This window comes from Eubalaena glacialis, chromosome 7, assembly GCF_028564815.1.
Source record: "Eubalaena glacialis isolate mEubGla1 chromosome 7, mEubGla1.1.hap2.+ XY, whole genome shotgun sequence".
Classification (NCBI taxonomy): domain Eukaryota; kingdom Metazoa; phylum Chordata; class Mammalia; order Artiodactyla; family Balaenidae; genus Eubalaena; species Eubalaena glacialis.
In genome coordinates this window covers 5,767,273-5,911,451 of record NC_083722.1, presented here as the reverse complement: position 1 = coordinate 5,911,451, position 144,179 = coordinate 5,767,273, and the positions used below count along the sequence as shown (strand labels likewise).

Genomic DNA, 144,179 nt, shown 5'->3' with positions numbered 1-144,179 from the left:
CTAGTAGTTTTCTGAGTCATTTTCATTCGCACAGACCTACCCACCAGATATGGATTCTCTGCTTTGGGGATTTTCACATTTGCTTTAAGGCAGAAGGCTACCACATCCTCGCAGTGTGCATGTTGGTCGCGGTGACCCATTGACCAGCATCATGTTCATTTTCTCATTCAACCAATGAAGTGGTCGAGGGCCCACTCTGTTCGGTCCCTCGTGCCAAGTGCTGATGACTCAGTAATAAACAGGACGCCGTCCACATCCTCAGCAAGCTTGCAGTGGGCACAGAGGGACAGGAAGGCAGTTTCTATACAGTGGAGCACTTCTCGTGCGGGGAGCACTCCCAAGGCTGCTGGGAGAGCTCAGGCTCAGCCCCAAGAGAGGACCTGGCGGGGGCGGGTCTGGGGAAGGAGCATAAGAGATAATATAGTGAGTTCAGTGCAGACACGTTGAGTCTGAGGCACCTCAGAGACTTTGGAGTAAAGACTTTTTTTTTCTTTTTTTAAAGGACATTTTCCTCTGGCTCCTTTTTTTTTTTTTAATTATTTAATTATTTATTTATTTATTTATCTTTGGCTGTGTTGGGTCTTCGTTTCCGTGCGAGGGCTTTCTCCAGTTGCGGCGAGCGGGGGCCACTCTTCATCGCGGTGCGCGGGCCTCTCACTATCGCGGCCTCTCTTGTTGCGGAGCACAGGCTCCAGACGCGCAGGCTCAGTAGTTGTGGCTCACGGGCCCGGTTGCTCCGCGGCATGTGGGATCTTCCCAGACCAGGGCTCGAACCCGTGTCCCCTGCATTGGCAGGCGGATTCTCAACCACTGCGCCACCAGGGAAGCCAAGACTTTTTTTTAAAGTGAAGTATAGTTGATTTACAATGTTGTGTTAGTTTCTGGTGTAGAGCAAAGTGATTCAGTTATACATATATATACATTCTTTTTCATATTATTTTCCATTATAGCTTATTATAAGATTATTTAATATAGTTCCCTGTGCTGTACAGTAGGGCCTTGTTGTTTATCTATTTTATGTGTAGTAGTGTGTATCTGTTAAGCCCAAACTCCTAATTTATCCCTCTCCCTGCCCTATCCCCTTTGGTAACCATAAGTTTGTTTTCTATGTCTGTGAGTCTATTGCTGTTTTGTAAATAAGTTCATTTGTATCATTTTTTTAGATTCCACATATAAGTGATATCATATGATATTTGTCTTTCTCTGTCCAACTTACTTCACTTAATATGACAATCTTTTTTTTTTTTTTTGGCCATTCCAGGAGGCTTAGTTCCCCAGCCAGGGATTGAAACTGGGCCCTGGCAGTGGAAACGCTGAGTCCTAACCACTGGACTGCCAGGGAATTCCCCTAGTAGGATAATCTTGAGGTCCATCCTTGTTGCTGCAAATGGCATTACTTAACTCTTTTTTATGGCTGAGTAATATTCCACTGTATATATGTACCACATCTTCTTTACCCATTCCTCTGTCTATGGACATTTAAGTTGCTCCCATGTCCTGGCTATTGTAAATAGTGCTGCTATAAACATTGGGGTGAATGTAACTTTTCAAAGTAGACTTTTCTCTGGATATATGCCCAGGAGTGGAATTGCTGGATCATATGGCAACTCTATTTTTAGATTTTTAAGGAACCTCCATACTCTTCTCCATGGTGGCTGCACCAATTTACATTCCCACCAGCAGTGTAGGAGGGTTCCCTTGGAGCAAAGACTTCTTAAGGCAGCTGACAAGACTCCTTCTGGGCTTCCCTGGTGGCGCAGTGGTGAAGAATCCGCCTGCCAATGCAGGGGACACGGGTTCGAGCCCTGGTCCGGGAAGATCCCACATGCCGTGGAGCAACTAAGCCTGTGCGTCACAACTACTGAGCCCGTGCTCTAGAGCCCGGGAGCCACAACTACTGAGCCCATGTGCCACAACTACGGAAGCCGGCGCACCTAGAGCCCATGCTCCACAACAAAAGAAGCCACCACAATGAGAAGTTTGCACACCGCAACTAGAGAAAGCCCTCGCGAAGCAACGAAGAGCCAACGCAGTCAAAAATAAAAATAAATTAATTAAAAAAAAAAAAAAAAAAAAAGACTCCTGTTGATCCAGCACCTACTTGCTTGCCCAGCTTCCCTCTCCCCTACTGACCTGGGACAGTTCCTGCAAGAATTGCGTTCTCCTCAATTTACAGCCTCTGTATGTGCAATCCCCACCCCACCCCCACCCCCAGAACTCTCCACTTCCATTCCATCTCACCCCTCACCTGAAAAACACCTTTTCCTCTCTCTGGTCTCAGCTCAGACACCTTGACCCCCAGGGAACCTTCCCTGACCTTCCCCAGTTCTCTGTGTGTTCCTGCCCTTCTCTCTACTTCCTGCTCTTGGCCTCTCACACGATTCTAATGGTCTGTTTTCAAGCTTCCTCCCTCCAGACACCCTACACCTGAGGGATTGTTCGTCCATGTGACCCCAGCGCTTAATTCAGTGCCTGGTGCATAGTAATGACTTAAAGAACCCTTGGGATAAATGCAAGACAGACGTAGATATGAGAGGTACCTGCAACAAAGAAATCAAAGCACGCATTGCACGTGTATCGCCTTATTTAGCACACAGTTGATGGCAATGAAACCTGGGTTTAAAATCCCAACATCTTCTGAAATAAAGTTCCCCTAGAACTGAGCATTTTCAGATAGGCGCTGCTGAGAGCAATCTGATACAGTCACGGTTTCTGGCATATGCGGCTCATTTTAACAGATGCCGATATGACATACAGAAAGCTGTCAGGCCTGCTCCAGAAAAGAAAATCAGCTGGTTTGCGTTCCACTTGACAAATTAATTTCCTTTGACATTTAATTTGTATCCCCAGGTACTGTGGATTTAAAACTTGACTAGGACAACAGCAGATTAGAGAAGTGTTCCATTTGACAAAATCAAATCATCAAGTTATTTTTATTACGAGCAAGGCGGTCTTCGCACGGATATTTCCAAGGCAAATATGCAGATCATCTAAAAATACACATATTGACTATTGTAAGTAAAATACAACCTTTCTCCTCATTCTTATGCCTAATGTTGAGTGAAGGAAATACAGCATGTGTCAGCTCACCATAAAAACAGAGAAAGGAGACAATAGCAAGTTAGAACTGTGTGGGCTTCAGAACCCCAAAGTTGACTCGAAATTCCAGATCCTCTGTCTATTTTTTTTTTTTTTTTTTTTTTTTTACTTTTGGCTGTGTTGGGTCTTCGTTGCTGCTTGCCGGCTTTCTCTAGTTGCGGCGAGCAGGGGCTACTCTTTCATTGGGGTGTGCAGGCTTCTCACTGCGGTGGCTTCTCTTGTTGCAGAGCACAGGCTCTAGGCACACGGGCTTCAGTAGTTGTGGCATGTGGGCTCAGTAGTTGTGGCGCATGGGCTTAGTTGCTCCGCGGCATGTGGGATCTTCCAGACCAGGGCTCGAATCCATGTCCCCTGCACTAACAGGGGGATTCTTAACCACTGCGCCACCAGGGAAGCCCCAGATCCTCCATCTGTTAAAGGGGGTCTCAACCCTGGCTGCACGTTAAAAACACCAGGGAATTTTTTTCTTTGTTTTAATTGAAGTATAGTGGATTTACAATGTTGTGTTAGTTTCAAGTGCATAGAAAAGTGATGCAGATATACATATATATATATATATATATATATATTTTTTTTTTTTTTTTTTTTTTTTTTTTTTGCCACGCTGTGCAGGATGTGGGATCTTAGCTCCCTGACCAGGGATCAAACCTGCATCCCCTGCACTGGAAGTGTGAAGTCTTAATCACTGGACCGCCAGGGAAGTCCCCATATATATATATTCTTTTTCAGATTCTTTTCTCTTATAGATTGTTACAAGACATTGAGTACTGTTCCCACTACTTGTACTATACAGTAGGTCCTTGTTGTTTATCTATTTTATATAAAGTAGTGTGTATCTGTTAATCCCAACCTCCTAATTCATCCCTCCCCCACCTTTCCCCTTTGATAACCATAAGTTTGTTTTCTAAGTCTGAGTCTATTGCTGTTTTGTAAATTAGTTCATTTGTATCATTTTTTTAGATTCCACATATAAGCGATATCATATGATATTTGTCTCTCTGTCTGATTTACTTCACTTAGTATAATACTCTCTAGGTCCATTCATGTTGCTGCAAATGGCGTTATTGCATTCGTTGTTATGGCTGAGTAATATTCCATTGTATATATATACCACATCTTCTTTATCCATTCATCTGTCAATGGACACTTAGGTTGCTTCCATGTCTTGTGTATTGTAAATAGTGCTGCAATGAACATTGGGGTGCATGTATCTTTTCAATATCTTTAAAATGACCAGGGGGCATTTTTTTAGTACCAATGCCTGTTCCCACCCCAGACAAAATAAATCAGGATCTCCAAGGAGTATGGCATGAGTTCTGCATTTTTTAAAACTTCCAGGTGATTCATGCACAGATCTATTAGCTATGTAGATTTGGGCAAGTTAACTTAATATCCCTGGCATATAAAATGGAGTGTTGTAGACATTTCTCACTGTCATGACTGACCATCAACATTTTTCTTATTTAACAGTTTTTGTTGTTATTGTTGTTGTTGTTAGAATTAGGCTTGAAAAAAAAAGATTCATACATTGTAATTGATTGGTATGTCATTATAACTCTTAACATTCATCAGTTCCACCTCCCCTCTGTCTTTTCTTTTTTCTTTGCAAGTTATTTATTGAAGTGATCAGATCATTTGTGCTATAGAGTTTTCTGTGGTCTAGAATTTGCTGATTGCATCTCCATGGTGTCACTTAACATGTCCCTCTTTTCTGCTATTATTTCCTCTGAAGTGGTTGTTAGATCAAAAGGCTTAATCAGATTCAGACTCAATTGGCAAGACTACCTCCCAGGTGATGATTATACCTCTCTCAGAAGCTCACTCTGTCTCTTTGCCTCTATTTGTGTGATGTGAAGTTATTGATAATCATTGCCTGGATCCATTATTTCACTGGGGGATGCAAAACAATGATATGCTATTGTTTCATCTTCATTTATTAGCTGGAACACTTCTATAAAGAGAAACTTTCCCCTCCTCACTATCTGGTTTCCCTGAGATAGAGTATCTATAGGATAATCAGAAAAAAATGTAACTTTGTTTCCTTTATTTAACACTTTTCAAAATAATGAATTGGTAATGACCAATGACCAATGAAAGTTGTTTTGATTTTGTTCTTGTTTTTGTTTTTTAGTGTCATTATGACCTCATAGATTTAAACACATTTAAAGTGTTTCAATTCATTGCAATTATTCTTATTGATGCTCAAATGGCCCTATCCTGTCCTTTGGTATTACTCTTTGATAACTCCTTTGCTTTTTGCTATGACAAGATGATCTAGATTCATCTTCTACATGTCCTGCCCCAGATCTGGAATCAGCCAATACTCCAAAGAACGCTCATTCATTTTCGTGGGGAATAGTATGTGAAACAAGAATCTGGTTACTAGAGGTGCTCAGTGTTATGGACCATCCTTGTTTCTAAGCCTTTTAAGTGAACAGAGCCAGATAGGAAATAGTCTGACAATGGCCCCCAAATATTCCAGGTCTTAATCCCTAGAACCTGGAGATATTACTTTACAAGGAGAAAGCATCTTTGAAGATATGATTAAATTAAAGATTTGTACCTGGGGAGATTATTCTGAAATATCCAATTGGGCTTTCATGCAATCACAAGTGTCTATAAGAGAGGTAGAGGGAGATTTGATATACACAGAGGAGAAGGCTATGCAAAGATAAAACAGAAAGAGATTTGAACATGCTGGCCTTGGAGACTGGACTGACGCAGCCCTGCTGACACCTTGATTTTGTGCCAATCAAACTGATTTTGGACTTCTAGCCTCCAGAATGTGAGAGAATAAATTTCTGTTGTTTAAGCCACCCAAATTGTGGGAATTTGTCCCAACAAACACAGGAAACTGATACAGAAGGTGTTTTCTCCATTTATCAGGTTTCAGAGATTTGTATATATGTACATGTTCTACACTCTTGATTGTCTTATCTAGAGTTTCTATATTCTTCTAGATTTTTTTTCTCTACTTGCTCTGTCTCAGATTGAGAGAGATATATTAAGGATTCCTACTATTACTGGGTTTCTATGTCTCCTAGCATCTCCTGTTGTATCCGCTTTAGTGAAAATTTTGTCAAGTTAGTGAGTACATAATGTTAATTAATGTTTTATCTTTATTCTGTACTGTCGCCTATAGCATTATAAAGTACCATTTGTATTGTTTTGGATGTGCTCGTGTAGACTACGTAATGTGAATTTTGCTTTGTTAGCCAATTCGAAAACCCTTTTCTTTGTATAGGTCAGTTAAACCCATATATATTTATTAATATAATCGATATACTTGGCCTCAGCTCTGTCATATTGATTTATGTTATATAAATTATATATACTCATGAAGATTACAGTCATCCACTTACGTGGTCTGTTTTTTTTGCTTGAGTGTTCACTTTCCCTTGGTGTTTAGGAAAGTTAGTGTTTTTGTTCTAAGGTTATCTTTATATAACTCTAATCCCCTCTTCTTTTGGATGCTGCCTATCAGTTACCATTTATGAACAATATTAGAGTTCGCTAGTAATCTTTTATTTCACCTTCCCCCCTGCTCTTCCGGCATCTACTTGGAAACAATAGCTTTTTTTCTTCTAATTAATACCAGTAAGGCAATCACAAGCTGTTCTCATTTCCATGTGCTCTTTACACAACATTGTAAATCAACTGTACTTCAAAAAAAAAAAGAAGAAGAAGAAGAAGTGAGCAATGTTCGGAAAGACACTGCACGTGGAGATGCCCTCTTTGAGGGAATAGCTGGTAGCCAGGGCAACCAACTTCCAAAGGCAACGGTGAGAGAGACGCAGTTTCCCAATGATTTTAAGGTCATGTTCCTGATGCAGAAGTGGCATTGGTGCTGGTAGCAGCAGTGGCTGCAGAAAAATCTAATTTCTTATGTTTGTAGCAAAACTTTGTAGCCATGACATCAGCGGTAGAAGTTCCCTCATCAGGCCAATTCTCCAGCTTGGTTTTGGAACCCTAGCTTTGAGATTGTTCCTGTAGGCTTCCTAACATTATTGTGAGCTTCCTAATATCCTTTAAATTAATCAGAGTAGATACTGTCCTCTGCATCCAAAAGCCCTGACTGATAACTGGAGGCCACACATCTCCCGTCGTTGTGAAGGACTGAATGAAATAACTTATGCTTAAAGCACCTAACACACAATAGTGCTCAGCAAGCACTAGTTTCCTTCTGGATTCCCTATAGAGGCGAATAATGTATACAGAGGCAGCCAAGCTAGATCTTGTCCAAGTTTCTGAAATAGATCTACAGTCATGAAAGATATATTCAGTTGCCTTTGTCTGGACACTGAATGTCAAAGCCTCAAATGTTTCTTGGAATCTTTTTAGCCTATAAAATCAGAGAGCAAAGGTAATAAGCTTTACATGCAGGACTGGCTATATAAGTCATTGGGCCCAGTGCAAAAAGACAAGGCAGGGCCCCTTTTTAAAAGCTATTAAGAGTTTCAAGATGGAGACAGCAGGGTGTTATACCAAGCACAGGGTCCTTCTAAGCATGCCCTTGAAAGCAGCCCTGTTTACATGTACTTCTGGTCCTCTTTCTCATCTGTTGGTATTAAGACTAGAGAGTATGACAGGAACACCTAGACTCCCCTGTCTATGGCCACCCCCAAAGTCTGTTCAAACAAGCAAGCATTTTATTTATACACCACAGTTGGCCACAATAAAAGGCCCTTCCAGCCAACAGTACAAAACTGCATTAGTAGCACAGTTACACTACAAATTTACAATGACAAAATTACATTAGTGGTACAAAAATACATATTCACTTTAAGGCAAAAGTCTCAAAGTATTGAAAAAGCTGGATGTCAACACCAAAAGGAACCAGAGAGGATATTTAATCCAAGCCCATTGTTGTATACTTGGGGAAACTGAGTCCCAAGGGGGTTAACTGCCTTCCCAGAATGACACAACTAGTTCATGCTAATCAGAAACCAGAATGTCTGACTCCTGAAATCTGGTTTAAATTTGCCCCTTTTTATGTGGCACCACCTGCTTTCCTTTTCAGCTCAGAAGCACTGCAGTGGTCAACCAATTTTATTCCCCAGTCATGCACATCCACAGCAAAAGGAGGAATACCAGGTAAGAAAAGGAAATTCAAGGTTAAAAACCTTCAGGGCCTGCCTCCCGCACACCAACTGTCTCGACAGGCCATGCTCTGCAATTAATTCTTCTCTGAAGAATGGAGCAATCCTCTCCCCTTCTCCACCCCACTCTGGAAGACCTTGAACCCTGATCTACGGTAGCAAGACCCCTGCACTAGAGAAACTCTTGCATATGTACACAGGAGCCTGATCAAGGATCTTTACGGCAGCAGTGACGGACGTAAGGGCAAGAAATTGGAAACAACCTAAATATCCATCGGGAGGATGACGGATGGTGAAACCATTGCACACCTCTTGTCTGAAGTGCTGAGTAGCAGCTAAAAAGAATGAGGTGTGTAAGTGGCATGAAAGAAGTCTCCAACACATTATTGAGTAAAAGGAAACAATTTGCCAAATGATATATAGGGTATGAAAAAAATCAAGGAGACACCTAGGTACCATATACATGTGTGTACCTGCTCAATAAAAGGTCTTGAAAAATCCACTCCAAACTCACTGCAGAGGTTACCAGTAGGACACAGAATGGGATCGTGGAGAGTCTGATGGTCATAATTTCAAGCCTCATCTTGAAAATGCTGAGTTCAATCCTGCCTCTAGGCTTTCACACTGGCTGTTCCTTCTGCCTTGGGACACTCTTCCCTGGGGTTTTTGCATGGCTGGTGAGTTCTCTGTTAGGTTCCTGCTCAGTTGTCCCCTCCTCAGAGGTCTTCACTGATGCCCTGTCTAAAGCAACCATCCCCAGGCTGTGGGTGAGGGATGGAGAGAGACTTTTCATTGTATACCGTTTTGTGCCCTTGAATTTCAAACCAAGTGAAGTTATCACCCATTCAAAAAATAAATAACAATGTAAAAACCTTCAGGACTTGAAGGGAAGAAAGAAACTTATAACTACTTTAAAACAAACAACTTTCTTTTAAATTACAAAATCTATAATATTTCAAATCAAAGTGCATAAATTAAAAAGTGATATTCCACCCATATATCCAATCTTACTCTCCCAGAGTTATCACTTTTACCACTGGGTTCTTGTCCTTTCTGATACTTTATACTGGAATTCAAATCAAATCTCAGGTTAGGTGATTTAGGTCAAGGCTTATCTTAAATATAATGCCCATTGGAATTAGATAACTGTACAGATGTTTTTAAATATTTTATTGCAAGCAAAACGTGTACCTAAACACTGAAAATAGATGAGTGAATTCTTTCAGAGGACTGGCCTTTTTCGAAGGAGTGAAATAGTTATTCAACTCTCTGTATAAGGAAAATAAACAGATATTTAATGCACAATAATCCACTTATACTGGAATATCCTTTGTCTTTTGTTTATGTCGATTTGGTCAAATTTTCTTTTCTTTACATTTATGTCTGCTGCCATAATTAACTCTTTCAGTATTTTAGGGTAGGGAAGGTGTCACACAGTGACAGCATTCCCCACTAAACTATATCTCTGACTTAGTGATGAACTACCTTGCGTTTCCTTTCCATTTCTCTCAGACTAATACACACGTTGTTTTTTCATTCTTCAATGTGGAAATTATTTTTCATAAATCTTTTGAAAATATTCTAAGTTCAACATATACTACCCATTTTCTACTTTGAAGATGTTAGAATATCTTAGGGAGAAAGCGTTTTGTGCATTGTTTATTTATATACCAAAAGCTACATAAATTGTATCACTATCACACATAAATTAAACATAAATATACATAAAACACAAATATATATACATAAATTATATCGCTATCATATCTTTTGGTATTGCAAATAAAGATCATTAAAACTAGTAATGGCTGAATGGGCTACACAAATTACTTGACACTATCTAACATACCCAGTGTTCTTTGATAATCTTTAAATTCAGAATTCTACTGCTACCCCTGAGCTGGAGCGCTGAGGTTTGCTAGCTCCTTCTCCACCTGTCACACCACCCCACCGACCCGCCTTCGGCCCCGCCCCTGACTTAGCCCCGCCTCTGCGCAAGGCGCACCTTCCGCGCCCCCCTCCGTTCAGCCAGTAGCCGGTGACGTTTGTGAGAGTAGGACGTCCCTCTCGGCCAATGCAGGAGACCCTTGCTGACCCGGTCCCGCCCCTGCCGAGAGCTCGGCCGGAAGATGGCGGCGGCCGCTGAGTTGACGCAGCTGGAGAAGTGTCTGGGGCTGAGTAAAGGGAACAAGTACAGCGCTCAGGGCGAGCGCCAGGTGAGAAGCTGAGGCAGCGCGGAGGGGGAGAGGTGGACGGGAGCGCGACCTGCTGAGCCGGGGTGGGACCGGGCCGGCGGGCGGAGGCGGCGGAGCGAGGGTGCCGCGCGTCTCCTCCCCACAACGTGTCTGCGCCGCCGGGTCTCCTCCTGCGGCCCTGGCTCCCGGAGGGAGGAGGGGGCACCTGCTCCTCTCGGGCTTGGCCTGAACTTTTCCTCCTGCGAAATTGTCATCATCATCCCATTCTGGGAAAGCAAGGGGGTCCTCAGAGAGCCCTCGGGTAGACCGAGCTGGAGGCCCCGCGTGTGCGTTCAGTGACAGCATTTGCTGTAACAGTACCTTTCATTCAGAATTACGCAGCGACTGCGGAGAGCAAACGGGGTGCCGAGTACACCGTGCTAGGCCGGGGGATACGGAGGTGGTCGAGGCGGACATGCCCCTCCCCTCAGGAAGCTTGATTTTTAGCTGGGTGGACAAACATTGCAGCTGTGTTAGTTACAGTACTGAAAAGTGCTGCATTGCAGCGTAGACGTATGAGAGATCACGTAGTGGGTCCTGGCGCAATCTGGGAGATTCGGTTTTTCTGAGGCCTTGTGAGGTCAAGTTCAGTGTGCAGCGTGCAGAGATCGAGGGGGGAGGTTCCGCGGTTGGAGATTGCCTGGTGGGGTGTAAGGACTCAGATTTCTAAGGGCTTTGAAGGACGTTTGTGTTTTATTAGCTGGGTGGTTGCGGTGGAGGAATCAATGTATCAGAGGAAAATGTAGGAAGACAACTTTGAATTGTATACATTTTTTTGCCCCTTTGAGATTTTTTTCTAGATGATACTTGGTTTTTGTTGTGACTTTTTCTGTTCTTCATTTGGTCCATCTTAAAATCTTGTCTCCAGAGCAGTCGTATTGTAGTTTTTACACGTAAGTTAGATCGAAGTCTGGAAAGGATAACATGACTTGCCTGAGACCAGCCCACTGATTGGTGCAGAGTAGGCATTGGAGCCGAGTGGCCAGCTTGTGCTTTTGCCTCTGTACTCCTGCTGATTCCTCCCCTTCTGCCCCTACTCCCTGGTTTGGTTTCTGTTTTTTAGGGAACGTTGCCAAACATGAGTCTTGCCTTCAGGGAGCTTATGATCCAGTATGAGAAATAGTCATCGACAGTTCATGTTAATCAGAACAGAAGAGCTGCTAAATGGAGGAAAGCGTTGTTGAGGAGTGTGGAAGAGAAAGTTAATTCTGACTCTAAAAATGAGTTTGTAAACTACATGAAAAGCTGGTGTTTAAAGTGTGTAAGACCAGTAAATTACGAAAGATTGGGTAGTTGGGGGTAACAAGTAGAGCAATACGATGGATGATGCAATGCAAAGTAAACCCAGAGTTGTAGTTCGAGGCCCAATTGTGAGGGCTGTGGAGTTCACAGTGTGGTTTCTTATTTTATTTTAATTAAACCTTTCTTTTTCTTTTGCTTTCTTTTTTTTTTTTTTTTTAAGCAGAGGACAGCTATTGAAGGTTTTCGTTGATGTGTTTGGGGAAAGGGATGAGGATATATGGTAAGATTTATTCATTTTGGGGGGAAGACAACTGACAGCAATAGCCAGCAATAAGGCATTCACTGCAATATTATCGATAATAAAAATTTGAAAACAATCCAGGAATCCAGCTGTAGGAGAATGGTTATTAAATTATGTACATCAGCACATTAGAATATTATTTATGTAGCCATTGAAAGTGATCACTTTGAAGACCATAGAACCTTAAGATGAATGTGAAGTGGTATGTGTCCCGTGATTGCAGCTGCATGAGGTTTGTCTACTTAGGCTGCGTAAAGGAAACAGAATGAAGTTTCCAGCCAAATGTACTTTATTGAAACCCTGACTCTGCAGTTACAAACCTGGTGACCTTGGTTCTTTATCTGTAAACTGAGGAGGAAATTACTTACCTGTCTTAGAAGATGTAATGATTAGATGAGAAAGTAACCGGGAATTTTTTGAGTTCCTGTGATGGGATTGTGGATAATTTATTTTTCCAAATAATTTTCTAGAATTGTCATTTTACCCCCACAGTCAGCAGTTGTGAGTCCTTTTCTTTTCTCTTTCTTTCTCTCTTTTCTCCGTTTCTCCCTCTCCCTCTCTTTTTTTCTCCCTCCCTCCCTCCCTCCCTTCTTTCCTGTCTTTCTTTCCTCCCTCCTTCCCTCCCTCCCCTCCTCCCCCCACCCTCTCTCTCTCTCCCCCTTCCTTCCTCCCTTCCTTCCCTCCTCCCTCCCTCCCTCCCTCCTTTCCTTCCTTCCTTCCTTTCCTCCCTCCCTCCCTCCCTCCCTCCTTTCCTTCCTTCCTTCCTTTCCTCCCTCCCTCCCTCCCTTCCCCTTCCCCTTCCTAAAAGCACCGCATCTCAGTGAGTTACCTGCCATAAAATGCACACAAACACAGTCAAGGAATGGAACATTGGCAGCATCCCCAGTGAGTTGCTGTTTTCTTTTAATGCGTTTTTTTAAAGGAGGTTATTGGTGATCTTAGAAGTAATGGTTTCATTTGAGGGTGAAGGCAAAAGTCAGAGTTCAAGGAGCTAAGTAATGAATGGAAAGTAGCCGGTGAGGAAGTGGAAAGCTGAGACTACCTCTGGTTGCTTCCTTTATCATTTAGGAGGTAACCTTTGAATCTGTATCCATAAAATGTTAATCTCCCCGTATACTTCACATGGTCATATTGACCTAGATGTGAGTGTGAAAGGGCCCTGAACAGTGAAAATCGCTATCCGAGTTCAGTATACTATTTGAACTGAACAGATGGCTGAAAAGAGCAGCCGTCTTCCAGGGGAAATATTCTCTTTTGGTTTCCTGAGGTCATTTAGATTGTATACTTGTTGTTTATAATTGATCAGTCTCCCCATTGGTGATACTTTCCATTTTCTTGTAAATTTCTCAAAATGCTTCGCTTAGTTGCGCATCAAGAACATTTAAATTAATTAGCAATTTCTTATAATCTGAGCCTTCAGATTGCTGTTACAGTAGGGGAAACTTAAAAAGTAGGATTGTTTTTCAGATGATTACCTGAAGCCCATACTTTATTATTAGACTTTTATAATCAGTGACCTCACTCTAAATGACTGCAAAATTGATGAATATGCAATCCATGGCAAGGAAATCACCATCACTAGTCCATACCTAGTTAATGAGATAACTGTTTATATTAGATCACATATCACTTAAACCAGGATAGAACTCATTTGGTGGTTCTAGCTGTATCAACATGAATTCAGTGTTCACCATAACTGTTTCTTACTTTTGTTGTTACAGAAGTTGGGTTTATTTACGCATGTTCATTCACCTTGCTAAATAAGGTATGGGTAATCTTGATCAAAATTAATGTGGTATTATTAGGATTTCCATTTTCTCTTTTTGTACATATGTAGTTATAAATTATACAGAAACATCATTACTAATTTTTGCAATGTTATTACCAGTTTCATAGCATCAAGCATCTATTATCAAATGTAAATTATGTAACTCTTATTTTCCTGACTCATTTGTAGGTAATTTAATATCTTAAGGGTATTTGAAAAGACAGTTTGGGATTTAGCGATTACTTAGAACTTACAGTCGTGATGGTATTTGTTTTTAAAATTTATCTGAAGAACTTTTTTTCTTTTTAAGATTCCAGTTCTTCAGACGAACAATGGTCCAAGTCTAACGGGATTGACTACCATAGCAGCTCACTTAGTCCAGCAGGCCAACAAGGAATATTTGCTGGGGAACACCGCGGAGGAAAAAGCAGTGGTTCAACAGTGGTTAGAATACAGGGTAACTCAAGTAGATGGACACTCCAATAAAGACGACATCCGCACTGTTCTGAAGGTATCGCCGCGTCTCTTTATAGGCTGAAATGCGTGAACTCTTAATAACAGGGATGTCTGTTTCCTGAGATTCAGTAACTGAAGTTGTTGGCTTTCTTTACTTGTTTCCTTCTGCCTCATGTTAGTTTGTACCTGTTACTACCTTTGCCTGGAACAGACTCTGCCAGCCCCTCAGCTCAGACCTCAGCTCAGATACCCCTTCCTCAGCTCGTCCTTGGCTACTCTCTCTCAAACAGATGCACTTCCTTGTTCTAAATGCTTTTCTTTCCTAACACACACCCTGTGCTTTTCCTTTGCAGCACTAATCATAGTCAATAATAATAGCTTTGTATGATTTTTTTAGTGTGATGGCTTGATATTCATTTCCCCCACTCAGCAGTCCTGATTCCCTAAGCAGTAAAGTACTTTCTTAAAGCCAAGGGGGAATCAAAGTTTTGGGGGTTGTAGTTTGAAAAAAACTGTCCATTTGATCTGAGAAAGCCCACATTTCCCGCCTTTGAGACTGATTATTTTGGGATTTGTATTTTCTTTCTAAAGAGGTCAAGTTAGAATTAAAGAATCTATTGATATAAAATATAAACCAAATATGGCTCCAGAATCACTAAGAATAAAACATCTTTATAAATAAAATTATTTTTGTTAATTATATAAAAATAAAGTGTTGTTTTGTGGGGGTTTTTTGTTGTTTTTTTTTTTAAGCTTAAAATTTGAAGGAAACTTAGAAATCACCCAGACAGCCACATGCCATTGTAGGAATCCCTTCTGTTTCCTAATTTTATTCCAATTATAATATAAATTGGTAATATAAAAAGTTGTACAAGAAGATCTTATGGTACTGAAAGTTTTTCATTTATCATTCTGGGAGAAATGGTTTAAACTGTATTCCTGACAGATACCTTCAATAGAACTGGTAGAAAATAAATTTCAGGTCTCTTTCCTTTATAGGTCTGTCCTGATCAACAACTCTTTTTTTTTTTTTTTTTTTAAAGATTTATTTATTGATTGATTGCTATGTTGGGTCTTCGTTTCTGTGCTAGGGCTTTCTGTAGTTGCGGCAAGCGGGGGCCACTCTTCATCGCGGTGCGCAGGCCTCTCACTATTGTGGCCTCTCTTTTTGCAGAGCACAGGCTCCAGACGCGCAGGCTCAGTAGTTGTGGCTCACGGGCTTAGTTGCTCCGCGGCATGTGGGATCTTCCCAGACCAGGACGCGAACCCGTGTCCCCTGCATTAGCAGGCAGATTCTCAACCACTGCGCCACCAGGGAAGCCCAACAACTCTTTTTTAATATCCACGAGTGGCAGCGTTCCCAAAGGGAAGCAAGCATGTCTTCCCTCTAAGTGAATGGGAGCTTTCAGGCAAATAAAAAGTAAATATAACTCTCTCTTACAGTTTTCCAAAAGAAAGCATTAGTAGTAATGTATTTAATTCTGAAATATATGAACAGGATTTCATTGAATTGGGTGTATAAGTTCAAAAGTTGTATTCAGAGATTTGGTATTAGGAGCATAGAAGTATAAAACATTGTGTCTGGGATATGTCAGTATTATTATCTGAAATCTCAACTGGGAGAATCCAGCTGGCGATATGACCATCTTTGAAATGTACAAGACACTGGATGATTTGGGTTGTCGCCCTTGCTCTGCCACTGTTTGCTCATCTGTCCCTACAGTGATGAGTAGGATACGGTCCTAGGGGCTGATGATACAGTGACCCACTAGGCACAGCCCCTGCCCTTACAGAACTCAGACCAGTGGGGGAGACAGATGTATGTGTGATTTGGGGCGAGATGAGAAAGGGTTGTTTACTGTTTTACTTTGCTTTTTGCTATTTCATGATAGCGTTTTTATTTTAAAGGCAGTATCCATTGTAGAACTTTAAGAAATATAAGTAAGCAAATAAGAGAAATTTCAAACATTTGTAGTCCCACCATCAAGCGAGAACTGTTAATAACACTTATATTTGGTCCTCAGATATTGAATTATTGACTCCCTTTTGTGTTTTTCACGTGCTTTTTCTTTTCTCATATATATGTGTGTTGTATTTTAAAAACGGGCCACTCTTGGACACTGTAACTTGTTTTTTTTGTTCACTGACAGTATGTTGGGAGCATCTTTTCAAGTCCGTAAATACTCGCTTATACGGTCTCTGATAACCTGTTAGTACTCCATCATATAGCTGTGCCAAGATTTAGTCTGTCCTCATGTAGTGTTGGATTGTTGCTGAATATTTTCACACATTCCCATTGGTTTCCTTAGGCAAATCCCTACAAGGGAAATGGTTGGGCCAAAGCTGTATATGTCTTTAAGGCTATGTTGCTCCTCTGCCTTCCAGAAAAGTGTATTGACAGTGGCTTCTTCCACAAAACCCTTGCTGCCTTGGATGTTACCCCTTTTCCTCCTTTACCACCCCAATTTCATAACCAGAACAAACCAAAAAGTGATCTCTTTGTTTACTTTGCACTTTTTTCCTTGACATTGTTAATGCCGTGGCATTTTTTTCATAATGCTTATGAGCATCTTCATTATTTTTAAAAATTTGCTTACATGTATTCTTTGCCTGTTTCTATACTGGGCTATTTCTGTTTTTATTACTTATTTTTTTTAAATGTTGCTACTAATGATATTGTGGAAGGATTTCATTTACTTGCTAAAGTTCCATTTCAGAGTTAAAACCACAATGGCTCATAATTAAGGTAATGTGTAATTTCAGAAAGCAGGCATTATGATACACTAACATTTGGATCTAGATGGAAGATATATAGTTGTTTATTATACTGCTTTTTCAATATTATTAGAAGGTTTAATAATAGGTAGTTAAGAGGAAAAAGAAAAATCAGGTGGAACTCTATAGAGGGAAATATTTTTTAAAGTTTGGCAATGGCATCAGAAAGACTTGTTTAAAAAAAAATGTAATGAACATCAGACATTAGTTCTATTCCCTGAATATTTTGAATGTGTGAAATTGTTTTGAATTTCAGAATTCAATTTCTGAAAAATTTCTGAATTTCTGAAAAATCAGAATTTAATTTCTGAAAATTTTGATTTATATCACTAATCAGAAAGATATTACCTAGTCATAGTTTTTGAAACTCCATTTCAAAGTCTTTATAACTAAAGAGTATAACCTTAAAAGAGTCTTTATAGCTAAAATATAGATATGGATTCTATTTTAAGAATATATATACTATACAAAGCAGTGTTGAATTATTGTTTCAGACCTTTTTAAAAATGCTTCTTAAGATTAATTGTAGATATATTTATTTTATTCTTATGCTTTATCAAACTTATTTCATTTGAAGACATTTGAAGAAAAACCATCTCCATTAAGCAGATTACTATAGAATTTAAGTGGTAGCCTGTAATATACCAGTGTATTTTACCCTCTCTACCCAATTTTATTTTGATTCTTATGCATTTGCTTCCCTGTTTATGTCCATGTTCCTTTATGTCATCATCTGTACCACCCCTAACAGTTCCATATTCATATACCTTTTTGAAAATTACTGTCTTTAAGTGAAGGCATGGGCAAACTCAAAGAGATCAGATTCAATTCAGCAAACATTTACTGATTACTGAACCACTATGTGCCAAGCATTTGGCATATGATTTGAGAATCAAAACAGACTTCTCTCTACAGCTTAAGAAATTTTTCTAGAATGAATGCTATTGAACTCTGGGGCAGTGTTTTATAACTAGTCTTTAGAGAAGCCTGCGAGAATATCTGATATTTATAAATCTTTCTCTGAAGGTGAGATGAATCTTTTGTCTCCTTTCATGTGAATGTAATTTAATGTAAATTCCTGTGCTGTTAAACTACATGTTAATTTCAAACCAAAAATATGTATATAATATATTTTCTTTTGTCTAGATTTTTTCTTTTCTCAGGAAACTAATTGATTTTATTTATGCTGGTCTATCAGACAATACTTCTGATTTAGATTAGGATCCTTTAAATTTTTTATTTAATTTTTTAACATGTACTTAAAATTTTTTTTCCTTCAAAAGTACCTCTCAGCTGTTTAGGGAGCTCAGTGCTTAACCTTTTAAAAATTGATGGTCATTGTCTGAGGAACAAATGACAGAGAACTTTCTGTAGCTTTAAATGGTGTTTAAAATTGGAGTCTTTAAGGTGTTAGAAAAACTAGATATCCAACTGCAAAAGAACGAAACTGGACTCTTACCTTACACAATATTTAAAAATTAACTCAAAATGGATCAAAGTCCTAAACATTAAGACCAAACACTGTAGAACTCTTAGAAGAAAACCTAGGGGGGGAGGCTTCATGTCATTTGATTTGGCACCGATTTCTTCTGTATAACACCAAAAGCCCAGGCATCAAAAGTAAAAATAGATAAATTGGCCTTCATCAAAATGTGAGGCTTCTTTGCATCAATAGACACAATCAACAGAGTGAAAAGGCAACCCATGGAATGGGAGAAAAATATTTGCAGATCATATATCTGGTAATATCCAGTATATATGAAGAACTACGACTCAACAACAACAAAAAACTAAGAACCCAGTTAAAAATGAACAAAGGACTCAGGTAGACATTTCTTCAGAGAAGATATAGGAAGCTAATAAGCATATGAAAAGATGCTCAACATCACTAATCATTAGGGAAATGTAAATCAAAACCACAATGAGATACCACCTCACATCCATTAGGTTGACTACTACCAAAAATAAATACCAAAGTAGCAAGTATTGGTGAGGATGTGCAGAAATTGGAAAACTTGTACACTGTTGGTGGGAATGTAAAATGGTGCAGCTGCTATGAAAAACAGTATGGCGATTCATCAAGAGTTAAAATAAAATTATCATATTTACTGTATGATCCAATAATTCCACTTACGGAAATATACCAAAAGAATTCACACTAGGTCGCAAAGAGATATTTGTACACCCATGTTCATGCCAGTGTTATTCACAGTAGCAGTTAGGTGGAATCAACCCAGGTGTCTGCTGACAGATGAATGGATGAATAAAATGTGGTCTATACATACAGTGGAATGTTATTCAGCCTTAAGGAAATTCTGACACATTTTACAACATGGATGAACCTTGAGGATATCATGCTCAGTGAAATAAGCCAGTCACAAAAAGACAAATAGTATATGATTCTACTTATATACAACATATAAAATAGTCAAATTCATAGAAACAGAAAGCAGAATGGTGATTGCCAGGGCCTGGGGGATGAGGGAAAGGGGGAGTTGTTTAATAAGTACGGAGCTTTAGTTTTCTGAGATGAAAAAATTCTGAAAATTGATTGCACCACAGTGTGAATACCCTTAACACTTACTGCATTATGCATCTAAAAATGGTTACGGTGGTAAATTAAAAGTTGATTAATTTTACGTGTTACATGTATTTACCTCAATTAAAAAGTTAAAAATATACGCATATTAAAATGCAGCAATAATTATAATAATAATTATTAATAACATTAATATAATTAATTAATATTAATTATATATTAATATTAATTAATATGATCAATATTATGATATTGATATTGATAATATATAATTTATTAATATTATTAATATTATTGATTATAATTGTAATTAATCATTATAATAATATTATAGTTATTATAATTATAATAAATTATAATTCTCTTAAAACATAGGAATTGTTGGGCTTCCCTGGTGGCGCAGTGGTTATGAATCCGCCTGCCAATGCAGGGGACACGGGTTCGAGCCCTGGTCCGGGAAGATCCCACATGCCGCGGAGCAACTAAGCCCGTGCGCCACAACTACTGATCCCGCGCTCTAGAGCCCATGAGCCACAACTATTGAGCCCGTGTGCCACAACTAGTGAAGCCGGCGCGCCTAGAGCCCGTGCTCCGCAACAAGAGAAGCCACCTCAATGAGAAGGCCGCACACCACAACTAGAGAAAGCCCGCACGAAGCAATGAAGACCCAACACAGCCAAAAATAAATAAATAAAATAAATTAAAAAAAAAAAAAAAGGAATTGTTGAGGAGCTTTTTATATTTTAATGGAAAAAATAAATCCAACATGAGCATGATTTACAAAATGCCCCCCCAAAAAATTGGAGTCTTTGAAATGATCAGAGATGGCACTGTGAATATCATTTTCTAATGTTTCCTTATTTCTTTAAAATAAGGCTAATAATATTTACCTTATTTTTAAAAATGAGTTGATTGTTACGTGATTTATGATTTTGAATGCAAATCTATTATTGTCAAAGATTAAATTTATTAAATTAAATGTCAGTATTGTATTTTCTAATAGCCTTCTAAATGTTTCAAGTCAAATGTATAGTTAACTTTATTATTACTGTTTTTTAAATTAATATTTTTTAATTTTTTTTCCCTAGGATCTTAATTCATATCTTGAAGATAAAGTCTACCTTACAGGATATAACTTCACATTAGCAGATATCCTCTTATACTATGGACTTCATCGCTTTATTGTGAGTATTTGAATAGTTATTGGTGTTTTTGTCTGCGATGTTCAGAATGATTTGTTTTGTCTTGAATTTAAATCAGATTTGAATTTTCAGCTTATCACATGAAAATGAAAGGAATTATTTTTATACAAGGTACCTTATGCAAATATTCCTTCCATGGATCCACCACACATAGGAGCTTCCTGTTCCTTGACCTGCTTGATTCCTGTTCTTGTTCCTGTTTTTCTTTGGGGCTCCTTCTCTTGCCACCCTTCGTACTCGCTTGTCATCCTCACCTGGACCCCACCGTCCCCTTTCTGCTCCAGCTCTGCACCTCGATTTCAGTACTGCACCTTCTGTGCCATCTCTTACCCTAGCTCTTAATCTTACTCCCTAGTTCTGTCATTATCCGAAGTAACTCAATTCCTTCCCTCTTTCCAAACCTGTACACTTTCTTCCCCATCCAGCCTAGATCCCCTTTGTGTAACTCAAATCCCCAACTCTTGGTCAGTCCAAATACGTGCCTTCAGTCCTATCTCCCCGCTGAGCTATATCGGAGAAATCACACACAAGTTGTCATTAAGAAGATGAGCATTTCTCCCCTCTAATTAAAAAAAAAAAAGATGACAAGGAAGTGTAACTCTTGCAAACCAACGTGTATATTTACCTTCTTCCCTCTCTGGCTTATGCAGGTCATGCGATAGGGAAAGGAAATACTCTGAGAAGGAGGGAGCTTGTGTGGAATTTCTTTGCCAGCAGAGTGGACAGGGTCCTAATGCACAGCACTTGTAGCGCTGGCTGCCAAGCTGTTTCACTGTGAGTCTAGGTGCCCACAGGGGCATATGGTTTTCAAGCAGGTTAGAAGAGTTTCATTCAATGCCACGTGTGAAAACTAGACTTCCAGGGAGTTCCCTGGTGGCCTAGTGGTTAGAATTCCAGGCTTTCACTGCCGTGGCCCGGGTTCAATCCCTGGTCAGGGAACTAAGATCCCGTAAGCCACGCAGCTCAGCCAAAAAAAGTAAATAAAATAAAACTTAAAAACAAACTAGGCTTCTGTTGACAATATTCAATGATCTCTGCCTATTTATATTCCCTATTTTGACATGTATATCCTTTTTATATTTAGTGATTACAGTATTATGATTGAGTATCTCATGCTTATTGTTTTCAAAACAAAATTGAGTGAAATGATACGTAAATCACTGTTCACCGTCCCTTTGGGTTCATAAAATGAGTCCATAACCAAAGCAGCTCTCCCACCCTGGTCCACGTGCAGGCAGATTATGTCAGAGAAGTAAACACCTTCTCAAGGAATGGGCCTCACAGATGAAACCTGTGCTGTGACAGCATTGCCCTGTGGTGTTAAATGACATTCCTGTTGAGTGAAGTGTAAATATACCCAGGTGAGAAAAAAAGTGATTACTAGGTGTTAAGTTCAGGCAGAGTAGACGGGAGGTTCAGATCGGCTTCCTGCTTGTGTTCATCAGACAGTTCTGGCGCTTTGTTTGCCATGGCAGTGCATTTATTTTTGCCCTCATACGTTCCTTCATTTACTTGTTCACGTTATTAAATACTTAATATGTAGTCAGCGCAATCCACGCAGTATACAAAACAGCAGTCAGGGAACCTTCAAGGCATCAAATGGTCCTGCTGTATTTTGTTTCAGTGTGAGCCCGATTTTAGCGGTGGCTGAGTTACTCTGAGATCTGGTCCATCTTAATTCCCTCTGAGGAATATTACATTGTTCTTCCTTTGTTAAACTGCCAGTTACTGTGGCCGTTTATTATCACCCCAGTGACTCATTGCTTTCTTAAAGTGATTTCTTCAGTAGATAGCAGTCCCTATGAACAGGCTGTTACTCAAGATTATTAAAATCCTTTGTAAAGTTATGTGCTGCTTGACTATAAGATTGTTATCAATGAGATACATTTGTTTCCAAGTTTGGAGCGCCAGTGGAGGTGTCATTCTTTTAGAAAGAAAGGAAAAGTAAAAATAGCTGCAGCGCAGTCCCAGAACGCCGGCCCTAAAGAATGTCCCAGAGGCAGCGTGGTGCCAGTTGGAAAGGTAGCAAACCAACATTTCACCCTGATCTGGAATGGGTCACTCAAAGAGTTTCTCACATGTCTTCATGGAAAATTAGTGACTAAGAATGTTATCTGTTTGGCTTTAAAGTTCAAACTAGTTGTAGAGTGCCAATATAAATAAGAAGGAATGATTAGGTAGAAGAGCCAAGCATCACTGTAGACTCACTGGCATTCTGACCAGTAAGAAGCAGGAAATGGTAACTAGAACAAGCGCATTGTGTTTCCTGTTGTAAAAAAAAAAAGAAGAAAAAAATAGTCAATTAGAAAGGAATGATGGAAAACCAGTTTTAAGTAAAATATTTGATGGGGATCCCATCCCAAAAGTTCTAAAAAAAAAATGTGAGTTTGGTGAGGGTAAAATCTTTCTGTTTGTTTGTTTCTCTGTTTACAGTACGTTCAGAAATAGAATGTCTACCAGAAAAGTAGTGGCGGTAACAAAGCGAGGTCAGTCATAATTTTCTCAGACTCAAGGGGCAAGCTCCAAAGTTTAAACTAGAAGGTTAAGCATAACCTGATCCTTCTGGAAAAGTGCTGTATTTCTAGCAAAATGTTCTGAGGGAATATGAACAAATTTACGTTCTCTAAAATAGATCATCTAGTTAAAAATTATTGGAATAAATTAGGAAATGTTAGAAGAAACTTTAGAAGTTCCTGGAATAACAGTTATATTGTGCTGTGGGTCTGTTGTAATCCTTACACTAGAGACCGAAACAGTGAAATTTTTAAGTTGGAGAATATCGATTTTGCCAAGTGTTGTAGTTTGTTGCTGTTGTTATAATCTTCAGTGATAGGCCTGGTGGCAGCATATGCTAGTCCCAGTGATACCAAACGCTGTTCTAAAGTGTAAATAGTAAATAGACACCGCCCTTTTTTCCCTGTGTCAAAATCTGAGTGAACAACTTGAACGTAGATCAAACAAGCATCAGTACTTTATTGTTTGGAAATGCTTTCTTGGTGCATTTTAATTCATTCTGAAAAATAACATCTCACAAAACGGCTGAGTAGAGACTTTTTAAAATGAAAGAGTTCTTAAATTAGTCAAATTTGTAAGCAGTCAGATTGGATTCATCATGTATTTCAAAAGCTGACATGAAATCAAGTTGGAGTAATACTTGCTACTTTTTGCTTTAACTGTCAGTAAAGAGGTGTGTTGAAGTTGGTTTTGAATTTTATTTACGTATGTAAATATGTATGTATGTATTTATGTATGAAGGGAGGGAAGGAAGGAGGAAGGAAGGAAGGAAAGCTCACCCCCATTTCCTGTTAGAGTTGCAGCTACGTTTACTAGTAGTTGAACTTTTTAAAAATCTTGTATTTTCTTTAGAAGTCAGTGGTGAAGTTCACCTATGGTAAAGATTTAGAAAAAGAACAAAAAGTTAGCTCTTTTACAAAATGTGTTTTACCTTTTGAAATATGGACTGATACTCGGTTTATTCCACAATGGTTGTTTAAGTGCCTTCTATGTACAGCACACAAGATAGTTAGGAATAATATAATTCTTTACATGTGAAACCATGAATTCTCTTTTAATAAAAAGTAACTTTTACACTAAAAAAAAGACATTCTTGACCAATTTTCTTGACTAATGTGTTAATTTTTTATCTGCTTGCCATGGCCTAACTATGTTATAGGTGAACAGTTATAGTCACATGTTTCTGATAACTGGATGCAACCCTCCACCCCCTTAAACAAGATGAGTATATTTTTGTAATTTGCTGTAGCAGCTTGCTGTGTAGGATTTAGACCAGAAACTTAAATTTTACATAACAGTAGCAGTGAGACCCCCTGCTAGTAAAACTGGCCCAACAGAGATAGACATTTGACACCAAAGATGTTAACAGATAAGATGTTGATACAATTGTATCCTAATGTCATAAAGGAAAAAAGGAAACAAGGAAGGCAGGATGACTTCTATCACTTTCTCTGTTTAGACTGCATTATAGTAAATGTGAAATGAAAATACAAGTTCAATTAAACATTTATTGAGAAAATGCTATATGTCTACCTTTTAATTTTATTGCTAATAATATTTTCTATTCTGTAATAATTATTAGATACCAGAGTGATTTGTCCTTCAGTGTTGTTGACCTAGTGACTTAGCAGAGTGTTTGCCTGTAGGCACAAGTATATGCTAAATTCTGAACAGCCATAGGGCATCCATCGCTAAAAGCGCCTTCCAACAAGCATACTGCTAATGGGTTTGAAGTGCGTGAGGGTGACTGAGATTTTTGGTGTGTGTGAACATTCCTTGTCAGTTTTATGGAGACTTGCAATATGTTAAACAAATGAATTAACAACAGGAGAAGGAACTACACTAATCTTACCTGGTCCGTGGCCGTCCTACTGGCTTCTCCTTACCTGACACCTCTTCATGATTCTAATCCAAGATTTGGCTCAAAGAAAAGGCTTCAAGTCACCTACTTTGGGATCTGAGCCCAGTGAAATGATAGGCACCCACTGTTTTGATTGCATCTTTCCCTAGCCAAATCTCCGGGCATCCTTGTAGCTTGACAGTAAATTCTGTGAACTGCTACATCCTCTAAAGATCGAGTGCAGCTTTATTGCAAACAGACTTCAGAAGGTCTGTTGTTGATCTGAGACATACACCCCAGAAATAGCCCTTCCTTCTTGTATTAAGCAATAATCCCCTAACATTAAATGAGTCATTGTCTTCTTCAGTAAAATTTTTCCCCAGAGTTTAGTAGAAAGAAACAGTTGTCTACACATACATATACACCAGCCATCTACAAATATATATATATATATGTATTTGAGTTTACATTGTATTCCCTTGTTAAGTATGTTAGATGCCAATAAACCTTTCTTATTTTAGGTTTGCGAAAAATATTGGAGAAAGAACCATGTCTTAGTCTCTCAGAAGCTATTCTCTTCCTTTCTTCTATTTTACTTTACAATAAAGTAAAAAAACAAACTTTAGTCCTCCAGATCCTGTGTTAATGTAAATTTTTCATTTGTTGAAAACTTCAGATTTCGCCCCTAAGCACATCTGGTTTTGAACTGAACATGAAATCATTAAACAAATGGTGGGCTCGTCCAAGTGGCTGAAATGGTTCACTCCTATCTGAATATGTTGGCTTTGAGAACTGTGGGGGTTTTTTTCCCCCAATTTCTATCTCCTACTCAAATGGTATTAATAGTTGCACTTATGTAATGTCTGTGTTGTGTGTGTGTTTTTAATCTCTACTTAGGTTGACCTGACAGTTCAAGAAAAGGAGAAATATCTTAACGTGTCTCGCTGGTTTTGTCACATTCAGCATTATCCAGGCATCAGGCAACATCTGTCTAGTGTTGTCTTCATCAAGAACAGACTATATACTAATTCCCACTAGAAGCCATCTGCGCTGTACAGAAGAGTGATTAAGATATTTTAAATGGAAAGTGTATTCTGGACCAGAGGACTGACATGAATTGATAGGCAGCCATTCTTTATTCATTGAAGTTGGTAGAATTTTTAAAGTATAAACTTGTGTCCCAGCATTTTATTCTTTAGTTGAAATTTTGCAGTTTTTTTATGTAAAACTTCAAGTGCTGTCAAAACTTGAGTTGAGATCAAGGTATCAATTATCTTGTTTTTAGAGATGAAATTTATTTTAATAAAAGTTGCAAATCAGTGGCTTAATCTTAAAAAAAAATAGTCATTCCGATGGTTGACATATTTGGCTATTTATTGACCTCTTTCATCTTATAAATTAATTTTCCCCTTCTGAATATTTATAGTAGTTTGTTTTTTAAGAACTAGGGTAAATTGTGCCAAGGAGACAAAAAGGGAAGACAGATGGATTTGTTTTCAAATATTTATGTGAGCCAGTAAACGTGGTTGAAAAAGTCATTTTTTGTTTTTTCTTTCCTGTAGTCAGTATTCATTGAGGTGAAACTACTGCACTGCCCTAGAGGGAAGTGGAATAAAATACATTCCCTCGAATTAATGGTTCTTTTGTTGTCTTTGGGCTCATTGGAATATGCAGTAGCTAAAAAGCAATGGGAAATTCCCACTATCCCACTAATTTTGGACTTGGTAACTACTAGATTTTTCTAAACTAAAAACCAACATAGAAAGGCTGCTGTTGACATTCTGTGTAAAGAACAAAGACTCATACTGTATTAAAACAAACCTATACAGTTTATAACTCTTAGTGGCCTGAGTAAATAAATAATCAATGATTGAGAGCTGAAGAGCTTATATTTACAAATAATGGGAAAAATTGTCTTTGAGCACTTCACTGTTAATGCTGTGTGACATTTTGGTGCTGACTCTGAGTCTCAGTAGAGTACAATTCAAAGCTCAAGTGCACAGAGCAGAGACTTGGGAAGTGTCCATCCCTTTGGCCCAGTCCTGCTTTGATCACATACTAGCTGAATGCATGACCTAAAGCAAATCAGTTAACCATATTTTCTTCATCTCTAAACATAAAAATAAAATGTAAAAGTAAAGATAACTCTAAATGTTGAGGATTTGTGGAGACAAACATATGTGAAAAAGCCTAACATACAGCCCATGGCTGTCAGTAAAGGTTTCTCTTTGTAAGAGGCCCCCCACTCCTCCCGCTTTGGTTCTTCACGTTACTGAGTCAAGAGATTTAATAGGCCAAGGGTATTGAGTATATTGTAATAGATCAAGATAATTTTGACAGGATTGGATTTCACAATTCATTGCTATTGGGAGCATTTTTAATTTTTACAAAGTAGCCTTTATATTAGAAACTGTGGACTTGTATTTGCATGTTCAGAGACTAAAGGGCTCAAGTTCCCCTTGGGAGTTAGTACGTGTGCCACAGAGGCAGGCCCAGTCTGACTTCTCATGTATGCCGCTGCCCCAGCTGGGTCTGCTGTAAGGCTTCCACCTTAAATTCCACTGCTGCAAATTACTCCTTCCCCTAACACTTCTCTGGTCTCCCCTGGACTGGGGGGGGGGGGTAAGCAGGATAGACAGGATAGGCAAGAGATGGGCTAGCCAGTCCTCCCGTCCCAACCATTTCACTCTTTTTCCTTCAGTGTAGGTCAGCTGTGAGGAAGCAGGGGACAGAGGATACCGGATACCTCTTTGCCAAATGTATCCTCTTCCCACTTCCACCTGGTGAGTCTTTTTTTTTTTGGCCGCGCCCCATGGCTTGCTGGATCTTAGTTCCCTGACCAGGGATTGAACCCGGGCCCACGGCAGTGGAAGCGCCGTGTCCTAACCACTGGACCACCAGGGAAGTCCCCCTTGTGAACCTTACATCTGCTAGTCAGTTCTTCATTGCAGAGCATATCATTGCTTCAGTAGGTTATCACCTGCTACGCGCCAGGATGATCTTGGAAGATGCAGGGGTGGCAGAAAGAGAAAATCCTGGCTCCCGTAGGCAAAGGTTAGATAAGGTTAGATGTTCTCAGCGTCTAAATCAAAACAATTCATTTCCCCTTAGAAAAGCTGCGGGGCGTCCTGGGTCATTTCCGTCAGGTACTTCTCTACCTGAAATGCCCTTTCTTTCTCACTTGATGACCTCTTCAGTATGTGTCCTGGAAGTCAAGTCCACGCTGACCAACCCACCTCCCCCTGCCTCCCATCTGGCACTGACGTCATTGTGCTATTTTTGATCACTAGTCTCTTCCACCAGATGTTTAATTCCTTGGGAGCAGAGGCTGTCTTTTCGCAGCCGTCCAAACAATAACTGACACGTAACAGTAAATGCGCCATGTGTGTTGAAAGAATGGAGTAGTAAGTCCATTTTGAGCGAACCAAGAAAAGTGTAAGTGTGAATTGCAATTAGGTACAGGTGTATAGCAGAAAAACCAAATAACATTAAACTGGGTGGTTTTTTTCTTATGTGAAAGAGGACAGTCCACAGTTGGTATTAGGCATCTAGCTGCTTCTTCATACTGAACAAGTAGTTTTCTTTCTCAAGTTCAACTCATGGTCCAAGATGGCTATTGGCTCTAGACTTCAAGTCCATGATTAAGACCTAAGGAAGGAGGCCAAGAGGAAGGGCAAAAAGACCCCTCTCCCAGCTGAGTCAGTCCACTTGAAGGACCTTTCCGGGAAGCCCTATTCAGCAAAATCTATTTACATGTCTTTGGCCATCCCAGCTGGGAGAAAGGTCAGAAATGTAGTCCTTTAGCACACACATTGCCAGCCAGAACAAAACTTGTGCTATGAATGAGGAAGAAGGAAGAGAGGGATACAGCTAGGTAGGCAGCTAGCTATCTCTATCACGGTAAGTAGTATTTAAATGGGAAAATACTTTCTGAATGCTAAATAATCCAGTTGTAAAAGAATTTTTGTGAGTAAATTGTTGGCATTCCATGGATCATCAGTTTGCAAAGAATTCGAATACCATAGACTGAATACTTTTCACTGATCACGGTTTTCAAGGTTCACAAGCTATTTTAGGATCCTGCAGTACTGAGTTATGAGGTTCTGTTAATGCACTTTTAATAACAGCACTAACAGCTGACACTTATTGAGCGCTCAGTATGTGTTTGGCACCACTCTAAGTGTTTAAGTGAATTCACTCCTTTAATTCTTATCCCCTTTTGCCAGATAATGAAACTGAGGCACAGATTGGTAAAGGAACTTCCCCGGGTCACAGCCAGTATCCAGGGGTTGGGGTTCAGTCGAGTGTCTGGCTCAAACTCAGTCTGTGAGCACCAGTGTGCCTGGCAAGTTCTGCTTAACCAACGTGTGAAATTCGTTTTTGCCAACCTTAGAAGAAGCTGCCCTAGGCATTGGATAAAACAAAAGTGTACAGAACTTCGAGAATAAATTAGATGTTTCCACAATTCTGGATATACTAAAAATGCCTGACTCGTACACTTTAAATGGGAAAATTTTGTGATATGTGAATTATAGCTTAATAAAGCAGGCTTTTGTTGTTGTTTTGGCTGCACCACGTGGCATGTGGGATCTTAGTTCCCCAGCCAGGGATCTAACCCACGCCCCTGCATTGGAAGCGCGGAGTCTTAACCACTGGACCACAAAGGAAGTCCTAAAGCAGCTTTCTTCCTTCCTTTCTTTCTTTCTTTCTTTCTTTTTCTTTCTTTCTTTCTTTCTCTTTCTTCCTTTCTTCCTTCCTTCCTTCCTTTCTTTCTTTCTTTCTTTCTTTTTCTTTCTTTCTTTCTCTTTCTTCCTTTCTTCCTTCCTTCCTTCCTTTCTTTCTTTCTTTCTTTCCTTTCTTTCTTTCTTTCTCTTCCTTCCTTCCTCTCTGTCTCTCTCCCTCCTTCCCTCCCTCCCTCTCTCTCTCTCTCTCTCTCTCTTTCTTTCTTTCTTTCTGAGTCAAATACATTAGCCTCACCGTATATTAATTATGAGACCTTGGATAAGTCACTGCATCTGAAATTCCTCTTATGAAACGAGGTGAAGATGACTGATCTCATTTAATTTGCAATAAGAAGGTATAAAAATTACCTAGCACAGTGCCTGGCACACAGAAAGTGATCAGTGAAGGACAAACTGCTATGGAAGATCGTAGAATCATAACCCACAATTTTATAAAGTCAAATTCTTAACTAATCCATAAGCCTCTTCCCACCGGCCATCTCTGAAGCACCTGCTCAACAAGAGCAGATAAGATAACTAGGCAGAGCATCTTGTGGTTTTAATATTTATTTACTTATTTTGGCTGCGCCAGTCTTAGTTGCGGCATGCAGGATCTAGTTCCCTGATCAAGGATCGAACCCGGGCCCCCTGCATTGGGAGCACGGAGTCTTACCCACTGGACTGCCAGGGAAGTCCCCAATCTTGTGATTTTGGTAAAACATGAATCCATTGTATTACTCACCAGCTTAAAAATCTCTGGTCCTCACATCTTTCAAGCCATTGAAAAAAGGGAGCATACTATTTTTCTTTTTTTTTTTCCCCTAAAAGATCAACGAAACTCCTCTAAAATAAAGTGTATGCCATTCCTTCTGAAAAGTAGATGCCCCTTTCCACTATTTCCTTTCTGTAATTCCCAGAAGCCTACAGCACTCATCATTCAATAATCCCTCTAGGGCTTCCCTGGTGGCACAGTGGTTAAGAATCCGCCTGCCAATGCAGGGGGCACGGGTTCAAGCCCGGGTTCGAGCCCTGGTCTGGGAAGATCCCACATGCTGCGGAGCAACTAGGCCCGTGCGTCACAACTACTGAACCTGCGCTCTAGAGCCCGCGAGCCACAACTACTGGAGCCTGTGCGCCTGGAGCCCGTGCTCCATAACAAGAGAAACCACTGCAGTGAGAAACTCACTCGCCACAACTAGAGAAAGCCCACGCACAGCAACGAAGACCCAATACAGCCAAAAATAAAATAAATTTTAAAAAAATTAATAAATTTAATAATCCCTCTACATTCAGTATCTTATAATAACCTATAATGAAAAAAGATATATGTATATGTGTAACTGAATCACTTTGCTGTACACCAGAATCTAACACAACATGGTAAATCAACTACACTTCAATTTAAAAAAAAATAACCCTCAAATATTTCTTTAGCACCTACTGTGTGTCGACAGTCGACTAGGCCCTGTGGACAACACAGGTACACACTTGCCCTCATAGGGTTTCCAATCCAATGGTCTGTAAACAGATTCCTGAAACAGCAGGTAAAGCATCCTTGGGGAGGCAGCCAGCCGCTCAGCATTCTTTGAAAGTAAATAAAAATAATCAGATAACCATTTACTGAGTGTCTACTGTGTCTGGGCTCTGTACCAGACACTTTACAACCTTCACATTATCTCATGTTACTTTAGGAGGTAGGGCAGAGGCAGAGACTAACCCACATGCTGACCACCCAGTTAGACCACGGCTGGAGTGAATGGGAACTGTACAACTGCAGAATTGGAGGACATCACCCGTCACCATTTCATGCACTGGGGTTTGATTTGACGGCCCTGACTAGATACTGGCCCTGTCTCCCTACGCCCTGTGCAACTTTCAAGAACAGGTCAAAAATTCCAAGTAGGGAAGGATCATTCTTCAGTCGAGGATCCACAAGTTTTCCACTAATTACAATAAATAATGGTTTTAAACCAAATAGAGGGGAATTCCCCAGGGTCCAGTGGTTAGGACGCTGCAGTGGAGGGCCTGGGTTCAATCCCTGGTTGGGGAACTAAGATCCCACAAGCCACGGCGCTGCCCCCAAAATAAAAATCAATCAATAAGTAAACAAACCAAATAGAAATAATAGAACTGGAAGCAATATCAAAAGGCCATTTGTGGGACTTCCCTGGTGGTCCAGTGGTTAAGACTGCACGCTTCCAGTGCAGGGGGTGTGGGTTCGATCCCTGGTCAGGGAACTAGGTCCCACATGCATGCCGCAACTAAGACCCGGCACAGCCAAATAAATAAATATTAAAAAAAAAAAAAAAAGGCCATTTGTCTTTCGGCCCACTTATACCCAAAGCATCCAAGATGTCATGAAGTGATTTGTGGAGTTCCGTCACAAGATGGTAGAAAAAGTGACCTAACTTAAACTCTCCTCCATCCCCATCCAGATTCAGCATAAGATTACCGCATGGAGGTTTTTAACAGATGTGTGGGCATGCTCATTTTTACTCCCTGTTAAGCATATAGGTCCCCCATTGGCTCCCCCAAGTTAAACCTGAATCTATAGTCACTACAGTCTGTAATGGGCACATTAGGTTTACCGCAGGGACCAAGGCAGGAAGGTAGGAGTGGAAAGAATGGGCAGATCACCCACTGCTGGTGCATCGTGTGAGAGCCCTGCTAAAAGTCCTTCCAGAATAGCTTCAAGACGTGTTGATAAAAATTTAAGCAGAGATATTGTTAGGAAAGAATAGAACTCTATTGCAATCAGGTACACGTACATCACATCGAGAGATAAAATACACAACTCTTTGACAAGGAGTCAAATTAGAATGATTGTGAAGTACAGCTTTTTCATTTACGTATGTTTTTTCTATCATTTGACTTCATTCCTTTAAAAAAAAAAAGTCAGATGTTACACAAACTTTAATATTAATCCAGCTTTGGCAGAGATGTTGTGGTTTTGTGGATTCGAGCATTTAGCTTTTTAGCTCCAGAGAGCGATATTTCTTCTTTCTCTCCATAATGAGATAACCTGCTCCTACCCATTACCAGGGCACTAAATTTGAAATTCTCCATACACCTGAGTAGGCTGCTACATATCTGGCCATCTTAATTTTAGTCTTGATTTATTGAAGCTGAATTACGTTCCCAACTCTTCCTGGAGCTCTGGGTGAATTTTATTGAAAAAGCAGTGGGGAGAAATTTGCTATCATATATCGCTCTTGCTGGCCAGAGCTTTTCGATACACAAGGGGCTCTATCTGCTCCATGTCTTGTATGCTGGATTTATAACACTGAAGCCCAGCTCTAGGGTTACATACAGGCATATCAGAGATGAGATGGGGAATTTGATTTTGTAATAATGATTACTTGTTGCTGGAGCCCATATTCCTGCAGGCTCTTCCTTTACTCTCCCTGCCGCCGATGAATAAAACTAATTCCAACTGCTACCTTATCTAGCAAAACTCATCTTTCACTTACGAGAGAGGCCAAAAGAAGGAGACAGGAAGTCAGGAGAATTTGAGATGTTGGCCATTTTTGCTATTATGTCTCAAGGGTTTCTTCTTCCATTATCGTGATTCCTTTAGGAATATTTTCATCTTTTAAACTTTCGTTTCTTTGTGGGGAGAATGAAAGCGTCACATCTCTTCCAGCCTGGCGAGTTTATTTGATGGCTCATCTGTGCTGTCTGTTCCACTTCAGAGAGGCTGGGTCCCTAGGGCTAGCCAGTTGTATTAGGGATCCTGCGGACTTGGCTTGCCATTTCTGCTAAGGGTCATCTGTCCTCGCGGTCTTGCCGTGGATAATTTTTGCCTTCCCGAACATCATCTGCTTGAGAAATTTGTGCCTGGCAGGCCTGTCTGTCCAAGTTAAGCTTGAAATACAGTAGCCACACAACTAACCTGACAAAGCATCGCTCTAAACAGCAAGGCCCCAGGCCTGCTTTGACCAAGACCGCAAACTTCCAGCCATCTGATTACAAATTCCAAAGTTTCTTTGGTGCAGTCCATGAACCAGTTTGTTCATGCAAGGTGGGTTATCCTTCCTCCACTGCCCCAGTTTTCCCAATCTCCTGCAACACACACACACACACACACACACACACACAGATACGCACACACCCTTATCTTAAAAACCCTTAGAAATGCTTAACCCTCTGGTTGACCTTACCAGTTCCTGACTGTTCGGCATTTGACTCGAGCCCTGAGACTTAGATGAAAGAAATGTAGAGTTGACTGTCATTGTCAGAAGTTTGAGGCATGGGTGACAGACATTACGTGAAAGCAGTGGTTCTCAGACTTGAGCATGAGTGGTAATCACCTGAGGCTTCTCAAAACACCGATTGCTGGGTCCCGGCTGGAGTTTCTGATTCAAGAGGTCTGGTGTGGTGACCCCACCGTGAGAACCATTATACTACACCTGTCTGAAGCTTGGGTGACAATCAGACACAGCAGCTGCACTCATCCAAAAACTCTTGCACCTGTCTTTTTGCATAACTAAGTCCAGTTTTCTGGAGGTGGGCCTAGCCTGGTGATGGAGCATCCTGAGTTCTGATTGGTTGGCTCTGTCCCAGGAGTTTCTCTCTGTAGCAGCTCTCGCGGTAAAGCACTGCATGTTCTCCAAGTGATGGAGCTACACCGGAAGCAGCTCTAAGGAGCACTGCAGGATTCAGTCCAGGAAGGATCAGTCCAGGACTGTAAAGTCACTGCCTAGTCGCTGCCAATGCCAGTACCCAGCGCGTTATTTCACACCACACAGCCTCTGGGCTTAGCATGCCAGAGGCATTTCCAAAACTTCGTATGATTAACACACAGTAATATTTAGTATTTTACCCCAAAAGACTGTCTAATCTTTTCCCCTCCTTTATTTTCATCAGTTTCTTCCATTTTTAATTTTTTAACCCACTTCAAAAATAGGTTAGACAAAAAAGGATAAACAGTAACGCCAACAGAAAATATCCAGAGGAAATCTCATGAAGTGGATTTGATAAAAAGCAAAATAAATTTAGGAGCCCACTCCCGCAGCTATGCTTATCCTTGATGGGCTTATACTAAGGAATGAGTTTTAATTTTGTTCTCAAGAGGCGTGTAATTAAATACACATTTTATTTTTATTTTCTAATTTTTATAAGGTTCAGTAAGGAGTTAGCAAATAATTTACCCTGAAGTCAGAAATTTAGTTCTTCTAAATTAGCATTATTTCCATGTTTTAGATGCCTTAACTCTCAAGAAGCACAATAATTGGCAAAATCCCTTTACCATTCCATGATTTAGAAGTGTCTGATACTGAGAGTCTCTAAAAAAGGATCAAGCATAGAGCGCTGTGCAGGGGGAGAACAGCTATTCTTAAAACAGGAGAAGTGCTTTGTGTATGATTCCATTTAGGTGATGTTTTCGAAATGACAATGATTTAGAAATGGAGGATACATCATAGGTTGCCAGGGGATGGCGTAGGGCAGGGAGGAAGGTAGGTGTGCTTACAAAAAGGTGCCAAGGGGGATCTTTATGGCTCTGGAGCTGTGCAATATCTTGACTGTGCTGACAGGTACATAAACCTACACATGTAATAAAATTATACAGAACATAATACACACACACACACACACACACACAATGAGTACAGGTAAAACTAGGGAAATCTAAATAAGATTGATGAACTGTATCAATGTCAGTATCTTGGTTATGATATTCACATTTACAATATGTTACCAGTGGAGGGAAATCAGGCAAAGTGTACGACGAATCTCTGTATTATGCCTTACAACTGTATGAGAATCTACAATTATCTCAATAAAAGTTTTATTTAAATAATACAGGAAACGTCTCATCAATCCAGAGACAGCTAGAGGTAACACAAGCCCTTCAGGGAGATGACAGAGTCCTTTCTGTCCTCAAAACTCTGAGATTCCATGGGTCAACGAGCAAGGACACAGAGCAGCCCGGCCCCCAGCCCAAGGTGTCTGGCAGGAGGGCTCTGCCACTGGAACTCTTCTTTCAGTTTCTCCTTGCTGTCTGAGCTGCAGTTTAAAGATTTCTGTAAAAGAGGAGAAAGAAACAGAGGTGTACTCTGGACCTGACCATCCCAGAGAACAACGCAACGCAGTACTGGCCGGAACAAAACAATCAAACAGCTGGAACGTGTATCTACAGGATGTAAGCAACAGAATTGCAGGAAGTCATCGCGTAGGGATTTAATATTGTCCCCTCTGGTAGATGTCGCCTCCGTGAGGGGAGGAAAAGGCTGGGTCAGTGCTATATCCCAGCCCTTAGCACTGCGCTTGGCACACGGAAAGTGCTCACTCCATATTTGTTAAACGTGTTTGAATGAGGAAATGAAAAGGCCAGTTAGAGGTAGTATGGCTTCCCTCTTCCTTTTCTCCAGATCACCCTCCCCTACTTTCTCTTTATCCACCACCTACACTTAAACACGTACGCAGGGACCAGGTTGTTTCTGCCCCAGACCAGCTGAGCATTTAGCCTCTCTACGCCTCAGCCTCCTCACCTGTCAAATGAGGAGAATAATAATGCTACCAACTGCAGAGGACTGCCATGAGCCCTAACTGGATCAGCACGTGTAGAGCACTTACAACATTAGCTGGCCTGTCGTAAGTGCCATCTAAGTGTTTGTTCAATTGCAGCAAGTTCTGACACTGACTCCCAGAGTTAGCCCAGACCTCATAGACTCCAGAAGGCTCCACAAGCTCTGGCGGTTCCCAGGCCACCTGAGCTTCTGTCCAGCTGTCTACAAATGTCAGGAGGTCTCACTTTACCCTTTCAGGTTCAATAATTCACTAGAATGACTCACAGAACTCAGGAAAGTGCTGTACTTATGATTACAATTTTATTGTAAATGATACAAATCAAGACCAGCCAAATGAATAGATGCATAGGGCGAGGTCTGGGAGGGTCCCAAACACTAAGCTTCTGGGTCCTCAGTTTGCCTCACCCTCTTGGCACATTAAAGTATGGCTACCAATCAGGAAGGTCACCCGGGCTGTCCAGAAGGTTTTTACTGGGGTTTCACTGTGAAGACATGGTTGATGTATCATTGCCCACATGACTGAACTCAATCCCCAGCCTGCTCTCCTCGCCAGAATTCAAGCTGATATTACATGGCTCAAAGCCTCAACCCTTTAATCACATGGTGGTCTTTCATGCATGGCCAGCCCCCATCCTGAAACCATCCCGGGATCCACGTGAGTGAGCGCTTTAGCATAACCTCCGGCCCACCAAGAATAACAAAGCCACTCCCATCACTTGGGAAATTCCAAGGATTTAGAGGTTATCTTCCAGGAACCAGGGACAAAGATCAGCCAAGTTCTTTATTATACAACAAAAATAAAGTTGATTCAATTCATTGAACAGGCAGAAGGGGCAAGGAAAACATTCCAGGAAGGGGGTGTCTAAAAAGAAAGAGGCAGAAATAATGTCTGGCACAGTCATGACACAGTAGAGAGACCACCTCCCCACCCCACCCCAGCTGACTGAGCTGTTTTAGAATGCACCAGCCTTGAAGTCCATAGACCAGGGCTCTGACCATGGTTCTGCTATTTGATAACTATGGTACCATCTTGTGGGAGTACATTTACAGATCATTGTAAGCCATGTGAAATCCTTTCTATAAGAGGTGGGCATAATTTACACACACACACACACACCTACCTTAGTGTATTAAAACAACAAAAATTTATTATTTCTCATAATGAAACCGCACAATTCAGATTGGAATTTGGAACCCACTGTCTTTTAATTGAAGTCACACACCTGGTCTCAGGACTTAATGAAGCTCAGGTTCTTTATGTCTCAGCACAGAAAGAATTCAGTGAGAGACAAAGTGATAGGTAAGAAATGAATTTATTTAGGGGGATACACATTCCATAGACAGAATGTGGGCTGTCTCAAAAGGCTAGAGTGGCCATGAGAGAAACACATTTCACAGACAGTGTGGGCCATCTCAGAAGGCAAGAGGCCCCAAAATATGGGGTGGTTAGATTTTATGGGCTGGGTAATTTCATAGGCTAATGAGTGGGAGGATTATTCCAACTATTTTGGGGAAGGGGTGGGGATTTCCAGGACTTGGGCCATCGCCCACTTTTTGGCCTTTTATGGTCAGCCTCAGAACTGTCATGGTGCTGGTGGGTGTGTCATTTAGCTGAGGTATTACAATGAGTGTATAATGAGGCTCAAGTTCCACTGGACGTCGAATCTTCCGCCGTCTTGGACCTCATGGTTTCTAGCCAGTTTTTGTCATATCCTCAATGGCTATGTCATTCTTTTAGAGGTTGTGCCCTGCCCCCTTCCCTCCTGTTTCCATAACACTGTGGGTTGATTAGGCAGTTTTCTGGCTTCATGTGGTGGTATCCACTCCACTGCAGTTCATGGGACTGCATTCAGCTGGCTGATGGCTGGGCTGAAAGATCCAAGAAGGCCTCCTTCACGCTTGGCTGCTAGGGGGCCTCCGTTCTCACCTATAAAGCCTCTCTCTACAGGGGACGTCTCATCTTCCCATGCTCCTCCACAGCAGGACAGCCTAGACTTCCCGACAAGAGCAAAAGCAGAAACTGCCAGGTGGCTTAAGGCCCACCATGTTCTACCCATCAAAGCAAGTCACAAGGTCAGTTCAGACTCTAGGGGAGGGGAAACAAACTCCATCTCTTGATGGGCGGGAAGGGAGGAAACATCGCAGCCATCTTAGAGACTCTCCCACATTCTCTGATTCTTAGCTTCTGTATCTGAAAATGGGTATTTTAATATTTATCCCAACTAGATTAATGAGAAGATGGTATGTTGTGTGTGATGACATTTTATAAATTGTAAAGGGCAAAACACGTGCAAGACATTATTGTGGTGGCAAATAAAGGTGGATTGGGAGAAAGAGCAGATTATACAGGGCTTTAAAAGGAGATAGAGGAGGTTATTGAAATAGTATTTATTGAGCATTTGCTATGTGCCAAGCACTAAGTACTTTACAGGTATTATCTTCTTTAATCATCACAACTTTATAATATGGATACCTTATTGCTATTCTGTAGAAAAGGAACATCAGGCAAGTGGCACAGCCAGAATTTGAACCCAGTTCTGTCTGATTCCAAAGTCTTAACTGCTGCACCTGGAATTCTTATATCATAATCAACTGGCAATTGGGTAAGGGGAGGTAGCAGCTACTCCAGAACTACTGAAACAGAATATGGGGAGGCAGAACCCAGAATCTGCAATTTTAACAGCCATGTTAATGTGGGAGAAGCATCAATCTCACTGTACTAGAGGGAGCCTGAAGCCGAATCTGGCTTCTGTACCCCGACACCAAATTAAATCTTGGAGACAGAGTTTTGGGTGAAGTAGAAGAGAATAGCTTTATTGCTTTGCCAGGCAAAGGAGGCCACAGCACGCTCCTGCTCTCAGAACTGTGTGTCCCAATCTAGAGGGGGTAGTGAGAAGTTTTATAGTAATGATTCAAAGAGGGCGTGATCAGCTCGTGGACATTCTTCTGATTGGTTGGTGGGGAAGTAAGTGGGGGTCAGCATCGTCAACCTTCTGGTTCTAACCGGTCTGGGGTCAACGTGCTTATTACGGTTAATTTCTCCCACCTGGTAGGGGTTTCAGTATCTGCAAAGATATTGTTATGTATCCCTGCCCCAAGGCTGCACTATTTTTTTTTTTTCTTTTTGGCCACACTGCGTGGCTTGCGGGATCTTAGTTCCCACACCAGGGGAACCTGGGATTGAACCCCAGGCCACTGCAGTGAAAGCACTGAGTCCTATGCACTGGACCATTAAGGAACTTCTGACACTGCTGTTTCTTTTCACTGTTCCTCCCTTGTCTCCGCATCCCCTCCCTTCCCTAATTAGCAACTGTTTGAACCTGCTAGTTGGAACTCTGGGAAGGTCATGGAGGCTGAATGAAGCCGATTTTCTGTAATCGAGAAATGAGGGACACAGAATTTTGTGCCCAGGAGCCCCACAATGTCCTGCTCAGTATCAACTCTTCCCAGGCTTTTCAGTAGTTCAAAGAAACTAAGAAGACAAGCTTAGAGAAGATTTAGTCTGGCAGATGCAGAAGAAAACTTGAATACGAAAAGTGCCTAGAAGTGGGGGGGATAATGAGGGGCTTTAAAAATAATTACGTTTTCTAGAGGTTAATGCCAAAGCGAGGGAAGTAAAAGGTTAGAAGCCGGACCCAATAACATGCAGTTAACCAAGTTCACATTCTATTTATGAATTCATCTATTTTATGCCTCTTTGTTATTCCTGTGTTAGAAAACCCCAAGTTCCATCTTCACCGCACCCCACGTGACTTACACAACATTTCAGGTCTGAAGACAAACTATACCTCCTCTGGGGAGTCGTTCCTGGCCACCTCCTGCCCCCAGGTGTCCCACACATGTGCTGCACTTTCCTCCATCCTACCATATACAAGGCCCTAGACTGTAAATGTTGGTGACTGAGAGACCCTTGAGGGTAAGGACAGTGCAGGAAGAGAGGCGGGAGAAGGGAGAGATTAAGAGATGATTCTTAGAAAGAACCGCTGGGTGAACACAGGAGATGAAGGCGTCACTGCAAAGTTGCACCGTCTGTCGTTTGAACAGGCACAAGTATTAACGCAAGTTCATGTGCCCGACGCACAGTGAGGCCAAACAAACTGAAACGTCGGCGTCTGGAGCAGAGAAAGGTTTATTGCAAGGCCATGCAAGGAGACAAGGTGACTCATGTCCTAAAAAGCCTCCTGCTCTCTGAAAGGTTTCGGCAAAGCATTTTTAAAGGCCAAGTGCAAGGTGGGGGGAGGGGTCTGCAGGGTACGCGATCAGATCGTGCACAATACTCTGATTGGCTGATGATGAAGAAACAGGGTGGTGTCACAGGGGTTAACTTTATCAGTCCTTAGGCTCCGGGAGGCCTGGGGCTACATGCTAATAGTCATCAAGTAGTTAACATCTTCCATTTGGTGGGGGTGGGTTCACATCTGCGAAACACCTCAGGAAAATTGCATCAATTACTATTATCTAGGTACTTCAGAGAGGAGCTAAAGCAGAGGCTATGGGGGAAGGCCTGTGCCAGGAAGGGAATGACAACTTGTTGAGAATACAAGATCAACTCTAAGGAGTTTACCAAACAGCAGCACTAGATACAAATCTGTCAGCACCGGATTTGTCTCTTCAGGGTTACGAATCAAAGCAGCCTAGCAAATTATGGTCCCTTCCATAATTACATGCATTTATTTTATCTTAGTCCCTATAACAACTGGTTGAGATGTTGTAAATACAAATGCCAAGAACAGACGTTTTTGCTCTTTACATGGGCATGAATGAGTCTGAGAAGTGATTTGGGCAAATTACTTAATCTCTAATCCTGTTTCTTCTTTTGTTAGAAAGAAATGACAAAACTGTTTCCCGCAGTTGCCATGATGAGCAAATGTGGCAAAGCACGCACGTCAACAACCTCCATTAAATACTGGTGGCAGGTAATAATATAGATAATGTATTTACACCACTATTATTCATATTCATCTATGACTAGATCCCCTCTCCGCCAACCTCTCTAAACCACGATAAATTTCAGCAGGTTTAGGGAGGAATAATTTAGCTCTAACTTTCAGACACCTTCCTATTCCGGCAGCATCTGCCCTAACCCAACATGGCGGCACCGGCTTCTTCAAGCTCACGACCCTGGCCACACCATAGTGGCTTTATAGGAACCGCCCGCTGGGTAGACTCAGCGTCCCCGATGCCCTTTGATGACGCAAAAACCCCGCGCGGGGAAAGCGGGCCGCGTAGGTTTGCGCAGGCGCAGCGCGGCCGCGGGTGGGGGGAGCTGGCCGAGATGAGCGGCGGAGGGACGGAGGTCCCCGTGGTTTGTGAGGCCGCCCCGGGCGGCGGCGGCGGCGGTGGCGGCAAGAAGAAGGACTCGCTGGGGACCGGGGGCTCGCCAGCCCACCTCATTATCAAGGGTACGGAGTACTAGGGCTCTCGGCCCGGTGGTCCCAGCGCAGCCCCACCTCCCAGGCGGCGTCCTCTCACCCGGGGCCGAGCCCCAGGTCAGCCCCCGGCTCCGGGGCGGCCTGGCGTTTGCGGTGGGTGGGGGAGGGGTCTTTGCGCATTGGCGCCTGTTTCCCCGCGCCAGGTGCCTCCCAGTAACAGCAAACCGCCCCAGCCCCTCCTGCTTCCTCGTAGAAGCCGCAGCCGGGAGCCTTCGGACTGCTCTCTCCCCTCCCCCAGCCCGGGACCCTGCGTGGAGCTGCCGTGGACGCGGACTCGCGACCCACGTGTGATGCCCTGAGCTTGGGAGTCGGGAAGGGCCCGCGCCCCTAGGCAGACCGCTTAGGAGGTGTGTGCCTAGGCCGTTCGCCCTGACCCTGTCTGCTCCTGGGTCGTGCAGGGTGGAAACGAGAGAACATGAAGGCATCTTAAAACACAGAAGACCCCCACACGTGTACCGATGTCCACTCGTCCCATGGACGAGCTTTGAGCTGGGAGAAGGTCATAACCTAGCTACAGCCCGGATTCTCACAGAACCTGAATTGGTTTGATTCTCCAAGCTCTCAACAACTGTTTCCTGCAGGAAGATCTTTGCCAGTTAAATACCGCACCTTCTCATCTCCGTCCTCTCTTAACCCCTCGCTTCTGCCGGCAGCCCTATCGTCTTGCAGTGTTGAAGCCCTTGTAGGATTGCGGCGCCCTTCAGCGCTGCCCAGGGAATGGCATCCTCGTGTTCATGCCTATTGCATTTTAACCGTATCTGTCAGGTTTGTGTAGAATTCAGGGTGTCTCAAATCTAGTTAGTAGTGTGGGCGGAGTGCAGGGGTGTTAGGCCTTAATTATAATTGTTTACATGTGCAATCTTAGTGAACTATTAAATTTTTTTTTAATTACGGTAAAATACATGGAATATAAAGTTTCTCTTAATCATATTTTAGCGTACAATTCAGTGGCATTGGTACGTTTCACGTTGTTGTGAAACCATCACCACCATCCAGCTCCATAACTATTTCATCTTCCCAGACTGAAGCTGTGTACCCATTGAACACTGACTCCCCAGTCTCCCCTTTCCCCCGCCCCAGCCCCTGGCAGCCACCATTTTACTTTCTGTTTCTGAATGTGGCTACTTTAGGTACTTCGTATAAGTAAAATCGTGCATGTGTCAGAATTTCCTTCCTTTTTAAAGCTGAATATGATTCAAATATTTCATTATATATATATATATATATACACACACACACACACACACACACACACACACACACACACACACACACACACCACATTTTGGGTATCCATTCACCCATGGATGGACACTTGGGTTGCTTCCCATTTTTGGCCCTTGTGAGCATGGATGTACAAATATCAAGTTCTTGCTTTCAGTTGTTTTGGATATATACCCACAGCTGAATTGCTGGATCAAATGATAAATCTATTTGTAACTTTGTGAGCAGCCACTATACTGTTTTCCATAGTGGCTGAACCATTTTACATTCTCACCAGCAGTTCACAAGTGTTCCAGTTTCTCCACAACCTAAACAATACTTGTTATTTTCTGTTTCTTTGGTAGTGGCCGTTCTAATGGGTGTGAGGTAGTATCTTGTAGTTTTGTTTTTGTTTTTATTTTTTAATATTTATTTATTTATTTTGGCTGTGCCAGGTCTTAGTTGCGGCACGTGGGATCTAGTTCCCTGACCAGGGATCCAACCTGGGCCCCCTGACCTGGGAGCTCGGTGTCTTACCCACTGGACCACCAGGGAAGTCCCAGTATCTTGTAGTTTTGATTTGCATTTCCCTAAGGTTAATGATGTTGAACATCTTTTTATGTGCCTACTAGACATTTGTAAATCTTATTTGGGGAAATGTCTGTTCAAGTCCTTTGCCCATTTTTTAATCAGGTAGTGTGTTTTGTTGTTGTTGAGTTGTAGGAGGTCTTTTTCTATTCTGGATATTAGCCACTTTACAGCCATGATTTGCATATATTTTCTCCCATTCCATGGGTTGCCTTTTCACTCTGTTGATTGTGTCCTTTGATGCACAGAAGTTTGTGATTTTTTTTTTTTTAAGAAATTCACGTTATTGATTGATTGATTGATTGATTGCTGTGTTGGGTCTTCGTTTCTGTGCGAGGGCCTTCCCTAGCTGTGGCAAGCGGGGACCACTCCTCATCGCGTTGCGCGGGCCTCTCACCATCACGGCCTCTCCCGTTGCGGAGCACAGGCTCCAGACGCGCAGGCTCAGCAATTGTGGCTCACGGGCCCAGTCGCTCCGCGGCACGTGGGAATCCTCCCAGACCAGGGCTCGAACCCGTGTCCCCTGCATTGGCAGGCAGATTCTCAACCACTGCGCCACCAGGGAAGCCCAGTTTGTGATTTTGATGTAGTACTTTTTTTTTTAAATTGAAGTACAGTTGATTTACAATATATTAGTTTCAGATGTAGTACTTTCTTTAAAAGAAGGTAATTCAAAGGAAGTTTTTCAGGTTAATTCAAAATTGAGTTATAACTGAAAATATGTCTAGAACCTCCTTGGGTTTTTTTGTGGAACCATTTACTATTTTCATTCTGAAAATCTGTTTTTAGTTCATCTTACTTGAAGACTATCGATTGTGAAAATATACGTGTTGAGTTTTATTGCCAGGGTCTAGTGAAAGGGAAATATATAAATAAATGATTTCAATACTTAGGCCTCAGGTCTTTGAGGTTTTCTGGGCTGTGGTTGGCTGTTAGGAGACAGGGGAGCTTCCTGGGGCATGGAGTGTCTGACCTGAGTCTTGAAGAATAAAGCGTTAGTAGTTGAGAAAAGAGGGCAAGGATATTTTGGACTTAGTTTGGAACAGCATGAGCAAAGGCGTGGAGGCCTGAGTCAGCATGGCATGTTTGGGAAACTACACGTGGAAATCAGATCGAAGAAGAATTCTTGCCTTTTTAAGGAGATTGGACTTCTTGTTGAATGTTCCATATTGTTATGGAACAACAATAAGTACAAGAGTCATGTGGTTAGATCTGTGTTTTAAATAGAGCACTCAGGCAGGTACAGTGGATCCTTGTCTTGCAGGAGGCCCATTTGTGAACTTGCCTACTTTATAAAGTGAATTTGTAACTGCAGAACCGGAGAATACAAAGGGCTTACTGTCCTGCAGATAAGCAGAATTGACTGTACATGGAGTGGGTTGAAGAGGGGTGTGACTCACTCTGTTGAAATAGTCCAAGACAAGCAAGGATGGAACAGAAGGGATGGATGTGAGAAGCAGTGAGGTGACAATGGTGACGATGTGGGTGTTATCAGAAAAATTTACTCTGCAGTAAATTGTTCCCTATGATGGGCAAAGATCCACATACTACATTAAAGGTCTGCAAATTCAAGGCCAGAACTTTATTAGATAATGAGAGATCTGCAGTTTACTGTGTCTTTTCTTGTCTCATAGTCTGTTGAAGTGCTTATTTCTATCTTTTGTGTGAAGAGATTGTCTAACCCCCACGTTAGAGTATGAACTTTGGAGAACAAAGGACTATATCTTTTGTCTTGTTAACAGACAACAAAAGAGTGCTTTGCCTGTAGCAGGGCTAGGATTGAGTTTATGTGGAAATATGTGGCTTCCCTTTACATTATTAAACTGAGAGAATTTGTTTGTAATCCTTGGGACGCCTGCAACTCTGAATTATTATAATGTGTTTGTTTTGTTGTTATAATGTTATTACAAAACCAGCTTAATTTCTGTGGTCGTGTGTGTTTCAGAATCTTTTTTTCCCCCTGATCTTCACATCTTAAGTTTTGGGGCGCAGTCAGGGCTTCAGAGGTGATCATTATCCACTTCTGAACAGAATTGAATTCTCCAAAGACTAAGTAAATTCCCATTACATCAGGCCACAGACACACATATCCCAAAATCAGTGTAATGGCTTCTCAGTCATATAGAAAAATGTATGTTAACCCTCTGTGGATGATACAAACAATTTGGTCTCTGAGATACTCACTGGAGTAGAGAGGAAATTTCAGGACAATATGGTAAGTGGTATGAGAGCAGAATATACCCCGGGATGACTCACCAAAAACAGTTAAAATTCAGAACTTTTTTCCCTTAATTATGACTTATGGAGACGTACAGTGAACACTCACCAACCATCTTAATAAACACACATGAAGAGCCCCATCGTGCCCTTTGCTCTCATTGCACGGCCCTCCCTCCTCTAAGGTAACCGCTGTCTTGAATTTGGTGTTTATCGTCCTCGTGCATTTCTTTATAGCTTTATGGCTTCTGTAGATGTCCCAACAGGAAGTGATTTTGCATATTTTGAAAGTTTATATAAATGGCTTTATCCTTCTGAAAGTTGCTTTTTTGCTTAAATTTTATTTGTGGGATTTATCCTTGTTAATAAATGTAACCCCACTATATTCATTTTCACTCACTGATTTGTAATATCCATCCTATGAGTATGTTAGGTCATTCCCCTTTTTTTTTTCTTTTGACATTATATTCATGCTGTAGTAAACATTATACATTTCTCTTTCCTTTGTTTAAGAGTTTTTCTAGGGCACATACTTAGGCATGAAATTGCTAGGTATACGTCTTCAACTTTATTAGATATTGCCAAATTGCTTTCAAAAGTACTTTACCAATTTACTGACTGGATAATCCGTAGTCTGAACTGGATTTTAACCTTCACACGTTTATGGGTACAGGAAGAGTAAAGCTAGAGATTGTGCCACTTAACATGGATTGACCTTGAATTTCATTTTGTCTTTACAGATCTTGGAGAAATTCATTCAAGGCTGTTAGATCACAGACCAGTTATCCAAGGTGAAACCCGTTATTTTGTGAAAGAATTTGAAGTGAGTATTTGAAACCTATTTTGTAAAAAGACTGCCCTAATTGTTAGTGTGTTAATATACGGAAGGGAAATTCCCTAGTTTTAAAATCTATGATTTCTGTTCATGTGTTCATAAAATATACAAAGTATTCAGAGGCATTGACATGAATGGAGGGAGCACGAGAGTAGACAGCAGGTGCCTTGGGCTCCAGTTCTGGTGCCTGCTCTCGGGTATTTACTGTCTGTTGAGCTCAGGTTTTCATGTATAAAATGAGATACAATGAAAAAAATGGTTTTACAGATGAATGGGTCAGTTTTGCACACCCATTTTCTATATTTTTTTTTCTCATTTGGGGCAGCAGCATCTACCCAAAGCACTCAAGTTAAAACATGAGAATCGCCCTTGGCTATTCCCTCCCCTTTAGGTTACATTCAATGATCAAGCCTTCCAAATGTTACCTAACAAATCTCTGTCCTTTCTGATTGGTATGCCTGCTTTATCAACCCAGTCAAATCCAGTCTTCACCCTGCTGCCAGAGCGCTCTGACATTAACTCTTTAAAAACCTTTGATATCATTTTCTGTCTACAGGACAAAGCCCAGCATCCTTCTATGACCCGGCTCCTATCTTTCTAGCTTTACCGTCTCCCACCCCACCTTGTGTGCTATGTCCCAACAGTCCTGGTGCACTAGCCTGCCATTCTGTTTCGTTTGACTATGATTTTGCACATGTATAATTGGTTCACTGTGCATTGAATAGTAACATCCCAAGCTACTGTTCGGTAGATGGTAAATGGTGTTACACAAGCAGTTTTGTGATTTTGTGGAAGTTGGGGTTTTATTTCTTTTTTTTTGGCCTTGCGGCTTGCGGGATCTTAGTTCCCCAACCAGTGATTGAACGCCCTGGCAGTGAGAGCACCAAGTCCTAACCCTTGGACCGCCAGAGAATTCTGGGGTTTTATTTTCAAATGAGACTCCAACCAAGCAGGAAGTCTAAACCTGCTAAAAGGAGAGAACCTTTCCATAAACCCTTTAAAAGTACAGAAAGCCTGTGGTACAGAGCACTCAAAGCAGAGAGACAGAGCTGCTGCATTAGACACCATTTCTGGGTTCAAGAGACTCAAAATCTGCATAATATCTGCTTCACGGGTTTATTGTGAAGATTAAAGGTGTGTGTATCTTAGAATATTTTCTGGTACCTGGGAATAACTGGTAGTTATCTTTGTCATCATTACTATTGCTGTTGTAGGGTAAGAATAATTATCCCACACACAGAAAATTAACCATAGACTATTCCCTCATCATGCTATGTAAAGATTATTAACAATTCAATTAGAATAAAGTAGTGGGAATAAAGTCTGGGCACAGCATGGTGGGTACTCTGCTCATGGTCTCACAAGGTTCAAATCAAGGAGCTGTCCAGGCTCCATTCTTACTTGGTGCTCAGGGTCCTCTTTCTGACTCACAGGATTTTGGCAGGACTCAGTTCCTTGCCCAGGTAGACGAAGTTCCCATTTCCTTGCTTGCTGTCGGCCGGGGCCGGTCTCAGCTCCTAGAGGCCACCCATATTCCCTGCCACACGGCCCCTTCCTTCTTCAAAGACGTAAGTGAAGTCTCCCTTTCATGCTTTAAACCTCTCTTACCGAGAAGAGTCCCATCCCTGTTAAGGAGTCACCTGATGGAGTCAGGCCCACTAGGGATAATCTCCTTTTCTTAAAGTCAGCTGATTTGGGGCTTTAAGTAAACCTGCAGAATAGCTACACAACAGCACCTCGGTTAGGGTTTGACTGAATAACTGAGAGGTGTGTATATCCTAGGGGTGGGGCTCTCAGGGACCATCTTGAATTCTGCCTTCCATGAGCTCTTATTATTACCTATATTTTCCTTACTCTTTGCTTGGTTATTGCCTGTTGTCCTTCCTAGAATATAGACACTTACCTTTCTTATGCTCTGTTGTGTTCAAAGTGCCTGAAAGAATGTCTTGTGCATTGTAGGTACTTAATATGATTCAAAAGCACAATTAACAGAGCTTGGCCTAAAACCTGGCTTTTCCAACATCCTTTCATAAGTCATCTTTTTTTTTTTTTTTTTTTTTTTGCCAGTCTGGTTAATCTGAAATGCTAAATAGCTTTTATTTTTAAAAAGTTTGTAAATGTATCTCTAAAGGCCTACTATATATTATAAAAGAAGCATAGAATTTTGGAATTAAGATGGCTTCTCTAATCCAACCCCCCCCCGCTTCACTGAGCCCAGAGATGGAAAGAAATGTGTGGAAGGTCACACAGCTGATTAGTGGATGAGCGCTCATTAGATAATGTAGGTGGTTCCTGTGAAAGAGCTGTACAAGCAAGACTGAGTCTTGAATGGATGATGATAGAAGTGTTATTACATTTATGCTGCGGAATATGTTACATTGAAGAGCTCACTCCCTTTTGAAGCCAACACCTCTGTTAACTGGGGCCGAGAGAAGACGGGCGTGTGCCTGAGAGGAGAGCAGTTACCTGGGTTCCGCGTTGTTCAGCCCTTCAGGGTCTCTTTGGAGACAGGGCTGTGCTGAAGCGTAAAAGAACATGGGCCTTGGAGCTGGATGTGTGACATATCTGGGCTCAAATCCTGGTATCCCTCTTCCTAGCTGTGATTATTTGCTCTACTAAGGCCTAGTTTTCTCTTTTTTAAAACGGGAACAATAATACATGCTGCAGAGTTTTTGTGAGGATTAAGTAATGTATCATTTTTTTAAGTCCCTGGTATGTTGATGTTAGGCAGGTGTTGGTAACTGTTATTATTAAGAGAAAGATGGGAGCAAGTAAAATCAAATTAGAATTGTATTAATTCAGAATTTGCAATACTTTGAATGAGTTTTGGTTCAGTTTTTAATATCTTTAGGGAAAACAGCGATTTGCTAAGCAAATGACATAGACATCTCAGGAAAATGTTTACTAAAGAATAAAATTTTCACACTGGGTATGACAGATGTAAGCTTATTATAGAAAGTGAAACAGAATGTCTTCAGCACTTATTTTGTGTGAGACCTCATGTCAGGAACCAGTGCTGTACCCCTGAGTAAGACAGACAGGGGCCCAGCCTTCATGCAGCAGGGCAGCCGCATGTTGTCACTGAAGAGTGGTCTCTGAAGGGCTCAAAAATATTTCATCAGCTGCGTTCGCGCTCTCTCCAGCTAATTGGTCACATGACTCCTCTTCTTGAAAAGTACTTGATGCCGTCCTTTCACGCAGTCACCTCCCCGGTCCGTCTTTTTTAGGGTCTCCTGGAAGCTTTCCTGTATGTCAGGCTCGGCTACCTTTTCTGTCTGTTACACACTGACCTTTCCCCTCAAATTACGAGAGAAAAGCTGAAAGCATTTTAGAGATTTAGATTTGAATAGATATGTGCATTACTGACCGTTCTTTTCTATCTTGGCCCCAATAAAAACATCCTCTGTTTAATAAAAGTGGTCGTTCCCCAGCGTCGCACAGTTGGACCGGAGGAACGGGAGGCAGAGCTGTCAGGGCTTCCTACGAGTTTCGTCTTTTTTCTTTTAATTGAAGTACAGTTGATTTACAGTGTTTCAGGTGTACAGCAGAGTGATTCAGTTATACATATATATATATATACACGCACACACATACATATATATGTATATTCTTTCTTAGATTCTTCTCCATTACAGGTTATTACATGATATTGAATATGGTTCCCTGTGCCACTCAGTAGGTCCTTAAGTTTTGTCTTCTCTAGGTCATTTAAATGCGGTTCACTTGAAGAAAAACTGGCTAGCATTTAAAAGGAAACTCGTTTATAGTTTATATATTTTTAAAAGTTAACGCACGTGGCAACGATAATCTTTTTCTTTATAAAATTTTCTTTCTTAAAGAAGGGAATAAGTGCCACACGGTGGCAGCATTACTTAAATTATCGACGTTCTATTGTAATATTTTAAGCTCTCTTTTTGTGTTTGTCAGTATTTCAGGACAGTTGACTGTCTTGCTCCCAACTGCACACAGCTCTTTTATTCCCCCCGATTCCAGTAAATACTATGAACAGAGATCCCGGCAGGGTGCCTCCAGTGAGCCTGTCTGGTTGTGGCAGCGAGTAAAGGCATGATCTTCTGCACTGTCCTCTCTCCAGCTGCAGGACGCCGGGGCCTCTCTCTCTCGTGTGGGACAGAGGGGAGGCTGTGCAGGTCAGCGCTTATGAAGTGCTTAGGGGCTGTGCAGTAGTTACAGGAGGTGTGAGGGTTCTTATTGCTGCGTCTGAATGTGAGTTGAACTGATAAAAAGATAAAGTCCCTTAAAAGGCAGGAAAGACAAGAATTTCATTTGACATCTGATCTCATTTTTGTTAGGTTGTAAGAGTAGCTGTCAGAGTATTAAATATCAGGAAAAAATCGATCCCACGTGGCATGTAATAGACTCACGTATGTATGATAACGGTTTTAAAACTTGTGAGGAAAAAAAAACTTGTGGGACTGACCATTTTGTGATGGAAAGAAAATTTTAAATATTACATCGGTCTCTCACTTCCTCTCTAATACTATCAAGTTACATCTTTAATGTAAATATTACAGTGACTGTACTAACATTATGAACAATTGCTAACATTTTGAAGCATTTAGTGCCAGGCACTGTCTTGAAGCACATTACCTGAGCACTTGTTATGAATTTCAACTTGAGAAAAATTAACTGTATATGTAATTTTATGGGGTGTTATACATCAGAAACCAAGCTTCATTGGTGCTGTGCTTTGCTCTGAGAATTTTCACCCCAGAAATAATATTCATATAACAAATAAACAGATGTTGGTTTATAGTCTTCCTTTTGTAGTAGGTGTCAACCGTACACCTTAGCCAAAAATATCAACATATAAACAAGCACATACCAGATGGGCCTATTTGTTGTTTAAATTAATTATTGTCATTAATGGGCTGTTAGAGAGGTGACGGTACAAATTCACTTACGTGTAATTTGAGGCTCAACAATGGCTATAAGGGAGACAGCCTGACCAGGTGACATGCGGTGGCTCTGTCTTCTGCCCGTGTAGATACAGCCTATCAGAAAACGGAAGGAGAGGGGAGGGCATATGAAAAGGAGACTGTCCTCACTTGTTGCCTTATCAGTATTAACTGGGGGGGAAAGGATGCTATTGCAGATTAGATTCTGAGGGAGAGGGAAAGGCTAGAGACAGAAGAGGTGACCACCTAATACTAATCTTGCTTAGAGTAGGGAACCAACAGACAGTAGCCAGAGTGGAGACCGGGGTATTGTAAGAAGTATTAGTATAAACATAACCATGAGAACAAAAACGCCAACTTTTTAAAATACTGAAAGAGATACCCAAAAGAGAGAACAAATAGACCGCATGACCACATAGAGAAAGATTATATACGTTGTGGGTGTGTTTGTGTTAATCAGCGTGACTCAGTGAAGTAAGAAGAGTCTGAATATCATGTTTCTGTTTAGGAAGGAATTGAAATACATATATATATTTATACATATGTGTATATACACACACATATGTTTATATACACGTCTGTGTATACATACACATACATATGTATATATGTGGATGTATATCCTTATAGTTAAGACAATGGCAGGATAAAAGTGTAAATAATTATCTAAAGAGAGTGATAGAGGGAATAGTATACAAAAGAGAGTGATAGAAGCTAGCCTTTTTTGAATATGTATTTTTTTAGATGTAGTTTGGGAGCCATGTAAATATTTTACATAATTTAAAAGAAAATTAAATTTTAAGGAGCAATCCCTAAAAATCAAGTAACATGTAAAAAAGCAAACCTATTTTCCTAGATGGTGGCATTGCCACGCAGAGAAATTCTTCCAGGTAACTTTAAAATGCAGTAATTTGACTGTGTACATTTCTAGTGGAATACCCTTCAGAACAGAAAGTTAAAAAAAAAAACAAACCTGAAATTGTTTTCAGTAGTCATTTTGTTAATTCTGGCACTGATATTGTTATTTCATTGACTTGGTGATAAAGCAAATGAGTAACTCTGTTGGTATTTTCAGAATTGAAAAAGAAACTTAAAGACAGGAGGGTAATTAAAAATCCTGTAGTCCCGAATTTAAGGGTTTTTTTTGGTTTGTTTTTTCTTTTTTTAATTAATTAATTTATTTATTTTTGGCTGTGTTGGGTCTTCGTTTCTGCACGAGGGCTTTCTCTGGTTGCGGCGAGCTGGGGCCACTCTTCATCGCGGTGCGCGGGCCTCTCACTATCGCGGCCTCTCTTGTTGCAGAGCACAGGCTCCAGACGCGCAGGCTCGGTAGTTGTGGCTCAGGGGCCTAGTTGCTCCGCGGCATGTGGGATCTTCCCAGACCAGGGCTCGAACCCGTGTCCCCTGCATTAGCAGGCAGATTCTCAACCACTGCACCACCAGGGAAGCCCCAAGGTTTTTTTTTTTAATAAATTTATTTATTTATTTATTTTTGGCTGTGTTGGGTCTTTGTTGCGGTGCGCGGGCTTTCTCTTGTTGTGGCGAGTGGGGTCTTCTCTTCGTTGCGGTGCGCGGGCTCTAGGCGCGCGGGCTTCAGTAGTTGTGGTGCGCGGTCTCAGTAGTTGTGGCACGCAGGCTCTAGAGCGCAGGCTCTAGAGTGCAGGCTCAGTAGTTGTGGCGCATGGGCTTAGTTCTCCGCGGCATGTGGGATCTTCCCAGACCAGGGCTCGAACCCATGTCCCCTGCATTGGCAGGTGGATTCTTAACCACTGAGCCACCAGGGAAGTCCCCTGAATTTAAGTTTGATTATGAATGTGAACTTAAGATATTTCTTTTCTTTTCACAAAAATACCTATTTCCTAGCCTTGTCCACTCAAAGGGCTAGAAATGATGACTGACCCTTAGTGCTCAGTCTCTAAGTACCAGTGGTGTTTAGAGACCTGCTGATCCCAAGTCTGGGTCAGGAAACAGACAAGAAGAGCCTGGAGCATCAGGTCGAACTAGAAAGCAAAGAAGCTGCTAAGGAGCCCTGGGGTTTGGACTGCAGCGTTGCAGAGCCAGGGTGAATAGGCTCTCCCTGGAAACAGACAGGATGATTTCAGCATCAGTGGGGACAAATACTGCAATGGATTAAAAACTTCATATATTCCTATGAGTCATAGGAATGCGTGGAAACATACAAAAAAAAACCTTTAGCGAATTTAGGGAACCAAACCATTATTTTTGAAACTGGTGAATAAAGAGAAATAATCAAATGTTTTATTCTGCCTTTCATATGAGCATATCTCAGTAACCAAATAGTTGCCAAGGGGAAATTTCTCTTTATGGAAGTATTCCTGCTGATAAATGAAGACGGAATGTTACCAGCATCCTGTTGAAAGTGCACAGCCCACCTCTGAAATATTCCTTTTTTTTTTTTTTTTTTGAATTTTATTTTATTTTTCTTATACAGCAGGTTCTTATTAGCTATCTATTTTATACATATTAGTGTATATATGTCAATCCCAATCTCCCAATGCATCACACCACCACACACACACCCCTCCCCACTTGCCCCCTTGGTGTCCGTACGTTTGTTCTCTACGTCTGTGTCTCAATTTCTCCCTTGCAAACCGGTTCATCTGTACCATTTTTCTAGGTTCCACATATAAGTGTTAATATACGATATTTGTTTTTCTTTTTCTGACTTACTTCACTCTGTATGACAGACTCTAGGTCCATCCATGTCTCTACAAATGACCCAGTTTCATTCCTTTTTATGGCTGAGTAATATTCCACTGTATATGAGTACCACATCTTCTTTATCCATTCGTCTGTCACTGGGCATTTAGGTTGCTTCGATGACCTGGCTATTGTAAATAGTGCTGCAGTGAACATTGGGGTGCATGTGTCTTTTTGAATTATGGTTTTCTCAGGGTATATGCCCAGTAGTGGGATTGCTGGGTCGTATGGTAGTTCTATTTTTAGTTTTTTAAGGAACCTCCACACTCCACAGTGGCTGTATCAGTTTACATTCCGACCAACAGTGCAAGAGGGTTCCCTTTTCTCCACACCCTCTCCAGCATTTGTTGTTTATAGATTTTCTGATGACGCCCATTCTAACTGGTGTAAGGTGATACCTCATTGTAGTTTTGATTTACATTTCTCTAATAATTAGTGATGTTGAGCAGCTTTTCATGTGCTTCTTGGCCATCTGTATATCTTCTTTGGAGAAATGTCTATTTAGGTCTTCTGCCCATTTTTGGATTGGGTTGTTTGTTTTTTTAATATTGAGCTTCATGAGCTGTTTATATATTTTGGAGATTAATCCTTTGTCCGTTGATTCATTTGCAAATATTTTCTCCCATTCTGAGGGTTGTCGGTTCGTCTTGTTTATAGTTTCCTTTGCTGTGCAAAAGCTTTTAAGTTTCATTAGATCCCATTTGTTTATTTTTGTTTTTATTTCTATTACTCTAGGAAGTGGGTCAAAAAAGATCTTGCTGTGATTTATGTCATAGAGTGTTCTTCCTATGTTTTCCTCTAAGATTTTTATAGTGTCCGGTCTTATATTTAGGTCGTTAATCCATTTTGAGTTTATTTTTGTGTATGGTGTTAGGGACTGTTTTAATTTCATTCTTTTACATGTGGCTGTCCAGTTTTCCCAGCACCACTTATGGAAGAGATTGTCTTTTCTCCATTGTATATCCTTGCCTCCTTTGTCATAGATTAGTTGACCATAGGTGCATGGGTTTGTCTCTGGGCTTTCTGTCCTGTTCATTGATCTGTATTTCTGTTTTTGTGCCAGTACCATAATGTCTTCATTACTGTAGCTTTGGAGTATAGTCTGAAGTCAGGGAGTCTGATTCCTCCAGCTCCATTTTTTTGCCTCAAGATTGCTTTGGCTATTCGGGGTCTTTTGTGTCTCCATACAGATTTTAAAATTTATTGTTCTAGTTCTGTAAAAAATGCCATTGGTAATTTGATAGGGATTGCATTGAATCTGTAGATTGCTTTGGGTAGTATAGTCATTTTCACAGTATTGATTCATCCAATCCAAGAACATGGTATATCTCTCCATCTGTTTGTGTCATCTTTGATTTCTTTCATCAGTGTCTTATAGTTTTCTGAGTACAGGTCTTTTACCTCCTTAGGTAGGTTTATTCCTAGGTATTTTATTGTTTTTGTTGTAATGGTGAATGGGATTGTTTCCTTAATTTCTCTTTCTGATCTTTTGTCGTTTGTGTACAGGAATGCAAGAGATTTCTGTGCATTAATTTTGTATCCTGCAACTTTACCAAATTCATTGATTAGCTCTAGTAGTTTTCTGGTGGCATCATGACGATTATCTATGTATAATATCATGTCATCGGCAGACAGTGACAGTTTTACTTCTTTTCCAATTTGTATTACTTTTATTTCTTTTTCTTCTCTGATTGCTGTGGCTAGGACTTCCAAAACTATGTTAAATAATAGTGGCGAAAGTGGACATCCTTGTCTTGTTCCTGATCTTAGAGGAAATGCTTTCAGTTTTTTACCATTGAGAATGATGTTTGCTGTGGGTTTCTCATATATGGCCTTTATTATATTGAGGTAGGTTCCCTCTATGCCCACTTTCTGGAGAGTTTTTATCATAAATAGGTGTTGAATTTTGTCAAAAGCTTTTTCTGCATCTATAGATCATATGGTTTTTATTCTTCAGTTGAATATGGTGTATCACATTGATTGATTTGCATATATTGAAGAATCCTTGCATCCCTGGGATAAATCCCACTTGATCATGGTGTATAATCCTTTTAATGTGTGTTGACTTCTGTTTGCTAGTATTTTGTTGAGGATTTTTGCATCTATGTTCATCAGTGATATTGGTCTGTAATTTTCTTTTTTTGTAGTATCTTTGTCTGGTTTTGGTATCAGGGTGATGGTGGCCTTGTAGAATGAGTTTGGGAGTGTTCTTTCCTCTGCAGGTTTTTGGAAGAGTTTGAGGAGGATGGGTGTTAGCTCTTTTCTAAATGTTTGATAGAATTCACCTGTGAAGCCATCTGGTCCTGGACGTTTGTTTGTTGAAAGATTTTTAATCACAGTTTCAATTTCAGTGCTTGTGATTGGTCTGTTCATATTTTCTATTTCTTCCTGGTTCAGTCTTGGAAGGTTATACCTTGCTAAGAATTTGTCCATCTCTTCCAGGTTGTCCATCTTATTGGCATAGAGTTGCTTGTAGTAGTCTCTTAGGATGCTTTGTATTTCTGCGGTGTCCATAGTCACTTCTTTTTCATTTCTGATTTTATTGATTTGAGTCCTCTTCCTCTTTTTCTTGATAAGTCTGGCTAAAGGTTTATCAATTTTGTTTATCTTCTCAAAGAACCAGCTTTTAGTTTTATTGATCTTTGCTATTGTTTTCTTTGTTTCTGTTTCATTTATTTTTGCTCTGATCTTTATGATTTCTTTCCTTCTACTAACATTGGGTTTTGTTTGTTCTTCTTTCTCTCGTTGCTTTAGTTGTAAGTTTAGATTGTTCATTTGAAATTTGTCTTGTTTCTTGAGGTAGGATTGTATTGCTATAAACTTCCCTCTTAGAACTGCTTTTGCTGCATCCCACAGGTTTTGGATCGTCGTGTTTTCATTGTCTTTTGTCTCTAGGTATTTTTTGATTTCCTCTTTGATTTCTTCAGTGATCTCTTGGTTTTTTAGTAACGTATTGTTTAGCCTCCACGTGTTTGTGTTTTTTACGTTTTTTTTCCCTGTAATTCATTTCTAATCTCATAGTGTTGTGGCCAGAAAAGATGCTTGATATGATTTCAATTTTCCTAAATTTACTGACGCTTGATTTGTGACCCAAGATGTGATCTATCCTGGAGAATGTTACGTGCGTACTTGAGAAGAAAGTGTAATGTGGTGTTTTTGGATGGAATATCCTATAAATATCACTTAAATCTATCTGGTCTAGTGTGTCATTTAAAGCTTGGTTTCCTTATTAATATTATGTCTGGATGATCTGTCCATTGGTGTAAGTGAGGTGTTAAAGTCCCCCTATTATTGTGTTACTGTCGATTTCCTTTTTTATAGCTGTTAGCATTTACCTTATGTATTGAGGTGCTCCTTTGTTGGGTGCATATATATTTATAATTGTTCTATCTTCTTCTTGGATTGATTGCTTGATCGTTATATAGTGTCCTTCCTTGTCTCTTGTAACATTCTTTATTTTAAAGTCTATTTTATCTGATTTGAGTATTGCTACTTCAGCTTTCTTTTGATTTCCATTTGCATGGGATATCTTTTTCCATCCCCTCACTTTCAATCTGTATGTGTCCCTAGGTCTGAAGTGGGTCTCTTGTAGACAGTATATATGTGGGTCTTGTTTTTGTATCCATTCAGCCAGCTTGTGTCTTTTGGTTGGAGCACTTAATCCATTCGTATTTAAGGTAATTATCGATATGTATGTTCCTATGACCATTTTCTTAATTGTTTTGGGTTTGTTTTTGTAGGTCCTTTTCTTCTCTTGTGTCTCCCACTTAGAGAAGTTCCTTTAACATTTGTTGTAGAGCTGGTTTGGTGGTGCTGAATTCTCTTAGCTTTTGCTTGTCTGTAGAGCTTTTGATTTCTCCGTCTAATCTGAATGACATCCTTGCCGGGTAGAGTAATCTTGGTCGTAGGTTCTTCCCTTTCATCACTTCAAATATATCGTGCCACCCCCTTCTGGCTTGTTGAGTTTCTGTTGAGAAATCAGCTATTAACCATATGGGAGTTCCCGTGTATGTTATTTGTTTTTCCCTTGTTGCTTTTAATAATTTTTCTTTGTCTTTAATTTTTGTCTATTTGATTACTGTGTGTCTTGGCGTGTTTCTCCTTGGGTTTATCTTGCCTGGGACTCTGCGTTTCCTGGACTTGGGTGGCTATTTCCTTTCTCATGTTAGGGAAGGTTTCGACTGTAATCTCTTCATATATTTTCTCGGGTCCTTTCTCTCTCGCCTCTCCTTCTGGGACCCATATAATGTGAACGTTGGTGCATTTAATGTTGTCCCAGAGGTCTCTTAGGCTGTCTTCATTTCTTTTCATTCATTTTACTTTATTTTGTTCCGCAGCAGTGAATTCCAGCGTTCTGTCTTCCAGGTCACTTATCCGTTCTTCTGCCTCAGTTATTCTGCTATTGATTCCGTCTAGTGTATTTTTCATTTCAGTTATTGTATTGTTCATCTGTTTGTTCTTTAATTCTTCTAGGTGTTTGTTCTTTAATTCTTCTAGATCTTTGTTAAACATTTCTTGCATCTTCTCAATCTTTGCCTCCATCCTCTTTTGGAGGTCCTGGATCATCTTCACTATCATTATTCGAATTCTTTTTCTGGAAGATTGCCTATCTCCACTTCATTTAGTTGTTTTTCTGGGGTTTTATCTTTTCCTTCATCTGGTACATAGTCCTCTGCCTTTTCATCTTGTCTATCTTTCTGTGAATGTGGTTTTTGTTCCACAGGCTGCAGGATTGTAGTTCTTCTTGCTTCTACTGTCTGCCCTCTGGTGGATGAAGCTACCTAAGAGACTTGTGCAAGCTTCCTGATGGGAGGGACTGGTGGTGGGTAGAGCTGGGTGTTGCTCTGGTGGACAGAGCTCAGTAAAACTTTAATCCGCTTGTCTGCTGATGGGTGGGGCTGGGTTCCCTCCCTGTTGGTTGTTTGGCCTGAGGTGACCCAGCACTGGAGCCTACCCCGCTCTTTGTTGGGGCTAATGGTGGACTCTGGGAGGGCTCTCACCAAGGAATACTTCCCAGAACTTCTGCTGCCAGTGTCCTTGTCCCCATGGTGAGCCACAGCCCCCCCCTGCCTCTGCAGGAGACCCTACAACACTAGCAGGTAGGTTTGGTTCAGTCTCCTATGGGGTCACTACTCCTGGATCCTGATGCGTACACTACTTTGTGTGTGCCCTCCAAGAGTGGAGTCTCTCTTGCCCCCAGTCCTGTCGAACTACTGCAATCAAATCCCACTAGCCTTCAAAGTCTGATTCTCTGGGAATTTCTCCTCCTGTTGCCGGACCTCCAGGTTGGGAAGCCTGACGGGCTCAGAACCTTCACTCCGGTGGGTGGACTTCTGTGGTTTAAGTGTTCTCCAGTTTGTTAGTCACCCACCCAGTGGTCATGGGATTTGATTTTATTGTGATTGCGCCCCTCCTACCGTCTCATTGCGGCTTCTCCTTTGTCTTTGGATGTGGGGGATCTGTTTTGGTGAGTTCCAGTGTCTTCCTGTCGATGACTGTTCAGCAGGTAGTTGTGATTCCGGTGCTCTCGCAAGAGGGAGTGAGCACACGTCCTCTACTCCACCATCTTGAACCAATCTCTACCTCTGAAATATGCTTGCAAACAAAAAACAAAACAAAACTGTGAATCTGATCAAGCCTGTAGTTCTAGCTACTAATTTACAGGAAAGAGAAGAGACAAAAGGATATCTTAAATCACACCATTAGGATTCATTCAGTTAAAAAACAGATTGTGGGAAACTGCAGAACAGATGACTCACTTTTTTTCCACAAATTGCAAGGCGGGAAAAAAAATGGAAGGGAATCTATAGATTAAAAAGGATTTAGGAAACATATTAACCAATTGCAGTGTATGAATCTTATTTAGAGTTTGGTCTAAACGAACTGGGGGATAGAAGGAAACATTGGGATATTTGAGGTAATGTGAATACTTCGTTGATATTTAGTATTGAAGAATTATTGTTGAGAAAGGGAGAGTGAGTGAGTGGGTGGGTGGGTGGGGGCAGGGGAAGGAGGATATGGGGGAGGGGAAGGGCACTGTGGTTTCATTCTTTTTTTTTTTTAAAGAGGAGTCCTTGTTTTTTAAAGGTAGATGTTGAAATATTGCTTTAAAAGAATCTAGGATTGTGGGTAGGGGGCTGTACGGAGTGTTACAGGGGGAACAAAGTCAGCCACGAGTTGAAGCTTGGAGATGAGTACATGAAGATTCATTCTTTCATTCTCTCTCAACTTTTGTATAAGTTTAAAAATTTTTATTATGGAAAAATTCAAGTAAAAATCTGACCACAGCTGCTCCATAAGAATGGTTCAAAACAAAACCCCTAGTAACTAACATTATTTCCTTACAATCACCCTTTTACCACCCTTTTTAAAGTAAACTTTTCATCTTGTATTATTTTAAGATTTACAGTAAAGTTACTAAGGTAGTACAAAGGTCTCCTATACCCCTCACCCCCCCATTGTTCTGTTTTGTTTGTTTGTTTACTTATTTATTTATTTAGGTTGCGTTGGGTATTCGTTGCTGCGCACGGGCTTTCTCTAGTTGCGGTGGGCGGGGGCTACTCTTCATCGTGGTGTGAGGGCTTCTCATAGCGGTGGTTTCTCTTGTTGCGGAGCACGGGCTCTAGGTGCACGGGCTTCAGTAGTTGTGGCGCACGGGCTTAGTTGCTCCACGGCATGTGGGATCTTCCCGGACCAGGGCTCGAACGTGTCTCCTGCATTGGCAGGTGGATTCTTAACCACTGTGCCACCAGGGAAGTCCCCTCCCGTTGTTAATGTTTTACATTAATTACCACACTACATTGGTAAAAACTAAGAAACTGACATTGATACATTACTGCTAATGAAACACCAGACTTTATTTGGATTTCACCAGTTTTTCCATTGCAGTCCTCTTCCTGTTCCCGGATGTAATCCAGGGCACCACACTGCATTTAATTGTCATGTCTCTCTAGTCCTCTTTGGTCTGTGACAGTTTCTCAGTCTTTCCTTGTTTTTCTTGATCTTGACAGTCTTGAGTCCTGGCCAGTATCCTGTAGAATGTCCCCCAATCTGGATTTGTCTGCTGTTTTTTCTAAGATTAGACTTCGTTTATGGGCTTTGGGAAAGAGTACCAGAGAGGTTAAAGTGCCCTTCTTGTCACATTACATTGGGAGGTGCGTGCTGTCACCATGACATCACTGATGAGGTCACCTTCATTGACTCCACTGTAAAGTTAATATTTTTCTCATTCCCTGCTCTATTCTTTGGAAGCAGGTCACTAAGTCTAGCCCACCCAAGTGGAAGGGTGGTTTAAGCTCAGCTTTCAGAAGGGGGGATGGGCTGGAGGTCCCCAAGACCACCCCCAGGTGCATTGATTCACTCACAGGACTCAGCATGTGGTTGTACTGGTGGCTGAACTCTATTATGGCAAAAGGATGCAGAGCAAAATCAGCCAAGGGAACAGGTGCATGGGGAGACGTCTATAGGAAGCCAGGCAGAAACTTCCAAGAATGCCCCCAGCAGTGAGTTGTGACAACACGCATGAAATACTGTCTCCCAGGGAAGCTCGTCTGGACCTGGGGGTCCATGGTTCTTATTGGGGACTGGACAAGTAGGCACCCTCTGCCTAGCACGTATCAAAATTCCAGACTCCCAGAAGGAAAGAGGTGTCTTATACCTCCATGGGAGCTGTTTCCTGGTCAAGTTCCCAGCCCCCAGCCAAAGGCCAACCTTGCAGGCAGGCCTTTGTAAGGAGGAGGTTTCAGGCACTCGGTGTTAACTCTTTTCTGTACAGGGAAGTACCCACATACTATTACTTTTACCACACATTTTTAGTTGAGAAAACTGGAATCAGATGAAAAATACAGAGCATAATAATAGGAGCTTTATGATGGTAAGAACAACAAAATAAAATTTAAAACCAGATCATTTCTTTCTTTGCCACAGTTGAAATGCATGGAGTCTAGGTCTCTTCTTGTTCTTTTAGTATTTCTCATGCCCATTTTTAAACATAGGTATAAAAATATTACATTGCAACTTTCGAAGCATTTCGTAATTTAAAAAAATGCCTCCAGGTTGTGACCTCATTTATTGCCAAATAATTAGAAGGAGGCGGTATAAATTTCAGTAGTAAGTAATAACATAACCAAAACCTGGATGGAAATCCCAGAAAGTAATTACTAAGATTTAAGACATAATATGTACTAGCCGTTTACTTTCTTTTAATAGGAAAAACGTGGTCTTCGAGAAATGCGAGTTCTTGAAAACTTGAAGAACATGATCCATGAAACAAATGAGCGTACTCTTCCCACGTGTAGGGAAACGATGCAAGACAACTTAAACCAAGTTCTCCAGAGATGTAAGCCAGAGATTTTTTTATATTGCTTTATTTCAGATGCATGCTCTGCCAAAATGGATGTCCTTGAGTATTTGCTGGGAGATGGAGAGAGAATTCTTAAGCGGCAGCCAGGAGAGGGAAGTCACAGATAAAGTGCTTATCTAGCAGTTAGTGTGTGTTGCCCTTGATGCTAAGAGCATTAATCTCCAAAGCAAGATGGGTGCACAAGATAATCCTTCTAGGATGTAAGACAATCGAAACATTTTTTACCTTAAAAAAAAAACTTATTCATAAGAAAAAGTTTGATGACCAGTAATTAGGATATGAAATGAAGCTTCTTTTTCAAACAGGATACTAGAGTTTTTAACTAAAAAAAAAAAAAAATCCTGTCAAAAACGTTTGTGTTTTATCACTTTTTTCATTAAGCAAAATATTTTAACATGGAGAGATGTTTGCTTAAAAGGATATTTATTAAGTTAAACATATTAAACTATAAAATAAAAGGAGTTTTATTAGTAACTGAGTTTAAAATTAGAGGTGTATCAGAAACTCAGGGCCTCTGGGATCCATATTGACACTGTTCAGTTTGTCCAAGGACAGGTGATGCTGGTAGATAAAGATGGAGGGCAAAATGGAACAGTATCTTTCTGGGGAGAAAACAGAAAGCAAAACTGGAGGTTAATGTAATGGCCTGTGAGGGAAGGTAGCAGGGGGGCTTGGTTAATGACTGAGTTAGGTAAGAGTATGTGTGCAAGTCCAGGTTAGCCTGGGTCCTCTGATGCTCAGAGGAGCTTGGAAAGGACAGACCTCCCACAATCACACTTGGTTTCTTTGAGTGGAAGAGCAAAGAGTCTAAAATTGACTTCAGGCTTTGCACGGTAACTGCAAACACACCCTTGTTCGCTCATACCATCACTTCCTTAACCTTGACAAGCTTTCTAGACATCACAGTAAAAGTAAAACTCAAATTATTACTGATGAGAATGCTTATGTTTACTTTTGAGATGTGCTTATAACTTTCCTTGTACACACTTTGAGTATATAAAAAAATATTGGATAAAACTTAGTAAGAAAAAGAAAACTGTGAATGGTTATTTTGACTTGTTTCGTTCTTGGGCCAAAGCTATTTCTGACGTGAGGCCTCATGCTAAAAGTATAGTCTTCACAATGAAATAGAAAAGTTTTACAGGTAACAGGGAATCCAGACTGTAAATGTGTTCTCCTAAAAGAAAGAATTAAAGCACACAGAATGTGAAGTAATAATGAAAGTTTTAACCTCTGAGGACTACCTTATTGTTAGCATTAGAGACATGCGGTGGCGTTGGAGTTAATTTTGCTGCTAGAAGCAGGAATGGCTTCCTCAGTAGGCTCCAGCCTAAGTATTTCCTTGTAGGTATTATCATGAGCCTCACGGGGATAATGGAGATAATTATCTGCTTTTAGACCTAGTGCAGTTTTAAAAATTGGCCTGGGCCCAGCTGTTGTTCCTGCAGGATTTCATGTTTAAAAACTGTACATTTTGAGCCATGGCGCTGACTTGCTTATAAGTGAGTTTATCTAGGCAGTATACTCTGATCTAACTAATACTTTACAAGGTTAGTGACAGTTGAGTTTTGTTTTGTGCCTGTTAGTAGATCTGTCTCATTTATCTCTTCTCTGCATGTTTGAGGGCTGAGCTGGGAGTGTGGTCGGCTGAGAATCTTAGAACTCGGTGGTGTGGATCTTAAGCTCTTGGTCGATCGTTGTACACGAAACTGAGCAACTGTGGAGCATTAAGGGGGGGACGTCTCGGATTGTTTGGATGGAGACGGTTACAGAATCCTAGCTGAGTGTCTTAGCATTGGATGAGCAGAGGCTTCAGAACCAAAACTCACCTGTGGTTCCTTAAAAAACACAAAAAGTAAGTGAGAGCTCTAGGAGGGTACATAAGAGTAACCCGTAAAGTACGTTTTTCTCATCCTGAAGACACTGGTTAGTGTCTATGTTCTATTTATTATTTATTTCACAGACTCGTAAACTTCACCAAGTTTGTTGTCTCAAGATCTTGCTTAGTATTGAGGACCCAGCCCTTGATTTTAGAGCGTAAGAAGGACAGAAAGCCTTTAGGTTATTCCTCATTCAAATTAAGTTTTAAGAGCAGTGACTTTATTTTTTATTATTTAAACAAAAGGATATATGTCTAAGTAACAAGAAAGTAGAAATAAAGAAGAAAATCAGAAAGAAAAAGAAGCAAGAAATCACTTTAATTGCCTAAAGATAACCATTGCTTTTTAACTTTGGTGAATATCATTCCCGACATCTTTGTATATATCCAAATAGAAGGATGGATGGAGGGGCAGTAGCTGAATGAATAGATGGGAAGTTATGAGGGGGGAGAGAGAACTTTTGACAAGAATGGGATCAGACAATTTTTAAGTTAAGGTAATAATTTTAAATTTTATTTGAATTTATGAGAACAAAATCTCAAGTAAAATTTAAGGAAATACCTTAAAATAAGTATTTATTATAGAAGATAGTAGTTACTAAAAGATCATTCAAAGAAAAATAATTATTAAAAAAAGTACAGAAGTTAGAGCTGTGTTATTGTTTCTGCATTAATTAGTCGGTGTGAGATGGAGGGGCCAGGACTTATTACCTTCCCTCTTGCCTCTACTCCCCAACCTCTCATTTGTGAATTTTAACTTTGTTTACAAATGAGGGTTTATAGTATTTGCTTTGGGCTCTGCAGTAATAATGTTGCCAATTGTTTATTTGGTCTTAGACTATTCAATTTCTGTCTATTTTTTGATTTATTTTTAGATTTGTAATGATGTGGTTATAGTTTGTCTCCTTAGCTCTGCAATCTCATTTTTCATGTTTGATCTGTTTTAATAAATTCATATTGTTATTTTGTGTTACAGAGTACCTGTGGAGAATTTTATTAGATTTTCTTTCAGAATGGATGCTTTGTCTGTCTTATCTGTCTTTCCCATATTGTATTCCTTTCTCCCTACCCCCCTCATCTGTTTCTCTACAAATTAAAGCATATTAAAGTTATAAGAATTTTGTCAGTCCATTTTCTTTTTAAATTTTTGATATTTTATTTGGCTGCATTGGGTCTTAGTTGTGGCATGCAGGCTCAGTAGTTGTGGCACACATGCTCTCTATTTGTGACACACGGGCTCCAGAGCGCGCGGGCTCAGTAGTTGCGGCGAGCAGGCTTAGTTGCCCCGTGGCATGTGGGATCTTAGTTCCTTCACCAGGGATCGAACCTACATCCCCTCCATTGGAAGGTGGATTCTTTACCACTGGACCACCAGGGAAGTCCCAGTCCGTTTTCTTTTTCTCATTTTTGGGGGGTTGGAGTGGTTATGGTGAGGTAAGGAGTCTCAGTTCTTTATAGACTCTGTGTTCCTATTCTTGGCCACCACTTTTTCTTCTTTTTTTTAATAAATTTATTTATTTATTTATATTTGGCTGCGTTGGGTCATCGTTGCTGCGTGCGGGCTTTCTCTAGGTGCGGCGAGCGGGGGCTACTCTTCGTTGTGGTGCACGGGCTTCTCATTGCGGTGGCTTCTCGTTGTGGAGCATGGGCTGTAGGTGCGCGGGGCTTCAGTAGTTGTGGCTCGCAGGCTCAGTAGTTGTGGCTCGCGGGCTCTAGAGCACAGGCTCAGTAGTTGTGGTGCGCGAGCTTAGTTGCTCCACGGCATGTGGGATCTTCCCAGATCAGGGCTGGAACCTGTGTCCCCTGCATTGGCAGGCGGATTCTTAACCACTGCGCCACCAGGGAAGTCCTTGACCACCACTTTTCAAAGTTTAAGTATAATTATATAATTCCTCGTTGTTCAGTAAATGATGGATTTTTTTTTTACCTTTTTAAAAAACTGTTAATTTATTTTATAAGGTACTTAGGGGACTAAGTTTGTCTGATTTTTGCTTCACTCTGCCTCTGTAGCTAGAAAATTTTAAGAACTCATTATGACTTAAAATACTAATTTTTAATAGCACTTGACTAGTTAGATTTTTTACCTGTATTTTCCTCATTGACCATGTTAACTGTGTAAAGTAAATATTTATCACCCTCTTCCCAATACATTTATAGTTGCGGAAACTGAAAGTGTTTTAACATCCATGGTTCTCCCTAATAGTTGGAGGAACCGCCCTGCATACTTAGTCCTGCTGCCAGAGCTCAAGCTCTTTCAACTTCAGAATGACGCTTCTGCAGGAAAGGTCATAAGGAAAGTCCACCTTTTCTCTGGGATTTTCTCCTGCAGCACAGGCCCCTCCTCCTCAGTCTGCTTTGTTAGTTTCCACTTCTCTCCTTGACTTCTGACATTGGGGTCCCCTAAGGCTTGGTTCTGGGACATCTTTTCTGTCTGTACACACTAGTTGTTCATTGAAATGAATGAATGAGAATTCAGCCAACATCTGCTCCGAATACCAAACCAGAGCTACGTTCTTAGGTGTGTATTTGAGGTTTACACATAAGCAGTGTAACAGAATGAATTTGTTTCTCTTTTATGTGAGGACATAGGGACACTGTTAGCTGTTGTATGTAACAATTACTATGTGTGGTGCTAATCTCTTCAAGTAATCTTTTGGTTTGGAGAAAATAATTTGATGAATTCTTAACTCCTTAAAGTCAATATAGTCTCCTGAAACACTGAGACAGCAGGGGAAATGGCTTCCTACTGAATCAGGAATGACCAATATGTGGTGTAGAAGTGATAGGAAGGTTTAGATAAATGGCCCTTTTCCTCTTGGGGTCTCTACTTGTGAAGAAAGGGGAAGAAAGGGTAGTTAGGTGATTTTCTTAGATTTTAGAAGAGCAGATTTCATTAAATTCAGAAAGCAAACCTTTTTTATCATGTGGATAAAGAATGAAAAATTTCAGGGACTGAAATTTCTAAAAATGGATATTCTAAGTACAAAGATAATCCTGATAAGGAACTAAAGTGTGCCTTTGTCCGATGTGCTCTAATTAAATTTTTAAAGTATATAACAAATGACAAAATATAAATGTCATGGTCCTGTAACTCTTCTTTTAGATTAAGCCCAGAATGATGTGAAAATGATGAAGCACCCAAAGACCACAAAATGGATTTTTTAAAAGTTATGTTCAGAGCCAAGAAAAAAAGAAATACAAGAAATGATAGAACCACCACTCGGGAGAGATGATGTAATATTAATATACCACAGAAAGAAGGCAGAGCTAATCAGCTCCTATTTTGCTGTGTTTTCAACTTTTCTATTAGAACAAACAATGATTGGGAACCTTAATTTTTAGTACTCAAGTATGATCTTTGATGTGACTAAAATGAATGGTTACTGATAAAAACATGACTTTTTAAAAGCTGAATCCTCCTCTTTGCCATACTCTCTCAGGGAGGGGCCTAACATTTTTCTGAAAGAGAAGTCACAGCCCTTGCCCTGTATGGAACTTTGAACTTGGGGCTGGGTTGAGTGGGGTAGAAAGGCGTAATTGTGAAACAACTGGGTAAAATTGTTTAAGCAAATGCAAGGTAAAGTGGTAGGATATACACATACCAGGTAAAAGAATTTCAAATAAGAAAAAATCCTTATAGGGAAAGGATTCAACTGGAGGGCTTTATGAAGGCACTAAACCTTGAACTGGGCTTTTGAAACATGTAAACATTTTAATTAGAGGAAAGGAATAAGGAAAGCACTTGCAGTAGGGAGAGGACAGTGCATAGAATAATAGCAACAGTAACATTTCTTGACTGCTTACCATGTGTGAAGAACTGCTCTGAGTGGCTTTTATTACTAATCTTTCAATTATTTTTAAGCATACTGTCTACTGCGTTATCTCATCCTTTTCTCATGTCCATTCTGAAGTCCTCTTATTAGTTGTTATGTTCATTTTACAAATGAGGAGCTAAGGTTCTGAGAGATTAGCAGCAGCAGCAGTAGCACCTGGCACATAGCAGATGCTCAATAAACACCTGACAAATGGCTGAATGAACGAGCAAGCAGACGAGCCCAAGGTCAGTCACACACGTAATTAAAGTTCAACTCGAGGTTTGACTGAGGAAGGCTGACTCTTAGCCCGCACACCAACTAGCGAAGGAAGTGAAAACGTTTGTGTACAGAAATAAAATGGATCCGGTAAAGGAAGAGGTTTGAACGACTGATGGATTAAAACCAGTTTCATTGTTGAAATTATAAGAGAGGTAGAGCCCTGAAGGTAAGAGCCAAGTCTTAGGGTCAGGGGTCTGATTTTAAGTCCTGCTTTCTGTGCCTGTTAGTCGTATTACCTCCTGGAGTGACATTTCACTGCGTTATGCCTAAGTTTTTTACAGATGACAAAAATCTGTAAAATGGGATCGTGATCCTCACCTAGTAGGAAAGTGGAATTAAGAGGAGTAATACATGGAAAGTACTTAGCACAGTTCTTGGCACATAGTAATACTCAGCAAATAACTACAATAACTATTACTAGCAGTTTTAAGTCATTAAAAAGGGAAATGACTCAAAAGAAAGCAGTCCAGAGAAACCTGAATCTGGCAGTGGCAGCCAGGATGAATTAGAAGAGGTGAGAAGAATAGTAGAAAGTCGTCGAAGCATTCTGGGTATCAAGTCCTGCCTGCAGGAGAGCAGGGGTACCAGTGAGGAAGGGGCAGGGGAAGTTAATGAATCAGAGACACTCTGTAAAGTCTCCATCCATCAGAATGGAATGATACATTTATCAGGTGTTTTATATCTTTTTAGAGAATTCTGAGGTCATTGATGACAACTTATCATTGGAATTAGTGCTAAATGCCCTTGGCTTGCAGCTCAAAGCTCACAAATGATAGTGGTTCTCATTATGACATCCTGAATACTTTTTCCCCCCTTTTAGCCACCCTACCATGACCAAAATAATACCAGCTTTTTTTGCATAGTTTCTTGAGATCTAAAACAGTCCAAGTGTTGTTTTTTGTTTTTGTGTTTTTTTTAATCCAGGTAAGTTTCTCCTTGAACAAGGGCTGCTGATTGAAAACCCACTCTGTTTTATTTCAGTGCAAGCAGCTACTGACTCGGTCTGTAGACTCCAACAGAGGGAACAGGAGCGAAAAAAGGTAAAAGTGGGCCATTGGATAATGGAGGCTGTAACTCCAGGGCTTTTATTATCATCATATTATTAGCAGTTGCTTTTGATTTTAAAAAATTCTCTGAATTTGTTTTCTCTTATGCAGTGATTTTAAAAGATTAAAAAATGGCTAATTCATTGAAGATGTGTTGAGGAGTTATGGTCACATAATTGCACGATCTGTATTTTTATAATTCAAATTGCAGACCTCTTTTTCTCCTTTTCAACTTTTCCGTGAAAGTGGTATTTGTCTCTTAGAGGAGAAAGAATAGGACTTTTACATGGAACAAAAAATACCCACCAGATTGGAAATATAAATCTTCAGGCCTGAGGCCTTGAGTATATTATGTATATTTCTTCTAGAAAAGGAGGCATTCATGCCTGTGGATGGGTTCTTTAATGAATAGTCATAAGAGTGTGTGAATCACTTGCTGGGTAGTGCTTTGCTTATTTGAATTATATCTTAACTAAATTCAGATGTGGAAAAACAGCACAAGAATTTAAGTTCCTGTAATAATTTGGTGTTTTAACTTACAGTTTTCATAAAGTATTTTTATAACTTTATTGTTCTAAACTAGTGGGGGTACACTTGTTAAGAAATGTTGAGTCACTCTGAAAATAATGCCTTTTTGCGTGTTTATATCAACAAGTGTTACTATCTCCATTTCTCCTGAATGTGTGGTTTATCCATAATAATGGTACCGATCTGGCACTGTAAAAAAAAAAATACGAGCCTTGCCCGAGTTTAAATTTCTCCACCCTTTGCTCAACTCTTAATGTTGATATAAATTTTAAAATTCAACGATTTGATGAATCAAGCCTTACTGAAAAGACAGTTAAGCCAGGTGGGAAGGCTGCCCGAGAGGAATAGGATCCCAGCAGGCCAGGTTGGGAAGCAGGGCTGTTGCGAGAACACTGATAACATGGCAGGGCAGAGCCATCGGCAGGGAAGTTGGTGTCGGGGTGCAGTGCTTGCACAGTGTCCGGAGAGCACGGTGGGGACAGCCATGGGGGGCTTCAGTGCGCCATGCCCAGCTGGACAGCAGATATTTTTTTAGTCTCTACTTGGCTAGGTGCCACTGGGGGTGAAAGATTTTAATTTAAGTTTAAGGCAGTTCATACATGTAGGAGCTAAAAGTCTAGGAGTCCCAAACCACTAACGCTAATATAATGTAGGATAAGGTAAGGGCTGTGATAGTTACAAAGAACTTTGCACGATCTTGGCAAAAAGTGTAATTTACTAGGAAGATAGTGGCATCCGAGCCCAACCTTGATCAGTGAGTAGGAATTCGAGTGATAGAAGATGGGAAGAAAGATACTGTAGGATAAGGGATATAGTGGAAGCAAAGGCAAGAGATGGGAGAAGTCGGTGGTCTCACGGAGCTGGTACGTAGACTGTCTATATGGATGTTTCCAGAGAGGAGTGTAGAGAATCAAGCATTCAGTGTTAAGCAATTTGTTGTGGAAGCACCAGGAACATTCCTGTGTTTTGAGAATCAGAAAGACTTTTTCTGATAGAACACTGGCTGTGCTGGCTGTTACTGGCTGTAACTTATGCAGTTCTCTTGGCTTTCAAAATAAAAATGAAAAAGGGGTGTTTTTTACGTGAATATGCACTCACATGATATTGGTCTTTATTTCTAAGACATTCTCAGGGCAGTTATGATTCTGATAAAATGGCAATCCCTGTCATTCTTAAGCAGAACTAACCTAACATTAAATTATAATTGGGATAGATGGTTCCTCTTGTCACTTTGAACTTCTTTCATGTTTGGTGTATTAACTGTATGTAAGTAGGAAAATTACCAGATTGGCTAAAAAATACCTGGTGTCTTCTGTTTCTGGTACTTGCCTTTATTAGCTAACTGTATGCCCTTGGACAAGTCCTTGAGCTTCAAAGCAAATACTTGTTCTACTTACCTGATAGATTGATGTTCTACTTACCTGATATATTGTGTTATATAATTTATGTGAAATAGCTTTACTTTCCAAACGTCAGGTGGCTTTTTTCCCCCACCACCTCGATCGTTTGTTTAAGATGCAGGCAATCACTCTGGGTAAGAGCCCTGCTGTGGTCTGTAGGGTTGGTGAAGCACTTGATTTTCTGAATTGAAAGATACTGTCCCTTGGTTTAAAAAAAAATGGCCTCAAGAAATAATAAAGCCCTTGGGGTATTTTGGTCTTAAATATATTTCATATAGGTACTATCTCAGAGAATGTTACTGAACTATTTTTTTATGGAATACACATTAAAAATCAGTATTTTAGAATATATTGAAATGTAGTCTTTATTTCTTTTATTAGTGCTTATCTAGTTAGCAGAACATTTGAAATATGGCTCTTTAAGGTCTTGTCTTTTTTTTTTAACTGCCATATCTGATTTTGCCAAAACTTCGTGTGGCAGAGGTTCCAGACTACATATATATAAGACAGGAGGTAAAGTTTAATTTCTCATCTAGCAAATATGTACAAAGCAAAATTGACCTCTAGCTGCATTTTACAGTCTAATGTTAATTGTTGCCTCGGTTATTCTGTTGGCTACATTTTGTATATTTGAATGGCTCTCAGAACAAAGAAAGATGGGAGTAGTAATGGAATAAAATAGACTATTGCTATTAATCATTCTTTTATGTCAAGACAATTTGTGGAATTCTGTGGGAAGTAAGTTATGATAAACGTCATTCATCCAAATCATATTTCCCACAATTGATATCTAAAAGTACATTCAGAAGAACAATAAATGCACATTCCCCAGTTATTTGACATATGTCTTAAAAACTGGTAGCTAATACAAGTTGCATATTGGGCACTAGCCATAAGAGTAGTGAAATGAAAATACAATTGGCTTATAAACTTCACTGACTTAAATAAGCTGTCAAAGGCAGATGCTGAGCTGATTAGTATCTGTCACTGGTTTAAACTTAGGTTCACGCACAGGCATCAGCTATTGAAGTTCTGTTCAACCAGACTAGAGATAACAATAAAGTAAACATGAATCCTTTGATTCATCTTGTCCACAAATATTTATTAAATTTAGTTTTCCCTCTGTATGATTTTTTTTTTAATGAGAGCAATGAGATAGCATGGTTTATACATTTTTTCTTGATAGAGTTTGAAAATGTAGGGTAATGGATCAGTACAATCGGCCCTCTGCATCCGCTGGTTCTGCATCCGTGGATTCAACCAAAATATTTAAAATGTATATTTTTTAAATCCCAGAAAGTTCCAAAAAGCAAAACTTGAATTTGCCACATGCTGGCAGCTGTTTCCATAGCACTTACACTGTATTTATATAGCATTTATATGTATTAGGTATTATAAGTAATCTAGAGATGATTTAAAGTATATGGGAGGATGTACAGGTTATATGCAAATACTACACCATTTTTATAAGGGACTTGAGCATCCGTGGATTTTGGTATCCATAGTGGGGGGGCGGTGCTGGAACCAAAAACCCCACGGATACCACGGGATGACTGTACATAATATTCTAAATATTTAAAATAATTACTGGCAGTTGTTATTCTGATACTTCTTATTGAAGTAAATACTTTTTCATTTATCTCTGTAAGGCATATGTAAAATTAAAGGCGCACGTATTGCTGACAGGTGTTCCAAAGAACCTTTTAGACATTAGTTGCTTTATTCAGAGTTTTCCCTTAGACCAGGGTTTTTCAACCTCTGCACTGTTGACATTTTGGAGCAGGTAAATCTTCGTTGTGGAGTCTGTCCTGCATGTTGTAGGATGTTTAGCAGCATCCTTGGCTTCGACCCACTAGATGCCAGTATCACCCCCCCCACCTGTGTTGTGATAACCAAAAACCTGGGGGACAGGAGCCTCAAAATCACCCCCCACTGAGAATTACTGACTTAGATTAATGCGTGCAAAAATGTGTTTTTATTATGTATCCATGAGTTCATTTATAGACCTGGTGCTAGACACAGTTTGCCTTCAGGATTGACTTCTCTTCAGATGTATCTCCAATGGGACATAAGTAAGCTGGGTTATTATTACAATTTCTTTCTCTGTTGTAGAAAGAGACAAAAAACCATTACAGCTAATTATTTTTGGTACACAGTTATAGCTCATTAATAAACTTTCTCTTTATTTTCTTTTAAAGTTAGCATTTTCTTTTTTATCTTGGGAAAACAAATGTATCCACTTCTTTGAGTATGCAATTGATTTCATTTAGGAAGAACCCTCTGGAACTTGATTTGAATTATTTTTATTGTGATAAAATACACAGATATGTCGTTTGGGAAAGTATTAAACATAAGTCTGGAAGAGATTCATAAAAGTCACATTTCACAATGAATTCTAGAAATTGTAATACTATCTTTATTTCTTTGGAAACCATTTTAGTGGCTCCCAGTGTGCCCACAGTATAAAAATTTTAACTACAGAGTGAAACATACAAATTTAAGTAAAAAAAAAAAAAAAAGTAATGTAGAATGATAGAGTTGAACTAATTCAGGTTTTATTTCTGCAGTTGCTCTGCTGGATCATTTTTTATTTTATTTTATTCTTTTAAATTTTATTTATTTTTTGACTGTGTTGTGTCTTCATTGCTGCGCGTGGGCTTTCTCTAGTTGCGGTGAGCGGGGGCTACTCTTCGTTGCAGTGCGTGGGCTTCTCATTGTGGTCGCTTCTCTTGTTGCAGAGCCGAGCTCTAGGCGTGCTAGCTTCAGTAGTTGCGGCGTGTGGGCTCAGTAGTTGTGGCTCACGGGCTTAGTTGCTCCTTGGCATGTGGGATCTTCCCAGACCAGGGATTGAACCCGTGTCGCCTGCATTGGCAGGTGGACTCTTAACCACTGTGCCACTGGGGAAGTCCTGGATCATTTTTTAAATGCAAGGACATATAGTAATTCAGGGATTAGAGGGGCTGAGCATCTAAAGAAAGCTGACATGATTCTGAACTGTTAGGAATTTACTTTTGGAAATGAACGTGTGTAGCTGACTCACCTTGTTCAGGACTGGCTCTGTAACTGGAAGTCCTTTAAATTAACTTCAGGGTTTATTAAAGGATAAACAATGAAAATGTGTTAATTTGAAACTTATATATTACTAAACTTCAACAGTAACCTCAATAATTGTTTAGAACTCAGACCAAAGAAGGATTTTGGGGTTAAGAGTATTTTATCACTGACATTACTCAGTATTGCCAGCACCTGGTGATAATAAAAACCAGTCTTTCAGTTGTGTGTGTCTTTGGTTTAAATTCTGTTCAGACAGTGCACCCCCTTGTTGCTTGCACCCAGGGCAGAGCTCTCCCACCCTCGTGCTGTTGGTATGCCATTAGTACATATTGTATCGTTATTGAAAAAACAAAGCTGCAGACCATCATGTGTCGTATGACTACATTTTGTTGTAATTAAGTAAATAGGTTTGTATGAACAAAGGAAAAAGCGTAAGTGTACCCATCAAACTAGTAATAATACTAGGAAAAAGGAAACAAGGGAAAGGATTTGTATGTGTATGTTGGGGGGGGGACTGTCCCTTTATATTCTTGTATTTGAATTTGTTTCTAAGATCTGTGATACTTCTTTAATAAAAATTAAGGGGGGGGCTTCCCTGGTGGCGCAGTGGTTGAGAATCTGCCTGCCAATGCAGGGGACACGGGTTCGAGCCCTGGTCTGGGAAGATCCCACATGCCGCGGAGCAACTAGGCCCGTGAGCCACAACTACTGAGCCTGCGCGTCTGGAGCCTGTGCCCCGCAACAAGAGAGGCCGCGATAGTGACAGGCCCGCGCACCGCGATGAAGAGTGGCCCCCACTTGCCGCAACTAGAGAAAGCCCTCGCACAAAACGAAGACCCAACACAGCCAAAAATAAATAAATAAATAAATAAATAAATAAATAAATAAATAATCCTTCCCTCTACTTTAAAAAAAAAAAAAAATTAAGGGGAAATGCTAATATAAGAGGAATTACTGAGCCTTAAGTATTTATACTTTCTATTTTGATAGATTTTTGCAAATTGCTCACCAAAGACCCTAATTACTGCCACCACCATGAACATCAAGTTTTAAACGTATAATTTAGTATGTACTCTTTTGGTAGCTGCTAGAAATTTAACTGCTAACCGTAATTACCTATTACAGGTAATTTTAAGCTTTAAATGGTAAGTAGTTCCATTACTATGTTGTGTTCCTTCTGTTAGTCTTGTGTGAATCTGTTGCACATAACGATAGTTAGATATGATCATTATTTTTCAAACGCATTTCAACTGTAGAGGAGTCCTTCTTTCAGACTAAATCTGACGTAGAAGCCCCCTATATTAAACGTGAAAGCCGAATTACTGTGCACAGGCGATGACGGTCTGCAGTTAGCTCACTGTTTATAAAAGATTGTTCCTTATTTCTGAGAGTTCTTTTTTTTTAGTTATTTCTGAGATATACATTTTAAAGTAATAACTAGGATTATGACTTATAACATTATACCAGATCATATAAGATTTTTAGAAATTTCATGTAATGTCTGAAACATTTATATTAACATATTTCCATACAAATAACCCAATGAAAGTTTAGTATTAGTTGTTTTGTTTGTTTGTTTATACTGCAGGTTCTTATTAGTCATCAATTTTATACACATCAGTGTATACATGTCAATCCCAATCGCCCAATTCAGCACACCACCATCCCCACCCCACCGCAGTTTTCCCCCCTTGGTGTCCATATGTCTGTTCTCTACATCTGTGTCTCAACTTCTGCCCTGCAAACCGGCTCATCTGTACCATTTTTCTAGGTTCCACATACATGCGTTAATATACGATATTTGTTTTTCTCTTTCTGACTTACTTCACTCTGTATGACAGTCTCTAGATCCATCCACGTCTCAACAAATGACTCAATTTCGTTCCTTTTTATGGCTGAGTAATATTCCATTGTATATATGTACCACAACTTCTTTATCCATTCGTCTGTTGATGGGCATTTAGGTTGCTTCCATGACCTGGCTATTGTAAATAGTGCTGCAATGAACATTTGGGTGCATGTGTCTTTTTGAATTACGGTTTTCTCTGGGTATATGCCCAGTAATGGGATTACTGGGTCATATGGTAATTCTATTTTTAGTTTTTTAAGGAACCTCCATACTGTTCTTCATAGTGGCTGTATCAATTTACATTCCCACCAACAGTGCAAGAGGGTTCCCTTTTCTCCACACCCTCTCCAGCCTTTGTTGTTTGTAGATTTTCTGATGATGCCCATTCTAACTGTTGTGAGGTGATACCTCATTGTAGTTTTGATTTGCATTTCTCTAATAATTAGTGATGTTGAGCATCTTTTCATGTGCTTCTTGGCCGTCTGTATGTCTTCTTTGGAGAAATGTCTATTTAGGTCTTCTGCCCATTTTTGGATTGGGGTGTTTGTTTCTTTAATATTGAGCTGAATGAGCTGTTTATATATTTTGGAGATTAATCCTTTGTCCGTTGATTTGTTTGCAAATATTTTCTCCCATTCTGAGGGTTGTCTTTTCGTCTTGTTTATGGTTTCCTTTGCTGTGCAAAAGCTTTGAAGTTTCATTAGGTCCCATTTGTTTATTTTTGTTTTTATTTCCATTACTCTAGGAGGTGGATCAAAAAAGATCTTGCTGTGATTTATGTCAAAGAGTGTTCTTCCTATGTTTTCCTCTAAGAGTTTTATAGTGTCCAGTCTTACATTTAGGTCTCTAATCCATTTTGAGTTTATTTTTGTGTATGGTGTTAGGGAGTATTCTAATTTCATTCTTTTACATGTAGCTGTCCAGTTTTCCCAGCACCACTTATTGAAGAGACTGTCTTTTCTCCATTGTATATCTTTGCCTCCTTTGTCATAGATTAGTTGACCATAGGTGCGTGGGTTTATCTCTGGGCTTTCTATCTTGTTCCATTGATCGATGTTTCTGTTTTTGTGCCAGTACCATATTGTCTTGATTACTGTAGCTTTGTAGTATAGTCTGAAGTCAGGGAGTCTGATTCCTCCAGCTCCGTTTTTTTCCCTCAAGATTGCTTTGGCTATTCGGGGTCTTTTGTGTCTCCATACAAATTTTAAGATGATTTGTTCTAGCTCCGTAAAAAATGCCATTGGTAGTTTGATAGGGATTGCATTGAATCTGTAGATTGCTTTGGGTAGTATAGTCCTTTTCACAATGTTGATTCTTCCAATCCAAGAACATGGTATATCTCTCCATCTGTTGGTATCATCTTTAATTTCTTTCATCAGTGTCTTATAGTTTTCTGCATACAGGTCTTTTACCTCCCTAGGTAGGTTTATTCCTAGGTATTTTATTCTTTTTGTTGCAGTGGTAAATGGGAGTGTTTCCATAATTTCTCTTTCAGATTTTTCATCATTAGTGTATAGGAATGCAAGAGATTTCTGTGCATTAATTTTGTATCCTGCAACTTTACCATATTCATTAATTAGCTCTAGCAGTTTTCTGGTGGCAGTTTTAGGATTCTCTACGTATAGTATCATGTCATCTGCAAGCAGTGACAGTTTTACTTGTTCTTCTCCAATTTGTATTCCTTTTATTTCTTTTTCTTCTCTGATTGCCGTGGCTAGGACTTCCAAAACTATGTTGAATAATAGTGGTGACAGTGGACATCCTTGTCTCGTTCCTGATCTTAGAGGAAATGCTTTCAGTTTTTCACCGTTGAGAATGATGTTTGCTGTGGGTTTGTCATATATGGCCTTTATTATGTTGAGGTAGGTTCCCTCTATGCCCACTTTCTGGAGAGTTTTTATCATAAATGGGTGTTGAATTTTGTCAAAAGCTTTTTCTGCATCTATTGAGATGATCATATGGTTTTTATTCTTCAATTTGTTAATATGGTGTATCACATTGATTGATTTGCGTATATTGAAGAATCCTTGCATCCCTGGGATAAACCCCACTTGATCATGGTGTATGATCCTTTTAATGTGTTGTTGGATTCTGTTTGCTAGTATTTTGTTGAGGATTTTTGCATCTATATTCATCAGTGATATTGGTCTGTAATTTTCTTTTTTTGTAGTGTCTTTGTCTGGTTTTGGTATCAGGGTGATGGTGGCCTCATAGAATGAGTTTGGGAGTGTTCCTTCCTCTGCAATTTTTTGGAAGAGTTTGAGAAGGATAGGTGTTAGCTCTTCTCTAAATGTTTGATAGAATTCACCTGTGAAGCCATCTGGTCCTGGACTTTTGTTTGTTGGAAGATTTTTAATCACAGTTTCAATTTCATTACTTGTGATTGGTCTGTTCATATTTTCTATTTCTTCCTGGTTCAGTCTTGGAAGGTTATACCTTTCTAAGAATTTGTCCATTTCTTCCAGGTTGTCCATTTTATTGGCATAGAGTTGCTTGTAGTAGTCTCTTAGGATGCTTTGTATTTCTGCGGTGTCTGTTGTAACTTCTCCTTTTTCATCTCTGATTTTATTGATTTGAGTCCTCTCCCTCTTTTTCTTGATGAGTCTGGCTAATGGCTTATCAATTTTGTTTATCTTCTCAAAGAACCAGCTTTTAGTTTTATTGATCTTTGCTATTGTTTTCTTTGTTTCTATTTCATTTATTTCCGCTCTGATCTTTATGATTTCTTTCCTTCTGCTAACTTTGGGTTTTGTTTGTTCTTCTTTCTCTAGTTTCTTTGGGTGTAAGGTTAGATTGTTTACTTGAGATTTTTCTTGTTTCTTTAGGTAGGCTTGTATAGCTATAAACTTCCCTCTTAGAACTGCTTTTGCTGCATCCCATAGGTTTTGGGTTGTCGTGTTTTCATTGTCATTTGTCTCTAGGTATTTTTTGATTTCCTCTTTGATTTCTTCAGTGATCTCTTGGTTATTTAGTAACGTATTGTTTAGCCTCCATGTGTTTGTGTTTTTTACGTTTTTTTCCCTGTAATTCATTTCTAATCTCATAGCGTTGTGGTCAGAAAAGATGCTTGATATGATTTCAATTTTCTTAAATTTACTGAGGCTTGATTTGTGACCCAAGATGTGATCTATCCTGGAGAATGTTCCGTGCACACTTGAGAAGAACGTGTAATCTGCTGTTTTTGGATGGAATGTCCTATAAATATCAATTAAATCTGTCTGGTCTATTGTGTCATTTAAAGCTTCTGTTTCCTTATTTATTTTCGTTTTGGATGATCTGTCCATTGGTGTAAGTGAGGTGTTAAAGTCCCCCACTATTATTGTGTTACTGTCAATTTCCTCTTTTATAGCTGTTAGCAGTTGCCTTATGTAATGAGGTGCTCCTATGTTGGGTGCATATATATTTATAATTGTTATATCTTCTTCTTGGATTGATCCCTTGATCATTATGTAGTGTCCTTCCTTGTCTCTTGTAACATTCTTTATTTTAAAGTCTATTTTATCTGATATGAGTATAGCTACTCCAGCTTTCTTTTGATTTCCATTTGCATGGAATATCTTTTTCCATCCCCTCACTTTCAGTCTGTATGTGTCCCTAGGTCTAAAGTGGGTCTCTTGTAGACAACATATATATGGGTCTTGTTTTTGTATCCATTCAGCAAGCCTGTGTCTTTTGGCTGGAGCATTTAATCCATTCACATTTAAGGTAATTATCGATATGTATGTTCCTATGACCATTTTCTTAATTGTTTTGGGTTTGTTTTTGTAGGTCCTTTTCTTCTCTTGTGTTTCCCACTTAGAGAAGTTCCTTTAACATTTGTTGTAGAGCTGGTTTGGTGGTGCTGAATTATCCAACACACACACACACACACACACACACACACACACACACACACACACACACACACTTGCATCTGCTAATCCCACACTCCCAATCATTCCCTCCGCTATCCAAGGAACCACAAGTCTGCAGAACTTCCTTTCAGCTCTGTTAGGGAATTGTCAGTATTCAGCTTCTCTTCACCTGCACTAGGAGGCCAAGAAGTGATAGGTCATCTGGAAAAGCTGCTTGGATGTGTATGTCTTTGGTAATAATATTCTGAAGCTGCAAAATGGAGATACTGGTCTTCGGCAATATCTTAATTAAAGTCTTCTCTTACAGCCAAGTGGTAAATAGTGGAATCATCCAGGAAGATTGAATTGAGTATGAGACTGGGAGGGGAGAACTATTACTTTTATTCGAGTTGCCTTGTATTGTTTGAATTATAAAAATCTATTGCTAAAATCAGATTATTAAAATTAAAGATTTAAAACCCTAAATTGAAGAGGATTAAAAAGTGGTTTGATCTGCCTTCTAGATGCATTGCTCATGTCTGTATAATAATGCTTACCTTCTATTAAGCACTGTAGTCACTGAGCTAGGAACTTGACATGATACAGATTTATTTATGAATGTAAATACTCTTTTCCTCATTTTCAAATTAAAGAAAATTTAACATGGCCAGAGTCATGCAACTGGTAACAGGTGAACCAGAATTTGAAGCCAGGTTTATCCACTTCCCAAATCTTCATTTTTCTCTGTTGAGCTGTATGGCAGCATGCTGCCTGGTGGGAAGGAGAACCTGGGCTGTTGCCTCATGGCCCAGATCACAGGGTCAGCCAAGCTAATGACAGTGCTTCAGTTAAAAAGAAAAGACTGATCTGTCAAACAGCTTCTGAGCATGCAGGGTTAGTGTCTCTGTACTTATTAGAAATTAATTTTCAGCCAAAGCAAGGTATCATTTTGATGAAATTTATTTGCATTTTTCTTCTCTGTGACTTTTCTCTTAAAATATAATAGTTTTGTAAAAGTTCCATGAAAAGAATTTAATGAACTCTTCATGTTTTATTCATCTTTTGAAGAATTACAGTCCATGAGGCTGAAAGGTTAGGAAGAAATGTTTTGAATTTTGTTTAACCTGTTTCCCAAACTTACTGGATCAGGAAACCCCATCCTAACCCTCTCTCCCCACCACTGTACTGCCTGCTCAGATCACATGGGTCTGCGGGACATATTTTAGGGGAATGTTTCACTGTAACTGAAACTTCAGATTCACTTCTAACCTCTCGCCTTGGTGCTGAGGAACTTTAGATCAGATTGGCAGAAAAAACTCTTGCAATAGTTTTTTGTTTTTTGTTTTTTTTTGGTCTTGCAGAAGACCTTTAGCCATCTATGTAAAACTTCCCTGGAAAGATCTGATTTGCACTTCGTGATAGAAAAGCCATAGGTTTGGGTGTCAGCAAGTCCTAAGTTTGAGTCTACAGTGTAGTAGCTCAGTGACCATGGAGAAGTAAATTTAGTGTTCTTAAGCCTTAATTTCTTCATCTGTAAAATGAGAATCCTGTAACCTCAGAAGTAGATAAGATATACAAAACTAGCAGAAATACACCTTTCATGGATACTTAGAGCACCATGGCTTCTCCACCTTGCTTCTCATCATGGCCCAGATGAGAGAGAAGATAATGGGCGGCATTATGGGTGGCAGGAAAACACGGCTTCCATCTTTTTCCTGATAGCTCTCTCAGCATCTGAGTTACCAGTATTCTGAGTAACCAGGTGTCCTCCTGTTTTCATTAGAGCTGTGGGATTAGTAAGCCTTTTGGTGCTTTGTAGGTTTTGATAGTTTGCATCTGTCACAGTGCTTGTTTTTTTTTAACAGGACTTAGTCTGTGGCAAAACTTCTAGACACATAGGTAGAATACTGAGGCAGAGATATAAAGTTTTTTTTATACTTTCTTTTTGTATTTAGCTCTTTGTGGGTTGGCCAAAAGGTTCATTCAGGTTTTTCTGTAAGACGTTGCGGGGAAATCCGAACGAACTTTTTGGCCAACCCAATACATATTCAAAGATAATAATTTAAATTATATTAAATTTATGCCTTTTAATTTATATATTGTTTCATCTTTATTGTTGTGTTACTCAAAAGAAAAAATTTGTCCTCATATAGAAATATTAAGGGACATCTCAAGATGAACTTAGATATTTGACACAGATGCTTTTGCTGTTTATTTGCTTTAAGTTTTGGAACTGAACCAAGAGAGAGTTCTTAAGTTCTCTTCCATTGATTAATAATCTGTGATTCTTTTAATGTGTCCAAAAAATATTTTATGTGAGACATGCATTTTAATTTCTTAAAGTAACAATTCTTTTGGCATGTATTCTTTAAACTTAATTTTTAAATTATATGCGATTAAATGGAATTTGAGGAGAAATAGAGGTATGAAAATTTACCTGGATTATGTTTGATTCTGTCATTTAAAATACTAGACATTTTTGAAATTTCAGAAATGTGAATGCCCATGTTTGGGCATAGTAAGAGAAGCCTTAGATGTTTCTAATATGTCATGTTCTTGTTGGACATTAAAACTAGAAAGCAGTTTTGTCATTGTGACTTACAAGCCGATTGTTACACTGTAGTGAGCAAATATCAAGAGGTAGTTATTTTTGTCTCTCTGCATAGAAAAATAATTGTCTGCAAAATGTCCCATGACTTTCAAATTTTCTTTTCTCAGATGCATAATGACCATTTAATAGCTAGTGAGAAACAGCATATAATGCAGTGGGAGGATTTCATGAAAGAACAACACAGCAAACAGGCTGAAGTGGACGAAGAGCACAGAAAAGCCATGGAGAGGCTTAAAGAACAATACGCCGAGATGGAGAAGGGCCTGGCAAAATGTCCAGCCTTTGGAGAACTTGAACCATAACAGTGACAAACTGATGAGAAAACATTAACTTCCCCTCAGAAACCGCTCCCACCAAACCGCTTAGGCTCTGCCTCAAGTTTATTAGCAATGTATTCAGTGGCACTCTTCTGCAGAAAAAAGAAACTGCTACCGGAGTCTTAGCTGTTTCCTAGAAGAAGAATGCCACATCTTCCCAGTTTTAAGTCCTGTATCTGCCTATATCTATAAATGGGGAGAAGTAGGAGGAAAATGGTATAAACATGCGCTTCGTTAATGAGGATTGGTCTTAGTTTCCATTGATTAACTCGGAGAACTGTAAATACAGACTTCTTAGAAAAGTAATTTAATTCATTCTTATGCAGGGTTAATGTTACTTTATTATTGTGGCTCAGAAGGCCGATATGGTGGCTGCCTGTCAGAGCCTCCCTGGCTCTTGGAGGAATGTGTACAGTGTTATTCCATGAGTAATGTACTGAGAAACAACTGTCCTGGGAGCAGAGACCACATTGAAGAGAGTCAAAACTTTGTCTCTGCTCTTCAAAGAGAGCCACGTTGGTCTCTGAATGGCCTATTGGGAGGAGTTGCAGATTTTGCATGGCAGCGTAATGCCGTGTTTCACTGGATGACAAGACATGCTTGTTAAGTTTGTGGCCTTCCAGCACTTCATATTTTCAGCTTTTCAAATGTGCTCACAAGGAAAAGCTTACCAAAAATAGTTGACTTTTAACCTTTCCAAGAACCATAATCTTGCCCATAGATTTACCTCATTTTTACATGTGTTCTGCTGTGGGTAAGCTTTGTAAGATAAATAATGTCTATACATGTTTCAACTGTTCAATGAGTAATCAGCAAAATCTGCCAAGGCGTCCCTCTGGAACCATATAAAGATTCTGGCTCTGAGTAAACCAGAAGTATTTGCCCACATGGCAAATGATCCATGTTAAATGTAAATCCTTTTTAGTGTTTAATGTCTGTTCTCATAAGCAGGTGTATTAAGATGAAACATATACCAGTTCTGTCATCACTGTGATCTTTAAAAATCTGCATTTAACAATCTAATTGAGGAACTAAGTTGATTTTTTATTTGCCATAAACCAAGCAGAATTAAATGCAATAATTTTAAGAGATTTATGGCAAATGAATTTGAGGTATGGATAAATCTTTCAGGTCTTTTTTTTTTTTATTGCTCTTCAGTAAAGAAAGGCTCAAGAAAGAAAATACTCAACTCTTGTGTTATCTCAGTGTAGCTACTGCAGAAAAGTGACAATGCTTGCTTGTGTAAATTTATGGCTTGCTGTCAAAGCTTCATTCTTGGCTGCATGTTGAAAATGTGATTAAAGTTAACAGAGGAGATGAAATAAGTATTTGAGATTTCTTTCAGTAACACTGAACTTCTGCCAACTCCCTCTGTCCGCTACTGTAGGCTTGACAGGTTCATCCATCATCCTCTGGTACCTGGACGAAAAAGAGCACTTGCTGACATTCAGGCATGTTGGAATTTTCTTAATTCTCTTTCAGTGGATGGAAAAAGAAAACATACTTCCCAAAATATCCCACACATGAAAAGGGAGGGGAACCTTAAATGAAAATTCCTTTTGTACCATAGGCAGTTTTGGGAGAGCCATTAATTGCCAATGCACCATTGAACAGATGCTGGAACCAGGAGGTCAGGGCTGTGTGTGAGCAGGAATGGTTCCTCAACTTGTGCAAAGATTTCTGACAGTGTTTGTTCATCTCATATGAATAATAAATACTTTACCATATGAGTTTGTATATACTATAGAAGGATCTAAGAGACTTCTTAAACCAAAATGATTTAATGGACTTTTTGAGGTTTAAACATTGATACTAAATTCTTTCTTTGTGACTTTCTTAGCTGTTCAGTATAGCTTCTAAAAGAGAGGGTTGCTTTTCTTTCCCTTTAATATTTTTAGTAGTGAACACTTTCACTTATATTTCCCAGTTTTTAAATCACTTTTGATATGTATTTTATTTATATATAAAAAGCTTTAGTCGTTACATAATATACAACATTTCTGCTGTTGTGCTGTCAAGCAGAGAGAATATGGATTCTGTGTGCCTCACAGGATTAGTTTCTAACGATCAAATGAAATAATGTTCGTCAACTTAAAGTGCTATAGAAATATTTGTCTTTAAATTCTAAGTATTTTTTATTTTTCATCATGATTTCTTTTTTGACTTATATATGTGGATTTTTTTTTTTCCATTTCCTAACATGTAGATTTTTAAGTTCTATTCTTATTATTGATTTCTGCTTTCATTGGATTGTGGTCCAAGAATAGATTCATATAAGACTTGAGATGTTAAAATTTGTTGAGATTTGCCATCTGACCTAAAATATGCTAAGTTTTTGTAAATGTTTTGTTAGTGCTTAAAAGTATGCGTATTTTCCAACTGTTGGGTGTTCATTAGACCAAACTTGTTAATTGTGTTGGTTAAATTGTCTCTGTTTTACTGTTGTTTTTTTCTTCTACTTGATCTTCCAGATTCTGAGGTGTGTTAAAATTTCCTACTCTAGTGGATTTTCTGATTTCTCCCTGTAATTCTGTCAGTTTTTATTTCATATATTTTGAAGCTTTGTTATTAGGTACATACAAGTTTAGAATTGTTTATCTTCCAAGTTTAGAATTGACTCTTATATTTGTAGTCACAGCCTCTATTTCTAGTAATGTTTTTGTATCAGTTTATATTGCTTTAGAATCTGTATTTCTAAAATAGAGATTTATACAGGCCACACCAGCTGGTTAATAATTTGTAGGGTGTATATTTCTTTATTCTTCTGTTGGACCTTTATATCATGTTTTCATGTGCCCCTTAAAAACTGTAACTAGATTATTTTTTCTTTCTATCTAATTATCTTTTAACTGGAGACTTTAATCCATTTACATTTGTTGAAATTACTAATATATTAGGATTTATTTATACAGTAAGTCCGCTACATATGAACCTTCAAGTTGCGAATTTTCAAAGATGTGAACCTGCATTCGCCTGTCCAATCACATAAGCTAGTTCACGTGTCTTTCATACATTGAACACCTTACTGTGCAACACGAGGAGCTTACTAATAAAGACCTGACAGAATTGGAGGCCCAGAGAAAGGACGAAGAGAGACAAGAGGAAGAAGAAGTAACTGAAGAACAGAAGAGATTCACGACACAGGAAATGACAAGGGGATTGTCTTTATTTGAGGAGGCACTGTTAGTTTTTGAGCACAGGACCCGAACGTAGAACGGTACACGAGGGTTGCAGCAGCCATTCAGAATGCGATCCAGTGCTACCGTGTCATCTGTGATGACAAAAAAAAAGAGCTCCTACCCGGACATCAGTGGATCGTCTTTACAAGAGGGTAGGTAGAATTGAGTCCAGCAAGGAACCAGAACCTGTGCCATCAACATCAGGTGTGAGTGAAATTGCAGCTTGCCCTCCGTCTCCTGTTGCTGACGATCCTTCAGCTCTAATCTCCCACCTCCTCTCCCTCCTCCAGTCAGTAACTCTTCTTGCCTGTTCACTCGATGCCGGCCCCAGTATCCCAGCTGTTGTACTGTATGTACTACTGTACTTTTCAAGGTACTGTACTGTGAGATTAAAAATGTTTTCTTTATTTTTTGTGTTTTTTTTTTATGTATTATTTGTGTGAAAAGTATTGTAAACCTATTACAGTACAGTACTATATAGCCAATTGTGTTAATTGGGTACCTAGGCTAACTTTGTCGGACTTACAAACAAATTGGACTTACAAATGCGCTCTCAGAACGGAACTTGTTCACATGTAGGGGACTTGCTGTACCATCTTACTGTGCTTTTTGCCCCACCATTTTGTTTCCTCACTGCCTTTGGGGTTTTTTTCTTTTCTTTTTCCACACTGAGTTTTGTTTTGTTTTGTTTTGTTTTGTTTTGTTTTGTTTTGTTTTACAATTAATTTTCCTCTACTAGTTTGAAAGGTAAAACTCAATTTTTATCTTTTTAGTGCTTACCATGAAATTTAGTTTGCATAGTTAACAGAATCTAAAGTTTGTCTTTACTCTTATTTGAACAGTAGACTTCTGAACAAAGTGATTGCTTCCCCTTAACTTATAAGTGTCTAGAATTTTAGTTTTATCTCAGTTTAACTCCAAAAATAGTTATTTTTTACAGTCAGTATTTGCTTATTATCCTTGAAAGTTATCTGGGTATACAATTCTAGATAGACAGTTATTTTCTCTCAGTATTTAAAGATATTGTTCCACTGTCATCTTGCTTCCAGTGTTGCTTCTGAAATGACACTTGTCAGTCTGATCAGTATTCCTTTGTAGATAATCTGTCTTCTCTTTCAGGTTATGTTTAAGTTCTTTATCTTTGGCATTCTACAATCACATGTCATTATACTACAACATGTCTACTGTGAATTTCTTTTCATTAATCTATTCAGATTCACTGAGCTTCTTGAATCTGAGAATTAGTGCCTTTCATGAATTATGAGAATTCTCAACTTTTACCTCTTTGAATATTGTACCTTTACATTCTTTGGATTCTCTCCTTTAGGAGATCAAGTTAGACTTAAGTGTTCCCATCTCACTCTGTTCTCCATATTGCTTTATCTCCGTTTCGTATTTTCTATCTCATTGTCTCTATGTGTTGAATTCTGGATGATTTGTTTAAATCTGTTGTCCAGTCCACTAATTCTGTCTTGTCACTGTCTTTAACCTATTTAACCTGTCAAGTTTTTAATTATGGGTATATTTTTTTCATTTCCAAAAGTGTTGTTTGGTTCTTTTTCAAACTTCCTTGGTCATTTGGGATAGTTCCATTATTCCCTCTTTTTCTTTTCTTTGAACATATTAAATGTTCTTGTACTTATTTTGCATTCTGCATATGATGATTTCTGTATTTTTCTCCTTTTTTGTGAATCTGAATCTACAGTTAGTTGTTTGTTGTTTTGTCTGAAACAAGTTTATGGTGACTTGTTTTCTGATGTGATCAGTGAATTTTCATTGTGAGTTTACATTCCTCTGAACTTTATTTTCAGAAATTTTTGGTATGTTTTGTGTTTTTTGGTTTTTGGGTTTTTTTCCTAGCACCTCCATTTTGTTTCTTATGGCCCTCTAACCCTGGACCACTTCAAAGTCAGTTTTCGCCTTGAGTTTCCCGCCACTCCCTCCCTGTCACTCAGTGTGTGTGTGCTCACAGACACTTACTCACAGGCAGTATGAATTTCTTCCTCAAATGTACGCCAGTGTCAGGCTGTGATAAGACATTCCTAGAGATTTTTTTCATCCTTCACAGCTCTACTTGGAATAAAGAAGAGAAACTTTAGGTGTTTTCCTAGTTCACTCACTGAGAGTGGTGCCCTTTGGGGATTCACGAATTGTACTGCAGTTCAGCTCAGTCCCTGTTGTGAGCTGAATTGTGTCCCCCAAAATTCATACGTTGAAGTCCTAACCCCCAGTGTGACTGTATTTGGAGACAAGGCCTATGAGGAGGTAATTAAGGTTGAATGGGGTCAGAAGGGTGGGGCCCTGATCTGATAGCACCGGTGTCCTTATAAGAAGAAGAGACAGCAGAGCACCCTTTCTCCACGTGCACACAGAGAAAAGATCATATGGTCACAGCAGAAAAGGTGGCCATCGGCAAACCAGGAGGAGAGGCCTCAACAGGATAGAATTTTCCAGCACCTTGATCTTGGACTTCTTACCTCCAGAACTGTGAGAAGATAAATTTCTTTTGTGTAAGCTACCCCATCTGTGGTATTTTGTTATGGTGGCCCAAGCAGACTAACACAGTCCCAGGCCGTGATTCCTGCCCCCATGCAGGCACGGGTCCTTAAAACTGGGGTTCTTCTAGGCCACAGGGATGGGGACCTAGGACAGTTATCAGTTCCAGAGCCAAATTATCCTATAGAATTTCACTTTTTCCCATTCTGCCTTCAGTTGTTTTCATTAATTTGCGATAAACTTTGCCATGAATAAAAAATACAGTTAACTAACACAACATTGTAAAGCAATTATACTCCAATAAGAAAAAAATAATAAAGTAAAAATAAATACAGTTAAAATTTTTTTCTAGCATTTTTGGTGTTCAGTAGCTAGTGGAGATTTCTCTGTACAGAAAGGTATGTTAGGTATATGTTGATTTTATTATATTCACATTTCCCTCCCAAAAGACCTTGTCCATATTCTAGTATAAAGGATGGTACCTTTTCTTTCAATCATTGTGCCTAATATTCAATATTTTCTATTTTGTGTTTTCTTACTATCTGTGAGCTAATTTGATTGTTTCCATTACTTCTATTGGATTCTTTTTACTATTCATGAGCTAATAAAAGCAAATAAGAGTATAGCAGTCTCATTTTGAACCTGTGTAACTCTTATCTGAATATTTCATTTTGGATTTCTTTTTTTTTTTTTTTCTTTTTAGGACGTTGTATATAGTTTGTGAAAACGTCCCAGGTCCCTATTATGAGTATGTAGATAGAAGTAGATTTGTGGTATTAAACCCAAGGTTTCATGAAAATTTGGAGGAATCACAAATGCCTCCAATATACATTGTGAATTCTCTTTTTTGCTTCTGGCACACATAGACTTTCAATCTGAACACTTCCAGTCTCCATAGAGGTATTATTTATGAGTGAAACTTTTGACTATGAGAGAAGTCAGTGTCATCTGCAAATAGAGTTTTACTTCTATGATATTGTTTATCATAGACTCCACCGCAGAAACTTACAACTAATAAATTCAGTAAACTTGCAGGATTCAAAATCAGTATACAAGGACCTGCTGTGTTTCTATTCACTAACAATGAACAATTGAAAAGAAATTAAGAAAACAATCTCATTTACAATTGCATCAAAAAGAGTAAAATACCTAGAAATAAATTTAAAGAGGTGAAAGATTTGTACACCAAAAACTACAAGATATTGATGAAAGATATTAAAGAAGCAAATAAATGGAAGATATTTCATGCTCATGGATTGGAAGGATTAATATTGTTAACATGTTCATACTACCCAAAGCAATCTACAGATTTAGTGAAATCCCTATCAAAATTTCAATGGCATTTTTCACAGAAATAAACAATCCTGAAGTTTGGAACCACAAAAGAGCCCAAATAGCCAAAGCAATCTTGAGAAAGAAGAACAAAGCTGGAGGTGCTTCCTGATTTCAGACTATATTACTAAGCTACAGTAATCAAAACAGTATGGTATTGGCGTAAAAACAGACACATAGACCAATGGAACAGAGCCCAGAAATAAACTCATATGTATATGGTCAGTTAATTTATGACAGAGGGGCCAAGAATATACAGTGGGGAAAGGACAGTTTCTATAATAAATGGTGTTGGGAAAAGTGGACAGCCACATGGAAAGGTTGAAATGACACCTCCATCTTACACCATAAAACTAGTAGAAGAAAACATAGGAGGTGAGCTCCTTGACATTCGTCTTAGCAGTGATTTTTTGGATATGAAACCAAAAGCAAAGGCAACAAAAGCAAAAATAAACAAGTGGGACTATAGCAAATAAAAAGCTTCTGCACAGCAAAGGAAACATCAACAAAATGAAAAGGTAACCTACAGAGTGGAAGAAAATATTTGCAAATTATGTATGTGATAAGGGGTTAATATCCAAAAATATAAAGAACTTGTATAACTGAATAGACACTTTTCCAGGGAAGGTAAACAAATGGCCAACAGGTACATGAAACATGCTCAACATCACTAATCATCAGGGAAATGCAAATCAAAACCATGGTGAGATATCACCTCACCCCTGTTGGGATGACTGTCATCAAAAAGAAAAGAGATAGCAAGTACTGGTGAGGATGTAGAGAAAAAGGAACCCTCATACACTGTTGGTGGGATTGTATTGGTGTAGCCACTATGGAAAACATCGTGGAGGTTCCTCAAAAAAATTAAAACTATAACTGCCATATGATCGAGCAGTTTCACTTCTGAGTATATATCCAAAAGAAACAATCACTATCTGGAAGAGATCATCTGCACCCCCATGTTCATTGCAGCATTATTTACAATAGCCAAGACATGGAAACAACCTAAGTGTCCATCAGTGGATGAATGGATAAAGAAGATGTGACGTGTGTATATATACACACACAATGGAATATTACTCAGCCACGAGAAAGAAGGAAACCCTGCCACTTCCAACAACATGGACGGACCTTGAAGGCATTACGCTAAGTGAAATCAGAGAAAGAGAAATGCTAAATGATCTCACTTCTATTTAGAACCTAAAACAAACAAACAAAAACCTCATAGAAACAAAGAACAGATTGGTGATTGCCAGCGGCAGGAGTAGGGGGTGGGTAAAATGGGTTGGGGGGGGTCAAAGGATACAAAATTTCAGTTATAAGTTCTGGGGATGTAATGTACAGCATGGTGACTGTAGTTAACAATACTGTATTGTATATTTGAGAAGTACTAAGAGTGGATCTTTAAGTTCTCATCACAAGAAAAGAATTCTAGATCAAATTCTTGACTTATGAAATCGTCCATATTTTTTAAATTACAGTTCTTCAAAGAAACAATTTTGTAAATATTTTTAAGGCTACTATAATGAGTCCCTTAAAACAGAATTTGTAGAGAATCTGAATAGAAAGCCATAAGTTAAATTTTTTTTTATTTTTTTTTTTTTATTTCATGTACTCTGAAATGCTTAAGCAGCTTTTTTGGAGATGTATCTTTTTTAGAAAAATAGTTCATAAAATTACAGTGAGGTTGTGATCATACACACAAACCTTATGTGGTCCATTGTATATTGAATAAATTTGTTTTAAAATTAATTATATATCAAATAAATAATTTATTAAGATGGAAACAATATTTAATTTTACTAAGAAAAATGTTGACGCTAAAGAATTTGTTTTTTACTCGGGATCTAAAATTTGTAGCTAAAAACCAGCAGGTGTCACTGTGATAACAGATTTTTTTTTTCCCCCACTATCTAAGCAGTTTTGTGTAGATGGGTGCATACCATCTATGAACAAAGATGTGTAAGAAATAATGAATTTGAGTTATATCCTGAGCAAAAATGTCAAAATTTAAGAAAGCATATATATAGTATCCCTGGAGGGTTAAGAGTACTTTTGAGAATTGTATTTTTTCCTAACTTTCTTCATGTTTCATACATACAGATTTTTAAATTATATTATTGATGTGAAGGTATTATTAGCAGTAAAAGTACAGTAAAACCCCCTGGTGAGGCTTTGGACTTTATATTGAAGTGTAGAATAGTACACAATTCATTAGGTTACATCTTGTGTAACCAAAATCAAGTCAAGAAACAGCATTCCCCATAATGTTTTTAAATGGATTTGGAAAAAACCCTTGGTTCTTTCCTCCAAATTATAGTTTTATAACTTGTAAATTAATTTTTAGAAACAAAAATATGGTAATTGGTGGAAAATAATAGTAGGAATTAAAGAGCTAGTTGTCAGGGTACCTTTTTCCCACCAAGTATGGAAGCCAAAGTAGAATTTAATACACATTTATTCATTGAAGCATTGTGCTGTGTCTGGATTGTATTCCAAGAGAACTATAGTCAATAATAGCACTCCATCTTAATGGAATTTATGATCAGTTTTGCACATGTAATAACGAAATAGAAAAACCAGGACAATAGTATTACACAGTATTATATCAAAGACCATGCTCTACCAAGAAAACAGTTTATGATTAAAATAAGCAAATTCCTAGTAGGAACTATCTTTGTAAGTTATAATCAGAGAATCACTAGTAATAAAGATAAAACTTGAATTCTGTAGGATTTGGAGAGTGAGAAGAATGGCAAAATATCTGGTTCAGTTTAGTTCAGTAAGCATTTATGAAGCACCTGTGGTCCAGCCACTTTGTATTCCTAGATAAATTGTAGGGATTTTTAAAAAATGTGTAAAACTCAGTTTCTACCCTTGTTTATCAAAAACGCAAATGAAAATACTGGCAAGTTCATACAATAATTGCTGGACTTCTTTGGTGTTGAAAATATCAGATAAGACTGGAAATTGGAAAGTGCACTTGTTTGAGAGTCAAAAGACCTAAGTTTCAGTTATGCTTTCATCGTTAAATTTACAGAGACTTAACATCACTTAGACAATTTTCACATCACTTCCAACTTTATTAATTTGTGCATATCCTGTAGGTTAATGAGACTGTGTGGCACAATGACCGTGTGACAGGAAGGTTGCTCTATAGACTCAGATGTGTGACTGATAAGAGGAAATCGCTACCCTGCACGTGGGTTTTTGAGAATGTGGCTGAAAATAGCAATTCCTAGTCTAGACAGGGCAGGGATAGCGATGAAGATCTCAGTTTGGAATTTAAGATTGTGGGAATTTTTAACATCCATATATAGGTATGTCTATGCACTGTTTATATTTCTTATGACAAAATTTAGATAATCAGTCCTGTTGCTTTTTTATATATAATCATAATTGTTAGCCCAAGTGACTGAATTTTTTTGCTTTTGAGAACAGCATCACTATTAGGAAGATCAAAAAGATGTTAAGATATCAAAAAGACATCTTTATCTTTTAGATAAATATTTTGCTTTTATACATTAGTGAGAAAATACTATCGGCTTTTATTAGGCAGCTAGGCCTATTTAAGGATTTCCCATTTCCTTTCCCAGAAGATTAAATTGTTCAAGGACAAAGAATGTGTTTTGTGCTGTTCTCTATCCCATGCTTAGAACATGTGCTGTGTGTTAAAAAAAAAAAAAAAAAGTTCTCTCCATAGTATAAGGCTAGTAATGAGTTTGATTAAGTGAGGTTTGAATTACCCTTGCTATTTTTGTTATATTTGTGTTTCACAGTGGCTGAATATGAAGATAAAGACTAGATGAACATGTTCTATTATTTTTAGTCTACACCATCAGGTTTCTGGTCTGTCACCTAGCTTATAATATTTGCTATTTCTCTCAGGAAAGCTTTTAAGATAAACTATATACTGTGAAAGTAGAATGTTGGCATCTTTTGGAAAAAACTGACTCTCAATTATCAAATATATATCTGTTTGGGAATGAATCTTCAGATAGAAATAATGATGTACATAGTGATTAGGCTTTTCTAGCCACAAAGACTATTGTGTCTCAAAATATTATAGTACCAGCAGCAGGACCAGTGATGTAAGCTAGTAATCAGCCACTATATTGAAGGCCTTTTTTTTTTTTTTGAGATGTATTTAGAGTTTCAACTTGTGGGAGCTTGACTGTAGCTCTGGAAGCAGTATTGCCGGGTAGGAACGGGGGTGGAAGAATCCCTTCATTCCTGAAGGGAGGCTTCTTTGGTAGAGGCCGAATCCTCCCTCATCCCCAGTTCCGGCCTCCCTCCAGTCTGCTTTCCTTGCTGCTGTTACACTTACTGCCTTGAAACAGAAAGTTCTCCATCCCACTTCCCAATGAAGTATCACCGTTTCTTATCTGGTGCTAAAGAGATTTTCGAGTTTTTTATATGATTTGTTGAGAATAAGAAATAGATGAGAGAAGAGAAGCATCCCTCATCACCACCACCACCACCACACACACACACACACACACACACACACACTTTTAACATACTTAGGTGACGGTGATAGTTCTTTAAACTCACCACTGGATAAAAGGAATCTCCATCTGCAGATTCAGTGAGCTCCCATGACATTTTGTCCCTGGTCCTCTTAAGGTGGGACGTTCTGTGAGCCGACCGGTTGGCTGTGAGGTTGCTGCCCATAGGCTTCCACTGGGGCTGGAGAGGTGACAGGGGAGTGGGGGAGCAGCCCCCAGGGTTTACTTTCATTTCTTTCCTTCCCTTCTTTTCTTGCCTGAACTGATCCCGCCATCCCAGACACGGGTTACCACGAAGTGAGTCGGTGCTGCTGGAGGTGCCGGGTCCCACTGGTGTCTGCACGCCGAAGAGGATGACAAAACGCCTTCCTCTCGTCTGTATCGGATACACGTGTTTGTGTGTATCTCTTGTATCGATTCTGGGTTTATTCTCTTATCATCTCATGGAGGTATTTCATTAGGGACACAGAGTAAGACCACACTTGAGTCCTGGAATGTGTGGACATTCCTAATGTTAATCACCAGAAAAAGTGGTGATTCTTAGAGAGGACCAAGCGGGTGTGGAAACCTCTCTCCCCCCTCCTGTCCCCTCCCCCCACTGCTCATGTGGAATTTCGGAAGTCTAGGCACACTTGATAGCAGCCTTAGTGGGTAGGGGTTACAGATGACCTCTGCCTCATGTGGAGGTAGTCAGGGAGTCTTTGTAGGAGGGCCTGGGCCAAAGATGAGTGAGTTATGCTTTATAAACCAGATTATCTGGTTATATTTTGTGACTGTTTCCATTTTGTGACCCCCAGTCTTTAGTGAAACGCTTTTTTTTTTTTTTTTAATGTTCCAACATGATCTCTGCTGTGTGGAGGGAATTAAGGAAGGAGCTGACCCCCAGTCTCAAATATGTTTGGTGGTGACAGCAGGGAGAGGGGAGAGAGCCCCAAGGGGGAGGTGGGTGACCTACCTGTGAGGTCTGGTTTCCTCTCTCCAGGTGGAGGTTTCGTTTCCATTGCCCACCTAGATTCAATTTTAGTAAAGAAAAGGACAAGTTCCTTTTTAAGTGTTCGGAAAAGGAAAACTCAAGGCTACAGCAAGTGAAAAGTAAGAGGCAATATGCATAGTTGCTGTGGCCAGCGGACTGGCTGAGCCAAGTCTAGGTGCCCATCGTATCTTAAACACAAAACAAAACAAAACTTTGATTAAATGTGTACAGAAGAAAAATGCGTGTTTCAAACATTAGTTATAATCAATTAAACTAGTTTTATTTCCATTTTGTAGAAGATGAAAAAATAAAAGCTTAAAGATTATGCAGAATCATTAATTTAACATATTACAAGCGTGTTAGAACTGCCTTCTAAACCCAAGACGCCCCCCATCCGCCAGGCTCCACATTTACCCTTTAACTGCTGCTGCACCCGCCTGCTCACATTTATAGCAGAATGCCTGGAAAGAACTTACCTTACCTTGTAGTCTCCCCTGAGCCCAGCCCAGCCCCGCCTTCAGTACCACTCCTCCACTGAAGCCCCTCTTACCAAGGTCACCAGGAACCTCCATCAAGCCAAATCCAATGCTCCGTCCTCGGTTCATGTTACTCTATCAGCATTTGACACAGTTGATCCCTCCCTCCTTCTAGAGACGCATTCTTCACCTGGGTTCCTGACGGCCACACAGTCCTGCTTTGCCTTCTCCCCTCTGTGGGCCTCCTCTTCTTCCAGGCTCTGATTGTTGCTGTGCCTCACAGATTTCCAACCTGCTCTCTTCCCTACAGCCTGTCCCATGATTTTATCGACGCCCCAGTTTATATCTCCAGCCCTGACTTTTCGCCCTCATATATTCAGCTGCCCGATTAGCACCTCCACTTAGGTCTCTAGAACGTACATCAGACTTCGGTGTCTGAAGAGACCTTGCCGCCCCTTCCTCTCAGACCTGCTCCCCCAGTCTTCCCAGCTCTGTGTACAGCACCACTGTTTATCCAGTTGCTTGGGTCCAAATCCAGGCATCAGTTCTCACCCCACGCCCCACATCCAATCCATCAGTTAGCAAGTTGGCTCTGCCTTCATTATCCCCGGTCTAACCACCAATTCTTACCACCTCCACGCCTGCAATTCTGGTCTCAGCCACTGCGGTGTTCTCCCTGCACCGCCGCTTCTTACCCAGTCTCCTTGCTCATCCTCTTGCTTCCCCCAGCCCCACCCAATCCATTTTCCACGCAGCAGCCATGGATCCTTTAGAAAGCACGGACCAGATCTTGTCATTCACCGACTTAAACCCTCTAATGACACCGCCTCCCGCTCAATAAAATCCAAACCCCTTCGCATGGCCTGCGAGGTCCTGTTGATGTCACGTTTCATCTCCCTCCCCGTACACCTCGCTTAGTTCCATCTGGCCACGCTGGCTTTCTTGCTCATCTTCAAACACACCTGAACTCATTTCCACCTGGGAGCCTTTGCCTGACATGCTCTTCCTTCAGATCCCACCGAGATTCCCTCCCTCTCTTTCCTTAGCTCTCTGTTCAAACGCTCCCTCCTCCGAGAGGCCTTCCCTGACCACTCAGGTCTTAAATAGCACCCTCCCATTGGTATTTAATGTTTCCCTGACTAGAACATAAGCCCATGAAGGCAGGAACCTTGTCTGCCTTATCCATTCTATATTCCCAGTACTTGGCATGTGGGACTTATTCATTGAATGGATGGATGGATGGATGGATAGATATGCTATAGTCTTTGAACCTGTATTTCTTTACACCTGATTTTTTTAAGGTATAATATGAAAGAACTGAGGTATTTCTTAAACTCAATTCTACATTTAGTAATGGATTTTAAAAAATCATTTAAAGATCCTTAAGCTTTTGAATGACCATGCTAGGCATTAGACATTCCATAGAAATAGTTTCCTCTTTATTGAAGTATCATATATAGCACTGTAGCATACCGTTCCAGGGAAAAATAAAATCTCTCTACAGAAACTACTGGACACTAAAGTTGAATTATGATAGAACTATGGTGTTTCTATTAAAAATATTTAGACTCTAACCAGAAAATGTTTGGTGCTTCTCATTTCATTAACAAACCATCCAAATAATAATCTCTATGAAGAGGAGATAAGATCATTGTATCATAACTAAATCGGACTGAAGTGTCTGAGAACCACCAGAGGTTCCCAGAGGTGGGATAGGTGAGGAGTAAGAGTGTCCACTGCGAGTTCAAGTTCCACCTCTGCTACTTATTAACTAGGTGACCGTGGGCAAGTTACCTAACCTCTTTGTGCCTCTCTGTCCTCGTCTGTAAACTATGGGTAGTAAAAGTACCAAAACCTACCTAGTTTGTTCTGAGGATTAAATTAGTTAACTTGTGTTTTAAGCAGAGCCTGACGTATAAGTGCTGTATTTAATATTTGCTTTTGTAACAGTTGTATTATCATCACCATCGATTCTAGATGTCCATTTAGGAATTTACTCTTTGTAATCCACCCATAAAAAGTTTGATAGGTCATGATCATAAGTAGCTTAAGCTTCTTAAAGAGAAGTCCATAGCAGCTCTCTCTTCTTGGAGCACTTAGCTAGATCAGACTGCTTTCTATGAGCCTAAAATACATACTAAAGCCAAAGAAATACTAGTTTTCTAAACCCTTAGATGGCACACCCATACAGCTGGTACCACAAATGATGTCACATTTCAGGAAAACCAGCTAATATATTCCATGGACTCAAAGGTACTTCTCAGGATGAAATGTGTTTTACTTCTAGTTCCCAGGCTGGTCTTTGATTCAGACCCAAATGAGAGAAAAATCAAGCCTTTCAAATAGGTCTCTGCTGAACCCATTTTGATAGCACTTAATTTATTGGAGTTATTCATTTGCCACATTTAGTAGTATTGGTGAAATTTCTCAAAACAAGTTGTGCTTACACCCTTTCAAAAGAATGTTATTGGTATGTGGGTAGGTTGTCTGGGGCCAGGCTCTTATCTAGAGACCAGATTCAAAAAGTCTGAGTTCAGCGAAGTGACTTAGGCTGCACGCTTTTGTTTTGTTTAATAAGCATGTACGGGTCTGGCTAAAACACAATGCTCCCCCCACTAGGAACAATGCCATACACATCATTTCCTGCAATAATGGAGTTGGAAAGCGATTATCTACTCACAAAACAGGCTGAAACAACAGTTCCTGATATTCTTCTCAAATACTTTAACTTCCCAAGGAATCCGGAAAAAATAATTCCATGAGACAGTGTTGTGAATGAAGGTATGACATTTCAGTTTCCTTCACTGGAACCCAGTGACCAGCAGAAATGAATTACTACCCACTTGGCGTTGCTGAGAGGGGCTCTGGCTGGGTGAGTTGTTTATCTTTGCTTTGGGACCCCTGTACTTGTGAGAGTATGGCCATGGGTTCCTTTTTCGTCTATTTATGGGAACCATCCTAGAGATTACCTGCAGTTTCTGGAACTGTACTTATTTTATGACATTGTTTCCTTTTACTCCTAAAGAGAATTTGAGACTTCTGTTTCAGACTTTTCTGGACAAGAAATGTATACTTTCTAGAAAGAATGAGGCTACATGTTTTATAGTAGTGTGAGAGCTTTTTAAACCCTGCAGCTCCTTTATCTTAAATATGGGTTGGTAAATATTCATAATAAGAGCCGTCTTCTTTGTGACCCTTAACCATCTAGGCATCGCCCAGGTAGCCTAATGATGTTCATGGCTAAAAGGAGCGATTAAGATGAAGATTTAGACACTGCCTTCTGGAATTTTCATATGAAGGGAAACTTTGCAACAAATTATTTCATCAGGGATGCACACATAGGTTTTCTTCATGTCCTGAGACAAAATTAGGCACAGTCATTGGGATGCCAATGTAGGATGCCAGTTGTAAAACTCTTTGGAAACTTCAAGGAGACTGCCTGCTTTGAATTTCATCTGAATATTTGACTTTGTGTTGACATACTCTCCCTACTAAATAAAAGGTGTAATATATTGTGTGCAAGTGTCACTGGGAGGGACAGTCAGACTGAAGAGAAACTTGAGACACTGTAATTACTCAGGGAGGTTATAGAAGCTGTCTCCGGAAGTTTGTCCCAGAAACGTAGACTGTTTTCAGGCCGGCTTGTTTGGGTTTCATAAATCTTCTCCCTGCCTGGAAGCTTAGGTATTGATTTAGTGTCTTTTCATTCAGATACATCAAGTCAAAGTGTTTGACATATTTCTCTAAGGAAATATGTAACTTTTTAAAACGTAGTATGAAATTGGCATTTAAAATTGTTTCTTTCTGATTGTATCAGAAATTGGCCAGTTCTTCAGAAATAGTGGAAATAGCTAACCTGAGACCTTCCTCCTTGAAGACGTCTTTCCGTTTAGCCCGGCCCTTACTTGACAGTGTAGTTGGCGGCCTCCATCCGGCTCCTAAAGGCCACGTGTCCACACTGTGGACTTGTCTCCTTTTGACTCCCACCAGCTCTGTTCACGTCAAGAGACTCAAATTGAGAAACTGTAGGTGGAAATGGGTCAATTTGTTTTGGTAAAAAGGTAACAGGTAAAACTCAAGGTCTAGCGAAGGGTCCAGGATGAAGCTAAGCCTGACAGGAGGACTGGGGCCCTCACGTGGTGATGGACGGGGAGCAGCCACGTGCGGTTCTGGGACGTGGTTAAGGTAGGCCCTGCGGGTGGAAAAGGGCCCGGCGAGGTCTTGGCACCCCGTTCCTTCTGTGGCGTCTCCTGGGCCGGATTTCAGTGGTCTTAGGCATAGTTTAGGAGCTTACGGAGAATAGACCGTGTCTGGAGCCTGAAGTCAGTTGCCTTGGCTGTTTGGCTCTAGTTTGTATCAGTGGAGTCATTTCTGGCTTCTTATCTTGGCTCACTCCCAGGACTGGCTTAACACAATAGTTAGCCAATTCTATAAATCCCAGTTACCTTCATCGTCTTTCTAACGACCGCAGAGGGAAATCACCAGCTGTGAATAATCAGCACATGGACGGAACACTTAAATCCTGATGGCTGCGGTATATATCTAAGGATGGATGCTATCAATGTTTTCTAGTATCAACATGATTTCCTTGGTAACATAGCAGTTCAGTAAGATATATCAGTTAAGTTCCAGTTTGTTCCTCAGTTTCAATTCATTGTTACCTGTGCCGGATAAACGATAGATTATGAATCTGCATTTACCATAATACCTTTTTTATAAGCACTTTGAAATATAGAATGAAATTTTTCTAAAGCAAAATCTATCTTAGACTGTATCCAGGGGCTGCATCGCTAATCCAGTCCACATTTATCTCGTTCTTGCAAGGTACTTTGCAAAGAACAGGAGATGTAAATGAAGTATAATATGTGGCTGCTGCTTATGAAAAACTTTAGGTGAAAAAACAAAAACTAACTTACATGAAATTGTTGGAAAACAATTTAAAACTAAATTTTAGACCTCTTGGGTTGTACAGGAGGAAGAGACCACAGTGGGCTGACATAGTTCATTCCATCTTTCAAGGACCCGTCATGGAAGAGGCAGGATGTAAAAGATGAGGGGAATGTCATTGGACAGAAAAGAAAAGAGAGAGAAACATTTAGGAGCCTCTTTTAGACACCAGGCTCTTTGATAGTGGCGTCGTATACGTAATCTCATTAATCCTGCTGAGTAGACATTTATATCCCTGTTTATACATGAGAATATTAAGGATTAGAGAGGCTACATAGCTTGCTTAAGCTCATATAACTAGAGGGTTGCTAATAAGTAGCGGTTAAGGCTATTGGCTCTGAATTCCAGGAATTTTTGAATCTGTATCCCATCTCGTCTACTGACTGGCTATGCTTAATGTCTTTGAACTGCAGAGTTTTTCACCTGTAAACTGGGGGCAATAACAACAGCTGCCTCATAGATTTAGTGTGATGAAAAAACTAATGAGGCAAAGAACTTGGCGGTTTCTGACATACTGTACCCACTCAATAAATGTTTTAAAAATATATATAGAAAGAATGTGAGTGAGATTCATACCTACTCTTGTCTGACTCCAAAGCCTATACCCTGTATTACATGACCCTGCAGAGGGAGCAGGTAGAAAATTCCAGAGAGGAGAAGAAGTACCAGCAATGTGTCTGCTAAAGAAAGGTGGAGTCCTCTTCATGCCTGACGTAAGGTCGGGTTGGTGAAGTAATGGCACAGCGATGGGATAAATCGGGTGGAAGCTGATTCTGTAGGGCCTCAGAAGCTGGGCAAAGGGTAGAGGCTGGAGGCCACAGAGACCCAGAAGGCCAGCGAGCTGGCGGACGCGGCTGAGGGTGTGGCTCTCAGCAGTGTGGGTGGCGAGGGGGGCGGTTCTGGGACTCCGCTTGTGACACCACCAAGAAAGGTGTGCGGTCACATGGCCCCGCACTGGGGGAATAAAGAACAGGAAGAAGGGCCACGTGGGAGGATGCTGGCCCGGGTGTCACCACCTCGCACAGCTGGCAGCACAAGTGGGGGGCCCTCAGTGCCGCCCTCCCTGCTGGGAGACCCCATCCCGCTGCCAGTGCCCTGGCCATGGCTTCCCCCGCTGTGGACCTGACCTCCCTGATGTCCCTGACCTCCCTGACCTACCAAAGCTACAGTCAGCTTTAACTAGAGGTGATTTTGTCTTGATTAAAAGAAAAAGTCAACAATGTTTTATTCTAGATAATCACAAAATTGAATGAATGAGAAAAATGTAGTATACCAGAGAGTCCCTTAGAGTATAATTTTTTGCCTTCAGCAAGCTCACGTACTGTTTTGTTTTGTTTTGTTTTGTTTGTTTTGTTTTAAGCCTCACATACTGTTTTAATGCCTACCTATAATTTACGGAAGATTTAGTAAAGTGACTACACTGCTCAAAAGACCTGACATTTCTAATTTTACATCCCATTTTTTACATTTTCACCAGATAAGATATGTTCAGTTTGAGTACAATAATGCTCAGCCTTCTTTCTTAGCAGTATAGCCGCGTGGTTCTACCTAATAGGCTTTATGATTATCTACAAAGGTTAATATCTGAAGATAAAAAGAAATTAAACTGAATGTTTCCTGAGCAAATCCTTTGTTAATTAGACTAAAAGCTGGCATCTGTAGGCACAGGTATTGCTAACATATCAAAGGAGCCCGAGTCTTGCAAATTAGTAACTATTGTATGTTCAGCCAGTGGTTGGAATGAAAACATATAAGAATTGTAGTAATAACAGTAATAATTATATCATGTTAGGAAAGGGTATATCCTAACGATTAAGAATATGGGATCCCCAGAGAGTCATGGGGTTGAGTCCTGACCTCACTCCTCTTTAGCTGAATAAACTTTGCATGTTGTATCATAAATCATAGTTTACAAAAAACCTATATTTATTTATCTGAACTGGTCAGTCCTGGGAGGTAGGCAGGAAAGGGGTTACTATTCTCATCTGATGTAAGAACTGAAGTTCAAAGAGGCATTAAGTAACTTAACTGAAGTTAATTAATGGCAAATCCAAGACTCAAAATCTGGTGCTTTTTCCTCTACATCGTTCAGCTGCACAGACCAAAAACAAGACAGTGAAGGAGCCCCAACTTTCCTGAATATAAGAGCAGGTCCCTCAAAGTGAGAGAGTGGCATGGACATATATACACTACCAAATGTAAAATAGCTAGCTAGTGGGAAGCAGCCGCATAGCACAGGGAGATCAGCTCGGTGCTTTGTGACCACCTAGAGGGTTGGGATAGGGAGGGTAGGAGGGAGGGAGACGCAAGGGGGAAGAGATATGGGGATATATGTATATGTATAGTTGATTCACTTTGTTATAAAGCAGAAACTAACACACCATTGTAAAGCAATTATACTCCAATAAAGATGTTAAAAAAAAAAAAATACAGGTCCCTGATAGCAGTAGTTTCTGAGGGCCGGCCCACAGACAGTGGTGATGCATGACAGCATTTTCCTGTCTGTGTCATTCAGACTTGAGGGCTGATGGTGAAGTGAGAAAATGTGGGGCAGAGTAGGGAGTTTTAAAGAGTTAAACTTATTCAATTTAAAGGACTGCCTTTTACTGTAAGGTTACATCTTTCCTACTTTTGGGTGTTAAAATAGTCTTATAAAATGATGACAGAACATAGTAACTTTTTGTTGTTGTTGTTAACATCTCTACTTGATGTAATAGAACTTTGGCAAAACCATATTGGTCGACAAACTTTGTTTTAGAAATTTGTTGAGTCCAGAATTTGAGAATCAATGCTCTAGCGTGATTTCATTGTTTTATGTATTAAGAGTGTAAGTTTACAGTGTTATTTAGTTATCTACATTAAGCCATAAAATCAGGCACTTGAATTTTTATACACATTTAATTTTCTCTTTCGTTTTTATTGTCTAAGTCAGTGATTCTTAGCTTTTTTGGCAGCAGTCACAGACCACTTTGAGAATCTGATGAAAACTATGGATTCCTCTCACTACCCCACCCTCAAAAAGCACACGCACAATTACCAGTACAAAGTAGTTTGCAAACTTGGCAGTACTGAAAGTAAGGAGCCTCTAGGCGGCGCTAGTTGGTTTGATCATATATCCCATTCTGTTTTTTTCATCTTGTTTGTTTTGCTCTGTTAGGTATTAGGGCTTATACAGGGGACGTTGGTTTCACAAGAGACAGGGTAGGGCTTCCCTGGTGGCACAGTGGTTAAGAATCCGCCTGCCAAGGCAGGGGACACGGGTTCAAGCCCTGGTCCAGGAAGATCCCACATGCCCCAGAGTAACTAAGCCTGTGCTCCACAACTACTGAGCCTGCACTCTAGAGCCTGGGAGCCACAACTACTGAAGCCCGCGCGCCTAGAGCCCGTGCTCCACAACAAGAGAAGCCACCGCAATGAAAGCCCACACACTGCAATGAAGAGTAGCCCCTGCTTGCTGCAGCTAAAGAAAGCCCATGCGCAGCAACGAAGACCCAAAAATAAAAAAATAAAATAAATAAATTTATATATAAATATATATATATAAATATATAAATTTATATAAAAAAAGAGGGTAGAAGGCTCAGTGTCAGGACCTAATGTTTATTTGGAGGTCCCTATACCTCATGTGGTTTTTCAGGTAGAGCTGTCATTTGATGGAAGATGGTGAATATTATTAGATGGTTTTGGCAAGGAAGTAGGGAGCAAGGATTCTTATATACAGTCGTGACAGTATAAGTTGATGTAATTTCTTTGGAGGGCAATCTGGAAATATCTATCAGCATTTAAAGTGCACATACTTGTATGTGAAGACATGTATACAAAGGTCTTTGTTGGAGCTTTTCATATATGAGTAAACAACTGGAAACATACATATCCATCGGTATGAGACTGGTTATATAAATTATGTATTCAAACTAGAATACGATGCAGCCATGAAAAAGGATGAAGCAGCACTACTGATGACAAAATGGAATGACCTCCAAAATATATTGTTATGTGAAAATGCATTTTAAAAGGAGGAAATGCACACACACGTGGGTTTGGCTGTTTCTGGAGTTTACACAGCAGTTGGTAATAACGACTGGCTTGGAGGTGAGGCCTGGGGAGACAAGGGTCTGCAGCGGGAGAGATACTTACTTTTTCTATATATTGTGGTGCCTGAATAATTTTAACTGGGTCCTGGTATTACTCAGTTTTTTAAAAAGCTAGTTTTTAAAAAGAACAAATTTTTAAAATCAGTATGCAATATGAGAAAAAGAGATGAAAGGATATTTAGATTAGATGAAATCTGCCTAAATGAAAGGGATGATGCAACACCAACAGACTTTTCTTTTTTTAAAATTTTATTGAAGTAGAGTTGATTTACAATGTTGCATTAATTTCTGCTATACAGCAAAGTGATTCAGTTATACATATGTATACATTCTTTTTCATGTTCTTTTCCATTATGGTTTATCCCAGGATACTGACTATAGTTCCCTGTGCTGTACTGTAGGACCTGGTCGTTTATCCATCCTGTGTATACTAGTTTGCCTCTGCTAATCCCAAACTCCCAAACCATCCCTCCCCCTTGGTAACCACATGTCTGTTCTCTGTCTGTGAGTCGAACAGACTTTTCTTTTCGCCTCATTCGCTAATGTAAGAACAAGGGACACCTGATGGAGGTGAGAACTGGTAAATGAATAAATCAAAGGAAATAGCTTCTCACGCAGCGTGTGGCCAGTCTAAGGGATTTACCGCCAGAGGCATAGAGTCAAATATTGTGGCTGGAGTTTTTTTTTTTTTTTTTTTTTTGGAAGTCTGGTCACTTCTGTGCAGTCATAACACTGTCGTTATGCAAGAAAAGATAAGGGTAATCAGACCTGGTGGTGCAGGATGTAAGCTGATCATTGCAAAGGAAGGAATTTCTCCCCAACCTCCCTTCTTTTTTGGCTTCTTCCAGTGCCTCAGAATAAACATTACACAATTGGCTAGGTCTGCTTTGAAGAATGGACAGTACTTCCTCTGAATCATTAGATATCATACACAGCCAAAGGAAGGATTCCAGACCTGCCAGGGCAGCAAAGCTCATCATTCTTTTTTTTCTTTTTTTGCACCCAGAGTGATGGGCCCTTCAGTTCAGAATGAAGAGTTTTAGCAGAGCCCTCCTGCTGCTGTCCTGCTCCTGCTTTTCCCAGGAAAGCACGGGCTGAAAGGGAAAGAACGGATTTCAGCTCGCCTCCTGTGGAGCTGGCAGTCTCGTATAAACAACAAACCCCAGATGATTGAGGGAGGGACTGAATAGATATTCAGGAAATAATTCATGCTTTTTTCTCTTTCTCTTTCCTTCTTTGGCTCCAACTAGTAATGAATCCCTCCACCAGGGGGTAGACAGAAGACATAAACTAGTGCTGACCAATCTCATTAAGCCCCGGTTACCTATTTGACATTGTTATAGGTCTCGTTTACCCACATGACTCAAGAAATACTGCACCCAGGTACCTCTGTCTTATGTTTTAAGATCAAGAGTAATGGGTATCAGGTTGACTTGGATTTGAGCAAGTAAATGGGGTGTAAAATAGAATATTATGTCAAGGTGAGCAAGGTAAGTTGCACTTAACAAAACCCACTGCCGAAGGACTCCATTCTGTCCCTCCCATGTGATCAGGTCAAGGGCAAACCTTTAAGTGTCCAATCACATGAATAAGAGGACCCTCTTGTTAAAGGCATTTCTCCCCCATTGTGGAATACAGTCGCAGGCAGACAGAGCATTCGTTCAGTGTGCAGGATGAATGCGTTTCCCTTTTTCTTTCTTTCTTTCTTTCTTTCTTTCTTTCTTTCTTTCTTTCTTTCTTTCTTTCTTTCTTTTGTGGCTGCGCCGCATGGCTTGCAGGATCTTAGTTCCCCAGCCAGGGCTCGAACCCGGGTCCTCTGCAGTGGAAGCCCTGATTCCTAACCCCTGGACCGCCAGGGAATTCCCCGCTTGCCTTTTTCAGGGCTTTGCATTGCAGGGCCTTTGCTGTCAGCCAGTAGCTGGATGGTGTCTACCCAATTAGTGATCCCGGGCCCACCTGGTGGCCGAACACGGGGCATGGCATCTTGTATGTCCTACAGACAAGATTCAAAACAGTCAGTATCCAAACACCCAAAGCCAGGAGAAACTTGTTTTGGTCATTATTCTTTGGCTTAATTACATGCTAGAAAGTTCCAGCTGAACTTTTAAAAGAAGATCTCTCATTATATTTAATTAGAATTCCTTTTTTGCTAGCCAAACCCACTGGCACCATGTGCAATCCCAACTTTCCACTGTTTTAGGAGACCCAGTCCATTTCCAACGTTGTCCAATAGAAATGTCTGTGGTGAAGGAAGTGTTATGCATCTGAGCTGTCCAATACGGCAGCCACCAGCCAAGGACCTGGGTGTCTGATCTGATCTGCTTTTCATTGACTTGTAAACAGCGATGCCACCCCAGCTTCAGTGTCCCTTAACGTCTGGGCCCATTTTGACATTAGCGTCCTAGCAAATATACAGAAGTGATACAGCTATTTTCTTCCTTCCTGGGCAGAGCACTGGCTCTCTTTTTTTATGAAGATTCAAAAGCAATGTTATGATACTGTTTCTCTGTTTTCACACAGTTTTAGGGAAAGGGGTGCAGTCTTGTCACCGTGCAGAGGCTGCCATTGTGACTCAGGTGCTGTAACAGGACCTGTGATCCCACCTTATACCTGAATGACAACCTCAGCGAACAGTAGTGAGGCCTCATTTTCTAAGTGGAATAACCTTGAGTAGAAATCTAAGAATCTAATGTTTGCATAGCCAAGAGCAACATGGGGTACTGGGAAATTCCATCGGTAAGGCAAGCAACTTCTTGGCAGCAGGAACCATGTCTTTTATCTGTTTCCTTCATTCCTAGCATAAATTTTAATAAGTGCTTCTCCAATGAGTGACATAGTATGTGAATGAACAAATGAATATGGCTCAAAAGGGATGCTAGTAACATAACCTCCCAGGAGTCTCTCATTAAAGTCCCCAGCACCCTAGCAGGTATCTTTACTAGCAGAGATGTTATGGAGACACACAATGTAACTAATAATGTTTTGGACTTTTGCAGCAACTGATAAACCACTGCAAACTCCTTTATGACTAGTTTGAGTGCTGTACAGTTACATGGTAACCTACATTTATAAAATCTATGAGTCCAGAAAAAAATTTCCATTTTCCACAAAACTTTTATTTCTCTTTGAATGTGTTTTGTATGATGGCCCTCCTCCCTTCCTCGCCATTCCTTTTCATCTTGACCTGCTTTTTACCATGGCACTGACTGATGGACATGATGTGGCCCACTGCCTCCCTTTGGTGATTCCTGCTCAATTTCACCATTATTATGGTCAGTTGCATGAAATTGCTTTGTAGGGACTTCCCTGGTGGTCCAGTGGTTAAGACTCTGCGCTTCCACTGCAGGGGGTGCAGGTTCCATCCCTCGTCCGGGAACTAAGATCCCACATACTGAGATCACACACGCTGCTCGCTGCCAGAAAAAAAAAAAAAAAAAAATTGCTTCGTGAACTAAAGCACAGGGTAGTTCCTTTTGCAGATAGCAAAACAAGAGCCTCGCTTTTCTATTCTAAGGTGCTTCCTTAACAGCGTTCACCGTCTGCATGTTTTTTAAGAGCTGGGCAGCCTGTCTGCTTTCTTCATTGTTCTCATCAAAACAATCCATCAGTTTCTTCACCTGATCAACCTATTTCTGCCTTTAAGCCTTTTTTTTTTTCAAGTTGTGCCTAATGATTGGAATGTCCTATCAGGTCAAGTGCTCTAACCTCATTTCCTTCCTAATATCAACATACTTGAAATTCCAACTCAGAAGTAGATACTTTCAAACAGCAAACCAGGTTGTTATGGAAGGAAGAACTCAGAGCTCTAGGAAGTGTGATAACTGTTCTAAAAATCTACTTGTGCCACTAGCTGGTTGTATGATCTTGGATAAATTACTCACCTTGCCTGGGGTCATTTACTACCTCTGTAATATGGGGAGAAAGAAGTCCAGGTGACCCAAATGATCCCTCCATACTGTAAAGTCTGTGGGATTAAGGTACACTGTCTGCTCCCTACCATCCTGTCAAATCCCACAGTGATGACACGCTCTCTAACAAGTGATGCTGCAAATATATTCTGTAATGAATTAGAAATAATTGCACACTTCATTTACGTGAAATGTATTATGTACACTGCTATACTCTCAGCATAGTACCATGGATGGATAGGTATTTAATATGTGGCGGTGATGAAACATTTATGGTAGAGATTTGCTTCGGTTAAGGGCAGACTAGTCAATTCAGATCAACCCCCCTCAGAGAACAAAAAAATATTTTTTTAGTTGGTTGAATATATAGAGTGCAAACAAGTTAGTGAATAATTATAGTGCCAAGATCAGGGAAAAGAAAATTACAGAGAAATGAGCATTTGGGCCCATTTTTTCCTTAGGGACCTCTGCCTGTTCCAGAAGTGGTAGCTGAGAGATTGAAAAGCTGAGCAAAGTTTTTGACAAACTCACAGGACTGGGGATCCAGAAATTGAGTTTGGGGTCCATCGTGGCAGCAGGCTGGCGTACCTCAAACACTTTAGATTGGAAAGGAGTCAGTATGTACTGAAATAGACCATTCCTCACAGACACTGTAGTTCATCTGTGAATCACCTCAATCCCAGCTTGGATTAAGATAATTGAAACTGCTATAGCCCTAGATGTCTGTTGAGAGCAAATTTATATTCCTCTTTGGAGAAATATAGCCATCATCCGAGGCCTTAAGTTCTCTCTACAACATTTCATATAAAATGTCCATAATTCAGTCAAATATAATCATGCACGTGGGAGTTAAGACAATGTGATTAAATCCCAAGAGAGACAATACACAACAGAAATGGACTCACAGGGGATCTGGATAATGACATTATCTTACACAGACTTTAAAATAACTGACTAATATGTTTAAGGAAATAAGATAGGCTTTCTAGCAGATTAGATACAGCTGAAGCAAGAACTTGTGGAGTGAAAGAAACATCTTAAGAAAATATCCAGAATGAAGCATGGAAAAAATAAAAGTTTAGAAAATACAGAAAAGGGTGAGGGGCAGGGGATATAATGAAAAATATAACAGTAGGAAACAGTACAGTCTTTCCAATTATTGGCTCTGGGTGAATTGAATACCCACATGGAAAATAAAATGTGGCCCCAACTTCCATACCGTGCAAAAAATAATTAATCCCACATGAGCTGCAGGTTTAAATATGAAAGATAAAATTATAAAGCTTCTAGAAGATAAGTTAGGAGCATATTTTCATGAGTTTTGAAGGGAAAGATTTCTTACACAGGATCCTAAAAGTTTAACCATGAATGACAAGACTTAGGCTTCCTTAAAATCTACAACTTTTGTTTTCAAACGGTAACCTTAGAAAGTGAAAAGGCAAGCCACAGAGCGGGAGAACATATTTATAACATCTATAACAAGGGATGTGTAGCCAAACAAATTAGTCATGGAGCCCATAAAGAGAATATCCAAATAGCCAATAAACATATGAAAAAGTGCCCACTCACATTAGTCATGGGGAAATGCAGATTAAACTAGAGTGCAACACTATTACACACACCCACCAGAATGGCTGCAGTTTAAAGGACGGGCCACACCAAGTGTTGGTCAAGATGTGAAGAAATGGGAATTTATATACTGCGGGTAGGAGTATAAACTGGCACATTCTGGAAAAACTTGGGCATTATCTACTAAAACTGAACATAGATCTGCTCAAAGACCTAGCAAGTCCATTCCCAACAGAAATGTGAGCCCAGGTGTACCGTAAGACACACACAGGACTATTTATCAGAGCATGGTTTGTAAGAACACCAAATTGGAAGGAACCCAAATAAACATCAGCAGCAGAATGGATACATAAATTGTGGTATGTTCATACAATGAAGTAATGTACTGCCCCCCAAAATGAACAAACTCAGCCATATATAATAATATGGATGAACCTCACAAACGTAATGTGAGTGAAACAAGCTAAATATAAAATTATATATACGATATGACTCCATTGATATCATGTTCAAAACAGTAAAACTAATATCTGGTGGTGATAGAAGTCGAAATAGTGGTATCCTTGGGGAGGTGGGAGAATGTAGTGATTGGGGCTTGTGGGGTGGTGGTAATGTTCTAATTCTTGACCGGGTGATAGTCATGCAGGACTGTTCTCTCTGGATGATTCACTGAGCTGTACACTTTTAAAAGATAAAACCCTATGATTATGTTTATTCAAACTGGGATTTATTATTTGCTGAACTCTAGGCTGAATGCTCGAATTGGAAAGGTGACTCGGAGACAGAGTCGGGTGTCCAGGAATTCGGAGTCTAGCTGTGGACAGTGTCCACAAATTGCTAGGACGTGATGACATGCTAATTACATGATAATGTGCCGTCAAGGGTCAATACAGAGAATTAGATGAGGAGCAGTGCTGATCCTCATCCCACGAGATCGGGATTGGGTTCTCTCAGGAGTCGATATATGCACTGGGTCTTAAAGTGTGATCGGCTTTTCAACAAATGAAGGAGACGGTTAAGGACGTTCTAGGTAGAAAGGGTGAACATAAGCAAGGTTTAAAAGTGCAGGCACGATGGACATACATACACTACCAAATATAAAATAGGTAGCTAGTGGGAAGCAGCCGCATAGCACAGGGAGATCAGCTCGGTGCTTTGTGACCACCTAGAGGGGTGGGATAGGGAGGGTGGGAGGGAGACGCAAGAGGGAGGGGATATGGGGATATAAGTGTATGTATAGCTGATTCACTTTGTGATACAGCAGAAACCAACACACCATTGTAAAGCAATTACACTCCAATAAAGATGTTAAAAAATAAAATTTATATGGAGACACACACAAAAAAATAAAATAAAATACTGAAAAAAAAAAAGTGCAGGCATGTTCACTCAGCCACTGAAAAGATAATGAGAAAAACCCATATGTGTTCAGTGTTGCATCAGTGCTGACGGCTGATGAGAACGCCAGGAGGATGGTCTGCTGCCAGTGGGAATGAGGAAGGACAAGCGAGGGAGAAGTTTCCCTTGTTGACCTTCAGTCGTAAAGAAGAGTGGACTTACTTTACATACTTGGTAGTAGCCAAGCACCGACAGAAGTAAATACTGAAAATAAAAATTGTGCATATCTTTAGGGGAAAATGCAGGGGCTCCTGTGCCCCTGTTCACGCTCTGCTCTCCAGTGCTGATGAGGCTCCCGGGGCACAGCAAGAAACACGTGTGCCCCACGGATTTATGGTTTTCTCTCTGGTCCCACCACTCACGCCACCACCGCCACCCCACCTGTGGGCCAGCATGTACCCCAGCTGATTATCCAAGTGGGCGGGCGGATCTTCCCTAAGCTGGCGCTTCAGCAGCGCCCAGGTCCTATTTTGTGCGTCCCTCTGCTGTGCATTTCACACAGGGTGGTCATCTACCCTGCATCTGTCTCACATTCATGTCGTTGTCCCTCTGCCTGGCACAGCGGCTGCTGTACCCCATGGTGCTGAGCAAATGTTTGTTGAAACCACATTAAATAAAAGCCCAGGTGGTGAGTGGCCCTAATATTGCAGCTGTGGCATTAGGAGAGCTTATCTTGAGCCCCGAAAGGGTGTGGACTGACAGGAGGGCTTACCATCCAAATAAAGACACTTTGGAGTGAGAAAAATGGTATTATGAATACATATGCCAGGGTCAACCCAGGATTTTCTGGAGGAAACTGAGAGATTTGGTCACCCTCATATGACGGTATAGCTACAGGGTGACAGGAGGTGTCCCTGAGTCCCTCAAGGAAGTCCCATCTCTCCTGTGATCCCAATCCTGTGTGACACCACTCTTGTCCATCCTAGACCTCTGAGAGGAAGGTGGTCCTGGGAGTAGAGCAGGCTTCGTCCCCCTGCATGTCCTCACGAGTTCCACTTGTGACACACCACACCTTCAAGGTTGAGTGCTCATCTCCCGCGGGCCCACGGGGTTCCTGCTGAATCTCTGAAGCCTGATGTTTGGCCCCCGTGTGACCCGTGCAGAGGCCGAGAGGTGCTTGGTCCCTGTGGCCAGTGATGGGATCCAGCATCGTGCCGTGTTTGTAGGCACACGCGATGTGCACCCACGCGGCCCTGTGCTTCTGCTTCAGAGACAGAGCCTTCCCCATCGCAAGGGTTCCCGCGCGCCGTTTTTATCTCACCGCAGGCACTTCCGAGGCCACAGTCAGGATGGTTTCCCTGATTTCAGGGGGATCAGTTCAGGAGACAGTAAACGTCCTGATAGACTGAGGGCTTCCTAGAATATGGGGTCCGACCAAAGGGGAGATGAATGACGAAGATATAAATTCGCCATGAAAGAAAACAGCGCTCCCCAGCACCAAAAAATACTTTCCGTGCTATGTAAGTAACGCACAAACATTACAGCCAATTCGCACTTGATACACGATGAACTTCCCCATTTCTCCGATAGGAAGGCTGTGAAGTGAGATAAAGCAGAGGCATGCTGTGGCGGACAAACATCTCGGCATCCAGTAAACCTCCACGTGTTTCTTTTTCTGTTTTCAAGACTGGTTGCTATTTCCTCCGTGCCCCTTGTTTATTAGTGTATTGACTCATCCAGAGTCGAGCTCCTTGTTTCCACACCAGAGAGACGGAGTCGCACATCTGCCAAGCAGAGTCGGCAAGAGATAACAGCCAGCAACAACAATAGTCTTCCTCAGTCTGTCGGCCAAAAAAACTTTTGGCAGAGCGGGCTGAGAATAACTTATCACCGGTGCCTGTTCTGGAAGCACAGAGTAGTTGTTTGCCAGACAGAGATAACAAGCAGGATGCGACCAAGAGCCAGAATCGCTCTGGAAGTCGGGGCTCCACCTGGCAGACGCTGAAGAGGAAAGAGGGATGGAGCAGCCAGTTAGCACATGGTTTCCTGGTGCCCGGTCCTGGCTGTCAACACGTGCCAGTGTTCCTGAGTCAGCCAGAAGGATTGAGTTTATTCCTGAGTCCTGTAAAGAATGCTTAATGGTTTATGCTGCAGGGAAGAATTTCCAGAGATGTGATTTTAAGAAAAACAAACAACAACAAAAAACTGTTAATGCAAGCAACTCATCTGAAAGAGAGAATCTGTTCATTTTCAGTTGCTTTGGTTAAAAAATACATGATGGTGTGATGAGATGGGTGTTTGATTGTCTTATAAATCACCCTCTCAGTGTCTGACACGTCCTTCATTCTCAAGGGGTGGCTTTGATTACCTAGAGATGTAGTTGAAGGTTTCTAGGAGGCTGGACCTGCTTATTCTGAGCTGCCGGAAGGGCATCTGAAACTAGTATTAACTGTTCTACTCACCTCACTTGTCCTTAAATGTCGGGATGGTACACATTGCTCTGCAGGCTGTTTCAGCTTCAAAGGTTAGATGCACCAAGTGGCACCACCCTTGCCAGTTTCCGTTGTCAATTTCTGATGAAAATTTCCTTCCTTGTCTCACAGAACTTTTTAGAGTGATAATTAAAACAGCAATAAGGGAATGATTGTTTTAGTAGTAAGTTCAATACTGTACTGTAAATCACTTAAACTACAAGTCCTGTGTAGCGTGTGAGTGCTAATCAGCTTTATTCGTTTGAGAGAGGGCAGTGGAGAGCAAGGCATCTGGGTTCTGTTTCAAAGTCACAGAGCTTGTTCTTCAACAAGGACTCAAAGCAGATGTCAGAGCTGCGTTATAGGAATCTTGATACATAATTGATGTTTACAGAGTGACTTAAGATTCCAACGTGAAAGCTCCCTTGTCAGTAACTTAATTACACTGTCTGTAAATATAGTATACTCTTTCCCCTCACCTAACACCCACTCTTGTTCTGTCAGTTATTGTAAACTAATCAGCATCATCTCCAGGGGTTGTGCTAGGTCACCTAAAAATATCCCTCTGGATTCTACAGCACTCCTTTCTTCTTAATATGTGGATGGGTTTGTTTTTGTACGTTGGTCATTTAAATCCCCTGAAGAGAGGGATCTCAGGGTATGAGTCTTACCTCAATGAAAGCCATGTTTCCTGGCTCCTCTGCAACATATTTTCAGTAAGATTTTGGCAGGTGAAGATGAGGCTTAGCTACAGATTGCTTCGGTTTGGGTAAGGACCACACATCTTTTTTTTTTTTTTAAGGTAATTTTTTTTTAATTAATTTATTTTTTTAACATCTTTATTGGAGTATAATTGCTTTACAATGTTGTGTTAGTTTCTGCTGTATAACAGAGTGAATCAGCCATGTGTATACATATATCCCCATATCCCCTCCTCTTGCGTCTAGGACCATGCATCTTGGTTGAAGCATTTTTGTCATTAGCCTCTTGGTCTGTTTAAGATTGTGGTTAGCTATCTGATATCAATAGCAGCCCATTTCTTGCACTGGGCAGTTCACTAACTTCATATAGATAACTCAGAAATTTCAAGGTCAGAAAGGTATAGCACTGACTTACTTGTTATGAGGGGATTTTAGTGCACAGAGCCCTAAAAAGAGAATTCTGAATCTTATGGATCTACCTCCCTTGGGCCGGCCATCTGGAGGGCAGGTGGGAAAGGATGTAGCAATCCAGAAGCCCTAGGGATGTCTTCTGAGTCATCTTCTCCATATAGAAAAATAGGACCTAGTGGGGAAATGATACCTGCTCACTCCATGCAAGGCCTGCAGTTCATGTGTGTATATGAGACAAAACTGGTTTCTGTCAGTATAGAAGATACTAACGGGTAATTGGTGAAGAATTATTTTCCAAAATTCAGTTAATGTGATAAATTATTTTTTTTTTTGATTTTCAGAATGCTAATAATGGAATGAAATAGGCCCTTGTTTTATCTCAGCCACATTATCCCCCATCTAGACAGTTTTTTTTAATAAACAATTATGCTTTTGAGACAGTAATATTTTAGAACAGAAAATGGATTAAGGGAAAAGTGATGACACTGAACACCTTTAAGGCAAATCATCTGAAAGTTAAAGAGAAGCAAAGACAATCTTAATTACTACTATATTGCCGTATTTTCTCAAATCTAAGATGCACTTGATTATTTTCTTACATGTTACATTTCTGAAATGAATAGCATCTTACAATGGATCTCTATATTTAATGTGACAGTGTTACTTTCCTTCCCCATCTCCCCCAAAAGTCTGTTATAAACTCATCATCTTAAAAATCAGTGGCATCCTAAAATTAATGGAATAAAGAGGCCTAGAATTAAGCAGAGATAAATTTTCCTATATTTCCTCAGAGTCTGTCATTTTACATATTAAAGTTTAAAGATTAAGTTTTTTTTTAACATCTTTATTGGAGTATAATTGCTTTACAATGGTGTGCTAGTTTCCACTTTACAACAAGGTGAATCAGTAACACATACACGTATGTTCCCATATCTCCTCCCTCTTGCGTCTCCTTCCCTCCCACCCTCCCTATCCCACCCCTCTAGGTGGTCACAAGCCACTGAGCTGATAAAGATTAAGTTTTTTCCTTTCTGATTTCACGATTGTCCTCAACGGAGTGTCCCATATGAGGGTGATCGTCTTAACTCTGTATTTCTTGGAGAAAATGTATGCAAAATCATCACCCATTGTGACATTTAGTATTTCTTAATTATTGTCAGTTAATGGCTCAGAATGGTGAGAGAGAAAATATAAAATTCAGTAATGTTTCCTTTTGGAGCTAGGCTTCTAAAAATCCCTGAACACCTTCGCAACCATTGTGTAATACATGTGGCAACTCGGACGTGCTCTGTTTGCACACCAAGCGGGTGTCCTGCAACACAGTCTGACACCAGCTACCTGGAGTGAGTGTCACACTCCACAGGGTTACGGGCTCAGTCTCACAAGCCTGCCCTCTCTTCTGACACCAACCCCAAGGCTCAGGCACCTGTGATTCTGACAGACTGGCAATAAATGTAAGGGTTCCCCTAGAATAACTCATAGAACTCAGGAAAGTGCTGTACTTATGATTACAGTTTTATTATAAGGGATACAAATGGAAGAGACACCCAGGGCCAGGTCTGGGAGGGTCTTAGACACAGAGCCTTTGTGCCTCTCCATGTGGAATCTGGGTGGGCCCCCTCCCCGCACATCAGGGTGTTCACCAACCAGGAAGCCCCAGAGTTTAGGGGGTGGTCGTATTAAGTAGGTACGATTGATTAAATCATTGGCCACATGATTGAACTCCATCTCCAGTCCCCCCTTCCTGGAGGTTGAGCTGGTCCCAAATTCCCACCCTCTGATCAAGTGATTGGTCTTTCTGGTGACCAGCCCCAACCTGAAGCTCTCTAGGGACCCACCTTGAGTCATCTCATTAGCATAACAAAGACATTCCTGTCACTCTGGAAATTTCAAGGGTTTCTGGATCTCTGGGCCAGGAACTAGGGACAAAGACCAGCTATATAATCTCTGTGGTACCACGGGGCATGATCCAGATTTTGTATAAGGTTCTAGCTCGTGTCTCCAGCTCTGTCCTTTTCACTGGCTTACTTACATTCCACTGCAGGCTCCTCAGGATGTCTTCCTGCCATCTGCAGCTCAGCAAATTCCAAATTATGCTTAGCTTCATCCCCTGAATTAGCTTGTCCTAAGTCCCCCATCATGGTTTACAGAAACCACTGTCCTCCTGGGCATTGAAACTCCAAGTTTCGGGTTCATCCTCAACTCTCTCTGGTTATTAAGATTTTCTGTAAGTCTTGTCCGATCCCATTATTTAGATCACTTTACAGCTTTTTTTGAACGTAGGCTCCCTGATAATGTGTTAAAAGATCCAAAAGCGAACAAGTCATTAGAACCCAGACCGTGTTAAACTCCACACACTTCCTCACTTTGTCTTTCGCCCCAGAGATGCCGGGAGGTCCCCTCTGGTTGAGAATTTCAGGGCTAGATTATAGGCGGATCACAGTCATCCTCAGCCCTTCAGAATCAAAGGTCATTGGTCATGTTCCAAGGGAACTTCCTCCCTGTGCCCTTGACCACACTGCCACTAGGTGTCTCGCAAGGCAGGCTTAGGGACTGAACCCTGAGGTAGGGCTGGGTCGCTTGGGAGTGGCAGGGAGAGCTGGCAAGCAGTAGGTGATTGTAGGTTGCAAACAGACTAATCTCAATTTTCCTTTCCTTTTCCTTGGTATTCTATTTTATACATCCCACCAATCAAAATTTCCTACCCCACTTCTTTAGTGCATCCGTTCATTCACTTGATCGTTCATTGATTCACTCATCCCCGATCTCTTGAGCACTTCCTCTAGGCCAGGCAGTGTTCTAGCATCAGGATAGAGCAGCATTTAACAAAACACAGCCCCTTCCTTCTGGGAGATCCCAGTCTGGTGGTAGGGGAGGTAAGTAGACAGATATACAAGAGAATTTCAATATGTGCTAAGTGCTATGAAAACAGTATTAAACTAGGCTAACATGATAGAGAGTGCTGGGGGGGTGGGTGGTTGGACGCTCAGGGAGGATTCTAGGATTACACTGCGCAGAAGCCAGGGAAGTGTGGTAGTTGAGAACATGGGATTTGGAGGCGAATAGACCTGTTTTCGGACCACAAAGGACCACTTGCCCTTAACTCTGAAATTAGAGAAATTGGGCCAAACTTTGTTCAGCTTGAGTTGGCTCCTGGTTCCCATCAGGGAAACTCTGCTTTGAGAGAGCCCTAGCATTCTTTCCTGCAAGTTCAGTGTGATAAGGCCACACAATCCGGTTGCTGTGTCCTCCTGCATCACTTCCCTTACTGTCCCTAAAAGAGCCTCCAGGGGTCCATACTGGTTCCCTACTAAAGTGAGGGCTTAGGAATGAACCTCCCTGCTTCTGCTGCTTTAGATTCTGTGCCCACCCCCCACCCCCGCCCGCTCTTCTCTCTCCATAAATAAACCTTCCTTCTGTTTATTTAGGGTGGTGAGTCTCTATTTCCACACAAGGTCGCAGTCAGCCTAAGGGCCCTCCTTGAGGTATTCTGCATTCAGGAATCTTGGTAGGGATCTTGGTAGGGAGCACCCCTCTTGGGATTAATAGGAACAGGCAGGGCAGTGACAGTGAAATGTGAAGAATGTTTGGGGGTGGGGAGCGCCCTGCAGGCCCATGGTGCTTTTTCACAGGCAGGCAGCCCCTGGATGACTGAATGCCTTATTATTAAATCATGCAGGGGGGAAAAAGTCACTTTTGGCCTGAAACCAAATATGGGAACTTTCAACACCAAAGGCAACTTTCTCAGAATGTTTTATAAGGAGCTCTGTTTGAAGTTTCAAGTCAATGTAATATCCGGCTTAAAGATACACTTTTGTTGTAGTTCTTAATCGTAACTCATTTGAAATAACAAGTATGTCAATTGCCAGTCATCTGCTCTGATCCATCAGGACAATGCTATATTTAATCCAAATTAGTGTAATAGATTATAAAATACCTTTTTGTCTATACTTGTGCCCAGAAGGTCTGGAAATTCATTCTTGCTCCCTATTCTTTTCCTTCTACCCAATCCATGCCCACTATGCACCCACATCCCTCTGCATGGCCTGGTAAGAATCTCTCGCTTTTTCTCTATCTCATTCGGATCTCTGAGCAATAGAAGTAGAAGGAAACAGAAATTAAAAGAGCTTTCTCATAGAACTACCACACGACCCAGCAATCCCACTGCTGGGCATATACCCTGAGAAAACCGTAATTCAAAAAGAGTCATGCACCATAATGTTCACTGCAGCTCTATTTACAATAGCCAGGACATGGAAGCAACCCAAGTGTCCATCGACAGATGCATGGATAAAGAAGATGTGGCACATATATACAACGGAATATTACTCAGCCATAAAAAGAAATGAAATTGAGTTGTTATTTGTAGTGAGGTGGATGGACCTAGAGTCTGTCATACAGAGTGAAGTAAGTCAGAAAGAGAAAAACAAATACCGTATGCTAACACATATATATGGAATCTAAAAAAAAAAAAGGTCATGAAGAGCCTAGGGGCAAGACGAGAATAAAGACGCAGACCTACTAGAGAACGGACTTGAGGACATGGGGAGGGGGAAGGGTAAGCTGTGACAAAGTGAGAGAGTGGCATGGACATATATACACTACCAAATGTAAAATAGATAGCTAGTGGGAAGCCGTCGCATAGCACAGGGAGATCAGCTCGGTGCTTTGTGACCAGCTAGAAGGGCGGGATAGAGAGGGTGGGAGGGAGGGAGACGCAAGAGGGAAGAGATACGGGGATATATGTATATGTATAACTGATTCACTTTGTTATAAAGCAGAAACTAACACACCATTGTGAAGCAGTTATACTCCAATAAAAACGTTAGGAATAAATAAAAGTCTAAAAAAAAAGAAAAAAGAAATAAATAAATAAAAATAAAAGAGCTTTGTCACTGATGTTTCCTAGGGATAAGCTGGAGTGTTTCCCCTTCTAGCTACTGCTGAATTGATGCCTATGCCCCGTGTGAATCCACAGAGAGAGAAAGTCAGCAGAGGAACTGACTCCAAACCAGAACACTAGTACCCACCTAGCTATACTAGAGCCGATTTTGTAAAGACTTCATTAAATATCAGGAAAAGCCTGCTCACGGATAATTAAATTAAAAGTTGCCCAGAAGACCGCATTACATTCAAGAGCATAAGTCGTAACGGTGCTCCAGGTAGAAGCAAACAAGCCGGCAATTCCCAAGACCTCGCTGTCAACAGCGCCTTAAGCCTCCGAGAACGCGGGGACCTCGGGGGTTCATTAGCTCCTGAAGCTCTGTCCCAATACTGGATGGCTCTCACTGTTAGGCAGTTTTCTCTTATTGAACTGAAATTTCTCTCTGCCCACTGGAAATAGCTCTGCGTCTGGGGAGAAGGGAAGGGACGCACAGAAAAGGCCCAATTTTTCTTTTGGGTTGAACACACCCTTCTATCTTATCTCTGGGTTAAACAAACACATGGATTTAAGGAAATAATTTTCTTTCTTTCTTTCTGTTTTTTAGCCACGCCGCGAGGCTTGTGGGATCTTAGTTCCCCGACCAAGGATCGAACCCCAACCCTCGGCAGTGAAAGCGCCGAATCCTACCAACTGGACCGCCAGGGAATTCCCAGGGAATAATTTTCACATGATGTTTTTTCAAGTCCCCTCAGCAACTTGCTTTTCCTCCTCCTGAATTCTTTGTAGGTTGTCTCTGTGTCTCTCACACTGTCGCATCCTAAACCCCTTCCTTCAGTGTGTTCTTCCCTCCCATCGTGACCTTTTCCCCTGATGAAACTTGGGATGGTATCCACCAGATGCTACCCCAACCTTTTAAATTTGCTTTTATGGCTCTACTCTTTATGAAAACAACCACTTACGTTCCTAAAAACACGTGGAATGTGTGTGAATGTGTGTGAATGAGAATATATATTCTTGGTGTTATTGGTAATTCACATGTATTTCTGTGTCTGTACAGCCTGGGAAAGGCGGCTATGTGGAAAACAGACAGGACACTCATCCAAAGGTCTTGTGACACTAATAATAGCATTTTGTGTTTACACTGAGTATTATTGGATAACGGCCACTGTTCTAAAAGCTTTACATGGATTCTCTCATGTACCGTAACCCTCAAAAACTTACCAGGTAGATGAAGAGAAGGCTTAGGAAGATTACCTAACTCATCCAAGCTTCACGGGCCAGTAGAGCCAGGAATCAATCCACCCTCGCGCCGACTACGGTATCCTCCAGCCATCTCTGTGGTCTCTGTCAGTATCCAGTAAACACTCATAGGTTTCATTCCTCAAAACCTAACCCAATTTTGCCCATTTTGAGTGTTCATCTAAATAGTTTTGAGCAAACGCTCAAAGTATGTTTGAAGTCAATTCCCTAGATAAAGATCCAAGGATTTGGCTATATTAGGACACGTGCAAAACTTCTGTGTTTTCTTTTAGACGTTTTGTATTTTTAACTTGTGCACTTAGGTCAAAGAACTGTCTTAAACTAATTTTTGTGAATTGAGGACTTGTAACCACTAGTTTGTTCTCTATATCTGTGAGCGTGTTTCTTTTCTATTATATTCACCAGTTTGTTTTGATATTTAGATTCCACATGTCAGTGATATCCTATAGTATTTGTCCTTCTCTGCCTGAAGGAGCATTTCAGTGAGCATCATGCCCTCCAAGTCCATCCATGTTATTGCAAATGGCAGAACTTCATCCTTTTTATGGCTGCGTTGCCTGTTCATTATTTTTCTGCGTCTTCCACTTGTGGGCAGCAACTGTGTCTTGTCTCTAAATGAATGAATGCCTAAAAGACCCTGAAATACTTGCAGAATGACTAGTGCAGTACCACTCATAGGCACTTTAACTGAAGGTATATATTTGTTTCACTGTCTAAAATATTTAGCTTTATTAATCTGTCTCAGTGTTCCAGGCTATAGAAGTAAACTCCAGTCCTTCCCGGCCAGCCCCTGCCCTTCCTCTTCAGTGGGACAGCATGTTTGGGGTGGGAGTGGGCGGAGAGTGGGAACAGGAGAGGGATGGTATCCCATAGGCCAGACTCCACTGCAGCCTGGAGTGAGACACTTCATGACTTCTCGCTTTTATGTTCCTGGTTCATTTGCTGTCTTGATTCTTGGTCTTGGGGCTGTTTCTGCTCTGCTCTGACAGTTCACCTGAGAACCTGGCCCCCGTGGTACCTCTGCGGGGCTCCTGGTGCCCCAGGTTCCCGGGCAGCCTCCCACTGCGTCCGCATTGCTTAAAACAGTCTGCAGTGCCCGCTTCCCTTCCTAGAGCATAGACGTCTGACATCTGAATGTTAGGTTTCATTTTCTGGGGACTCCCGTTTGCATTCCATTTTAGCGTGCCCTAATTTTTCCTTGTCTTCCATCTGAGAGGATATTCTTTCTTTCTTGGGTGAATTACTTTCTCGTTTACGTGAGGGGTCTGCAAAGGATGGCAATATCGTATGTCTTAGAATTGCTCTAAATATGACATTCTGAAATACAGACTCTGATAGTGAGATTAAAACTGTCTTAGGATTGTAACTTCTCCCTGGAAAAAGTGATTTAGTGGTCAAAGCCTCTGCTTGATGAGAGATCGTGACCTTCTAGAACCCCAGAGTTGGGTTCTTACTACTTATACTCAACTTTAGCTGGCTGCTGCCCTTCTTCTAAAGACCGTGATACCTTCTTTTGTACCTTAAAGCCACCAGCATTTATATGGGTGAACACAACCATCTGGGAAAGAACTCACTACTTAAACTAATACTCAGGACTGCACTTCATGGAAATTGAAGTTAATTCCATTAACAATAGACAGATCAGTCTGTTTTATTTTTACTATTTTTCAATAATAATAATTTTAACATGAGTGTTACCTTTGCTTTCTAGACATGAATAAATAGCTTTCTATCTTCTATATCTGGGAACAGTTTTTATACTATGGAATTTTTTTTCTTTGTGAATTGGATAAGATTCACCAGTAGAAACATAGAGCCTATTGGGAGGATTCTTTGATGACTGTCTACATTTCTTTCTTGATATTTGGTCTATTCAGAATTTCATCAGTTTTGGTAACATTTTTTCCAGAAATGTTTTCCATCTCAATGAGTTTGTTGAATCTGTAAGCATGCAGTTATATAGACTCCTCTTATAATTTTAGTGAATTTTCTGATTATTTTTAGAAAGTGAAAAAAAAATCAGGGAGATGGTTTTTAAGATTGTTGTAATATTTTATTTGGCTGGGAAACCCAGAAATCTCCAAATCGGGCTGCGGTTCAGTCAGCCCTCTTTTCTGAAGAGACTCCAACGGAAATATAAGAACAGGGTACAATAGCAAAGTGAAACAAAGGAAAGCCAAGTTCAATTTCATCTGGGACTTTGCCTTTGCCCTGCAGGGTGGAATGGCAGTAGGCTGAGGTGGGTCTGGGTTGCACAGCGTCTTCTGGGTAATTGAGAATGGGTAGAACCGAGTAAGTTTCCCATCGCCCCACTCCAGCGATCCAGAGGAAAAGGAGGAAGAGCAGGCAGGAAGCACTGGCCCCAGTGACGAGCTTTGAGCTGGTCCAGGGGTCCGCCCCAGGACGTTTCTGACAGGCCAGCAGTTTCCTGCCCAGCAGCCACATTGGCGAGAGGACAGAGGAGAGAGAGTGAGCAAGTGATACATCAGGAGAAATAAGAAGCCCTGAGTTGTATGTTTTATTTTCATGTTTTTACTTAGTACAACTTTATTTTTTTTTAATTTATTTTATTGAAGTATAGTTGATTTACAATGTGTTCATTTCTGCTGTACAGCAAAGTGACTCAGTTATACATACATACATATATTCTTCTTCATGTTCTTTTCCATTATGGTTTCTCCCAGGATATTGAATATAGTTCCCTGTGCTCTACAGTAGGCCCTTGTTGTCCATCCGTTCTATATGTAATAGTTTGCATCTGCTAACTCCAATCTCCCACTCCATCCCTCCCCCAACACCCCCTCCCTCTTGGCAACCACAAGTCTGTTCTCTATGTCTGTGAGTCTGTTTCTGTTTCATAGATAAGTTCATTTCATATTTTAGATTCCACATATACGGGATATCATATGATATTTGTCTTTCTCTGTCTGACTTAACTTCACTTAGTATGATAATCTCTAGGTCCATCCATGTTGCTGCAAATGGCATTATTTCATTGTTTTTTATGGCTAATATTCCATTGTATATATGTACCACATCTTCTTTATCCATTCATCTGTCGATGGACATTTAGGTTGCTCCTCTATCTTGGCTATTGTAAATAGTGCTGCTATGAACATAGGGGTGCATGTATCTTTTTGAATTGTAGTTTTGTCCAGATATATGCCCAGGAGTGAGATGACTGGATCACATGGCAAGTCTATTTTCAGTTTTCTGAGGAACCTCCATACTGTTCTCCATAATGGCTGCACCAGTTTACATTCCCACCAACTGTGTAGGAGGGTTCCCTTTTCTCCACACCCTCTCCAGCATTTGCTATTTAGTACAACTTTATTATTATACATTTCGGTGTTGACAAATGTTAATACTGATATTATAGTGGAAGCACCATCACTTCTCAGCCCTGTCAGCAGCTGGTTTGCTCCTGAGTCACTGTGATGCGTATTTGCAGTATGAAATGAACACGTACTTTCAAAAGAGGCCAAAGATAAGGCAGAGGTTTGCGGGTCCAACATTTTGCTCTAACGCTTTCCTCTTTTCTTCATTTCTTATATTCTTTATTTTATCTGGTTCGAATAGGATTTATCATGGGTGATATTGTACGTGATTTAAGTGTTTTTCCTCCTTGTGAAAATCTGATGGGGTGAAAATGGACATTCTGCTTTTAATTCATCTTCGTAAGATGTGAAGAATTGCCAAATAGGATTTTCTCTTTGGCCAAAATGAAATTTAAAACAAACAAACATATTGATATATATATTTTTTTTTATTGATATATATTTTTTAATTATAAATACTAACAGTTTTATTAAAAAAATAGGCTGATGATCTAATCTCCATTATATTCTTCTTGAAAATGTTATGAAATGGATTGGCTAAAAAAGAATTAATGTTTTCCCAATATCTACCTAGTCCACTCTCTTCCACAACTGTTTCTATTGCCGGCCTTGTTCTCTATGTATTTAACTATTTGAGAGTTGTTTTGTTCTTTTTTGTACATAAATTAATGGTTTTCATGGACATCATTAATTATAGCATTTTACTCTTGCATAGCAAATATACGTTTATATTTTAACTGACCGGTAGAATTTCAACCTATAAAGTATACAAAATTTTCATCTAAGTTTTATTAAGTGAGTAATCAGATATTACCAATAAGTTGGACTGACACTGACATGTCTTATTTTATTTTATAAATTTATTTCATTTATTTATTTCTGGCTGCATTGGGTCTTCATTGCTGTGCGCGGGCTTTCTCTAGTTGCGGCAAGCGGGGGCTACTCTTCGTTGCGGTGCACGGGCCTCTCATTGCGGTGGCTTCTCTTGTTGCAGAGCACGGGCTCTAGGCGCGCGGGCTTCAGTAGTTGTGGCACGTGGACTCAGTAGTTGTGGTTCACGGGCTCTAGAATGCAGGCTCAGTAGTTGTGGCGCACAGGCTTAGTTGCTCCGCGGCATGTGGGATCTTCCCGGACCAGGGACTGAACCCATGGCCCCGGCATTGGCAGGTGGATTCTTAACCACTGAGCCACCAGGGAAGTCCCTGACATGTCTTATTTTAAATCGATGTGATGCTAATTAGAAATTTTGGTCACATGGTCATTGATATCATTCTCAAGTTAAGGAAGAGTAAAAATGAAATCGAATTCAGCTCTTTGGCCTTCCGTATGCCCAAGAGCAAAGCTGGAGCAGAAGAGCACACTTTTGCCACGTTAGAAGCTGCAGCTGAAATTTGGTGCATCTTAACATTTAACTTTCTTTTTTTTAGATGTTTTTCTGAATAGCTATAATTATGGTGTTATATTGTTTTAACCACTTGTTATTCGGGAGAATGACTTTTGGAATTTCCAAATAGTTCTTTTTTATGCAAACTCGTGCTTATTATATCTTCTTTGGGTATTTTGCATTTTTTTCAAAGACACTTTTTATTCTCTTTGATGCATTTTGAATTCTGCCTGGTGTCAAATTCATATTGTTGTCCCTGATTTCTTTTGGTTTTTGTATGCCTGAAATATCATTTCCCCACTTTTTTTTTTAATTGTAGTAAGATATACATAACATAAAATTTGCCATTTTAACCATTTTTAAGTGTAGAAGTTATTGGCATTAAGTACATTCACAATGTTGTAAACCATCACCACTATCCATCTTCATAATCCCACACAGAAACTCTGTCCCCATGAAACACTAACTCCCCATTCCCTCTCCTTCCAGCCGCTGGTAACCTCTATTCTACTTTCTGTCTCTATGAATTTGCATTTTCTAGGTATCTCATAGAAGTGGACTCATACAGTATTTGTCCTTTTATGTCTGTTTCACTTAGCATAATGTTTTCCAGGGCCATCCATGATGTAGCATATGTCAAAATTTCATTCCTTTTTATGGATAAATAATATTCCATTGTATGTATATTTATATTTGGTTTATCCATTCATCTGTCGGTGGACACTTGGGTTGTTTCCACCGTTGGCTCTTGTGAGTTACGGTGCTATGAACAGTGGTATACAAGTATCTGTTTGAGTCCCTGCTTTGAATTTTTGGGGTATCTGCCTGGAATTGCTGGATCATATGGAACATATAAAGTTCTATGTTTAACTTTTGGAGGAACTGCCAAACTTTTCCACAGCGGCTGCTCTATCCTTTTATTTTTAACGGTTCTGTGTGGGTCTGTTTTAGTTGTGTTTCTTGTAAGCAGTGTATGGTTGGCTTTTACTTTTTAACCCCAAACTTTCTTTGACTTTAACTATCCCAGTAATTTGGCAGATATATACTCTTTTTGTTTTATTAGGGCTTGTCTTTAATGTTTTTCAAAACATAGTCTCCAATCTATATTTTCTGACTCTAAAATTAAAAAATTAAAAAGATGCTTTTTGACCTACTTTCCTGCCTATAATTCCCATGTAAGACCTGAAATTTAAATTATTTTTGCTTCTTCATCTTTACCCTGTACTTTCACCTCAGATACTGATCTTCTTTAATGTAAATAGAAGTTTGAAATTGAGGTTATTGTTACTATTTTATAGTTTTTGTAGCTGAATGCATGTTAATTTTCAGATGTTATGTTTCACATTTGCCTTGAGTTTAGCAACCATATTTGTGACAGTATTTTCTACAACTCTACCTTTAACTGACTTAGTGCTCACAGCTAATGCTTTTAGTCTCGTTTTCAGCATTTTTGGTTTCATTTCTTAAGCATCTCCAAATAATTTTTCAAGAGAAAATGAATGCCATGTATATTCAGACCAGAAGTAGCTTTTCCAGGACGCTTGTGAACTTTATGCTTCAGGTCTTCTCACTCATAACACCCCCGCCAGTGCCTCATCCCTAAAGTTGCATTCGTAACACTACATAGTTTTGAAAGTTCCCCAGATTGTACTTTAGAATCCACAAAGCCTGGATCTGCCCTTGATTCTTACTGATTAATCTCTGAGTATATTCATTTTTTGCTTTCGCATGGGAAACGATTACAGAGCTAAAGTCAAAAACCAATCAGATTTTTTACTCTTTCTAGGAAATATATTTTTCCTATCCAGAATTCAAGTGAGGTTGTTTTTGTTTGTTTGTTTGTTTTGTAATTCAAACATTTCTCTAGACTGTATCACCCCCACCACCCACCAATTCCTGTGCTGAGTTTCTTCTTCTGGTTGCTACTGTCTCTGGATGACTGTAGAAAGAGAGCTGTGGGATGAGAGGGGGGACTTTGCTCAGCTAGTCTGAAGGATCACAACCGAAGAGGAGCTGGCCAGATGTGAGAGTCCAGGCTTCTATTCCAGGTTTCAGACAGTGAAGTAGGAATGACATATTGGCCTATCTTCTTCCAAACATGGTAGAGCTGTCATAATTTGAGAGAGGCATGGGTTATTTTTCTCAGTCCAGTTCCACTAGTCTTATAATTTGTGGCAAGATCAGCCAGATTGTTTTTTAAATAACAGTGTTATTGATGTATAATTCACATACCGTATGACTCACCCTTTTAAAGTGCCCAATTCAATGTTTTCTTTGTATATTCACAGATATGTGCAGCCATCAGCACAATCAATTTTAGAACATTTTTATCACCTCTAAAAGAAAACCCGTACTCCTTAGCTGTCACCACCCCCAACCCCCTTATCCATTCATTCCCCTCCATCCCTAAGCAACCACTAATCTACTTTCTGTCTCTGTAGATTTGCCTATTTGGGACATTTTATATAAATGGCATCATATAATATGAATTCTTTCGTGATTGACTTCTTTCCTTTCACATAATGTTTTCAAGGGTCATTCATGTTGTAACACATACCAGTATTTTGTTCCTTTTTTGTCCAAATAACATTCCACTGTATGAATATTACATTTTATTTATCCATTCATCAGTTGATAGACATTTGGGTTGTTTCCACCTTTTGGCTTTTATGAACAATGCTGATATAAGCATTTATGAAAAAGTTTTTGTGGGCGTATGTTTTCATTTCTCTTGGATAGATACCTAGGCATGGAATTTCTGAGTTATATTCTACCTCTACATTTAACCCTTTGAGGAACTACCACACTGTTTTGCAAAGTAGCTGCACCGTTTTACATTTGCACTGGCAGTTTAGGAGGGTTCTCCACATCCTCATCAACACTTGTTGTCTTCTGACTTTTTCTTTATGGCGATTCTTGTGGATGTGAAGTACTATCTTATTGTGGTTTTGATTTGTATTTTCCTAGTGACTAATGATGTTCAGCATCTTTTCGTGTGTTTATGGGCCATTGTATATCTTCTTAGGAGAAATGTATATTCAGATACCTTGCCTATTTTTATATTGGATTTTTTGTGTTTTTATTGTTAAGTTCTTATTAAGAGTTCCTTATATGTTCTGGATACTAGCCCCTTATAAAATATGCGATTTGCAAATATTTTCTCTCTTTCTTTGTGTCAGCTTTTCACCTTCTTGATATTGTCCTTTGAAGTTTTTTATTTTGATAAAGTCCTATTTATCTAATTTTTCTTTCGTTGCTTGTGTTCTTGGTATCGTATCTAAGAACCATTGCCTAATCCAAGTCATGAAGATTTATGCCTATGCTTTCTTCTAAGAGTTTCATAGTTTTAGTTTCTACATTTAGGTCTCTGATCCATTTTGAGTTAATATTTTTATATGGTGTGAGGTAGGCGTCCAACCTCATTCTTTTGCATGTGGAAATCCAGCTGTCCCAATACCATTTGTTGAAAAAAACTATTCTTTTCCTAGTGAACTGTCTTGGAACGCTTGTCAAAAATCAATTGACCTTAAATATAAGGGGTTATTTCTGGACTCTCTATTCTCTTTCATTGATCTATATGTTTGACTTTATGCCACTATCACACAGTCTTGATTTCTGTAGCTTTGTAATAATTTTCGAAATCGAGAAGTAGCAGTCTTCCAACTTTATTCTTTTTCAAGATTGTTCTGGCTATTCAGGGTCCCTTGCAATTTCATACGAATTTTAGGACCAACTTGTCTATTTCTGCAGAAAAGCCAGCTGCAATCTTAATAGGGATTGCATTCAATCTATAGATAATTTGTGGAGTGTTGCCATTTTACCAATATTAAATTTTCTAATCCAGGAACACAAATGTCTTTCCATGCATTTAGGTCTTGTGAAATTTCTTTCAGCAATGTTTTGCAGTTTTCAGTGTACAAGTCTTGCACTTCTTTTGTTAAGTTTATCCCTAAGTATTTTTTATGCTATTGTAAATGTAATCATTTTCTTGATTTTATTTTTAGATTGTTCATTGCTGGTGTATAGAACTACAATTGGTTTTTGTATATCAACCGTGTATTCTGCAACCTTGCTGAACTTGTTTATTAGTTCTAATACTTTTTAAAAGATTCTTTAGGATTTTCTCGGTGCAAATAGGGTTAATATTACTTCTCTCCTCCTTTCTGGATGCATATTTTTTCTTTTGATTGGCTAACTGCCCCAGCTAGAATCTCCAGTTCAATCTTGAATACAAGTGGTGAGAGCAGACATCCTTGTCTTGTTCCTGATCTTAGGGGGAGGTTTTCAGGCTTTTGGCACTAAGTATGATGTTTGCTGTGGGTTTTTCATAGGTGCCCTTAATTGGATTTCAGAAGTTCTTGTCTATTCCTAGTTTGTTGAGTGTTATCATGAAAAGGTGTTGGAATTTTTCAAATGCTTTATCTGGATCTATTGAGATGATATGGTTTTGTTCTTTATTCTATTAATATGGTATATTACATTGATTAATTTTCATATGTTGAATCAATCTTTCATTACTTGAAAAAAATCTCACTTTATCATGGTGTCTAATCTGATTTATATGTAGCTAGATTTGGTGTGCTAGTATTTTCGTAAGTATTTTTGCATCTATACTTATAAGAGATTTTGGCCTCTAGTTTTCTTTTCTTGTGAGATGTTTTTCTGGTTTTACTATCAGGGTAATACTGGCCTCTTAGAATGAACTGAGAAGTGTTCTCTCATCTTCTATCTTTTGGAAGTGTTTGTGAAGGACTGGTGTTAATTCTTCTTTATACATTTGTCAGAATTCACCTGTGAAGGCATCTCATTCTGAGCTTTTCTTTGTGAGTAATTTTTGATTAATAATTTAATGTGTTTACTGCTGTAGGTCTGTTCAGATTTTCTGTTTCTTCTTGAGTCAGTTTCAGTAATTTGTGTCTTTCTAAGTTTTTGTACATTTCATCTAGGCATACAGTTGTTCATAGTATTTCCTTTAAAATCCTTTTTATTTCTGTAATGTCAGTGGTAATGTCTCCTCTTTCAGTTCTAATTTAATAATTTGAATCTTCTCACTTTTTTCTTGGTCAGTCTTCTGGCCAGATTTCTAATTTCATTTCACTGTAGTCAGAGAATTGAGTTTCATTTCAATCCTTTTACATTTATTGAGACTTGTTTCCAACCTGATATATTGTTTATCCTGGGTAATGTTCTCTGTGTACTTGAGAAGAATATGTATCCTATTGTTATTGGGTAGAATGTTCCATAGATATCCATTAGTTGGTTTATAGTGTTATTCAAGTCTTCTATTTCCTTGTTGATCTTCTGTTTTGTTGTTTTATTCATTACTTAACATAGGGTATTGAAGTCTCCAACTATTAACTGTTGGAAGTTCTATTTCTTTCATCAGTTCTGTCAGTTTTTGCTTCATATATTTTTGGGTCTCTGTTTATTAGGTACACACATGTTTATAATTCTTATATTTTCTCGATACCTTGACCCTTTTATCTTGACTCTTTTATTAAATGTTCTTCTTTGTCTCTGGTCTTAATGTCTACTTTGTATGATAGTAGGATAGCCATCCCAGTTCTTTTGTGTTTAATATTTGCATAGTATCTTTTCCCACTCTTTTTCTTTCAACTGATTTGTATCTTTGAATCTAATAGGTGTCTCTTGTAGACAGCATATAGTTGGGTCACTTTTTTAAAATTTTATTTTATTTATTTATTTTTGGCTGTGTTGGATCTTCGTTGCTGCGTGTGGGCTTTCTCTAGTTGCGACGAGTGGGGGCTACTCTTTGTTGCGGTGCACGGGCTTCTCTTTGCAGTGGCTTCTCTTGTTGCAGAGCACGGGCTCTAGGCACGTGGGCTTCAGTAATTGTGGCATGCGGATTCAGTAGTTGTGGCTCGCAGGCTCTAGAGTGCAGGCTCAGTAGTTGTGGTGCACGGGTTTAGTTGCTCTGCGGCATGTGGGATCTTCCTGGACCAGGGCTCGAACCTGTGTCCCCTACATTGGCAGGCAGATTCTTAACCACTGCGCCACCGGGGAAGCCCAGTTGGGTCATTTTTTTTTTCATTTCTTATCCATTCTGCATTTCGATTGAAGTGTTTAATCCATTTAAATTTAATATTAATTACCAATAAAGTAAATTTTACGTATGCCATTTTCTATTTGTTTTCTATATGTCTGTGTCCTTTTTTTTTTTTTTTTAATTCCTGTATTCCTCGATTACTGCCTCCTTTTGAGTTAAATAGATAATTCCACCCTTTAGGAATGGGCCTTTGGAGGAACTCCAACGCCATCTGCCTCCTCCAGTGACTCCCAGTCTTTATTTTCACTGTGATTGTGGAGCTGTTGGTTTACAAGATTATCACAGAGGCTGGCAAGAGGGATGGGTACATGGAAAGTTAAAACATCTCAAAGTTTGCTCTTCTTACTGAAATTCAGGTCTTTTTCTTAAACAAATGCTTCTCAGATTGTTGCAAGTATTTAGCTAATTTCCAGAGTTTGGAAAAAGTTGGTTTGGACAAATTTTTAGTGTTCTTGTTGCTTTTATGAAGGGAGATGATTTTTAGGAGTTTTTACTCCACCATTTCTGCCCATGTCACCCCTTTTAAAATCTTTAAGCAGATTATATCACAACCTCCTTAAAATCTTCTAAAGGCTTCTCTTTACAGTTAAAATTCCAGTCCCGGGCTTCCCTGGTGGCGCAGTGGTTGAGAATCTGCCTGCCAATGTAGGGGACATGGGTTCGAGCCCTGGTCTGGGAAGATCCCACGTGCCGCGGAGCAACTAGGCCCGTGAGCCACAACTACTGAGCCTGTGCGTCTGGAGCCTGTGCTCCGCAACAAGAGAGGCCGCGATGGTGAGAGGCCCGCACATCGCGATGAAGAGTGGCCCCCACTTGCCGCAACTAGAGAAAGCCCTCGCACAGAAACGAAGACCCAACACAGCCAAAAATAAATAATAAATAAATAATAAATAAATTAAAAAAAAAAAAATTCCAGTCCCTAGCAGGGCCTATCAGGTCCTGCATGATTTGCCCCTGCAGCCCCTCTCACCTCACCGCCTGCTGCTCTCCCCCTTCTCACTAGATAGCCTCTCTGTCCCTTCTATTGCTTGAATACGCTGGACTGGTTCCTTCTGCAATTAATGTCTCAGCTCATTGTCACCTCCTCATAGAGGTTATGCCTTACCCCACCCTTTCTCTCTTTATCCCATTACCCTGGTTTATTTTATTTTTAACATTTAGCACTATCTATTAGCTCTCTCCCTCGCTAGACTGTAAACCCGATGAGAGCAAAGGCCTAATTTGTCTTCTTCTCTGCCACATCCTCACTGTGTAGAACACTCTTTGGCATATAGTTAGGTATTCATTGTTGAATGAATTAAGACCTAAGTTCATGGTTTACAGGCAACAAAAAGAGACCCACTTCAGTTCTTAAAAAGGATTAGAACTTTATTTTTCTCCCTTGAAATTTCTCCAGTCTATAGTCTGGCTGTTAAAATGAAGTTAATAAACTTTCTCTTAAAATGAAGTTAAAAACAGTTTTTTTTTTTATGTTTTAATTTCACTCTTTTACATGTAGCTGTCCAGTTTTCCCAGCATTAAAACAGTTTTAACACTTGTTTTATGAAACTAGTTATAATCTACATTAATTATGCCCAATATATATTCTTAATCCCTGTTCACTCCTGGCCTTATATCTTAAGACCTCTGTTTATTTTAGAATTCAACTTTGTATATTATATAACCCCAAAGATCATTTTCCTTCCCTTAACGCTAGGAAAAATATCACAGGAAACTCTGAAGAATTTCAGTTTCTAAAGTGGGAGACCTTAAGATCTGAAAGGAAATTGAACTATAATAAGCTGTAGGAGGTAAGATCTGTGGAAGTTTGGGTTGTAAATTAGGCTCTTCAGAATATGAATCTATTCCTCATGCTATCACTTAATTTACTCCATGCTAAATTATTCCCACAGAGTAACCAAACCCAATCTGTGTTTAATATAAGGCTATGCAACATTTCCCTGCCATTTTTATGTTTAAGAACCATTTTTCCTCTTGCGGCATTCCTTGCAGAGATGAAATCTGTGAAATTATTGTGAGTCCTTTCTTAGGGTCCTCGTGGTGAGTATGGTGAGGTGTGGCCTGATGACTCATCCTGTGTAACTAGCGCCACTCTATCCAGGAACCGAGCCGTATCCATAAATGTATGAGCTCCAACACCAGATGTCAAAAAGTCAGCGTTTATTTAGGAAAGGAAATATGTCATTGAGTGATTAACTCCTGGAAGCAACAGTTAAACTTTTGAATCATCTGAATTTATTTTAAAGTGCCACTTTTCTTCTTTACTTCGTAGCTGGAATTATTTACTAGACACTTGGGTTTTCAATGAGAAAATAACATGGACACCTGTCCACATCAAGAGTTTTCTCTTTGTGGTTAGTCTGTAAAATTAGCTGGAGAAACTCAGCAGTTAATAATTTCCTGCTTTGAGAGGAGCTTTTGAACCTTATCAGGATTGTACCTGGGTGGATTCCATTCAGGTGTACATTCCTTGAGTCAGGGAGCAGCCTGTACACGTGGAAGGATGCTGGGAGCCAGACGCAGGTGGCATAGTGACAGGGCGACGTAGGCTGGTTCTAAGAAAAGTTTCATTCAAGGAACATGTGGCCCCAAAAATCTTTCCCAGTGGTTAGGATTCGACGCTTTCACTGCCATGGCCTGGGTTCAGTCTCTGGTTGGGGAACTACGATCCCGCATGCTGTGCAGTGTAGCCAAAATAAATGGAGAGCAAACGGTGGCTCTATCCTTCCACTGTACACAAGTCACGGGATAGCTCGTTGACTTGCACACCGCAGGCTGAGAGGCACAGGCAAGCCTGCTCGGTTGGTTTGGTTGGTTACCGCACGATGCTAACAGGGCCCAAGGATGCCCTGTCTGGTTTCTCTCAGGTCAGCTTGCCTGGTTCAGGGAAACAGAGTCTAACCCAAGGCCACAAACATTACCCTTGGCCATTCACCTAAACCCAAACCACTCAAAATTCTCTTACACAATTACGTTCTTGGTTCCACAGAAGGAGATAACGGTAAACAGCCTGTAGAAGTCACTTTCTAAATGCTTTCTTGTTAGTTTGTCCAAGTTCCAAGTTTAACTCTAGAAACGTTTCTTCATGTGGGTGAAGGCTATTTTTTTTTTTTTTTTTTTTTTTTTTTTAGGAGATAATGACTCTTTAAAAAATTTCATTTATTTTTTGGCTGTGTTTTGGGTCTTCGTTGCTGCGTGTGGGCTTTCTCTAGTTGTGGCGAGCGGGGGCTACTCTTCATTGCAGTGCATGGGCTTCTCATTATGGTGGCTTCTCTTGTTGCGGAGCACGGGCTCTAGGCATGCAGGCTTCAGTAGTTGCAGCACATGGGCTCAGTAGTTGTGGCTCATGGGCTCTAGAGCGCAGGCTCAGTAGCTGTGGTGCATGGGCTTAGTTGCTCCGCAGCATGTGGGATCTTCCCGGACCAGGGACTGAACCCGTGTCCCCTGCTTTGGCAGGCAGATTCTTAACCACTGTGCCACCAGGGAAGTCCCGAAGGCATTGTAATAGCTACATAATGCGAGAATATACAGATTGTATAAGACATATTTAACCATTTGTTAGCCTATTCATTTAACGTATACAGAGTATGTGTTTGGGACCAGGTTCTAAGAATACAAAAGCCAGAAAGAAATCATTCCTGCCTGCCCTCAAAAAACTTACAGTGTAATTAATACTGAGTTAATTGGAAGTTCGAGGTATTTGGAAGGCGGGGGAGGAAAACTGTAGGGGAGGGAAACAGTAATATGTGGTCACATGAAATTCAAATATTCTCACATAGTCCTAAAGGTAAGCTTTTTATTTCTTTTCTTCTCATTAAAACTATCAAACCTATTTCTCTTGCTGCTGAAAAATAAATAGTAAATAACTACTCTGAAACTTTATTTCTGATAAACATAATATACTCACATAATAATATATAAAAATTAATGCCAGGTACTTTTTAAAAGGAATATAAGTTGAGTATCCTATTTAAGAATATAGTTCTAAAAAAACCTAATTTTTATTAGTTTTTCATTCTTACATATTCATCATAGAAAATTTAGACTACACAAACCAAAAAGAAGAAAATAAAAATTATCCATCATCCTATTACTCAGATATAACCAGACACCACTTAGATATATGTTTCAGAAGGTACCTTCCAGCCTTTTAATTATATAATAATAATGAACATTTATTGTATATATAACAATAGTTAACGTGTTAGCATGCTGCTAGGCCTATCACTTGCAGCATTTCATTTAATAAATGGCCTCAGGCTTTGCATGTGTTTCATGGCAGTTTTTAATTTAATATATTGTGTGACGCTCTCCTTTTCACTAAATATTCTACTAAGGAATCATTTTAAATGGCTGCATGGTGTTTTAACATATGATGTATTTAACATAGATGTATTTAATCAAACGTTCAAAATTTTTGAACTTTTTTTCTATTATGATAAATGCTAGTGATGAGCATATTGTTTATAATAGCAAACAAAACAAAACAAAACCCAACAAGCAAGAAAATATTTTCTAACCTCCAAGATTATTTCCTTAGGATAAATTCTTAAAAATAGTTCTGAAAACAAGCACTTGGATAATTTTAAGACTTTTAATAGGTATTGCCAAGAGAATATCCCTTTTTGCATTCAGCATCCGTATTTCCAGAACATAAGGATGGGCTGATATTTTTCCATCATGTAAACAATCTGTTAATTTAGGACACAGTGAACTATGTTACTCCTCTTGGTCTGTCCCTTCAGCAGCTGCAGCTTTGGAGTTGCCAGGAAGTCACCTGACTGGCAAAATCATGGACATCTTGGCCATCATCAAAAAGAACACAAATAGCAAATGTTGGTGAGGGTGTGGAGAAAAGGGAACCCTCCTGCACTGTTGGTGGGAATGTCAGTTGGTGCAGACACTATGGAGAACAGTATGAATGTTTCTCAAAAAACTAAAAATAGAACTACCGTATGACCCAGCAATTCCACTCCTGGGTATATATCTGAAAAAAAACAAGAACACTAATTTGAAAAGATACACACACCCCAATGCTCATAGCAGCATTGTTTACAATTGCCAATATATGGAAGCAGCCTAAGTGTCCATCAGCAGATGAATGGATAAAGAAGATGTGGTGTATATGTACAATGGAATACTACTCAGCCATAAAAAAGAATGAAATTTTGCCATTTGCAGCAACATGGATGGACTTGGAGGGCATTAAGCTAAGTGAAATAAGTCAGACAGAGAAAGACAAATACTGTATGATATCACTTACATGTGGAATCTAAAAAATACAAGAAACTAGTGAATACAACAAAAAAGACGCAGACTCACAGATATAGAGAACTAGTGGTTACCAGTGGGGAGGGGTGGGGAAGGGCATTACGTGGACGGGAGAGTGGGAGGTACAAACTATTGGTTGTAAGATGGGCTCAAGGATGTACTGTACAACATGGGGAACATAGCCAATATTTTACAATAACCATAAATAGAAAGTAACCTTTAGATGTTATATAAAAAATTTTAAAACTTTTTTAAAATAAAAAAAAAATCATGGACATTCTACTGGGCTCATGGTACCTACTTATAACAGTAGGGGAGGCAATGCAGTTCCCTTTCTTTCAATTCAAAGAAATGAATCCTAATAAGTTTGTATAAATTCAAATACCGAGTGAAAGTTTTTGTAGGTTAAAACATACACTGCAACTTTTTTCCCCATAGTCCCTCCTATCAGCATAACATCCAGTTTCTGAGATGTGGCTGAGGAATTATCAAGAAAGGTTAGAAGGAGGTGGAAGTCTAGCCCAGCAATGTGGGGATACTTGAACTTGGAGATCACATCGGATAATCTTACACCCTTCTGGGCTCTGGGCATCTTGAGACATGCAGTATCTACCGTCAGCCCTGGAAAAGTCCCCAAAAGGTTCTGGATGTTCTCAACTATGGCACTAAGGAGATTGCTTAGATCCTCTATATGACCTCACCAGTGTCCTGCAACAATTGATAAAATAAATGTGAAGATCCTATGTAACGTTCACATCAAATAGTAGAGACATTAAGAGGTCAACTCTAATAGACCCTTAACACAAAAGAAGTTTATAATTTTCTTTTAAGACCAAAGAGGATGCCGGTATTGGTTAAACATTAGAGAACTGTAAAAATTCCATCTCGGGAGACAAAAAGAATAATAGTGTTCAAGGAAATTTGACCTCAAACTTCTCCCCCACTTATATGCTTCCCAGTTGCCTCATTGGTTTAGATTTTATTCTGACACTTTCTCTCTGGCATCATCTGGTACTATACTTGTGACTTCATTTTGTCCCCTAGAGAAAATGGTGTAATGTAATTAGAAACCTTAAAAAAAATTTTTACTCACAAAAATACCAAGCACAAAAGTTAAAAACAAAACAAACAAAACCCTAAGTAATTATTAGTCTCTCCCCCTCCAAATAAATAATTAGACTCGTGTGGGTTCTTCAGAAAAGGAATTCACTGATAAATGACTAGTAATAATAGTTCCTTCTTTGCAGAATCAAACTGTAAAAAAATAGTTAAATATCATTTGCATGCGGGGGGGCTTATCAGTACTTTGTCAATCTACTTCCTTTGTTAGGTTAGAAGGTGGGAAATAGTAACATATTTACTTTGTTCGCAGTGGCTGCTGGTTGAGAGTTCTAGTTTGTTCCAAATTATATTACTCACCAGTCATTTATAATAGGCTTCCTGCATTCATACTCTACCTACACCTTTCAAAGAAGCACTTAAAGTCAGTCCAGAATTATTTCTTAGGTTATAGTATTTTTAAGGCTAAAAAAACTTCTTGTATCATCAATGGTACACTTAACACATGTTCACTGATAAGCATGTGGTTTAAAAAATGAATGTTTTGCCTTGAGGGAGAAATAAAATCATGAATTTAAAGTAGGATACTCTTCTGGCTTCTGTTAGATTTAGCTAAGCCCCAAAGAATATAATTCCTGGTATAACATTTTAAGTCTCAATATTATACATTGAGTTTAAATATTGATGTTGCTTTCCAAACAGGTTTTCCATTGAAAGTGTTACTATTTCAAATTTGCATACTTCTTCACTATGGTATTTATTGCATGTTGGAATATACCTTCAATTTTATAAGGAAAGTTAGCGATGATAAAATAAGCATAAGCTTATGTTCTCACCAACTTTCAAAACAGAGCTCTACCCAATAAATGAGATATGACTTGGCTGGTGTGAAACCTATTAAAATGTACTGTAGCTTAAGTGATTATATGTAGTATTTAACAACATCTTTTGCTGAATTCAGTAGACTTAAACATTATTACGGTTGTTTATGTTGTTTATAGCCTGTATGTATGTATGTATGTATACACATGCACACACTTCTTAAAACTGGGCACAATATTTAAAAAAGAAAACATGATTCTTATATATTCAACAAGAACATTTATTAATCATGTATCAAACACTTATATGCCATGTCGTTACAATTATTTTTTGTTGTTGTTAGAGGTCATAGTAACTGTGCCCTTTTTCATGGCAATTAAACATCTTTAAAATGGCACTTACGGCTACTTTAGTTATTTGTGGATGCTTCCATTTTTAAAGACAGCTCTACTAAAAGTTTTCAAGATACATGGAGATGCTTAATATAGGCTCCTCAAATTCTTTTTTTTTCGGTCGCACCACGCAGGGTCTTAGTTCCCCGATCCCGACCAGGGATTGAACCGAGGCCCCCTGCAGTGGAAGCTCGGAGTCCTAACCACTTGACCGCCAGGGAAGTCCCTCACATTCTTAATGATGCCCTCTTATTATTTTGCCTGTGTGTGTGTGTGTTGCCCTTCCTTAAGCTCCTTCATTTACCCCCGAAACTCCCATCATGTGGCTGGATCGTGAGAAGTTTTATGCCTTTGAATACACCCAGAGTTGCTGCAAAATCCCTCTTCATGACAATTCTTCCTTCTCTGATGGATTTCCTTTCAGACTCTCTCCTTAAAAGATGCCCATACCTGACCTTATTAAAACTAGGACTTCCAAGAAACATTTGGGTAATTGAAACAATGTAGAACTTAAAAATGGGGGCAGAGGAGACCAGCATCCAGGAACCTGGCTCTCCCCTGAGTCCACCTCTGGTTTGCAGCCCTTTCACGTGGAAGCTGTTCGTCCTCCCCCGAGATGTTCCCAGAGCTCAAGAGATGCGGTGGGCATCCTCCCTGCTCCTCACTGCTGATTTTCACAAGGAAGAGGAAAAGTAGTAAACTAGAAGCAGCTTTTCCACCCTCAAGCAAAAGACGTTTTCTCCTTTGAAATGGAAGAAATGTCATCTTTGTCATTAATTCACAAATCTTTATGGAGGTCCCCAGAATTGTGTTAGGCCTTGGGGAAACAGAAATGCAGAAAAGACAACCTTTGACATCTCTGAGCTTCTGGTTTAGGGAGGGAGGGAGACCATCAACTGGTAATGACACGATGAATAGTCTCCAGAAAAGAATAAGTGTCTCCTTGACTGCGGAGGGCAGAAAATCAGGAATGTTCCCAGAAGTCAACACCTGAGTCTCAAGGAAGGAGTTGGCCAGTTCCCAAGCACTAATCTCTTACTAGCAGACTCTACTCGATACCAGATTAGTAAAACAAACCCTCATCTCTCATGATAACCCTTTGTTCCTGAGAACTTTCTGTACTTGCCTCAAGGATGTTATGTGGAAAGATTTCTAGAATATGTCTGGAAACGTTCTTCCTTGAATGGGAAAGGCTTTCTTGATTCCTGACCAGATGTGCTTCTGGAAGAAGGAGGCATTGACTAAAAGCCCTAGAAGCCAACCATAGAAGAAGAGAAAGCATGCCTAGTCCTTCTTTGTAGAATTCAGTTTAAAGACAAACAGACAATATGTGAAGTTATTTGCACTCTTTGTTGGGAGTCATGATACAAGTATGATCATGGAAAGGTGATTTTCGAGGACCAGAATTGGTGAATCACACACATTGGTAAGAATGTAATTTGTAATTTTAGATCAAATGAAATGACCAGTTGAGGAGCTGCTGGGGGGATTGGATGGGCCATTATCGAAATCGGGCAGAGCGCCCCAGAACTCCCAGGAATTTGTGAAGCTCCTAGGCTAAACTGGGGCAGGAGCCGGGGGAATAGGTGGGTCCCCAGCAACCTGGGAGACTTGGTCTACCTTGATTTAGGTGAAAGCATGTCTACCCACCAATGACCTCTGACCCTTGACAAGGTATTAAGAATCTGCATGGGGCTTCCCTGGTGGTGCAGTGGTTAAGAATGCACCTGCCAATGCAGGGGACACAGGTTCAAGCCCTGGTCCGGGAGGATCCCACATGCCGTGGAGCAACTAAACCTGTGCGCCACAACTACTGAACCTGTGCTCTAGAGCCCGTGAGCCATAACTACTGAGCCTGTGTGCCACAACTACTGAAGCCCGCATGCCACAAGCCCATGCTCCACAACAAGAGAAGCCACCGCAGTGAAAAGCCCACGTACCACAACGAAGAGTAGCCCCTGCTCACCACAACTAGAGAAGAGCCCACGCACAGCAACGAAGACCCAACACAGCCAAAAATAAATAAATAAATAAATAAATTTATTAAAAACAAAAGAATCTGCATGATGGTGGCAACTGTGTTGTGAAGGCAAAAAAGACAAAGAATGTTGAGACTGAGGACACTTGGGTGCTCATCCCGTCTTTGCCATTTGCTAACTATCACACGCAGCACAAATCTTAGTGTCCTTAACTGCTTTTTCCCATCTCTAAACATAGCGGATACCTCAAGGTATATCATCAAGGGTGCGTTAAGGAAGGGTCAAGGGAGAAAAAGGAGGTGAGGCACCTCACAAGAGGACTTTCTGCAGACAAGGTATTGCTCTGTGCCTTGGGGTGCATCTGTGGAGCTTCTAGAAGGCCAAGGGCATCCTGTGAAAGGAAAATCAAGCTGAGAAGGGAAGTCATTTAGCAAAACTTTTGCTTTATCTCTATTGTTAGAATTTTAAGATTCTCCAACAATAAGTATTAATAGATTACTTATAAAATGTTAAAAACTGAAAGAGTACAGAAGTAGAACTGTGCTTTTTAAAGGAATATTTTATCAGTTAAGGAAATTTAATGTAAAAGAAGTAACTTACTTGTTTTTCTCTTTGAATATAGGTCCATAATCCTTCATTGTTCTGAAATCCAAAGAACTTTCAAAAATAATTTTTAGAATAAGTTTTCAGCAAGCTTGTTTGATGGTAAAACATAACCTGAACTAATGTTAGGCTAGTCTTTATTTATTGCTTTACTTACACTTTTTGTAATTGTACCGACCGATAGCATGCTACATAATACATAATACAAGAACCATTTTAACTTTTTTTTATTGAAATATAGTCGATTTACAATGTTGTGTTAGTCTCAGGTGTAGAGCAAAGTGATTCAGTTTTATATCTATCTATCTGTATTCTTTTTCAGATTCTTTTCCCGTGTAGGTAATTACAAAATATTGAGTTTAGTTCCCTGTGCTATACAGTAGGTCCTTGTTGTTTATTTATTTTATATATAGTAGTGTGTATATGTCAATCCTAATCTCCCAATTTATCCCTCCCCCCCACCTTTCCCCTTTGGTAACCATAAGTTTGTTTTCTGTGTCTGTAAATCTGTTTCTGTTTTGTAAATAAGTTCATTTGTATCATTTTTTTTAGATTCCACATATAAATGATATCATATGATATTTTTCTTTCTCTGTCTGACTTACTTCACTTGTATGATAATCTCTAGGTCCATCCATGTTGCTGCAAATGTCATTATTTCATTCTTTTTTATGGCTGAGTAATATTCCATTGTATATATGTACCACATCTTCTTTATCCATTCCTCTGTCAGATGGAAACTTACGTTGTTTCCATGTCTTGGCTATTGTAAATAATGTTGCAATGAACATTGGGGTGCATGTATCTTTTCAAATTATGGTTTTCTCCAGATGCATGCCCAGGAGTGGGATTGCCCAGGAATGGGATTGCAGTGGGATTATATGGTAGCTCTATTTTTAGTTTTTTTTTTTGTTTGTTTTTGTTTTTGTTTTTTTTTTTTTTTTTAATGTTGATGCAATTTCTTTTTTTAAATTTATTTATTTATTTATGGCTGTGTTGGGTCTTCGTTTCTGTGCGAGGGCTTTCTGTAGTTGTGGCAAGCGGGGGCCACTCTTCATCGCGGTGCGCGGGCCTCTCACTATCGCGGCCTCTCCTGTTGCGGAGCACAGGCTCCAGACGCGCAGGCTCAGTAATTGTGGCTCACGGGCCCAGTTGCTCCGCGGCATGTGGGATCTTCCCAGACCAGGGCTCGAACCCGTGTCCCCTGCATTGGCAGGCAGACTCTCAACCACTGCGCCACCAGGGAAGCCCTATTTTTAGTTTTTTAAGGAACCTCCATACTGTTCTCCATAGTGGCTGTACCAATTTACATTCCCACCAACGCTGTAGGAGGGTTCCCTTTTCTCCACACCCTCTCCAGCATTTATTATTTGTAGCCTTCTTCATGATGGCCATTCTGACTGGTGTGAGGTGATACCTCATTGTAGTTTCGATTTGCATTTCTCTAGTAATTAGCGATGTTTAGCATTTTTTCATGTGCCTGTTGGCCATCTGTATGTCTTCTTTGGAGA

At 40.0% G+C, this 144,179-nt stretch overlaps 2 protein-coding genes across 6 annotated transcripts; both read left to right on the top strand.

Annotated features, from left to right (window-relative positions):
* Window positions 1–10,298: 10,298 nt before the first annotated feature.
* EEF1E1 (eukaryotic translation elongation factor 1 epsilon 1) lies at window positions 10,299–27,214 on the top strand. Of its 2 annotated transcripts, none has more exons than XM_061194808.1 (4): window positions 10,299–10,414; window positions 14,054–14,254; window positions 20,602–20,697; window positions 25,967–27,214. In XM_061194808.1, exons 1-4 carry the CDS (start codon window positions 10,328–10,330, stop codon window positions 26,105–26,107), a joined length of 525 nt encoding a protein of 174 aa, XP_061050791.1. In that variant the 5' UTR covers window positions 10,299–10,327; the 3' UTR covers window positions 26,108–27,214. The 2 variants fall into 2 exon arrangements, with proteins under 2 accessions (XP_061050791.1, XP_061050792.1); XM_061194809.1 differs by lacking the exon at window positions 25,967–27,214 and adding an exon at window positions 23,149–23,201.
* A 14,352-nt stretch (window positions 27,215–41,566) lies between these two features.
* Window positions 41,567–121,851, top strand: BLOC1S5 (biogenesis of lysosomal organelles complex 1 subunit 5). Of its 4 annotated transcripts, none has more exons than XM_061194805.1 (5): window positions 41,567–41,722; window positions 46,501–46,583; window positions 62,441–62,570; window positions 69,549–69,607; window positions 121,098–121,851. In XM_061194805.1, exons 1-5 carry the CDS (start codon window positions 41,596–41,598, stop codon window positions 121,266–121,268), a joined length of 570 nt encoding a protein of 189 aa, XP_061050788.1. In that variant the 5' UTR covers window positions 41,567–41,595; the 3' UTR covers window positions 121,269–121,851. The 4 variants fall into 4 exon arrangements, with proteins under 4 accessions (XP_061050788.1, XP_061050787.1, XP_061050789.1 ...); XM_061194804.1 differs by lacking the exon at window positions 121,098–121,851 and adding an exon at window positions 82,996–84,330; XM_061194806.1 differs by lacking the exon at window positions 62,441–62,570 and having other exon boundaries at window positions 121,098–121,213.
* Window positions 121,852–144,179: the final 22,328 nt, after the last annotated feature.

Coding starts and splice junctions, on each gene's coding strand:
- EEF1E1 (XM_061194808.1), top strand. CDS start 10,328: ATGGCGGCGGCCGCTGAGTTGACGCAGCTGGAGAAGTGTCTGGGGCTG. Junction 14,255..20,601: donor ACATCCGCACTGTTCTGAAG/GTATCGCCGCGT, acceptor TTTTTTCCCTAG/GATCTTAATTCATATCTTGA. Junction 20,698..25,966: donor ATGGACTTCATCGCTTTATT/GTGAGTATTTGA, acceptor ATCTCTACTTAG/GTTGACCTGACAGTTCAAGA.
- BLOC1S5 (XM_061194804.1), top strand. CDS start 41,596: ATGAGCGGCGGAGGGACGGAGGTCCCCGTGGTTTGTGAGGCCGCCCCG. Junction 41,723..46,500: donor AGCCCACCTCATTATCAAGG/GTACGGAGTACT, acceptor TTGTCTTTACAG/ATCTTGGAGAAATTCATTCA. Junction 46,584..62,440: donor ATTTTGTGAAAGAATTTGAA/GTGAGTATTTGA, acceptor TTCTTTTAATAG/GAAAAACGTGGTCTTCGAGA.